The sequence below is a fragment of the Loxodonta africana genome, chromosome 19 (genome assembly GCF_030014295.1).
Source record: "Loxodonta africana isolate mLoxAfr1 chromosome 19, mLoxAfr1.hap2, whole genome shotgun sequence".
NCBI classification, from domain to species: Eukaryota; Metazoa; Chordata; class Mammalia; order Proboscidea; family Elephantidae; genus Loxodonta; species Loxodonta africana.
This window is the reverse complement of record NC_087360.1, coordinates 33,199,561-33,339,897: the sequence shown is the minus strand read 5'-3', so window position 1 is coordinate 33,339,897 and position 140,337 is coordinate 33,199,561. Positions and strand designations below refer to the sequence as shown.

The following is a 140,337-nucleotide window of genomic DNA, read 5'->3' as shown; positions in this document are numbered from 1 at the left end:
GATGCTGGCGTGAGGGACACGGGCCCCTGGGTGGTTGGGGGCTGGGGTGGGAGGGCACTCTCTGCAAGCTGTTTCTCAGGTCTCCCTCAGGCTTGGCTGTCTCGAACCAGCGCAGATGGCGGACAGGCTGTGCATGACTCTGTTTCAGTCTCTTCCTCTTGACACTGCGCCTCCTCCCTGCACCCAGGCTGCCACCAGGCCCACATCCAGTGCTTCCCTGGCCCAGGAACCCTCTCTACGGCAGCTTCAGACCCCTCCCACCCAGCCCTGGGCACAGCAGACCCGTCTCCTCCCTCCCTCTGGGCCTTGACCTCTGCTAACGTGGAAAACTGGGGATGCTGGGGCTCTGGGGCCTCAGATTCAGAATCTCTCTTCTTTGCCTCTCTGTACGACCCTGAACCACCAGGCTGGGAAGCTCCACCTTGTCCCAGTCACGTACAGGCCTCATCTCAAAGTACAGAGGCCTGATCCTTCTCTGTGCCCTCGCTAATGCCTCCACAGGACTCCCAGGAAGATTCACCTGGTTAGCACGCCCAGCGCAGGGAGCTCACCCCCAGCACTGTCCCATGCACCACCAGCCCGTTCTTCTGGACAGTGTCTGTGCTCAGAGGCGGCACAGCGAGCGCGCCTGTCCCTCTTCAGGCTCCTCTACCTCAAATTTCCCCATGGGATGCTTGAACTACCTTGGGGTCAGCGTAAACAGAGCAGAGGGGTGGAAGTGGGGACTCTCTCCTTCTGTACTCTGAAGCTCCATGTGGTTAGGCCCCAGCCCCCTGCACCCCCACTGCCCCAGCCAAGGTCAGCTTTGACAGGGAACATGGCCAGGCAATGCTGAGGGCCCCTGGAGGTGAGTTATGGTGCAGGGAGAGGGATGTCCAGGAATGATAAGGCCTCAAGGTACTGCCAACTAGAAGGGGAAGAAATGCCCTTGCTGGCCACCACTGTGCACCGTCTCCTGAAAGGCAGAAAGCACTCAGAGGAAACATGAGTCCTCGCTTCAGGCAGAGGGGGACGGCTCTGGAGGAGAGAGCTCTCGCTGCCTGGCTTCATAAAGCCGAAAACGCAGGTTCCATTGACTTGATCATATCAATTATCAATGATATCAACTATAACTCAATTGCTCTCTGCAGGGGGTGCTCGGAGATCCTGAGCGGTGACACCAGAGTGAGCCGCAGGGACCTGCCTCCAGTCTGGCTGTCTCTGCAGGTTGGAGGGGGCAGGAGACCTTCGTGGCACAGAACTCACTGAAGGGATTCCATCTGCCCCCTGCACGACCGGTTCACAGCTGGAGAAGGGCCAGGCACTGTCAGCCCTTCTCCACCCACAGGGCCCAGATGTACCACAATGTGTAGGGTCAGAGGCCAAGAATTCAGGTTTTTTCAAGCCCAAGAGGTGCTCCTAAGCACCAGGCACTATGCTGGGCACATCACAAGTGATACCTCGTTGACCAATCATCCCATTTTTCAGCTGAGGAGACCAAGGCTCAGAGAGAGCAGAGGCTTACCCAGCATGTCACCTAAGTGTCAGAGCTGGGATTCAAACCCAGGACCATTGGGCCAGAGCCCACCCAGTTATGCCTTCAGCGGCTTCCCATAAAGGCAGAACCTCCTCCTGAGGACCAGGCAAACAGGGCTTCAGGCTTCATGAAAGTGAGCAGAGGCTGGGGCGAGTCGAGCAGATGGTCTTAGGAGCCACAATGGGGCCAGGACAACCCGGGAACACCAGCCATCCCTCTGCCTTGGCTGTGGCTCTCCTGCTGCCATGAGCTCCACTAGCTCCGCATGTCCAAAGCTCTCTAAAGCAAATGCCTAACCCTGCCCAACCCCCTTGCTGGCTACATTCCCATTGCCGCCACCTCTCAAAGGCTAATTTGCACTCCCCACCCGATGTTCAAGTCCTCCCCCAAGGACCACATGCTGGGCTGCCAAGGTTCTATCTCATGTCTCTGGCCTGTGGCTGCTCTGGACACAGGAGCGAAAAGTGAAGGCCAACTCAGGGACCAAAGATGCCTCCACCAGACACCTTCCACCCCTTCACTTTCTGGCCAAGTCTTGCCCACCCCACGTCATCACTCCCAGAAGTTGTCTGGGCACTCTGCTCACTCTGCCATGCTCACCCCAGCCCCCAGTCCTCAGCTGTGTTTCACATGCCAAGGCCAGGGCCGGGGAGGGGTTCCAACACTAGCTGCACCCTCCAGGCTGCTGAGGAAAGTGAACAATTGAGTGAAGGGCTCCCTGTGCCTCTTGATCACCCCTGAAGACGGGGGTGAGGAATAAGGGGGTGCTGACCAAGAAGGATGGAAACCATTGAAAGGAACCGGAAGTAACCAGAGGTATTTACCAGGTCCCTGATGGGAAAGAACTTTCTAAGGAGAAAGGCAAAGGGGAAGACACTTGACTATAAATGCCAAACTCTACGTGGCTCGAAAGAAAAAGAAAAAGAAAAAAAAAAAAGGCAAACATGAATCAGGTAAATGTTTGATACAACATGACAAAAATTAATACTATTGACATAGCACCAAGACCCCCAATTGCAAATAGGCTGAGAGACATGAGAAAACTCCAGACAAGAAAGACAGATGGCTGCTCCCCTGACAATCTGGGGGGCGCAAACAGAGGGGTTGGGCCCTGCTCTTCCTACATGACAGTTCCATTGAGAACACCCCAGCCCCTCCAGGTGGGACCCCACCAAAGCCCCTCATCACCTGAGGGCACAGGTCACAGAGCCATGTTTTTGGAAGTCGTAGGCTAAGACGAGTCCTGAGTTAATCAGGAATGCCTTTCTTGGCATCTGTTCTGATGGCATACTCAGGGCAGACCCAGCACTGTGGGCTCCCAAGTCAGCCGCACCATCATTTATACCTGTAAAAAGGCGGAAATAGCAACAACATCCAACAGCAGGGAGATGTTTCCGTCAATGCTGGGAGAGCCATACCATGGAATACCACCGAGATAGACAATTATGACATCACTTTGCATTTGTCCCATGCTGTTCAGCTTCGTCATAATGATGGTGCGGCTGACTTGAGAGCCCACAGTGCTGGGTCTGCCCTGAGTATTCCATCAGAACAGATGCCAAGAAAGGCATTCCTGATTAACTCAGGACTCGTCTTAGCCTACGACTTCCAAAAACATGGCTCTGTGACCTGTGCCCTCAGGTGATGAGGGGCTTTGGTGGGGTCCCACCTGGAGGGGCTGGGGTGTTCTCAATGGAACTGTCCTGTATGCAGGGTAGATCGCGCAGACAGTCACCCATGAACTTGGAAGAAAGAACGTGTGCACAAAACAAGACTCTGATTTAAAATAAATGTATGATATACAGGTACGAGAAAGGAATTCCTGGAGGATGAAGCCCAGGGCTCCTGACCAATGCAAAAGCGATAACGTCAGCTTCATCTGCATGGTGACTTGTAAATCACCCAGGCTTTCCCAGGCTTCACTCCTCATCCTGGCCTCAAAGGAACTAGGACCATCTCTGGGACCAGAATGACAGCCCTGTTCCTAGATGAGGAGCAGCTCTGAATTGGGGCGAGGGGGGTGGGTAGACAGGTGGGTAGGTGAACGTACAGAGAATGGATGGGTGAATAGACAGACAAGTGGATGGAAGGAGGGATGGATGGCTGGGTGGGTAGGTAGGTGGGTGGGTGGATGGGTGGGTGGGTGGATGGATGGACATGTGGGTGGACAGACAGATGGATGGGTGAATGGACAGACATGTGGGTGGACAGACAGATGGGTGGGTGGATCAATGGATTAGTGGAAGGAGAGATGGGTGGGTGTGTGGAGTGCTGGGCGAGTGCATGGGGTGATGGGTGGGGAGGTGGTTGAATGGAGGGATGGATGGGGTACCTAGTGGGTAAGGCTCAGCCAGTGATCCCTCCCCTAGCTTGTCCTTTGCCCCTCCTACAGGACCTCTGCTGGGCCCACCTCTTCCCAGGGAGCACACACTCTCTCTGCCGCATTTGCCCCTGGCACCCCCGACCGACTCTTGCCCTGTAGCACGGACACTCTAGCCACAGCCCCAGGTCCAGGTAACTGCTCCTTTCTCTTTGCCCACCCTCAGGGCTCTTCAATATGTGGAAGGCCTGTCCTTGCAGGACCACCATAAATCCTCCCCTTGTCCCGCAGCCAATCAACGGCCAATTGGCTCCAAGGCCGCTGGATTTCTTGGCAGTGCAGCCTGCACAGCTGCCCAGCCCAGCTGTGAGAGCCACCACTGCAGCCAGCTCTGGAGGCCATTGGCTGCATATATTGAACCGTAAGCATCAGATTACATGTTTGCTCAATAGCAATAAACTTCCAAATTTTATGAGGTCATAAAACCACTACCTCAGCTCCCACTTAGGCGGCACGTAATCTGCACAGGCCAGTTCCCCCGCTAATGGGGCGGCTCAAGTGATTTGGGGCTATTAGCTAGAAACATCACATCTGCATCTCCCAAATTCTCATAAATAAAGCAGCCCCGCCAGGAGCTTACCAGGCCTTGACGTTTGAGAACAGAGTGTTCAAGAAATGATTAGCGGGTAGAGATCAAATTGGGGGAATGTCAGGGAGACAGAGGGGGAAAGGACCGACCCGGATGCCCACCGCCCCACATGGCCATCCCTGGAGCTCATCCCTGTCCAGCCGCCCCTTGAGGGGATCTCAGACCCCAGTCTCACCCTCTGACACATAGTAAAAGGTGATAAATACCCACAAGAGATGCCTGGACAGGGTGGGGATAGTAGCGGGACAGGGAGGGGTGCAGGGGAAAGCTATATACCACCTGCCCAGCAACCCTCCGTCCTCCCTTCCCTGCTAGCCCTCAAGGGGCCCCTGGTGTGTGGCCAGCACATTTTCAGTCCCTGGCAGGCTCTTATGGAGCCTGGAGTTGGGCACACGGATGACTTTGCCCTGATCCTTGTAACTTTGCTATCGACCCAGGTCCTCAGGAAACGCATTGACTCGCTTGAATCAATATTTATTGCAGATTCCAAGGCTGGAGGGGAGGCTGTGGGCTGATGAATGGAGTCACAGATCTGGACGTGGGCTCTGCCCAGGGGGCAAGCTGACCTCAGCAGCTGTCCAGCCCCACCAGGCCCTAAGGTGCTTCACCAGTAGGGCCCCCCTGCTCAGGGACACCCTTGCCAGGGTGACAGAACCTAGGACCTGGATGGCATGCTGCTCAGGGGACCCAGCATGAGGTCACTCTCAATCCTTGGACACCCTGGTTTCTCATCTATTGAGGGCTATTTGCTTGTTTGTGGAGCCTCTGGGATTTGCACACCGGGGTGTGAGTTTCCAAGGAACCAAGGCAATGCCCCCCATCCACTTATAAGTGGAACCCAAGGGGTGGGCCAGGCAGGCATCTCATCTTGGCACTGGGAAGCACCCCCTTCAAGGGTGACCCTGGTGCGGGGCAGGCCCTGAGGCTACAGCTGCCAGGCCAGAAGGGATGGTGGCTTCTCCGGGTTATGAGGGGCTAGGGGAACCCTAATCAGGGGTCTTGCAAATTTCCGTGGTGCCAATGTTCCCACCATGGCTGGTTTCAAGCTACCAGTGTGAAGTCACTACATGCAGAGTTGAGAGAAAACCCTCACGAGTATCTCCTTCCACTACCTAAGAGCACTGATCCCAGCGCTGCCTCTGCCTCCCCCAGAAACACCATGGTCCCAGACTCCAGCAAAGAACAGGACTGGAGGACAGAAGAACGGGATGCTGAAGGGGTAAGCAGCCCTGGGCCCACATCCCACAGACAGGCCATGTGGAACCACACAACACAATCTGTGGACTGAAAAGCTCAAAGAATGACCAAAGGAGACGCAGCTGAGCCCAGAGGAGGCATTGGCAAGGCGAAGAAGACACAGAACAGACGTTCACAGGAAATCTCAAGGCCAAAGGCAGAGACAGAACGTGGTGAGAGACCCCGTGGGGAGAGTGGGGGGTATGGGAGGGGAGCCAGAGAGTGAACTAACAGGGAGGACACCCTGCACCCAGAGGCGGGTTGCTCCCAATCTGGGCAGAGCTGACAGGAAAAGACCCAGGCCCAAGCCGGGCCAGGGAAGAACAGGTTTCAGGACATAGGACAGAGCAAGGCCCCTCGGAGGAGACACCCGGCTACAGCAACATGGGACAGAGGCCACTTCAGATGGGCCACCCCTGAGGAAGGTCTCCACCCTTGTCCACCCTGGCCCTCTTTCTGCAGGCCAAGAAAGGCCCAGCCAAACGCCTGACACCACACCATGCATGGGTCACTCCTTTCCCAGGAGGCTCTGTACCCTGCAAAGCCCAACTTCCCTGGGACACAGACGTCAGTGTGAATCAGGCATGGCCCAGGGGACTGTGTGACTGGTGCTGCTCATGGTGGCTCCTGGGGCTGGTTGGCAGTGCCAGGCTGGCCGACGACGCCTCAGAAGGGCCCCAGGAGAATGTGACCGAGACTTTGTGGGAAGGGGCTCAGGTGGGAAGGGACTCCTGGTGCAAATATGAACCCATCCCAGGCCCAGGTTGGGGGTTCAGCAGGGTCCGGACAGGCCCAGGGTCTGGGACAAATGAGGGGCAGACAGGGATGGAGGCCAGAGCTGAAGACATCCCTGGGAGACTTCCCGGAAGAGGAGGCTGTGCCTCTGAAACTTCTGAGGCCTCCTCAGGCAGCCATGCATCTAATGCTCCCAGTGGGTACAGCTGCTCCCTTCACGTCCCTGACCCTGGATCAATTTCTAATGAAGAACAAAGCCAGGGAGAACCCCTGGGTGGTACAAATGGTTAAGCACTCAACTACTAACCAAAAGGTTGGTGGTTCAAATCCACCCAGTGGCACCTCATAAGAAAGGCCTGGCAATCTACTTCTGACGGCAACTGGCTTAGACACTCTAATAGGATAGGCTTGAAGATTAAATCAATATCTAACAATAAAAAAAAAAACCCACTGCTGTCGAGTCGATTCCAACTCATAGCAAATCTATAGGACAGAGTAGAACTGCCCCATAGAGCTTCCAAGGAGCGCCTGGCGGATTCAAACTGCAGACCTTTTAGTTAGCAGCCGTAGCGCTTAACCACTACGCCACCGGGGTTTCCATATCTAATAATATAAACCAATAATGTGAAGCTGAGAGGGCTGGCCGCTCTGTAACTGGGTTAACTCTCAACCAAGACCCAAGGCTATGCCTCCCCTCACCTCCCCTCCTCCTTCCTGCTGCCTACCGCAGATGCCTCCTCCATCCTTGTCCTCCAGGGGGGCAGATGCTGGCTCCTCAGCCTTCTTTCTGAACCACCATGATTAACACATTGTTGCTTAGGCTCCAAAGCAACTCAGCTTTCCAGACTAAATACAACTGTTTAGAGAACCCACACTAAAAAGCAGTTAAGCCCTGTATTTTCTTGGAACCCCACTGGCACAGGCTGGTGGAAGAGGGCTCAGGCCAGGGTCCAGAGGGAGGGGCAGACACTGAGGGGATAATGACAGGCACCAGAGGGTAATCCCACAGCCTGAGTGACCTGAGAGGTGACACCTGCGCCAGGGCATGCAGAGGACCCCAGGAGAGCCTTCTGGAAGTGGGGTGGAGGGGAGGTGTGCTGGCAGAGGGTGCCTCCTTATGTGTTTGGCAGGAGGGCAGCATGTGCCTAGGGTGGGGGCCTGTGGAGACACCAAGAACACAAGGGCCCCCAGCTCTCAGCGGTCCTGGCTTAAGGGGTACCACAGGCACCAGATCAAGCCTTTCCCACCCCAAAATCATACGCATGGGAAGCCACAAGCTGGGAGCCCCTTGCTGGTTATTCGAGCGTCTCTGGAGCTCCTCCATTTTGGGGTTTTCTAGATTTGTCATGATGTCCTCAATGAATGCTTTTCAGTTTGTAGTTAAACTGAATATGCCACTTGCCCACCAGGAAGAGGGTGATGGGGGGCTCCCGAGAAGGCAGGGACTGACCCCAGAGGAAGGAGCTGGGCACCAAGCCGCGACCTCACTCTCTTCCCACCTCCCACACCTGCCCAGGTTGCCACTGGCTGAGCTTAAGCCCACAGTCTCATCCACAGAGTTGGCCTCCAGGGCCCAGGACAGGCTGGGGATAGGGAGGGGCTTGGGCAAGAAGCAGGGGTTTGGAAGCCACCAGGAGATGGCAGCAACCTACCCCAGCTGGGGAGGGGCCCAGGAGCTAGGCTGGCAGACCATGTGCTAGAACCCAGGCTACCATTGTGTCTCCAGGGAGATAACCCCCATTTTACAGACAAGGAAACCGAGGCTCAGGGAGGTTAAAGCCTACGTGAATGCGTGCCCAGCTCACAGAGCCCCACCACCAAGGGACTTCCTCCAGACCACAACCTCTTGGAGCTCCAGTGGACTGGGGACGCAGGAATCGGGCCACTGATACCTCCTGAATCCCAGGTTGGGCGCTGACCAATGGTCACCTAGGACAGACTGGTTCAGAGTCTGCCTGTACTTCTGACAAACACTGAGGCCCTGAGATCCAGACTGGGGGCTGAAGAGGCTCCAGGGATCAGGAACTCTGCAGGTAAGAGCATGCCCAGGAACAGGGCATGAGGCCTCGCTGGCTGCCCCAGCAAGCACTGGGCACCGCCGGTGTGAGGACGCCAAGCAGGCTGGAACCTGGCAGGAGGGTACAGCCCCAGCACTGGGGTATAGGAAGGGCTGGGTGTCCGGGAAGTGCTGGGTTGAGGGGCGTGTTGCTATCACTGGAGAAGCTGAGTCACAATCTTGGATGCTGGGGAGCAGTCCCTCCTCCCAACCCTGAAGCCTGAGATCGAGGTGATGTGGCAGGACCTGGACAGCAGGGATGTCACATGGATGAGAAAGTTGGGGCCTCAGAGCAGCCCAGCCAGATGAGGGGCTGGGGCCATTCTGTCCATGAGGCAGTGGAGTTCTGTCTGCAAAGGGACCCCACCTGTCCTCCATGGCCACCCCCAGCCTGCACAGGAGGCTCGGACTCACTGAACCATTAGTTCATTCACTATCTCACTTGTTCCCTCAACTGTCATTCATGAGCACCAGAGGCTGGGAAGGGAGCTGGAGCCCACTCCCCTTTTGCAGGGAAGGCATGAGCAACAGGGAGGAATTTCCCCCAGGGCAGCCCTAGATGCCCCTGTCCAGGCCTGCAGGACTGCCCCAGCCACTCCCTGAGCCTCGGTGGTACCTGATGTGTCAGGAGCTTGGCCCCTCCTCCTCCTCTGTAATCACCTCCTCAGCATGCAGGAGCCTCCAGCCAGGAAGGTCCTTCTCACTTCAGGGGCATAGGCTTCCATGTTTCCAACGGAGCCTGGAATTAATACTTGGCAGGTGGTGGTTTGGTGGAAACAGCCTCACAATTGTCTGTGGGGCGTCCCCGCCTGTGAGCCAGGACAACTGGCCTCTCCATCAAGACCCAGTGACCTGCACAGCCAACCACGTGGTAGGAGACAGCCAGGAGGCTGCTGACTGGCCCCCAGGCTGTCCCAAGAGCTCCTGGCAGGCCCAGTCACTGCTGCAGGCACGTGGGGGAGTCCACAGGTGAGGAGGTTGCCACAGATAAGGGGTCTGCAGGGAGAGGTGCAAGAAAGAGTGAAGTTCCTTGTGCGCTTAGGTCTCCCCTGCCTGAGGCTGCTGCCTAAAGGCCTCCATTAGCAGCTCATTCTGTGGCCTAATAACATCCCAGAAACAGCCCTCACTCCCACCTGCCACCCAGCACTGAAGTAGCCTCTTTCCAACTAGGGGCTCACCTGGTGTGGGTGGGAGTCACTTGTGTTCAAATCCACAAAAGGAGTTCTTCAGAGCTATCTGGGGCTGTGGGAGGAGGCATTGGATGGGCCTGAGCTTGCCCTCTCTGCACTGCGTCCCTCTCAGCCTCATTCCACCTGCTGAGACAATCCTCACCACGCCACCTATAGGCAGGACACTGAGGCTCTAGAGGTGTGCTGATCAGTCCAGGGCCCCCAGCCCCAAGCAGTGGCCAGAGCCAGCCTCTTGACCCCTGGTCCCAGGAGCAGCTTATGTTTCATTTTCTTCTTTCCTTGCTCCTAGCTTCACATGACCAATCTGGAGGCCACCATGGAGGAGGCATCAGTGGTCTGGGCAAGGCTGATGGCACAACATCAGAGGCATTGGGAGGAGGGCAGGCCCAGGGTCTTTAAGAAGGAGTGAGGCTAGGGAGGCTGATGGAAGTGGGACAGTGAGCAGGCATGGGTCAGAACTGGGCACTGGGCACTGAGGGCTGGCCCGGACCCTGCCTCTTGCAGAAGTGACCTCCCTTCACCCTCTCAATCCCCCATGTGGGTGGACTGTGGCCACCACCCCACAGAAGAAGTGCATGACCCAACACCCAGGAGAGTCTGACCCCGTATGTGTGGCCTTGCAGGCCCTTGAGGTAGCCAGGCTCGTACTGGTCAGGTAAGAGGTTCCAGTGGGACTCCACGCTGGCTCCTCAACCTAGCCACCTAGTGGTGTGTGGTGCTTGCAGGGACCAGTTCCCACTTGGTAAACAAGCCACTGGGCAGCAGCTCTCTATCACCAGATATCCTGCTCAGGCCCCCTCTCTTGAGCTGGCCAGCACAGGGCAGAGCGTGGTGGTGACAGCAGGCACAGCCACAGAGGGGCCACACAGGGCAGGGAGATGACCTTCCCAGGGTATGGACCCGACATGGCAGCTCCAGAGCCAGCAGGAGTGTCTACAAGAGGGGCGAGCTGGGGTGGGTGGAGCAGGGTGCATGGCCCAAGATCAGGGCCCATAACCCACAGACTGGGTCCACCCTAACTACAGCGGTCAGCTGCTGAGTGAGCCACAGGTGCTCATGGGCTGTGTGGCCTCCACCCCACACCGACCCCCCTCCAGGCCCCAAGATGGGGACTAGAGTCCTCGGTGAAGGGGCTGGGTCTTCAGGAGCTCAGTGCAGTGAGATCCCCCAGAGCCCAGCAGAGCCTTGAACATAGCACCCAGCACAGCCTTGGGCAGAAAGGAGGTCCCATCCCTTGCAAGGTCAGGGTCAGCATGGCTGGGGGGATGGACAGGGCAGGGACATGCTTTATATTACAGAGTGTCCCTCTGTCTACCTTCATGCCAGTCCCCCATGCAGGGCATGGACCAACCGCTTTCCCACGGAGCTAGGCCACTGCCCGGGAACACACAGCAGCCAGTGGTCGGTGAGGTGTGGACCAGAGTCCTGCCCAGAGCAGGGACTGTGGTCTGGCCAACACCATTCCTGGGCCAGGAAGTGAGGGGCAACAGGAGGGAAGACGCTGTCCCATCACTTCCCTTCCCCTGGCTAGCTTGCAGGATGCCCATGTCCCTATTACCAGTGGCCAACCTGTCCCGTGACCCTGTCCCTATACCCACCTGCCAGCAGCATGTCCCAGGGCCTCCTGTGCAGAGACAAGGATTATAACTCCTGACAGGCAGTAGTCTTTGACCTTCTGGAAAGGTCACTGCCTGCCTGGGGTGGGGGGCTGATGGGGTCCGGAGACGGTGACCTAGAGATTCTGCAAGGAATTGCCCTGAATCAGCTGGCACCACTAAGCTTTGAGCTCCACATTGAAGGATTTTTCCTGGAATCATCTGTCTATGAAATCCCAGAAATAGCACAAGCATCCAGCCCTGAGGACTTGTCCAGCCAGGACAAAGCAGCCCAGGGATGGGCCCTGGGCTTCAGAAGAACTGGCTGGGGAAGACTCCATGGACAGAAAAGGCTGAGAAAGGAGGTATTCACCATGTCCACTGGGCTGGGCTCCAGCAGCCTCTGCTTTCTTCTTCGTGCATGTGTGGGGGTATTACATGTTTTATACAGGTGGCCGGGGCTGTCTCTGTCACAGGGTGGAGAGGCAGTGAATACACACTCTGTCAGGTCAGGGGCATACATGCTGGAAGAGGGATGGTGGGAGTCCCCCATCCCCACTCCCACCAAGTCAGCTGTGGGAATCACCCAACAGGGAGAGGGGAGGAGCCAGTAAGGCTGGGACTTGATGCTCAGCTATCAGAAAAGCTGGGGTTTCACCTGATGCTAGCACCTGATTTCAGGGAGACCTGGGCAGGTGGCCCGAGCCTGCCTCAGTTTTCTCATCTGCATCACGGGAAGCAGCCAGACCACTGCAGGGCTAAGAACCCAATTAGGTAACAGGAGCCAGGCCTGGTGACTCAAGGATTCCCCAGCACGGCTTCCTACAAGAAGGCCTCAGTTTACCTCTGTGAAGAAGGGGCGCGGGGAGAAGACTCAATGGTTTGGTCCTTGCCTATCACCAGTGTGGGGCTGTGGGCAGAAGGCACCAACTGTGGTGGACTTGGCTGAAGTGAACCCCAGGAGAGGAGAGGTTCCAGGCCACGACCATCCTCAGAGTAAGGCCCCTGCAGGCACAGGGTGCCCCCAGCTTTTCCCCCAAGTAGTCCCATTTCCTACCACCCTTCTGCAGGAAATGGGGCCTCCCAGGTCAGCCAGGCAGACCTAAGTAACTAATAAATATGCTGGAAGATTAACAAAAGATCCAAAGAACATGGCCAGACACAGGTTCAAGGCCACAACCAGGCACAAGACCGGGGGAGGTTCTCAGACTCCCAGGCTAGACGGTCAAGGCCACAGCCAAGTGGACACCCCCACGTGGACATTCCCAGGGGCGCACAACAGCCCGGCCCCAGGACAGCAGTCAGTGAGCCCAGCCAAAGCAGGCAGTGGAAAAGGCCAGGCTGCGGGCAGTGGGTGCGCCGGACACCCTCCTCACTCTCCCGCAGCCCAGCCTCCGTTGTCACTCGCCCTCCCAGCCCCCACCAGTGCCCAGTCTCCACTCCGTCCTGCATCCACCTACCACTTCACTATTGTTTACTTGACGGTTTTCTTCAAACAGATTCTTTTTACTTAAGTGATTATATTTTGAAAGGAAATCTTACAGCACCACTGGAAATGGAAAACAAGCATTGCAGGCAGCAAATAGGAGGTATCCACACAAACTCAATGAAAATAAAGCGTGCTATGAAATCCTGGAGACCTGAGCCTGCCGAAGGTTGCTCCAGCCACTCCAGCCGCTCCGGCTGCTCCGGCCACTCCGGCTCCACGTGGAGGGGGCAGCGATTATTGGACATGGTCACACCTCAGAGGACAGGGCTCTGTGCCCCTGAGGCCTGGACACCAGGAGAGCACCCAGTTCCACAGTCAGAAAGCCCTTCCTTCAGTTCAATGCAGCATTTATTAAGCACCATCTAGCAGGGCAGGGGCATTAAATCTCAGCCCCAATTCACAGGCAGCATCTAGGAAGGGAGATTCCCACCCCCCACTGTCTCCCCAGGCCCTGGCTTGGACTACCTTGTCACCCCAGGGTCCTGGGCAGCCCCAGGGTCCTAGGCAGCCCTGGCCCCATCCCCAAGCCTTGGGCAAAGCAGGAAGACTACAGCCCACACTGAGCATAAGATGCTCAAGGCGCTTAGTTACCTAGTGCTGATATAACAGAAATACCACAAGTGGGTGGCTTTAACATACAGAAATTTATTTTCTCACAGTTTAGGAGCCTTTTTCTCTTCTTCTTTTTTCATTGCCATCCAGTCAGTTCCGACTCATGGCGAACCTGTAGGACAGAGTAAAACTGCCCCATAGGGGTTCCAAGGCTGTAATCTTTACTGAAGCAGACCACCACATCTTTCTCCCACAGAGTGGCTGGTGGGTTCTAACCACTGATCTTTTGGTTAGCAGCCCAGCGCTTAACCATTGCACCACCAGGGATCATTTTTTTGCTTGTTTTTCTTTAAGCCCGAGCCAAGGATTTCCATAGCCCTGTAGTTTCTTTCCCTTATGGTGACTATAGTGTGTCCTATCATGGCCTCTGCCCGGGGTAGTGGGGAGGCACCGGAGTTTTGGAGAGAAGGCAGCAGCAACCACCAGGACTTTCCAGTGAGTGAGGGAGTGCAAGGGGTAGGGGAAGGTGGTAAGGTCAAAGCCCAGCTTCTCAGGGCACTTTTCTCTCTTCTTCCCTCTCTCAGCATCTCTGCCCCTCCTCCTCTTGCCTCCCACCATGGGACTGACTCTCCTTGCCCACCAAAGTGCCCAGCCAGTCAGCTGGGAGAAGAGGCCAAAATGGCTAGAAATCTGAATTCAGAGCACTGGCCTACAGCTCTTTCTGTAGGCTCTGGAGAAAGTCCTTGGCTCTTCTGAGCTTCTACTCCTGGGAAATCTTCCTGTGGCTTGGCATCTCTCTTTCCCCATCTCTGCTTGCTAACTTGTGTTTAATCTCTTTCATATTTCAAAAGAGATTGACTCAAGATACAACCCACACTAATCCTGTCTCATTAACATAACAAAGACAACCCATTTCCAAATTGGGATTATAACCATGGTCACAGAGGTTAAGATTTACAAAACGTGTTTTGGAGGGACACAGTTCAATCCATAACATTCCACCCTTTGGGCCCCCCCCAAATTCATAGCCTTATCTCATGCAAAACACATTCACCCCATCACATCATCCCAGAACTCTTGAACCAACTCCAAGTCCAAAATCTCATCTACCGAATCATCTAAATCAAGTATAGGTGGGACGTTAGGCATATCCTATCCTGGAGCAAAATCCTCTTCATCTGAGAACCTGTGAAATCTAGAATACAGGTTATCTGCTTCCAAAACACAATGGAAGAACAGGCATAAGACAGACATTTCCACTGGAGAAATTGGAAGGAAAGGATAACAGGCATTAAGCAAGTCCAAAACCCAGCAGAACAATTTACATTAGCTTTCATTACATTACATTTCATTTCATTATATTAGCTTTCTCTGAGACCATCTGGGCAATGGCCCTGCCCTCCAGACTCGGGGAATTGGCCACACCATCTAGATTCTGGGTGGAGACCTCTTGGTCCTGGGCTTCAGCTCCACCTTGCAGGCCCACTGGAATGGCAATTCTGTTGCCTTGGCTTTGGGTGGCCCCATTCTCTTAGTCCATCTGAGTGGCAACCCCACCCCCTTGGCCCCAGCAGGCCACCTTCTTCTGCCCCTTGGGCATGGAAGCCCCACCCCCTCAGCTTTGAACAGCAATCCAATCCCCCTGGAACACCTTTACAGCAACCCCTAACTCTGGAACCAAGTTGGCAAAGATTCAACTCTTTGAAACATAGGAGGCCATGACCCCACCCTTTGAGATTCAAAAGATCATGGCCCCACCCTTTGAAACCTAGGAGGCCATGACCCCACCCTTTGAGATTCAAAAGATCATGGCCCCACCCTTTGAAACCGAGAAGGCCCTGCTTCCCATGCTCCTTCCAACAATTCTGCTGATCCCTGAGCTGCTCCAGGGATGGTCCTTTTCTTTTCTTGGAAGATAACAGATTTAACTGCTTTAACCTGTTTCCTGCCTGTAGAATTCCAAGAGCCAGAGAGCATTCTTTCCTTGTATTCTTTCTCTGTCCCCTTCGGTCCAAACTGATGGCTTTTCTGTTGTGGTCGTTAGTTAGGTCCATCAGTCACAGGCTTAATCTCTGTAACAAAAGTTTGTGTAGCTACATCCTTAGTGAATATTCTTCGACACAAGTCCTTAATTTGTATAACAGAATTTTCCAAATCTTTAAGTTCTGTTTTCATTTTGCACAGTTCATTTTTAAGTCCGTCTCTTTGCTCTAGCATTTTACAATAAGTGGCAAGAAGAAACCACGTGGCCTCTTTAATATCTTGCCTAGAAATCTCCTCAGCCAGATAGATATCCAAGTTCATGTCTTACAAATTTTACCTTCCACCAAACATATGAACATAATTTAGACAAGTTCTTTAACACTCCATACAAAGCATCACCCCCTACATGTCTGTCAGTGTGTCATACTATGGGGGCTTGTGTGTTGCTGTGATGCTGGAAGTTATGCCACCGGTATTCAGATACCAGCAGGGTCACCCATGGAGGACAGGTTTCAGCTGAGCTTCCAGACTAAGACAGACTAGGAAGAAAGACCCAACAGTCTACTTCTGAAAAGCATTAGCCAGTGAAAACCTTATGAATAGCAGTGGAACATTGTCTGATATAGTGCTGGAAGATGAGCCCCCCACATTGGAAGGCACTCAAAAGATGACTGGGGAAGAGCTGCCTCCTCAAATAGAGTCGACCTTAATGACATGGATGGAGTAAAGCTTTCGGAACCTTCGTAGGCTGATGTGGCGTGACTCAAAATGAGAAGAAACAGCTGCAAACATCCATTAATAATCAGAACCTGGAATGTACGAAGTGTGAATCTAGGAAAATTGGAAATCGCCAAAAACGAAATAGAAAGCATAAACATCGATATCCTAGGCATTAGTGAGCTGAAGTGGACGGGTATTGGCCATTTTGAATCAGACAATCATATAGTCTACTATGCTGAGAATGACAACTCGAAGAGGAATGGTGTTGCATTCATTGTCAAAAAGAACATTTCAAGATCTATCCTGAAGTACAACACTGTCAGTGATAGGATAATATCCATACGCCTACAAGGAAGACCAGTTAATACAACTATTATTCAAATTTATGCACCAACCACTAGGGCCAAAGATGAAGAAATAGAAGACTTTTATCAGCTGCTACAGTCTGAAATTGATAGAACATGCAATCAAGATGTATCAATAATTACTGGTGATTGGAATGCGAAAGTTGGAAACAAAGAAGGGTCAGTAGTTGGAAAATAAGGCCTTGGTGATAGAAACAATGCCGGAGATTAAATGACAGAATTTTGCAAGACCAACAACTTCTTCATTGCAAATACCTTCTTCCACCAACACAAATGGTGACTATACACATGGACCTCGCCAGATGGAACACACAGAAATCAAATTGACTGCATCTGTGGAAAGAGACGACGGAAAAGCTCAAATCATCAGTCAAAACAAGGCCAGGGGCCGACTGTGGAACAGACCATCAATTGCTCATATGCAAGTTCAAGCTGAAACTGAAGAAAATCAGAGCGAGTCCACGAGAGCCAAAATATGACCTTGAGTATATCCCACCTGAATTTAGAGACCATCTCAAGAATAGATTTGATGCATTGAACGCTAGTGACCGAAGACCAGACGAGTTGTGGAATGACATCAAGGACATCAACCATGAAGAAAGCAAGAGGTCATCGAAAAGACAGGAAAGAAAGAAAAGACCAAGGTGGATGTCAGAGGAAACTCTGAAACTTGCTCTTGAGTGTCGAGCAGCTAAAGCAAAAGGAAGAATTGATGAAGTAAAAGAACTGAACAGAAGATTTCAAAGGGCAGCTCGAGAGGACAAAGTAAAGTGTTATAATGACATGTGCAAAGAGCTGGAGATGGTAAACCAAAAGGGAAGAACATGCTCGGTGTTTCTCAAGCTGAAAGAATTGAAGAGAAAATTCAAGCCTCGAGTTGCAATAGTGAAGGATTCCATGGGGAAAATATTAAATGATGCAGGAAGCATCAAAAGAAGATGGAAGGAATACACAGAGTCATTATACCAAAAAGAATTAGTCGATATCCAACCATTTCAAGAGGTGGCATATGATCAGGAACTGATGGTACTGAAGGAAGAACTCCAAGCTGCTCCAAAGGCATCGGCGAAAAACAAGGCTCCAGGAATTGGTGGAATATCAATCGAGATGTTTCAATAAACAGATGCAGTGCTGGAGATGCTCACTCGTCTATGCCAAGAAATATGGAAGATAGCTTCCTGGCCAACTGACTGGAAGAGATCCATATTTATGCCGATTCCCAAGAAGGGTGATCCAACCGAATGTGGAAATTATAGAACAATATCATTAATATCACAAAAAAAAAAAGTTAAAAATTACATGCAAGCAAAATTCTGCTGAAGATCATTCAAAAATGGTTGCAGCAGTATATCGACAGGGAACTGCCAGAAATTCAGGCCGGTTTCAGAAGAGGACGTGGAACCAGGCATACCATTGCTGATGTCAGATGGATCCTGGCTGAAAGCAGAGAATACCAGAAGGATGTTTACCTGTGTTTTATTGACTATGCAAAGGCATTCAACTGTGTGGATCATAACAAACTATGGATAACACTGCGAAGAGTGGGAATTCCAGAACACTTAATTGTGCTCATGAGGAACCTTTATATAGATCAAGAGGCGGTTGTTCAGACACAACAAGGGGATACTGATGGGTTTAAAGTCAGAAAAGGTGTGCATCAGGGTTGTATTCTTTCCCCACACCTATTTAATCTGTGTGCTAAACAAATAATCCGAGAAGCTGGACTATATGAAGAAGAACAGGGCATCAGGATTGGAGGAATACTCATTAACAACCTGCGTTATGCAGATGACACAACCTTGCTTGCTGAAAGTGAAGAGGACTTGAAGCACTTACTAATGAAGGTCAAAGACCACAGCCTTCAGTATGGATTACTCCTCAACATAATGAAAACAAAAATTCTCACAACTGGACCAGTGAGCAACATCATGATAAATGAAGAAAAGATTGAAGCTGTCAAGGATTTCATTTTCCTTGGATCCACAATCAACAGCCATGGAAGCAGCAGTCAAGAAATCAAAAGACGCATTGCATTAGGCAAATCTGCTGCAAAGGACCTCTTCAAAGTGTTGAAGAGCAAAGATGTCACTCTGAAGACTAAGGTGCGTCTGACCCAGGCCATGGTATTTTCAATCACATTATATACATGTGAAAGCTGGACGATGAATAAAGAAGACCGAAGAAGAGTTGACGTCTTTGAATTGTGGCGTTGGAGAAGAATATTGAATATACCATTGACTGCCAAAAGAACGAACAAGTCTGTCTTAGAAGAAGCACAACCAGAATGCTCCTTAGAAGCAGGGATGGCGAGACTGCGTCTTACATACTTTGGACATGTTGTGAGGAGGGATCAGTCCCTGGAGAAGGACATCATGCTTGGCAGAGTACAGGGTCAGAGGAAAGAAGGAAGACCCTCAACGAGGTGGATTGACACAGTGGCTGCAACAATGAGCTCAAGCATAACAACTATTGTAAGGATGGCGCAGGACCGGGCAGTGTTTCGCTCTGTTGTGCTTAGGGTCGCCATGAGTCGGAACCAACTCGACGGCACCTAACAACAACAACAAAGCATCACCTCTCCTCCATTGCCCAATCACGTGTTCATCATTTTCTTTTAAAGCCTCACCAGAAGCACATTCAATGTCCACATTTCTAGCAACATTCTGTTGCTGGTGCCATATGCCTTCTCTAAGACGATAGAGACTTTCTCTATTGGTCTCTTCACTTCCTTCTGAGCCCTCACAAGAATTGCATTTGACGTCCATAATTCCACCAACAATCTCTTTGAAGCAATCTAAGTTTTTATTTTTAGGCACCTTAAAACTCTTCCAGCCTTTACCCATTACCCACTTCCAAAACCACTTCCACATTTTAGGTATCTGTTAGAGCAGCACCCCACTCTTCCGATACCGAATTCTGTCTTAATTAACTGGTGCTGCTATAACAGAAATACTACAAGTAGGTGGCTTTAACAAACAAAAATTTATTTTCTCACAGTTTAGGAAGCTAGAAGTCCAAATTCAGGGCGCTGACTATAGGGAAAGGCTTTCTCTCTCTGAAGGCTCTGGAGGAAAGTCCTTGTCTATTCTTAGCTTCTGCTCCTAGGCTATCTTCATTTGGCTTGGCGTTTTTCTTTCCCCATCTCTGCTTGCTAGCTTGCATCTCAAAAGAGATTACTCAAGATATACCCTGCACTAACCCTCTCTCATTAACATAACAAAGACAACTCATTCCCAAATGGGATTATAACTGCAGGCGCAGAGATTAGGATTTACAACATATTTTGGGAGGACATGGTTCAATCCATAGCAGGCACTGAGAAGTCCTGCAAGGGACCCATTCACCTCGTTTCACCCAGTGTTTTCCCAGGATCCCTTCTCCCTGCAGAAGCCTGCTTGAATGGGCTCTGTCCTGGGTCTGGAAGGGCTTCTATGGAGGACCAGAGGACGATCTTGCCTGGCCACGTCCATCCACATTGGTGACCATGCTTGCGAACCCACCCTTGCTCAAAAGGCTAAATTATTCACACCCAGATGGTACCCAGCCATTCTGTCACTGTGTCCAGCAAAGCCAGCGGACACACAGGACACATGCTGCCCATGACTGGCCCAGGACTCCATTGAGCAAAGCCAGGATTCACAGCCTCCCAGCCCAGCCCAGCCTGAGCTCAACCCTTAACAGATACATTCCCTGCAGGCCTTATCTGGGTCTTGCCTGGAGTCCCTCTCTCTGACCCGCAAAACGAAGGTAAAGACAGCCCCCTCTCTTGCACATGGCAGACACTCAGAGAAGGCTTCTTGGACAGAACAGACTCTTGTGCCCTCCCCCCTGTACCCACATCACCTGGGCCTGTGGGTGGGTGCTGGAAGGGAGAAGCACACCCTTCTCGGTGATCTGTGGGAGGGCAAGGTGTGATTTGCAACCCATGGCTAGCACAGAGTCTATGACACAGTAGGTGTGCAGGAAAAGCTTTCTGAATGACCAGGGTGGAGGTTCTGAGCCAGCCTAGGGTTGGCTCAGGCATGTTGAAAAGTTTCTAAGAAGCTGTCACCTCCCAGTTCTGGGCCTGACCCTCACTGGATGGTCACCGTGACTAATGGTGCAGCTCCCAGCAAAGCTGCCTGATGAGGCTTGTCTATGCCTTCAAGGTGGCAGACATCATGGCCAGCAGCCTTCTGGAAGAAGCAGCCTTTGCAGCAGGCTTTCAGGATGCGGAAGCAGCCATCAGGCAGAGGCTTAGAGAAGGGCAGAAGCAAAAACAAGGCAGCTGAATAGAGAATCCCTGATGGAGCAGGAAAGCAGTGGGCTGCAGACCTCAAATTCTCACAAAAAGACCAGACTTAATGGTCTGACTAAGACTAGAAGGACCCCGGGGGTCATGGTCCCCAGACCTTCTGTTAGCCCAAGACAGGAACCATTTCCAAAGTCAACTCTTCAGACAGGGACTGGACTGGACTATAAGATAGAAAATGATACTGGTGAGGATTGAGCTTCTTGGATCAAGTAGACACATGAAACTATGTGGGCAGCTCCTGTCTGGTGGGGAGATGTGAAGGCTGAGGGGGACAGAAGCTGGCTGAATGGATATGGAAATATAGGGTGGAGAGAAGGAGTGTGCTGTCTCATTAGGGGGAGAGCAACTAGGAGTATATAGCAAGGCGTATATAAGTTTTTGTATGAGAGACTGACTTGATTTGTAAACTTTCACTTAAAGCACAATAAAAATTAAAACAAGGCAGCTGGAAGCACAGGAAGTGTTAGAACCGAAGACACACCTAGTGACCAGAGAGGGTGTGGGCCTGAGCCCAAGGGTGCTGGGAGGAGTGCAACAATGGGACCTGTCAGGCCTCAGGAGACAGAGGACAGGGGGCAAGGATAAACAAACCTTGACTGAACCTGCAAGAGTTACAGAGGCAAGGTCACCAAGGGCCTTGGCCCAGAGCCCACGGACATGAAGGGGCAGCCACTCTAACCACTGCCTGCCCTGGCAAACCTGGTGTGTCTTCTTCCTGCTGCCCTTGTCCTTCAAGGCAGTGTCTTTGCCCACTTGAAAAAGGCATGAACTGGGCCTTCGAAGGCACCTCTGTCAGGAGGCAGCCAGGAAGGGCCCTGAGCCCAGGTCAGCCATCCGGGTCCCTGCCAGTCTGAGAATCTTTGCTAATTGTCCCGGCGCCTTCCTAGCTGCCTCAAACATGCCAACATCTCCACCTGCCCACTTGGCAAAACTTGTCATTCCATTTTATGTGGTTTCTAAGGTGTTCTTGGAACTTGGCAACATTGGAAGTTGGCCCCAGAGTGCGATGGAGCTGCCAGGCTAGGGCACTGGCTTATGGGGAGCAGACCTCACCAGGGCTCCACCATGCTGGGGGATGCCTGCTCTGAGCTCCGGGAAGGCTCAGCCCAGGGAGACAGGGCATGGATCCAGGTTAGTGGGCCTTTGGAGGAGGTGCTTGCCAGGGGCTCCCACACACCCCACAGGGACTCCTGGCTCCTCCCTCTATTCTCAGCCTGTTAAGCCCCTGGGACTCCCCCCATCCCACCTGGCCTGGAATGCCTCGGGGCGTTAACAACAGAGGTGACAATGACACACAGGGGCTGCTCTAGAGGACACTGGGCCTTAGCCTCAGGTGCCTCACTGCCAAAACCCCTCCCAGAGCCCCCACTCACCCAAAAAGCCTCCTGTCACCATGATACCTGCTCCATCCCATAATGCCAGCACAGAAGACTGTAACCATATCTGCTCAAGCACGGACGGGCCTCCTTGAACTCAAAGGAGGCACAGGGGTTGTCAGTGGCTACGGGGGATCATGGGGGACTGTGGTGATGGAGGACCTTTGGGGGCTATGGTGGCCATAGGGGACTGTGGGGATTGTGGCAGCCATGTGGGACTGTGGTGACTCCAGAGGCAGCTGGGGACTGTGGTGTCCGTGGGGGGCCATAGGTGTTGCGGAGGACTATGAGGGGCTCGGGGATGCGGTGGCTATGGAGAATTGTGGGGAATGGTGAGAACCATGGTGGCTGTGGGAGCCATAAAGGCTGTAGAGGATGCAAAGGCAGTTTCTGAGGCTGCTCTTTCCCAGGGGCAACACCTGTGCCCTGCACCCCACCCCAGGCCTCTTTCTCCTCATCCTGGAGCAGTTTACTAACCCTTTAAATTAGTCCCAACCAGTCTGTATGCCGGAGAAATGCATGGACCCTGCGGGCCACCAGGCCGCAAACCCACCCTCAAAAAGTATCATGAGGAGAAAACCAAACGCCCACCTCCCAGGATTCCATAGCAGCCTCGCTAATGACGGGGAAGCCTTGTAAACACAGCCCACTGTCAACCAGGCAAGGATGAGCCCATGAATCATGATCCTGGCATAGCCATATCAGGCAGCAACTGAAACCACATTCCTGGGAGGGGGGGGAGGCGGGGGACTCCCAAGATCGTGCACACAGTAAAGCAATCCCCAAACTTTATTGGGGGCAAGGGGCTTACTGCACCAGCCCAGAGGAGATGTCCAGAAACCCCTCCTGAGGGGGCAGGGCAGTGAGACACACCTTCTGGTTCCTTCATAACTTTTCAGATTTATGATGTTCTGATTTTCCAAGGGAACGTGCTTCCATATATAATAAGGAAAAACAATGGAAAGTTAAGGCTGATCCGGAAGAGAGGGGTCCCTGCACGGCAGTCCCTGAGCCCCTGGGCCCCCACGGAGAGAGGGGACTGGGGTGGATGGAGCCCCTCCATGGGTCTCGAACCCCAACAACAGTGCTTTAGACCCTGGTTCCCTGGCCACCTGCCAGCCCTGATCCCTCTGCATTTGCTTCAGGCCCACCTGGCCTCACCAGCTGGGGGCATGTGTCCCGCCAAGTACCACCTGTCCTCACTGAGCACCAGGCAACCCAGGCAGGGTCCTCCAGTGGGGACTTCAAAACAGCCACCTGTTCCTGCCTCGCCAACCCTGAGCCCTCTTAGGGCCTGGGGGACTCCCAAGGGCCCCAAGCAGAGGGTCTGGCTCTAGACTGTGGACTTAGCCAGACTTGACTGCCCATGGCCCCTAGCAACTGATCTCACGTTGGCTGTGAGGCAAAGCCTCTGCCCTGGGAGCCCCTGGAGTCTGACTTTGGAAAGAGAGGGGCCAGCTCAGGAGGTGGGATGGGGTATACATTGTCCAAGAATCTGTTTCCGCCTCTGTGTGTCCTCAGGGCAGGCGGGAATGGCACAGGGACTGTGCCAGGCCCAAGCGGGGATACTTGCAAAGTGTGGGTACCCTTTGCAGCCTGGGCTTGGAGGGGCTCACGAGGTCAGGATCACACAGCTCAGATGTGGGAAAGGCTGAGCACATTGTGGAGTGCTCTGGGTCGTCTATCACATGCAATGCAGGCGCCCTCGGCCCCTGGCAGCAGACAGGCAGCCAACGGCCCAGAGAGGCCCAAGATGCACAGCACACATGTGAGCCAAGGCTGGAGCCAGGGCCATGCGGCTGCAACATCATGTGTTTGGACTATCCCAGGTGGCCCACAGGCCAGGAAAGGGCAGGCCCAGCTCTAGGGTAGAGACACGAGGCCAGGGAAGAGATGATGCTGTCCCCTGGGTTAGGGAATATGGAGGCTATAGCACCCACACGAAGCAACCCCCAGAGGAACAAGAGACGGAGACAAGGAGCAGGGAAAGAGACCAAGAGGGGAGTGGAGAGAGGGCCACTGGTGAGAAGTGTAGGGAGTCACAGCCCTTAGAGAAGAACCACCATCCAGAGGGCCCAGAGCATCCATGGGTCCCACGCTATCTACACCAACCATGGGGCCCACACTTTCATGGGATCCTCGTTGTCCACAGGATCCACATTGTCCACACCATCCACGGGGCCCACACTGTCACAGGATCCACACTGTCCACACCATCCACGGGGCCCACACTGTCACAGGATCCACACTGTCCACACCGTCCACGGGGCCCACACTGTCACAGGGTCCACACTGTCTACACTATCCACGGGGCCCACACCATCACAGGATCCACACTGTCCACACAGCCCACAGGGCCCACACTGTCACAGGATCCACACCATCACAGGATCCACACTGTCCACACCATCCACGGGGCCCACATTGTTACAGGATCCACACTGTCCACACCATCCACGGCGCCCACACTGTCACAGGATCCACACTGTCCACACCATCCACGGGGCCCACACTGTCACAGGATCCACACTGTGTACACCATCCACGGGGCCCACACCATCACAGGATCCACACTGTCCACACAGCCCACAGGGCCCACACTGTCACAGGATCCACACCATCACAGGATCCACACTGTCCACACCGTCCACGGGGCCCACACTGTCACAGGATCCACACTGTCTACACCATCCACGGGGCCCACACCATCACAGGATCCACACTGTCCACACTGTCCACAGGGCCCACACTGTCACAGGATCCACACTGTCCATATCATCCACGGCACCCACATTGTCACAGGATCCACACTGTCCACACCATCCATGGGGCCCACACTGTCACAGGATCCACGCGGTCACAGGATCCACACTGTCACAGGATCCACACTGTCCACACCATCCACGGGGCCCACACCATCACAGGATCCACACTGCCCACACCATCCACGAGGCCCACACTGTCACAGGATCCACACTGTTCACACCATCCACGGGGCCCACACTGTCACAGGATCCACACTGTCCACACCGTACACGGGGTCCACACTATCACAGGATGCACACTGTCCACAGGGACCTCACTGCCCACATTGTCATGAGATCCACACATTGTCATGAGATCCACACGTTGTCATGAGATCCACACCATCCATACAATCCACAGGATACACGGGGCCCACATCATCACGGTACACACACTGACCACACCATCTATGGAGCTTGCATCATCTTGGGATCCCCACTATCCACACTATCCACAGGGAGCACACTGTCATGGGATCCACACCACCCACACTCTCCATGGGGCCTGCACCCATCATGGGATCCACACTGTCCACACCGTCCACGGGGCCTGCACCATCATGGGATCCACACCATCCACGGGGCCCGCACCATCATGGGATCCACACTGTCCATACTGTCCACGGGGCCTGCACCTTCATGGGATCCACACCACCCACGGGGCCTGCACCATCATGAGATCCACACCATCCATGGCGCCTGCACCATCATAGGATCCACACCATTCACGGGGCTTGCACCATCATGAGATCCACGCCATCCACGGGGCCTGCACCATCATGGGATCCACGCTGTCCACAGGGTCCGCACCCATCATGGGATCCACACTGTCCACACTGTCCATGGGGCCTGCACCATCATAGGATCCACACCATCCACGGGGCCTGCACCATCATGGCATCCAGACTGTCCACAGAGCCAGCACAGCCCTCCCACTCCGGCCAGTGAAGTCAACACTCACATCACACAGAGGAGGAGACTGAGTTTACAGGGTGGAACTGCCTCACCCACCCATGGGGCTCCTCAACTCCCCACCAGCCACACTGCCTGCTCCCTCTTGTGGCGGCCAGTGACTGCATGTTTGCTCATAGGGAACCAGACAAATGCACAAGCGGTGATGGACTGTGTAATAATGACAATTAGATTAGGTCCTGGCTCCTTGTCTCTAAACTGGCAACATGATGAAAACTATTACAGAGTCACAGGCAAGGGAAGGGCTTTCCTCACCAAGGGCCAAGGCATTCCTCCATCAGGGCCAGGGGGCAAGTGACAGAGGAGGCCATGGGGCCAGAGCCCAGCTGTGTTGGGCTGCAAGGGATGGTTCTTGCCTAAGGCGGTGAGAAGGGTAGATCAAGTCCCAAACCTGAGAGGCCTTGACTCTCTGGTCCCTTCATCTTGGTCCCTCGGTCAACTTGGCTGTGTTACCTGCCTCCATTCTTCAGCCCCCACCCTGAGGGTTTGTCTTCCCTTCCTCTGACCATCTCCCAGCACAGGCCATCATGACCTCCCAACAGCCTCCCAGCCCCTGCCCAGCCATGGCCCCTGGTGCCCCCAGGACACCTCATCACAGCCACCGTGTGCCTGAGAAAGCATCAGTGTGACCTGGCACAGAGCCCCACCCAGGGCCAGCTGACAGCCAGCACTCACCATCACACAACTGGCATCCCTGCAGCCATGGCCCTTCCAGCCTGACAAAGTTAATTCTCGGGGAGTATAGTTGCCGCTGCCAGCAAGGGGCCCCCGGGGAAATCAGCTGACGCCAACAAACCTTCCTCAGACACCCCACAGCCCCGAGCGCACCATCACTTTTCTGTATCGACCAAACCACAGTTAGGGGTCGGGAAGTCTCACCAACCATCGTGCCATGCCTTCATACCAGCCTGCTGGTGGCCTTCTGGGCTGGGCCCTAGCAGTGCTGTGGAGCTGGTCTCCCCTCCCCTCAGCGAGCCCCTCCCCCACTAAGGAGCCTGTCTTGGTTCTCCAGAGAGTCCCAGCTCTCAATCTGGCTCCATTACGGTGGCCACAGCCCACGTCCAGCAGCAGCGGGGGTACGGGGCAGGACCCACTGCCCCAGCCCGCCTGGCATTTCCAAACAGGCTGGGCGCCGCTGCTTCAGCAGGCAGACGGCACTGTCAGCAGCTCCCAGCTGAAATGCCAGTGCAGCTGCCCAAGCGTGGCAGGGAGAAGCAAGCAGCTCCACCGGCCATCAGAGAGCCCAGGCTGCCCTAGAGAGAGCAAGTTCTTGTCCCTGAGGATTGTGGCAGAGCCAGCTGTTCCTGGCCAATCACCGGACAGGCTCCACACAACACTTCCCCTGCCTCCCCCACAGCCAGCAGAAGCTCTCTGCTCTCCAGCCAGGAGCCCTGTGTGGAGCTCCCCACCCTGCATCTGCACCCTATCGTGGCATTCAGACCCACAGGTTCTTCCCCTCCAAGGGCCCAAGTGGCCAGGGAATCAAAATCAAGTCTTCCCCAGGAGGCCTAGCCACAGGTCCCAGGAAGGTCTGCCTGACCAGAAAGTCTGCAGTCCAGAGGCTGGGTACCCCACACACTCTCAGGCCGTTGTCTGCTTAAAGAATGAAGCAGTGCAGGTGAGGGGACATGCAACAGGCAGGTCTCGCCCCTGTTCTCAGCACTGGCAATCATCCTGAAAAAGCAAATAAACTCCTTCACAACAGCTGGGGACAAGTGGTGTTAATCACCGTGGCACCTTGGAAAACAACTATCAGTTTCAGAGCTACGTTTCAATGCCGGAGCCAGCACAGGGAATCTACTTGTGAGGCCTCAGAGAAGACCACCAGGTGGTCACTTGAGCCCCGTGGGCACCACTCATTTTATTAATTTTCAAGAAAATTAGGATAGACTTACAGCAATACTAGCTACGGTATGTTTTATAATCCAAACCGGTTTTAGTCGAGTCGACTCAGACTCATAGCGACCCTGTAGGACAGAGTAGAACTATACCATAGGGTTTCCAAGGAGCAGCTGGTGGATTTGAACTGCCAACCTTTTGGTTAGCCACTATCTCTTAATGACTGTGCTGCCAGGGCTCCATATGTTATATAGGGCTGGAGAAAACTAAAATGTGGCTTTTTTGTTTTAGTTTGAAAGATTTCAGTACAGGTTCTGCTGCTGAACCCGTTCTGCCAGTGAGGACTCTGAGGAGCAGTAACTCACTGCAGATGCCCGGGGAGAACTCAACCCCTGGAGGACTCAACCCTGGGAGGATCCTACCCCAGAGACCCCAACCCTGGAGGACTTGACCCCTAGGAAGATCCAAACCTGGAAAGACACCACCTTGGAGGATCTGAGCCCAGGGAGTACACAACCCCAGGTGGAGGACCTTACCCTGGGAGGATCCCACCCCAGAAGGACCCCACCCTGGAAGATCCAACCCTGGAGGACCCAACCCCAGGAGGATCTCACCCTGGAGGACCTGACCCCAAGGAGGATCCAGCCCCAGGAAGACCTCACCCTGGAGGACCTAAACCCAGGGAGGACCTGACCCCAGGAGGACTCAACTCTGGAAGACCTGACCCTGGGAGGACTCCACCCTGGAGGACCCAATGCTGGAGAACCTGACCCTGGGAGGACCCAACCCAGGAGGACCTGACCCTGGGAGGACCCCACCCTGAAGGACCCTACCTGGGGATGGCCTGACCCTGAACCACAAATCCAGACCAGGTAGACTGGGAGGTGGGTGGGATCACTGCAACATCCTGCTGAATGGTCACCCAGCAACATCAGGCCAGACAGCCTCCCAGGACTCACCCTGCGTCACCCTTTTGCAGCAAGAGAGCCAGGAAGACAATGACCCACTCAGGTGGGTGTTCTCTGCCTAACTGATCACAGATGCTGACAGATTTCCAGCTCAGTTCCATCCCAAGAGTCAGGAGGAAATCAAGAGTGAAATTGGTTGCACTGGGCTGCCACGGCACCAAGAGGCAGGCCAAGAGTCTCTCCAGGGCTAGGTCTCCACTAACAGAACCGAGGGCTTGGGGGCAGCACTGGTCCATGACGGGGGGCACAGGCCTGATAGTCCCAAGCAGGGAGGCCGCGGTGAAGGTTGCAGGGAGGCCGCAGTGAGGTTTGCAGGAAGCTCAACACCTCAACCACCGTGGGCAGGCAGGGTGCCACCACGCCTGAGCTCCCTGCCTCTCAGGGGTTCCCATGCTAACGGCACAGGAAAGGTAAGGAAACTGAGGCTTAAAGAGGCGGTACAGGCTCCAGTCCACAGGTTGGCCTTGGGCTTCATGATCTCCAACTTTTCAGATGACTAATGGAAGGTCCTAGGCCAGTGGTAGGACACAGTGGTGGGGATGGGGACAGCTCGGGATGCATGAGGACCAAGGCTGTCCCAGGTATGGAGCTGGGCCAGTTCGTGGGGAGTTTCAATGGCCATGGGGTGCAGCCTCTAGGGGTTTGAGCAGTGAGGTGTCTCCAGCAGGGGACACAGAAGGCCTCAGGGCAGGCGGATGAGCAGAGCCCTTCCCATACTGACCGGACAGTGGTTGGGTCTCCCTGAGTCCTGGGTGTGGAGTAAAGGCATTCACTGGGCACCCTGCCTGCTGAGGAGTCCAAATACAGACATTGGGCAGGGGCTGGGCAGGCATCACAGAGAGGCCAAGGGGAGAGCGCTGAGGGCAGGGCCACCTCATCTCTGAGACATATGAGCAGTCAGCAGGGCATCAGGGAGAGAGCTCTGGCCAGGGCAGCCATTTAGTGAGGCCCCACTCTGTACAGGCTCCATGCTGGGGACGACATGCTTGCTCAGCCCACAGCCCTGAAAGGCAAGGGAAGCAGGGATGGTGGGGCTCTTCTCATGAAGAGGTTCCACACCACACCTGGCCCAGGCTCTTTCTACCCATTCGTGCCTGCCCTGAGACACCCCCATCATGGGCATTTCTGCTCCACCTCCTTGCCCCGCTGGCCACAAGCTGCCCAGAACACTGCCCAGTCCCACTACCCTTGGAAGAGCTTTCCAAAGCCCTGGCCTGGGGCCTCCGAGAAGCCCTACCCCTATCATGGCACCCAGGGCCAAAGCCATCCTCCCTCTCCACACACCAGAGTCAGTGCTCGAAGTCACAGAAAGGAGACTGAGGCACAGAATTTCTGCCCAAGGTTGTCTCCAGTCAGTGGCTAAGCCCCAGCACCTTCCCACCCACTGCTTCCTGACCTCTGGAGGCCATGCTTACCCTCCCCCCCTCCAGCACAGCCACAGAGAGCAGCGCCCTCCTTCTGAGCACCTTAGGCTCCCATTCTGTGAGATAGGGGTGGGGTGGGAAACCACATGCCTGCCAAGTGGCATGGCTGGGCCAAGGTCCCCACATTCTCAAGCTTCTACAGCATTCCTCTGCCCACCCTGGTCACGTTGGTCATGTTAGAGGCTGAGGCCCTCCCATGGGAGCCACCTTCTCAACAATCTGAGCACAGTAGCAGGGCCCAGCCGACTAGGTGGGAACCTCCTGCCTGTCCCTGACCTCAAAGTCTCCCCTGCCCTGAACAGGGTCCTGTTGGGACCGTGGCTGCCCACACCCGCTAACAGGGCTGCCAGCACTGAGTGTAAGCCTGTTGGCAGTTGATTGATGGGTAATTGTTTTACCTCTGAACAGCCCAAGCCCCGTAATTTGGAGGCATAAATCCCAGCCTGTCGGGGTTGGCTGACATGAAATGACACCCAGAATTAAATGGAAGCATAACAATTAACAACCCATAAAAATGGTCTGAGCCAGAGCCCCGCTAACCAGGGAAGTACATTTCCACCTTCTCTGGGCCACCCTGCCCAGGCCTCAGGGAGGACCCATTGCTCCTGTCTGTGGCCCCAGCAGGGCCCTGGGCAGCTGGCCATCGGGGATGCCTCATGAGCCTACCACACAGGCCCATGGGTAACCAGTGATCTTGGAGATGTCAAATGGTGTCAGGGCCCGAGGTCAACACAGCTGCGCTGTCTGCATTCCCAGCTCCTCGCTGCCTCCTGGAGCCCAATGAGCACACACAGTCCACCTGTGGGCCAGCCCAGAGCTGGGGTTCTCAAGGATCGTCGGGCTCCCTGTGAAGCTGAACCCCAGCTGCCCACATCACAATCCAAACCTGGTATAATTCCTTCCTCATCCCCACTCCTGCCAGCACCTACCATACAATACCCCAGCCCTTTGAGGTCAGTGTGCCCACATGGGTGTGTGGATTCACGTGCCCACCGTGTATCAGCCATTATTGGGGCTTTGTTCGCATGTCCATGGGTCTCCTCCTTGACTTGACCTCCACGCTTCACCTCCACGGGCAAAGAGGAGAATCCAGGCTCTGGGGGAGAGGCCCTCATCCCAGCCAGGCCAGGCGCAGCAGCATGAATGCTGTGTCCTGCAAGGGCAATGTGGCCTCTGAGGGGTCCAAGGCTCACAGAGGCAGCCAAGGTTCTGTGGTCTCTCTGGCATCAGTGTGCCCCTTGGGGCTTTGGGGCAGCTGCACTCTGAGATGGACATTATGGGCAGTAGGACAGATGGAGCAAGTTCCCACTCCACGTTTCTGCACAGCCATCCAGTGTCAGGGTGCAGCAAGAAGACACAACCCCTGAGAAATCAGGACAGGTCACCAAAACGGCACAGCCCCTGGCAATGCCCTCAACAGCAGAGCTTGTCCTTGGGCTCAGCCACTCCCTAGACCCTTGTGGGCAGGGGTGGTGGCCATGGGGACAATGGGAGGGTCTTCCCAGGGCAGCCTGTGATGCGCATCTGGTGCCAGAAGACAGGGGGGCTCTGACAAGAGTGTGGGCCCCCTGAAGTAGATACCTTGGTGCCAGCCAAAACCAGGGGGTTCATCTCAGGCCCCATGGCCTCACAGTAGAGGTGGAGACAAGGAGAGACGCCATCCCTGCCAGCACCTAGCTGAGGATGAGGCCATGAGAATTCAGAGAGGGCAAGCCCCAGGCCCAACTCCAGGCTAGCAGCTTCTAACAGAAGCTAACTGACTTTGGCACAAAGGAGCTGCTGACCTGGGCTGGCGCAGCTGAAACTTTGGTGCACCTACCTCATCAGACCTCAAGGGAGCAGGCATGCAGATGACAGGCTCACAGGTGGACCCCACATGGACCATTGACCCAGCCTGGCCAGAGGAGCAGATGCCCACCCAGCCTGGGGGCCTCAGAGCTGCTGAGGGAGAGCCAGGGCGAGGGTGGGGCAGCAGGGTTCCGTGGGGACTCTCTTTGGGCCTGTAGGACCTGGAAAAGAGGGCAGTGGGAGGAGGGCTCAGACAGCCAAGCAGAAGGGCTGCCACCGGGGGCCGGATGGGGGACCCCAATGCTTCACCACAGGTTTAACACCAAAAAAAACTTTTACCGACTTGACGTAGAGCCGGTTTTAAGAATCAACTTAATAAAAAACCACTTTCCTTGTGCTGGGAACGGTTGAATGACTACGTAACTTAATTGTCCTGAGCTCTCTGTTTTGTAACTCAATAATTGTGATTTTGTTTTCTTATTAATGTCATTGTTTTAAACCTCCTCCAAGATGCTCTGAGTCTTCTCAGACAAAGCGAGGCCTCGGGGTACAGAGCAGAGTCAAGGATACTCCCAAAGGCCTCTTCTGGAGAGCAGGTAGCAGCAGAGGGGCTGTCTTCGATAAAAGTGCCGCCCCTAGGGGCAGTTGATGAATGCATGGGGAGCTCAGTAGATGGGTGGGCAGATTGCTCTGTGGACAAAGGCAGGGAGGCTGAGAGCTGATGCTGAGTGAGGTTTGGGGAGAGCTGGATGCTGGAGAGGTTGAGGGGGCCTCAGAGAACTCGAAGGCAGTGCCAGGAGGTTCAGAGCTGCTAGTTGGGGGATATTCAGGGGTCCTGGCAGAGAGACCTGCAGCCACCAGAGAGAGGGGACCCCAGAGAAAAACCCATTTGACTAGCTCATTCCCAGGCCCTAGCTCATTCCTGGAAGGCAGATTGGGGGCTGCCTTTGAGGCCATAAGCTGGGAAGGCCCCCAAGTAGCCCCTGGCTCTGGCACTACAGGCTTCCACCCCTCTCGCCAGGACTCAGGCAGGAGCTGCACCCACATTGGGAATTCGGGGCAGGTCCGGCCTGCATGCTGTGTCGGAGAAATGCAACGCAATTAATTAGCCCCTAAAAAAAGCGTTTGAAGTGTTTATTGCAGGATGGTGCTCCTGGTTTTATAAGCAGATGGGGAAATAAAGCGGTGGGAATGACAAGCCGGGAACAGCTGCACAGGGACCCGGAACCTAATTCATAATTCAGCAGACTAATCAGAGAACATCTTCTGCAGGCGCCATAATGAAGGGACGTGAGGCCACAACTGATGAGACACTTGCCGGAGTGCCCAGCCTTGCTGGCCATGGCGGCCGCTCCCCAGGGTGTCCAGGACCTGGGCCGCACTCCCATCAGCCTCTGGTCACAAGGGCCATGTGTCAAGCTCTTCCTGGAGTTTTCTCAGCTGCCCCATGGGGGGCATGACAGCCACTAGCCCATTTTCCAGAAGAGGAAATCAGGGCACAGGGCCCTTTTCTGACCTCATCAGGAAAATGGGCGGTCCTTGCTCCCAGCCCTCGGGGAGGTGGGGCACCTCCCTCCCTGTCAGCTGAGAGGTGAGCTGGAGGAGGGAGAGCCTCCCCAGCTCCAGTGTGGTTTTGTCATGAAGAGTAAGCAGCACCTGGGGGTGGGGGGAGCGGTTCTAGCTAGAAGGGGGGAGTGTCTGAGACTGGGGTGGTGGGGGCGGGGGGGTGGGGGGAGATTTTGCACAGGCAGCTCACAGGCCCAAGCGGGGAGCCTGAAATAATTGAACATAAAAATTCACATGCATTTTATGAATCTTCTGGCTCCAATAGGAGCCCAGTGTTCACAGCAGTCACAGACTGTAAAATACACAGGATAAAATATCTGTGACAGCCATAAAGTCCTTGTTTTTTCCTCCGCTGCTGTTGAAACAATGGGAGGTGGAGAGTGGACGCCAGGCCTACTTCCACCCACCCGGCCTGGCCCCTCCCAGTGGATCCATTCCACTTCCCCATAGTGTGGACCTTCCCCGAGGCTCAGTACACTTGTGTGTGTTTCTGGCACATGCCTGGCCTGGGAAGGGCACAGGACCCACAGCAGGGCCCCACTTGTACCTGTCTGAGGCACTCATGGCCTCATCAGAGCAGACAGATGGGGTCAATGAAAGTGCTTGGCATTTTTCTTACACAAACACCATCAAAGTGGTTAATGCTGAGGAAGGCAGAGGTGCTGTGGCCCCCACAGCAGGGATCACGGGGGCCTTGTGGAGTTGGGCTTTGAGGCCTAGGTAGGAGCTCGCCAGTGTAGGAAGTATCAGAGACCTTTCTCTGTGCCGTCAGCACTGAATGGGATCCAGCCTCCAGTTAGAAAGGAAGCACTGAGTCAGAGTGTGACCCCACCACTCCAATGGACTCCCCGGCCAGCCTGGCTGGGACTCTGGGCACAAGTTTCTAGCCCTCGGACTTGACTTGCCTTCCAGCAGGCTTTGAGAAACAGGCAAGGGGAACAGGGGAACTGAGTGCCTGGTAACCTGCTGCTGTATGCGAATCTCCGTAATTATTCTGGTTTTTGTACATCTGTGGGTCTGGATTCTGGGCAGGGCTCTGCAGGGCAATTCTTCTGCTCCATGTGAAGTCCACTGGAGTCCCTCAGTGGCACTCAGGGGACAGCCGCACTTACATGCCAGGCTGAGTGGCTCCCTCCCTCTCCACGTGGCAGCTCAGGGCCTATAACAGGAAGGCTTGGAGCCTGGCATGGTACCCCTTCCATCACCTAGATCTGGGGAGGGCATAGGTTGTTCCCAATGGAGGTGTGGTTGAGTCCTTGCAGGGCGGGCTCAGTACAAAGCACTGAGTGAGGCAATGAGCAGAAGCCCACCCAGAGGAGCAGGAACCAACACTCCCTGGAAAATAGGACCAACTAAGTGTCCAGAAGCTTGGGGCTGGGCTCCTCATAGGCATCTTTTCCAGAAAAAGACAAACAATGGTGTGACCTCAAGATTTTATTGGGGGGTGGTCTACTTTATCTGAATACAGGTGGGCGACACACTGTCCAGGGTGCCTTTGTTCCTGAGTAAATAAGGTGTGTGTGTGGCAACACAGGACCAGCTCCTCTGGAGGGGCAATTGCACCGGGGGACCTTTGCCAAGGTGGGATCCCAGTGTCAAAGTGGGATTTGGGCCTGGCAGGCAGGGCTGGCTGTGCAGCCCCTTTTCCCACTACAACCCCCACTGGATGTCCCACCCCCCAAAACTGCATCCCCTCGACCTACTCCCCCAGCAACCCCACAGCCATTTGCTGAGGACACCCTGGGGCCAGCGTGTCACTCAGTCCCCACAGCTGAGAAAGGGCAGCCCGCCTGCCTGAGGTCATCCAGCTCTCTGGCCCCAGGGCCTGCCCCGCCCTCGGTGGCCCCCCAGCCAGACCCCCAGACTTGCCATCCCCCACCTTCCCCTGGGTCCCACTGACCCACAGTGAGACAAGACCCCGCCCAGGCCAGGCAGGCTGCTCTGGAGCTGTCTCCCTTCGAGGTAGGTAACTGCTCCCCTCCCACTCAGGCCCAGGGCAGGTCCTCCAGGGGTTGCTCAGAGCCACAGGACATTGAGTGGAGGGCAGGGAGGCAAGGCAGGGGGTAATGGACCACTGTGCAAGGAGGGGCCTTCCAACCCTAGGGTGGGTCCCTCCAACCCGGGGGTGGGTTCACCCTCTTGCCCCTCCATCAGATGCATTTGTGTAGCCCTGATGATCACACCCATCCAGCTGCCCCAGCAGGCCTGCACCACCACCACCTCCAGAGGGGTCCAGGCTATGAATGGAGCAGCTGGGAGGGATGCTTAGTGCCCCACCTGGCCGGCCTGTCCCACGGGGCAGGCTCCAGCAAAGGCAATCTCACTGAACAAATACACCGCGTGGGCTCTGTGCAAACAGCAACATCTGCTACGCCACCACGAGGGCTCAAAGATCCACCATGGGGGCTCGGAGCCTGCGTCCCTACAGGAAAAAGGGGGGCGCAAAAGCATGGGAGGTGGTCCTCATCACCTGGATGAGGGCCCTGAGACACCTGCCATCTAAGACACACACACACACCCAGCCACTCATGGGTGCTGAGCTAGATACTGGGGTTCAGAGGGGGACAAGGTGGACTCAGACAGACCCAAGGCAGGACCAGGACAGTTAGCAAGCTGTGAAGATGTGACACACAGAGACCTGCCCCCAGCTGCCAAGGGCTTCATGGAGGAATAACTTGATTGGAGGCTGTGCTACTGGCACCTGGGCTCAGGGAGGCCTTGCACAGCCAGCCCCAGCCTGAGCCAACCTTCAGGGAGCCCATACAGGGCAGTGACACTCCTGAGCTGGGAGTTGGTGGGGAACGGCTGGACCTCTGGGCATGCAGGCTCTGGTGGTGGGTCTGAGCTCAGTGTCCACAGTGCTGACCTTCACTTCCTCAAGGAACCACATTCCAGCCCTCTGGACAATCGAACTCTGCAGGTAAAGGGCTGACCAGGCACCACTCCCTTGGCCACTGGCAGAGACCCCCAACCCAGGGCTGTCCAGACAATGGGGCCATCAGGGTAAGACCCTCATCCTGGGTGGGGCCCTAGGGACTCATACAGATTAGACATCTGTGAGTGTAAGACACTCAGATGGTTCCCAGCCCTGCCCCCATGCCCTGGCATCCCTCCCAAAGAACAAGGGGCTCCTCACATCGAAGCCTCCGGGGCTCCCCACGACCCCTGAGGGCTCCCCATCCCAGCCTACCTCAGATCATAGAGAGCACCCTCTGGCCCCTGGCAGAGGCCATGGCAGGGCCACAGGAGAGCGGAAACGGATCAGGGAGCGGACACCGTCAGTCTGGGAGTTCTTCTCCAACTTTATTGCATTTTTCAATTTTTTGGACATTTAGCATGAATTCAGCATGTAATTGGAATGGAAAGTGTAAGTGGGAGAAACAGGCTGCTAGAGGCCAAGGGGTCAAGCTCTAGGACTTGGAGTGGAAGGGCTGGGGCAGATCCTGCTCAACCTGCCGGGTGGTCACCAGGACAGGAAGGGCCACTCCTCCCCGCTCCCACCACTAGGGCACACAGGTTCCAACCACACTGTCCTTCGGGACGAGTTTTGTGTTCCTCCCCGGGGACCATGCCAGCCTCATTTCGATGCTGCTGAGACAGTTACATTAACTTGTATCTAATGGGACACTCGGCTATTGGACATGGAGCAATTCCAGCTTAATTAGGCCTTGGGAAGCTGGGCATTAATTACAGTGACAAAGACTCAGTACAGGGCTCGGCCGATCCTGGCTCGGAAAAAGCTTCAGTCCCAGCGCAGTGGGGCTGCAAAGCCCGGCCAGGAACGGGCTCCTGGGTACCCATCCTCTGCCTCGTTCTTTCCCATAATCCAAGTGCCTGCCACATCCCCCCTTATCCCTTGTGCCCACTCACTGGAGTCTACCCAGAGCCTGGTACCCCTGACCTCCCAGGGTGGGCTGGGAATGTGCCCTGGAATGCCGTGGGCCTTTGTTAAGGTGGAGCCCTTGAGGGAGGTCCTCCAGGCCTGGAGCAGCATGGGGGCCTGTCACAGCCCAGGCCCGGCTCTGTGCAGGGCCCCACCCCCTCACATCTTCTCACCTCCCCACCCTAGAGAACTCTGGTATCCTGGGTTGCCTAAGGACCATGGTCACTTTCAGCGCCCTGTCCTGTAACGCCCAAGATGGGCACAAGAGATCAAGCCTAGGGGCTGGCTTGGGACATTGGTCAAGGGTCAGAGGTCACAGGAGACAAGATGAACACGATGCAGCCACATGGAGCAGCCAAGTGTCAGCCCCTCCCTTCTGCCCTCAGCTTCTTCCCCTCGGCTTGTTACCTCCTGCTCTCTGGCCCTTCTCCCCTGCTCTTGCCTGGCCCTTCACCCCTCCACAGTCATGAGTAAGAATTACATCAGGTTTCAATATTTGTTGTGTTTATGGGAGACACTGTATATGGCTTTATTTCAAGGGCAGGTGAGTTGAGGGTTTTATATTTCTTCCTCTAAGGAAAAACAGAAAACCAGATTAGGTGGTTTACAACATGGCCACCAATGAATCCTCCTCCTGTGCCAAGGATTCTCAGCATATAACTGTTTCTGGGGGTTTCCCTCTGTCCTGGGCCAGCTCTCTGAAGCCACTTGTCCCTCCCCAGTACATAGTCACCTCCTTTTTCCCTGATACACTACCTCTGTTGATGTGCCCTGTTCTCTGTCCCCACTCCTCTGCTGAGGGCGAACTGAGGGGTCTGTGCTGAGGGGCTGGCCTCATACACAGAGTCCTTGATGCTTGATGCTGCCCTCCTGACATCTGCTGCCTGATGGCTCGGGGCTGAGTCCCAGGGCCCTAAAACCCACGTAAGTGAGACTAATTTATGACAGGGCCATGAGGAGCCCCTCCTACCAGCACTAGCTCACCCAGGGGGCCAGGAGGCCTTGCCCTCAACAAGCTGACGGGGCAGGGGCCATGGACCCTGGTGAGGCTCAGGCCTGCCCCCAGCCACAGCAAAGATGGCAGCTGGTTTCTAATGAGCACTTATGGTAGACCGCCTTGAGCCAGGCACTTCTTGTAAACTGCCTTTTTTCTGAGAGCCACCTAGTGATTCAGGATCACAAGGCCAGCAAAAAGTAGAGTTGCCCCTGGCCCCACAGACCTCCCTCCTGGAAGGGTCTGGAAGAGGCATCTGAGCCAGGGCTGCGTGGCCCCTGGCCCAGAGATCAGGCTTCTCAATGGGCAGGATCTGTTCTGTGCTGAAGCAAATGCTTGTGCCCTAATATTGACGTTTCCCATAATGATGATAATGTTTTCCCAACGGCCGAGACCCGAATCAATGGCATTTGAGTAATTGGAGATTGATTTTAATTAAGTCTCAGAAGTTTTGTGACTGTGGCTGACAGAGGACTCTCCACAAGGGCTGCAGACGGGATGGCGGAGTCTGGATGCCCATCCGCAGGACCCTGAGGCAGTGGCAGGCCTGCAGACCAGGCCCTGGGGTGCTCTTGGGCCCTGTTCTGAGACTCCCCCAACCGAGTCCCCCACAGTGGACCCAAATCCCCTACTCAGGAGCTACTTTGTCCACAGGGCAGGGAAGTACAGGCAGGTGCGGCCTGGACAGGTGGGCCACCCACCCCAGCCACACCTGCCCCTCCCCCAGGCTCTGCTTCCCCAGCCGGACCTTGGATGTTGCTGGGTCCCATCCCTCTCAGGTTCTGACTTCCTCATCTGTAAAAGGGGGTCATAATGTCCCCAGTGCTCCAGACCCATAGGAAGCATCTGGAACTTGGCAACACGATTTATCTTCCATCACTCGAACCTGCCTTCCAAACCTCTTTCCCTCTAAACCTTGTCCTGTGCGTTTCCACCATCCCTGGACTTCCTGCCCTCCAGAGCTGTGGGTGGCGCCAGCACTGCCCTGACCACGCCCTGGTCTGCACACCCCGCCTCTGACCACAGGGCACAGAACAGAGCACTATTTTCTGGGCCAGGCCCCACCACCCTGCCCCCAGAGCTTTTCTTGACTCCTCCAGGAGCTGGGAACCCCACACACAGGCCCCCAGGCCCCCAGCCCTGCCTTGTGCACAAGCACCTACCCCCAAGATAGCCCCTGCCCCTCACCTGGGTCCCCAGGCCTGCTTACTCCTGGGGACCCTAGGCCTCCCCAGCCACCGCCAGCGGACATGTTTAATGACACAGAAGAAAGAAGGTCATTAACAGACAAGCATTATTAATGTAGAGACCTAACTAGGCAGAGCACTAAACCACCTGGGCCCACCCATGTCCCTTAGGACTAATGAAGCTGTCACTGCAGATGGCTCCACCCCTGCCACTGGCTGAGCCTCAGTGACACTTACGCCTCAACCTGCCACCCTCTCTCCCAAGACCTCACACGCCCCAACCGACTGAACTGCTGCTGCTGCCCCAGTGGATGGTCCTGGGCATCACACTCCCCATCTGACACAGACCCTACTGGGAGGGGCCTAGTAGGGTCCACATGGCAGCCGCGCACATAGCAAGTGTCTCCAGGGAAGGATGGCACATAGTTGCACCCACCCTCTGCCCTCAGAGGCCTGCCCCGTCCTGAGCTGTCCTCCCGACCCTGAGGGGCAAGGCGGGCTGGGCACACACCCTCCCCAACCCTAGAGAGCCCCAGGTGGGACACAAGCAATCAGGGCAGAGAACAGTGTCCTGCGCCCACCCAATGATCACGGGGAACAGGAACCTCAGTGCCCTGGAACAGTCCCTTCACCCCAATGGTAGACCAAGGAATGGGACCCAGGCCCCTCCAGTGCGCCCAGGAGGGTGTCTGTCCCCATCAGGGCCCTCCCTGAGCCTTGTCCACTCAGCTGGGGGATGACAGGCTGGTAGTGGCAGCTCAGCCAAGGCCTGGGGATGAATGGCCAACAGGGGAGGCCACATGTAGGGAGGGCGGGCAGAGGCAGAGCCGTTCCACCTGATGTGGCCACAGGGTCAGGTCCAAGGTCACTGGGTGCTCGTGTGTAAGGAACCTAGGAGGGCAGCACCCCGCTGGAGGAGCCTTAATGAGCAATCAGGCCCAAAGGATCTGCTGATCTCGCTAATGGCCTCAGGGCCTCTGACCCCCAGAAAGAGGGCCTTGGAAGGGCTAATGAGGGAGGTGGCTGGGGAACACTCTAGGCACAGTGACCTGGGGCCAGAGGTCCAGAGGGTCTTGGCTTGAGGACCTCGGCAGGGGAGGAGGGAGGAGGTGAAGTACGCATAAGAGCAGTTGGGGGCACTTTTCATGACCCGCCCTGCCCCACCAGGGGGCGCCAGTGCCACATCGCTGTGCCCATCGCTGTGCCCACCGCTGTCCATCAACATCACTTTTGTGATGACAACTTCTGATTCAGGGCACCCTCGTCCCCACCCCTGACAATATATGAGGACATGGGATGGAAAGGCCGGGTTTGGGGTGTAGACCAGTAATCCAGACATCCTTGTCCTTGGCGTTTAGGGCCAGCTTCCTGCCCAGCCCTCTGCCCCATGGCTGGTCCACACAGAGTGTGGGCAAGGTGGCTATGAGGGCTCTAGGGGCTGGGATGACTGGCACATCCTGCCCACCAGGGAGGAGCATAAGCACAGGAGATGTTCCTGCTGGGAGGACGAGCTGTGTGTGAGCCACACAGCAGTGTCAACTAGGAGTTGACCAGGTGGGAACCAAGATCAGAGAAGGAGGCCCCAGATCCTGCCCCCATCTAGGCTCCCTGCAAGCCCTGAGCTGATGCCTAGAGCTGGAAGAATCTGTAGACTCAGAGTGGAGGATGCCAGACCTCCTCTGCCTGGAATTTCCCTCTTCCCCCACTCTTGAGGGTGACAGCTTCACACTGCTAAATGCAAGAAGCCAAAGGCCTAGAGGATTAGGGCAGTGCCAAGTAGCCACTCACACCCGAGTGAGCGTTGGTGGGTAGAGCAGCTTGGGCCAGATTCCAGAAGCACGCTCTGTGTGCAGTGACAGGCAGGGGTTGGGGAATCAGTGGGAAGACCAGGAGCTGCCCTGCAAGGAGAGGGCAGAGACCCCTGGTGCAGTGACTGGGTGACCCCTCTGGCCTATGAGTGTGCTGTCTGCGCCGTGAGTTCAGCGCCACTGCACCCAGGCAGAGCACACTGCACCAAGATGCCCACACTGCCCAGGACATCAGCAACTCTGATGGACTTTCGTTAACTTTCTCTTTATCGCAATTACTTTGAAAACATTAAGTGTAGTTATGAATCATTGAGTAATTATTATCTGCTATTAAATTAATTACCTGGTCATCAAAAGTGTTCCTGCATTTATCACCAAGATTTAAGATTTTTTATTGTTAATAGTATTTCCCAAACTCGAGGGAAGTTTTAATGCACCACCGTAGATCTCTCTAGATCTCTCCTGCAGGGGAAGCATCTGCCCTCATTGGTACAGCCCTGGGCTGAGTTCTTCCTCCCTCCAGCCCATCTTGAGGCCCCCGGATGCCAGACCAGGAGCACAGCTTGTGGCAGGTAGGCACTGATCCTCTCTGAGCTTCTGTCTCCTCGTCGGTCCCACAGGGTGGGTCACAGCCGATGCCAAGGCCTATTGAGAGGATGACACTGAGGAGACTTCAAAGTGCCTGCTGCATAAGAGGCCCTCACCAGATGGCCCTGTTGTCCCTAGTCAGTCCCCAGCTGCTGGCCACTGGGCTGTGCCGCCCCAGCCCCGCTGCAGTTTCCAACACCCCATTAGCCCCTGACTTCTCCCCTGTGACCAGCAGACACTGGAGGAGCCACCAGGACGAGTTTCCTGTCTGCACACAGGCTGGCTCTGTGAGAATAGCACCAAGGTACCAGCGGCCGACTCACTGGCTGGGGAACCCTGGGGCTGACACAATGAGACCCCAGCGGCTGAGATGCAAGTCCTTAGTTTGCCTCATCATCAGTCCCCAACCCTTCTCACCCAGCAGTGCCCTACGACCCCCTGCTATGCAGTGGGCACTGCTTCACCCCATCTCACAGATGAGCAAACTGAGGCTCAGAGGCCAAGCTCACCCTATGACGGGCTCTATGTAGCCAACATTTGCCAGGCCCCCCCTACTGAGTACCCAGGCTCCAGCCCCAAGCCACCCCCTTGGCATCCCTCACACAGGGCTAGGGTCTAGAGGAGCAAGATGGTCAGATGCCACCTCTGGGTGTACCCCTAGGTCTAAGAGCCCTAGGTGGGGGTGGGTGACGGCAGCACCCACCCCTATCCTGACCCTTCAGGAACTGCAGCACTTCTGGGGTGGTGTCTAGAGCTGGGGGCCCCAATGACAGCACAGGGCCTATCAGGGCATCAGAAGGGTCTTAAGTGCCCCCAGGGCCCCTTCTATGGCGTCATTTCTGCCCACAAACTCATTAAGGCCACTTCCCTAAGCTGTTTTGGCTTCCGTTAATTCTGCCAAGTTCAGACCAATACTGTGGGCCTGCTCAGAGCCAGCAGGAGAGCAGTGGTGGCAGGCAGGTGGATGGGCAAGAAGGAACCACCATCCACAGCAGCCCCAGCTGCCTGCTATGATTTCAGGGATGGTAGCACCAGATCCTGAGCTGACCAGAACCTGTGGGAGCCTCTGCTTGCAGAGACTCCCCTGCTGCCAGCATAGGGAACCCAGCACCAGCAGGGAGGCCCATGTGAAGTCATACATCTCTTAACAGACCCTGGGCATCTAGGAACATGGCCAGTGTGGGGGGAGGGGCAGTGATTAACTTCAGGGCAGGCTCATCTCCCTGGTGGATGGAGGCACCTCTGTCCATTCTCACACCCATTGCTGCTTCTGCTCCCCCAGCTCGGTCAAAGATGGAACTTGGGTCGGTACTGAGACAGGATGGGCCACTGGGGAAAGCGTTCACATGCTGTGGACACTCATCTGAGTCCTTCAAGATCTTCCCTAGCCTGCAGCACCTCTGCCTTCTCTACAGTGTATGTTGGCATTGTTAGGTGCTGTCGAGTCAATCTTCACTTACAGTAATCCAATGCGACAGTGTGGAACTGCCCCATAGGGTTTTCTAGGCTGCAATCTTTATGGGAGCAGATAGGTCTTTTCTGCTGCAGAGCCACTGGGTGGGTTCAAACCACAGACCTTTTGTTAGTAGCCCAGCATTTAATCATTGTGCCACCAGAGCTCCTCCACAATATATACCCCCATAAATATCCAAGTCAGACATCCCCTTGATTGCAATCTGACCAGGTGGAGGCTCCTATCCTGGAGCAATTAATGCCAAGCAATGGCAGGCCTCTAATTCAATGAGGGCTTTCAAAATGATGCTGTGATAGTGATGGTGATTCTTATGGATTGAATTATGTCCCCCCAAATTGTGTCAACTTGGCTAGGCCATGATTCTCAGTTTTATGTGATTGCCCACCATTTTTTCATCTGATGTGATTTTCCTATGTGTTGTAAATCTTACCTCTATGATGTTAATGAGGCCGGATTACTGGGGGTTATATTAATGAGGCAAGACTCAATCTACAAGATTAGGTTGTATTTTAAGTCAATCTCTTTCGAGATATAAAAGAGAGAAGCCAGCAGAGAGACAGGGGGACCTCATTCAACCAAGAAACAAGAGCCAGGACAATGGCATGTCCTTTGGACCCAGGGTCCCTGCACTGAGAAGCTTCTAGACCAGGGGAAGATTGATGACAAGGACCTTCGCCCAGAGCCTAGTAGCACTAGGTAACTAAGACAGTGATGGTGGCAATGATGGTCAGGCTCACAGTGATGGTGGTAATCATGGTCAAGGTCATAGTGGTTTTAATGATGGTGGTAGTGATGGAAACAGTGATGATGATAGTGATGGTGGTGATAATGATGGTGGCAATGTTATATTAGGGATGGTGGTAATGATGGTATATATGCTTACGGTGATGGAAGTGATGTGGTGGTGGTGGTGGTGGTGATGGTGGTAATGACAGTAGTTATGATGTGGGTCTGGTGGTAGTGGTAGTGATAATAACTACTGGTGGACTGTCCCTGGGAGGCAGAAAGAGGAAGAGCCTTGACTGAGCCTGACAGGACAGTAGGTATATCGTGAGCTCACAGAGAACATTTAATCTTAGTTAAAAATAAATAAGTACAATTATTGGAAAGGGAAAAAATAGGCTAGTATTTACTGCAAGTGAATTGAAGGTAATTACTCTGGTAAAAGTCCTCTTTGAGATGTCAGGCATTCCCCACTCCCTCCCCCCTCCCTGCCAGGTTCACCAGAGGGCCTGATGGGGCCACTTGGAGGACCTGGTGGAAGGGATGCAGCGGGGAGGTCTGGCCCTGCCTCCCCCTAGAGTGTAGATCACCTCTTCCTTTCCCGCAGGGCCGTGGCTGCAGCGTTTACAGTGCCCTCCTTCCCTGCCCCAACGGCTCCTGGACTCCTCACCTGGTCACACTCCAGTCCCTGATAGGAGGAAATGATCCTAGATGTCCCCCAGCCCTTGGCTCTCTCCACTCTGTTGCTCACCTGCTATGTGACCCCAGATGAGCCCCTCACCTCTCTGGCCCTGTGTCCATGCCCGTTAATTGGGTGATGAAGGAGGATCAGTGTCCAGCACCATCAGGGTGGGAGGCTGCTGTCACTGTGACAATGACCGAATTGCTGTGTGGAGGGTGGGGCCTCATCTCCCCTCCAAGGCCCCAGCCCAGACAGAAAGAGGGCGAATAAGGGATTCACCATAAGCACCTCCCCCTTTTACAAAGGAGGCTGCCCATGCATCATCACTTGGAGGGTCTGGTGAGAGGGATGGGGTGGGATGAGATGAGAACCAGAGGCCTGAGGCCCCTCCTTGAGTGGGAGGCACAGCGCAGGACTGTTGGAGATAGGACTTGCACCTGCCCACTCTGGCCAGGGTGCAAAAGATGGGATCTGGGTAGAGAAAGGCTTTTCCCAGTTTGGCTCTGGCCGGCTGGGCCTGGGCCTCCTTCCAGCCTCCTCCCTGGCATGACCTGGCTGGGGCCCCTCACCCTGAGGCCCCCCACCTCTTTGCTTTTCCCTCTGTGGTCCTCTCCCTTTTGTCTGACCCCTGAGTCAGTGAGGTGCTTCCCCCAGTCCCGACCCCCAGCACGGCTGCTGTCCTCCCTGTCCACTCACGCAGGGCTAAGGATGGGGGCGCGGGGTGATGAGTGGTGAGGAGCTGTCATTATAATTAGTGTGAAACGTGCTGCATTTGCCAGGGAAGAAAATCCCATCTTGAAAATACATGTCTGATGCAAGTTCAATTTCACCCGCGGGGCCATAAAACCCTTTTCCAATCACCTGGTGCCGTTTGCTGCCGGCACCGTTAATCCTGGGGATGTTATTTAGAGCCAAGGCAGCACTAGGGGAAAAATCTGGTCTCAACCCTACAAGAAGTTCCCATCCATTCCTCACAGAATGAGGGGGGTGCACTCGTTCTCGCAGCCACCAGGGCCACAAGTTGTGTCTTGTTTCATCTCCGGCACCCCCCAAATGCAGTTCCTCCCCACCAGGCCAGCAGGGCTCCAGAGATGGGCCCATCCTCCTGAGGGAAGACTGGGACCAGAGAGGGCCAGATAGCTCAGCCCCACTCTGGTCTGCCAGCCCCCAGCAGACACTGTCCTTCTCCTTGTCCCTGAGTCGCCCAACCAGTCCCAATCCTCCCCTCGAGATTTCTACCATCCTACAGCCTTTCTTTAAAAATCATTTCCTTGATTACTGAGTGTAACAATGAAAACATGTAATTGAATCTCCAAGAAATTACCATTTTTATAACTTGCGCCCAGCTCTTAAGATAAATTAAATGTCTCCCTTGTATGGTGAGCCGGCTCATGGCGCTTCCGGAGAACTGATACTGCCCTTCATTGCCAGTTTGAGGACTTATTAAGAAAAAAGCCTCCTTGGTCTCCCCAGGCACCTGTCCCTCCTCCACAGGCCCCAGTGACAGCCATCCTTGAGATATGGATGGCCAACTGTTCAGCTGACTGGGAGTTGGCCAGTTGGCTAGTTAGCTAGCTCATTTGCTGCTAGTTAGTTTGTGGTTTGGGTGGTTGGCTAGAGGCCTGGTGGGCATCTTAGCCCTGACTTCTCAGAAAACCAGGCCTGAGGCAAAGGCTGGGAGGCAGGCAGGAGGGAGTGAGGACAGGGTTGTTGGTCACAGCTCCCTGGAGAGAAAGGAGGAGGATTGACCCCCGGGCCTTGTCTCTACTAGTCAAAGCTGGCCTTAGGGGAGCTGACTTCCCACCAGCTGGACTGTGCATTCAAGGATGCCAAGAGGTTCCTGGACATCTCAGGGCCAGGCAGCTGGGAGGCTCTGGGGGCAGCAGAGGTTGGTCAGGGCCACAAGGAGAGGCACCATTGGGCAAGTTGAGGGCGTGAGCAGCCCCTACAGCTACTACAGGGTTGGCAGTGGCAGCCCTCCCTGCCTGTGGGCACCCAGTCCATTAGCCAGGGAAGAAGGGTAGGTGGCCAGTTGCTTCAGTGGTCATAAGTCTGTCAGCTAGTAAACTGGTGGGTTTGGTGGCCACCAGTTAGCAAGTTGGTTAGGTCACCTGTCTCTCACTGGCTGGTTGGGAACTATATATGAGTTTAGACTGAGTTTGGTCGAAGTGTTTGCAGAGTGTGTTCAGCAGACCCCACAAAGGACCCCACAGGAGGCCACACACTTGAGAAAACTCCCTGAGAGAGGAAGGACTGACTCCTTGGCCCAGAGGCAGCGTCCACTCAGACCAGAACCAGGCATCAAGGAGTGGGAGCCGCCTGGGAGGGGATGGAGAACTAATATCCCATGTGAGGAAGGAATAGAATGCCCTGAGGACCTGGCCTCTCACCCCTCACTACTGGCCAGCTCCCTAGACAGGAACAGTCTCCCACCCTGGGCCGACTTGGGCCCACAGCAACAAGCTGAGAGGGTCAGGCCTTCCCCTGCTAAGGTCAGGGCCCTGAATGCTGTCCTCTTCGGAGTGACCTGAGGGGCCCGGAGCACAGCAGGCCAAAGGGGTGGGCAAGGACTTGATGGGGTGAGCACAGGGGTACCCTGGGCCCTGACAACTGTCTGCCAGCCTCCTCATCCCCCCCATCTTGGCAGCCTAGTTGCCCCGGCCCCCTTCAGCCCCTTACAGGCCTGGCACTTCCCAACTCCAGGCTTAGCCTCCATTGTCCCCCACCAGGCCCTGCAGTCCAGGGACGGCCTGCAGGCTTGACACCCCGCAGTCAATCCACTTTCTAGCTGTATTTCCTGGGCTGGGGGGAAGGGGGCGGGGCAAGCAGAGCCTCTGACACCCCCATCACATCCTCTGAACAGTGCCGGAATCAGCGGCTGATGGGACTGGGGGGGGCTTATGGCCTGCCAGGGACAGCCTACCATGGGGATAAGGCCCCCTGAAAGCCCAGGATGAGAGAGCCTGTGCCCCCCACCCACTCCTGCCTGGGCCCTCTATGTTGCAGCCCCATCTCCAAATCCGGGAGCCCCAGCCCAGATCTGGGCTCTACCCACCTGCCTCCCACATCTCAAGCCCAGCCCCTCCTCTGATCTCCTGTTGTCATGTCTAGCCCTATCCCCCAGAGCCTGACAGCCAGCCAACTCCACTCTATCTCCCAGCCCCCACTCCAGCCTGCACCCCCTCGCCCCATGCCCCAGGGCTCCCATCGGCCAAGAGAGAGCCCAAACCCTTGGTCTGACTCTGAGGGGCAAGATTCTCCAGGCCTTGGGGATGCCCGGGGCAGGGGCTCCTGAGAGCCAAAAAAAAAAAAAAGAGAGAGCCACTGGCCTAAAATCATGGGATCAGAGGTCAAAGGCCTTGTAGGGTCCAGACTCAGGTCAGGAAGGGGAGGGACAGCCTGGGTCAGGGTGGGCTCAGGGCTGGAGGCCCTTCACTATAGGACACGATGTACAGCACAAGATGTACAGCACACAGTAGCTGGCATGTGCCCTCACTGCCAGGCCGGAGAAGAACAGGGAGGGATATTGTACAGGCATGTCCTCACGGCCCCCACGTGGCTCTTATGTTCATCCTGCTTCTTGGAGACCCTGCAGATGACCCTATCCTGACCCCCACACCTTGGCACCCCTGTCCTGTTGGCTCCTCACTCTCGCTCCAGATGAGCTCTTGGCTCTAACCATCCAGCCAACTGAGCACTTTCCTGCAGAGGGCCTGGCAAGACCCAGCCATAAAGCGGTTCCTGCACCCACGCCAGCACACCTGGTAGTGTGGCCCTGGACACCCCTCACTTCACAAATGAGGTCAGCCCCCAGGCAGGAGCCCCAGCCCTTGGGAGGGGCAGGTAGGGTGCCCTGGGGGAGGGCTCGTGTGAGTCCCAGGATAATCTGCTTCAGTGTGAACAGCAAGGGTGAAGGGCAGAACCAGCAAGGGAAGCTCAGACCCCTCAGGCAGCCATTGGCCAAGGCCTCCATGGGAACCACAGATCTGAGTGATAGCGGCTTCTACTCCTGCACTGCCCCTGCCTTTCCAGAAGCTTCGGCCTGGGTGGACCTGTTCCTGGATCCTCATTCCCAGGAATTTCGCTGCCTGGCCTCTGCGCTGGGTCCCCAGAACCCTGAGCCCAGTTTGCAGATTTGTAGCACCATCTCGTGGGAGAGCCTGGGCACTGCAGCCCTGCTCCTCCCTAGGCCAGCCTAGAGTCTCAGGAGTCCACTCTTTCTTTGGAATGCAACCTCCCTGAGGGAGGGAGCGCCCAGAACCAAACAAGCAAGCAGGACCTGTGGGCCATTTGAAATCTCCGCCTTTCACTCACCCCCCACTCTCTCGCTCAGTCTCACATGTGTCCATTGCTGGGGCACAGGGAGGGGCCCCGGGAGCTCACGGCCTCCAGCCCAGTCACTCCTGCTCCAAGGACCCAGCACAAGCTGGGCAGGGGGCAGAGTACAGAAAGTTGGAGGCAGGCCAGAGGCCTGGACTCTGGTCACCTGCCGAGGACCCTGGGACTGGGCATCAGACCTCCAGCCACACTGGCTACCAGGGCACCTCTGTTCAGCTGGAAGGGAACTGAGAAGGGGAAACTGAGTCTACTCAGGTAGGATTCGGGGGAGGGAGGAGGTAGTAGGCAGGGGTGGGTGCATTCCACCCATGGTGACCCTGGATTGCAGGGGCCACAGCAGCCAGGGGCAGGATCAGAACCCCTAGCATGGGCCTGAGTGTGGCTCACATCAGGCCCCCAGCAGGCCAGCTGGGCCACCCCTCCCAGGCCTGGAGCCCCGGACACCTGCCCTGACAGTAATTTACTGAGGTTGCACCAGCCCTGAGAGAATTTTCCTTGACATTCTTATTATCTGTCTGATTTTTAAATAAAAACTGTGAGCCACAGGTGCCCAGAGTGACCTGGAGGGAAGACAAATGACCTGCCATGTCTGCGCCAGAGTGTTCAGCCATGCTGAGGGTGGGTGGACACACAGGACGGGCACTTGGAGCATGCCCTCCCTGCTCCAAGCCTCCACCCTGTCTGTGAAGCACCAATGCCCTGGAAGGGCGCCTGCACCCATGCTCCCCTTTGCCCCTTACCCTGTTCCCAAGGCACTGCCCCTACCCATCCTAACAGGGCAGATCCCCACAGGCCAGGGAGCTGAGGGAGGCCGCCCAGCTCCCTGACCTCTGGCATTGAGAGGGGAGGTCACTCCCCAGCAACCCCACCCCTCACATGGCCACACCCAATGGATCAGTCCTCCTGGCTGTGAGCCCAGGGACACCTGGGAGGCCCCAGACCACCCTGAGTCCCATACATGGAGCAAAGGATAACTCACCCCGCAGGCAACTCCCCAGGCTCTCGAAGGGCCGTGAAGGGACCAGGAGCTCCAGGTAAGCGGAGGAGTCTGCAGGCCCCAAAGGACATTTCTCCAGGATCTGCTGGGATCTGGACTTGGCCATGCAGGGAGGCTCCAACGATGGGAATGGAGGGGCCTGACAGGCAGTCTGGGTGGATCTGGGCTAGAAGCCCTGGTCAGAGGTCTGGGCAGCACTGAGCTTATGAGGGGCTCTGGGGGGTCTTCTTCCTGAAAGCTGCACAGAGCTGAGGGCCCGGCTGGAGCCTCTATCCTCCCTAGAAACCGAGGCTGGCCCGTGACTGGGAGCCATTCCTCTATGGGCCTGTTTCCCAGCTTGTGAAATTGGGGTAGGGGTGGAGAGGGAGGGAAAAGAAGGGAAGGAAGAGGGCATTGCACCAAGAGGCCCTGGCCGCTGGACAGTGAGTGCGGGCAAGACTCTGGTCCCTGCCCTCGATCTCCCCTCACCCATCCCCATCCTTGCTCAGGGTCTCTGAGAGAGGTGGCCAGTCCTCCAGCTGCCTCCTCCCCATGTCTGGCCTGTCCCGCGGGGGAACTGAGGAGGTGCCAGGGCAGCTGGGGCGGCCCCTCTTCTCAGGCTTCAGGCTCCCAGAGGCCTTGTGGGCGTCATGGCAACGCGGAAAGGAAGCGGCTGCCATGGCAACGGGTGTCCTGGGAGGTGCACTGCCTAGCAACGTAGGCCTTAGCCCGGCCCTCCCGCCCCCCCAATCCTGCCGAAGCGGTTAGCCACACTTTCCGCCTGTGCGGCCGGGTTCCGGCCTGCAGCGCTGGCCGATACAGACACTCCTCCCCCCAATCTCGAGGACATCTCGGCGCACGGACCCCTCGCAGACCAATCCGCCTGGATATCCTGGCGCCACGACCCCTTGGGCACCGCCCCCCCATCCTGGAGCCCCAGCCCCTTCCCAGATCGTCCCCCCAACCCAGGACACTGCTTTGCATACATTAGAATATCTGTCCCTGTTAATGGGAAACGTCACCCCTCTTCCCCTCTGAGAATTCCCAGGATCCCACGAGGTGTTGTCTAGCTCAGAGCCACATCGCAAGGGCCATAGAGCGAGGAAGGTTCCAGGAGGAGGGGTGCTCAGAGTTGGGCACAAACTTTGAGGACTCCTCAAAGACACCGGCATCAGGAAACGTGGGAAGTCCGGGGCGGAGAAAGGGGTACCCCTGGGTCGCCTGCGGCGGCAAAGAGGCGGTGGGTGGGGCCAGGGCGCTTGCAGTCCAACCGCGGGGCCGATGCGCCCCCTCGCGGCCGAATAGTGGGATCGCCGCTTTCGCGCCGCGCCGCCCTGTGCTGTGACGCGTTCCACCCTGCCCGCAACCCCACGCATCCCCATTGTGCGCCTCTACTTCAGGAGAGGGGTCTTTACCGCCACAGCCCTCAGGCTCTTCCATGTGGTCACCCACCTATAGTCATAGGCAGGCAGGCGTCTTTCTTCCCCTAATCTGCCCTCTAAGCTTCCTGCACTCCCTCCTGCCGGCCCGGACGATCCCATCACCTGTCGAAGCAGCGGGATCACGGTGGTCTGCCCAGCCAGGGGTTAACCATGAAGCAGTTTGCCTGTGTAATGGCAACCTTGTTATTACAGGGGTCACCAGTCCCAGTTTAACATCCCCAGTACCTACTGGGGGCCAGACACAGAGGGGCACAGCGTGAAGTATGAAGCCCCCTCCCTCCCCTGGCCATGGACCCTCACCCTATCATGGCTGCTTGAGGGGCCCCGCACTTTCCTGCCTCAGGGCCTTTGCCGGCGCTATGCCCCAGGCCCCCCATGACCACCTCACCTCAGACGCCCTTGAGAGGCCTTCCTTGGCCCCCATCTCAAGTTGTCCCCATGGAGTACTCTGAGCTGAGCGCATCCTGAGGTCCATGAAATTCCAGAGAAGAATGAAAAGGGAAGATACTTGGGGAGGACCCTGGATTCTTCTCCTTCCCTGGAGGTAGCTCAGCAGTTCAGCTCAATGAAAAATCTGGCCGATATCTACGCTGGGCTCCAGGTCCCTTCTCACACAGCTCATTCCCCATATGAAGCCTCTGTTGTTACAGGCTGCACAGAGGCTGCCCCTATCTATCCCTAGAAACAAAAAGCCTCCCAGGCCTGAGCCACATGTGACCAGCTGGGCATAGCCTGAGTGGCCTCTGAGGAAGAAGGGCTTGGGGTTGGGCATGCTACCTCCTCTGTCGATGAGGTTTCCCTGGCAACCATGTGTGCATCTGCCCCATGTGGCAAAAACAACAGGAGAATGACCACCTGTAGACAAGGAATTTCAACAATATAGGAAAGGGAGCTGACTTAGCAGAGAAGCCTGAGTGGAATGAGGCAAGGACAAGAAAACAGGGCTGGGAGATGGCCTGGGGTGACCATACAACTCTTTTAAGAGGGCAACAGGGTTTTATTGATAATTGTGGCAGGACAATGGGTCTAAATGAGGACTGTCCAGGAAACCCCCCCAAATCTGTTCCTCACCCAAGACCTCAGAACTCTAGCCTGAGGTGGAATGTCTTCCGTCTAGTGGCCTGACTGTTCCATCATCCTAAAGTTAATGGGGAAAGAAAAGTGCCAGTTGGCTTTTTCATGCAGGCCTTGCAAATGGGAATAGGAAAGGAAGGATTGCCAGGCATTTGAGGCAAGTGTCTAACAGGAAATCCAAAGAACAAGCAAAAAAAAAAAAAAAAAAAAAACACCACAAAGGGAATAGAGAACATGCAGGAGGCAAAAGAAGTTTCCCTCTCCCCCCAAAAATCCACTTTATTTCTAAAACAGAACAGGATAATCTGAAAAAGAAAAAGGGAACACTCAAAGAACAATAGGAACATCTTGGAAATTAAGAACATGATTGCTGAAACAATAGAACATATATATAGATATATACACTCACACAAACATACACACATGTATGTATATGTAGGTATATGAAGGAAATCACCCACAAATTAAAAAGGCAGATGGAGAAAGGGAGAAAACACATAAGATTAATCCAAAAGATTCAACATCTGACTAACAGGAGTTCCAAAAAAGAGCAGGAAAGCAGAAGAAATGTTATAAAAGAAACAATGCAAATTTAACAGAACTGTAGAACCGAGTTTCCAGATGGAATGTGCCCATCAAGCATTCAGTGTAAGGAATGACAGAACACCCTCCGTCGTCATGAAATCTCAGTACCCCAGGGATCAAGAGAGGGTCCTAAACAGATCTAGAGAGAAAGCCTTGGACTGCTCGTGGAAACCCTGAGGACTGTGAGACTGGCCTTTGCATTCCCATGGGAAAACACCCTCTAACCTGATCCTTTCCTTAGCCTAATAACCAGCAAGCATGAGGTCAGATTAAGATGTTTTCAGACTGGTGAAGTGTTTTATTACCTAGTCCCACTTAATGAACTGCTCCAAAACTTAGTGGTTAAAACAACCATGATTAGCCCAAGGCTCTGTGAATAGGTGATTTGGCTGGTCCTGTTGGATTGTTCTCTCTGGGTCTTGCTGAGCTTACCCACGCATCTGCAAGAAGCTGGGGCCAGCTGGCTGATGACAGAAGTCTCTTCCTGTGACCTCTCATCCCGTAACCCAGCCCACATCTCCCCCACAGCAGAAGGTCCCCAGAGCAGCAAAAGAGAGGTCAAGGCCCAATGCAGCATTTTTCTAGCCTCTTCTCTCATCACCCTAGTAATATCCCATTAGCCAAAGTGAGCCCTGAGGCCAACCCGGAGTCCAGGAGTGAAGAGATGTGAAGATGGCAGAGTCACCCTGCAAAGGGGCATGGAAGCTGGGAGAGGAAAGAGGTGTGGTGTTTTTACCACACAGAATTCAGGTTTCATCTGATAAGCTTTTCTGAGGATGTTATTTGAGGATGCACTTCCACAGAACCAAGAAAGAGGAGGGCATGTAGACAGGGAATCCAGGAGCATTGAGGGGGTGCAGTAGAACAGATGGCATGAAGGAATGTTAGAAAGAAGGGAGAAAAAACAAACCAGGGACTTGAATCTGGCTCCACCATTCGATGGGTGCTTTGTAGTCACTAAAAGACCTTTGCAATAAAAAGCTAGGTGGTAGGATAAGCTCTTCTTTGTGAAGAGAGAGACCGTGCTTGGCTGTGCCTGGGCAGTGAAGCCCATCACTGAAGGTTCTTAAAGATGGGACTTGGGACCAGGGAAGAGAAGACTGAGGTGGGAGGGAGGCTTGCAATGGGTACCCTTTTTGTTGTTTGGTTTTTTAAACCAGGTGATCGTATTATCCTTGTTACATTTTAAGAAACTAGTTAATGCGATGGGTTGGGAGATGATGAGAGAGGTAACCAGATGAGGAAACATCAGGAATAGTGCTGGCCCAGGGGTCAGTGGGCTGGAAGTGTGGTGGAGGACCTTGGCTCCAGCCACCACCCTGACCCATTGTGACCTCTCTGTGCCTAGACCTTTGTGACAGTCTCCCCAGGGGAGACCTGAGCTATGACACCCTGAGTGCCCTCAGTAAGAGGGTGGCAGTTGGGCCCAGGTCCAGAATCTGGACCTGGGATAAGGAAGGGGTCACAGGGAGATATGAAAGGGCCAAAAACCCTGGGCCCCTGTAGCCATCATCACCCTCAGTGCCCCTCATCCCCAGCACAGAGCCATGGAAGATACCTGGATCAGCCCTACCAGGGATTTGTAAGGTGGCCCTGCCTGGTCTCCCTCACCTCCACTCACCCTGTGGGGTCTGTGAGGCCTTTCCCATCCCCAGAGGCAGGGGATGGGGCATCCAGGGTGTAGGGTGAGGCACACAGGGTCTCTACCTTTGGCAAAGAGGGAAAGACACAGTGACAGAGACAGAGCAACCATTCAGGGGCAAGCCAAAAAGAGGTGGCAGCAGGGCTGGGGTGGGGGGTAGCCGCTATACTTAGGGGGAGGGCAGGGGGTGCCCAGGCAAGGGAGGGTCCCTGGCTCAGGGCCTGGACCTGCCTGCCCTTGCAGCCAGTGGGAGGGATCACAGCCTCATCCAGGGCAGCTGCCTCCCAGCTCCAGAACCCACCGCCGGTGCCTGCAGAACAGTCTTTCCTCCAGCTGGAGCAGGAGAACCAGTGCCTGGTAAGCACAGCACCCCACAGGCCCTGGGACAGGCCTCGGCTCAGTAGTCCACCTGTGGAATGGGCTCTCACCTGCTCTTGGATACCTCCCAGGCCCTACATCTCCTTAGCCTCGCAGTCCTGGTCCCAGCCTGGCATGACCCCCAGACTTGGGGCCCAGAGGGAGCAGGCGTGACAGGCGGTCCTGTCTGTCTGCCCCCACCCCCCAGAAAAGGCAGAACCAGGACCTGCAGAAGCAGCTGGAGGCCCTCCTGGGACCAGGTCACCAGTTCCTGCCCTTGTGCCCCAAACACTCGGGCTGCATGGCCCTGGCCTGGGTAAGCTGGGGATGGGCCAGCAGGCAGCTTTCAGGAATGACCTGTGACCCCATGCTGACTCTCGGCTCCTCTGCAGCCTTCGGACCTGGCTGGGGCCCGGCCCCTGGAGGCCAGGGGGCCCCTACAGGTGCTGCGGCGGGAGGTATGCCGGGGGGAGGAGGCGTTTGTGCAGCAGTCCCAGGTGAGTCCCAGGGCCTGGGACCAAGGACCCTCAGAGAGACAGTGAGGGGCAAGGAAGAGAACGGCAGGGGGGGCCACCCCGGCTCTGATCGCACCCACTCAGTGCTCCCGTCCCTAGAATGAGCTGCAGCAGATCCGCCTGTCCTTTGAGAGGAAGAAGATGGCCATCACTGAGGTGCCTGCCTGGCCTGGGGAGAAGGGGAGGTCCTCACCTGGTGGGAGCATATCTGTAGGCCCTGCTTCCCAAGGATGAGACACTGCTTCTCCCCTACCAGGTGTGGGATGGCGTGGCCGAGGTGCACATGGCCCTGAACAACCAGGCCACTGGGCTCCTGGTAGGTCCCCTGAAGAGTGCGGCCCAAGGACAAGTGGGCAGGGGTGGGCCTAGTGGACTGAGGACCACAGGTGGGCTGAAGTGGAGGACCGAATTTTCCCCTCAGAACCTCAAGAAGGACATCCGGGGTGTGCTGGAGCAGATGGAGGACATTCAGCTGGAGATTCTGGGGTGACGTGGAGGGCTCAGGGCCCAAGGGCTGAGCCAGGATGGGGGCAGGTGTCCTGGCCAGGATGGGATGGATCAATCCCTGACCCCTCCAGTTCCGCGACACCAAATTAGCAGGGAGCCAGACTGGGGGGTGCATGGCTCTGACTGTGTGGTCCCCCCAGGGAGCGCGCCGAGTGCCGCACCCAGGCCAGGAAAGAAGAGCAGTTGGCTTGCATAGTGGTAAGCCCCCATCCTGTACCCCTCTCCCAGCCTCGAGACCTGACCCCACCCTGAAGCACTGTGAGGGGGGACCTCACTAGAAGGAGAGAAATGGACTTAAGTAGAGAAGACCCAAAGGGGGCCCCCCCGAGAAAGCCAGGTGACCAGAGCTGTTCTAGTGGCAGAGGGCAGGAATGGGGGACACCTAGCCAGAGGAACACAGCTGGCCCCAACCTCCCTGCCTTGACCAGCACTGGAGTCCCCATCCTTCCCCTCCTCTCAGCATCACACCCCCGCCCCACACCCCAAAGCAGTCTCTGACCCGACCCCCTTCCCAGCAGAAGTCGAGGCCGCAGGTGGGCTGTTTCGATGCCTTCAAAGGCCAGCTCTGGTAGGTCACTGCAAGAGCAGAACCTGACTCCCAACCACCTCGCGGGCACCCCACACCCCCTGACCACCGCCACCCACAGGCTGCTGGCCCTGAGGCTGCTGCTGGGTGCCCTGCTGGCTTGCATCACCGCCTACGTGTACGTGGTAGACCCCGAGCCTTTCGAGGGGCTGGTGCCGCCCCTGCTGAGCCGCGCCACAGTCTGGAAGCTCCGGGCCCTCCTGGACCCATTCCTGCGCCTCGAGGTGGATGGCTTCCTGCCCTTCTAGGCCAGAGGCCAACGGCCAGCGGCCCCAGTGAGGAGGAAGCCGGGTGCGAGTGCTGCCCTGGGTGCCCAGTAGCCGCTCCAGCCCCTACCCATGGCCACACTGCGTCCCTGCCAGGAGCCCCGGAGGAGGATGGAGGCAGGGTCTGTCCTGAGGGCTGGGCCTGCGGCTGAACATATAGTCGTGACACTCAAGGCATGTGAGTGGGTTTCCATGGAAATTGGGGACAGGAGGTCTGACTCCTTCGGAGATGCACTGTCGGTCTCACAGTGAGGGTCTCTCATTGGTGCCCTGTCCCGTCCCCTTTCATCGGAGTGCGCTCCCTTCCCGCCTGCCCGCCCTGCCTCATATGCCCATTCAGGGACCGTCCCCGAGGACAGACAGGGATGAGGGGCTCTGGGCATCATGCAGGGCGCGGGAGGGTCTACGCTAAACAACAGTGGCGCAGTGAGGGCCTGAGGTGGAGACAGATGACCCAAGAGGCCCGCCCTTCCACATGACCTGAGGGGTTAGGTCTTAACACCTGATCCTGCTGACCCAGTAACCTCAAGTCCCTCAGGTAACCCCCCTGGCCCCACCATGCCCTCTTGACACTGCCCTCCCAGGCTTCTGTCCCCTCCCCCAGCCCAAGGTCCCCATCCACCCCAGCCTCCTGGCACTGTCCAAAGGGTCAGAGGACAGGGCACCATGTTGGTGGACAGAGCCATTAAGGTAAACACTAAAATTTTTATTTGGGGGAGTTAAATGGGGGCGGGGGGGTACTCTCTAGAACAATTTAGAACAGCTTTGTTGTTTGCTTGTCCCAAAATGGGAGAAATAGAGTTATTGCCCCAGAGTGGGCGCCCAGCCTTGGGCCAGAGCCTTGGCAGACCCGGCCTAGGATCCTGCGTAGGAGAAAGGCTGACTCCAGGTACTGCCCTGTCCTGTCAGCCCCAGGGATTGCAGGGCTGTGGGCCACAGGGCCCTCTGAACCCCTCTGAGCCTCCTCAGACACTTCAGAATATGAGCCAGGCAGGGAGACCATGGAGGTACAGGCGGGCAGGTGAGGGGGCCAAGTTGGGGCTGTGCCAGAGTCTCCTCTCGGGCTGGCAGCTCCGGGAGGTTAAGGCATCTGTTCCTGTGCTGGGGCTGGGGGACGCAGAGTGACCTGCAGGGCAACCTGAGACCCCCAGCCCAGCCCAGCCCATCGTGACCTGGGCTCCAGGGGGAGGAAGTGGCATCTGAAGTGCTCCATCGGGGCAGGAAGGACGAGAAACCCTGGGAGAGCCGTGCTGGGCTTGGCTGCTGCGAGGCCCTCCCTCATGGGGGTGCTGGGCCCCGGCAGCAGGTGAGGACTTCCTGAGGTGGGTGGACACAGGTCATGGGCCCCACTCGGCTGGGAGTGGGTAAGGTGCAGCTGGTGGGAGAGGGGAGCCCCCAGCCCACACCCAGTCCTGCCACAGGATCCGAGGCAGCCTGGCCTCCTTAGTAATGACCGGGCCTGTCCCCGGGGCTGGAGCTGCCTACTTGGCATCCCGCTCTGGCCACGAGAGGCTGGGGAAAAGGCTGGAGGCGGCTGAGTGGAGGAGGCACACAGCCCCACGGTGGGGCGCCCCAGCAGCCGAGCTCCAGGGAGCCCGCAGAGGGGCGCGATCCTCATGGTGGCCAAGGTGGCACAGGTGCAGGCCGGGGGGCAGCCTGGGCTGGCCACGCCGCCCCCATCCACGGCTACAGGCGCCGATCCACCCCCTGCAGGCCACGGTGTCCCATGAGAGAGAAGCAGAAAGACGGAAGTCAGCATGGGCCAGGGTTGCCCGGTGCCAGGGTCCAAGACCCAGGCTGGCCTCTCCCGGGCCTCACAGGCCTTCCACACTGGGCCAGCATTTGGGAAACTCAGGGTTCATCCACTGCCTCCCAGCCTCCCATCCCAGCCCCCCAGCCCCCAGCCCCCATCTAGGCTGCCTCAGCTCTGAAAGCTGTGGCTTCCTGATGCCCCTTCCACCCCACGTCTCCTCCCCCTTCCTCTCCACACCCGCACCCCACCCCTGAAATTTGCCAGGCAAAGGCGAGAGGACAAGCTGGAAACCATTTCCAACAAGCAGCAGCTGCGAGACATGGCAGCGCCCCCCAGAGGGCCCTGAGCCAGCAGGTGGCCCCCATTTATCCTGCTATTCCATCCCCCCAAGGCTGTGGGTCCCCTTCCCTAGGGGCCCTCCTGAGGCAGCTGAAGCCCAGTCTTTCTCCAAATGTCCTGCCACTGCCAGGAACACAGAGCCAGGTGATGGAGCAAGAGATCCTCCAGCTGGCCACCATTCGCCCAGACACCAGCCCCGTGCCAGTGGGCCGTCACTTCTCCTGGTATCCAGCCCAGGCCTGGGGACACCCCACCATGCCAGAGCCCCTGTGTCTCACCACAGCTTGGCCTTGCCCAATGAACGCATTCACATGACTCTCTTTGTTTTTTTAATAAAATTATAGATATATAGATGTACATATAAAAACATAAAACAGACACAACGCAAGCAGACGCCGTCGTGTGCTTACTCTAGGGCCCCAATGCCCGAGAAGCGCTCACCCCTCCCCACGTGCTTTCCAAATGGGTGCCCCTGGCTCCCGCAGGGCCAGGGCCTGGGGCTTGGCATGCCGTGGGGCGGGAATTGTCCAGTTTGGCAGGGAGAGCGGGAGGGGTGGGGTGAGGTCCCTGGTCTTGGCGGCCTTGGGGCAGCATTGGCCCCCTGAGCCTGCGCCCACCTGCCCCCCACCAGCTCCCACAAGGGCATAGAGCAGAGGTTAAGGCTTCAATGGATGCATTTCCCGGCAGTGGGCAGGGTGGCGGCAGCCGGGCAGGAGCACACTGGACGTGGCACAGCAGCTCAGCACACAGACACAGGGACGCATGCCCACCAGCAGGGGCCAGACTGGACACACAGAGCGGGAACCCTGCCACAGCTGGCTGTCTGTCTGTCTGTCTGTCCACCCGTCAGAACCCAGAGCCATCCTGGAGCTGGCTGTCTGAGGCCTGGGGCTGGACTCCCTGCAGGGTATCAGGCTTTCCAAGCTCCAAGTCTCCAGCAGGGTCCTCAAAAGGCAACGTGTAGGTGCAGCCTGGGCACATGGGGCCCTCAACCCAGCAGCCCGCAGGCCACCGCAGGACAGGAGTGGGGCCTCAGGCTCTCTGTCCGTCTCTGACCCGTCTATAAGGGGAATGGGTGGCACCACGAGATTGCTGGGAACTGGCCTGGTGACAACCTCAGGGGACATCTGGGTGACAGCACTGGAGCCCAGCCTGGTGAAGGGGGGAGGCTGTGAGCCAGGGCAGGGCCCGCACACCCACCAGCCGCAGCCATAGGGGGACCACAGCCTGCAGCCTGGCAGCCCATAGATCAGGCTAGCAGATGGGTGGTTGGATGGGCGGGGAGCCCAGGGACAAGCCTGTAGAGGTTCTCTCTCTCCTACTGACGTGTCCACACCAGGCGTGGGCCTCGTTCTCATCCCTGGGGCAGAGAAGTTGGGAGTGGGCCGTTGCTGTGGGGTCCCGGTCCCTGTGGCGCCGTGGCGGGCACGTGGCGGTCAGTCCTCACACCGAGATCTCGTACGTGGTCCCACCCACACCGGACACCTTCTTAACGAGCGTGTGCCGGGCGGGGCTGGCGGAGGGCCCTGGGGGGCCGGCAGAAGGCCCCAGGCGGGCCAGACCCAGGGACTGCCCGTTAAGCTTACTTGGGGGGGTCTTCAGCTGAGGGTGGTCCCTGCATCAAAACAAGCGCACACACATGCACACAGTAAACACGGGACCATGGCAGGGACAGGCAGACATGAGGCAACAGGACACCAAACAGACACAGACATGGACCACACACTGTGTGTGACCCTGGGTAGTCCCTGCCCTGAGCTTCGAGTATCTCACCCAGAAATGGGTGGGGGGCAGCGCCTGCCAGGGGAGACGCTGTGCTGTCACAGGACAGACAGACATCAGCTCAGTCCAGTGCCTACAGAGAGGAAGTCTGGCAAGATCAGCTGGGATGTTATCAGAACGGTCACCGTCACCCTCCCGGCCCCTCAGTCCCTCCCAGCAGCCTGGCAATCCGTGCTGGCACAGGCCACAGAGAGTATGGGGAGGCCAAGTGAGCCTGTGCCCAATCTGTCCTGGTGCCCTGAGTTGGGGGCCCCGGGGTGACCCTGGCTGGCCCCTGCCCACCCAGCGCTGACCAACAGTGTTCTGACTGCTGTGGGTTCCCAAGAACCACTGCTGGCTCCCTCACCGGGCTCTCAGGCTCCCTGCTTGACACACCCACCACAGGGACCACCTCCTGCAGTGTGCGCCGGGGAGGCCAGGCTGCCCACAGCTTCGTGTCCAGCCCCTTCGCGGCTGCGCAGCCTCAGCAGGGGTCTCCCTGGAGCCTCAGTCTCCACCTCAGGCTATGCTCAAGACTGCTAGGCCAGGGAGAAGCCGGCGTGGTACCTGGCACAGCCCTGACACTGCAGACAGCCAGGCCAGCATACCCACTGGGGGCTCTGGGACAAGCCTGCCCTCTCCCAACCTTGGTTTCCCCATCTGTGAGCCAGGAAGCCTCTGTTTCCCAGGGCTCTATGTTTCACCAAGGGCCTGGGCCCTGGCATCCAAAGTGGCATGCTTGGCTGCTAGGCAGTGATGCCCCAGCACCCCACCTCCCGGGGACGTAGCAGGGCGGGCCCGGGAGAGCCTGAATAGGCTCACCTGGACGTGTGCAGGAAGAACCCAGCACAGGGAGGTTGGAGGTCACTGCCAATGGAGGGCCACGTCCCACCTCCACAAGAAGACACCCCAGGGCCTGTCCCTGCACGGTCCACGTCAGCTCTGGGAAAAGGTGTGTTGGGCTCAAGACATGCCTGCGGTGTCCCTGAAGCGGGGCCACTCTCTCCCCTCTGACTCATACAGGCTGACTAGGAACCTTCAAGTTGGGATGAGGCATGCCCACCTGCCCTGTACCAGCAGCTCTCATGCTGAACCCAGAGGCCAGCAGTGGCCTCCCGAGGTTACCTTGCAGGGCTGGACCAGACAGCCACAGGTGGCTGGGCTGTGGCCCTGTGCCAAGAAACCCACCCACATCCCATCGCACCCACCTCTGCACAGCCAGCGAGGGTGGTGGCTCCGGAAGATCTGTGTGGATGAAGGAGACAGCTTTGGGACCTGTGTAGGAGGGCGACCGCGGGGTGCTGGGTGGGGAAGGTGGTCCGTGGCGCGCCGGTGACCTGTGTGAGCCGCTGCCTGGCCGGGGCCCTGGGGCATGGCTATTAGCCAGATCAGCCTGCAGGGAGGAGGACGATGTCCCTGGTGCCCGGCTCACTGCACTTGACAGAGAGGACAGTGAGGTCTGCAGGGCAGGGTTGCGGGCGCCCCCGAAGCTGGACCCCGACACTAGGTCGTCCCTGGAGCCGTAGCGCACGGGGGGGCCACGGGGGCCCTCAGACAGTGTGCTGGCCTGCTGCAGGCTGTAGGAGCTGGGTGCATCATAGACACCCGAGTCGCCAAAGAGTGAGTCGGCCTGAGAGCGCAGCAGCCGCTCGCGCTCCTCCCTATCCTTGCGTTCCTGGATCGAGGCCATGATGGTCCTTGACAGGTTGTCGTAGCGCACGGGCGAGGGCTCCCGCGGCCGGGGGCCCAGCACAGGGCTGAAACTGCGGGGTGGGGGCCGAGGTGGCTCACCCACTGCTCCTGGGTGCAGGTAGGGTGAGCGGTAGCCAGCCACACTGGCCGAGGGGTGGGCTGGGCACGTGCGGCCCCCGGGCGAGCCGGGGTTAAGCAGGCTGTCATAGGACAGGCTGCCATTGCGGTTGGGCAGTGCATGGGGGGCGAAGAGCCCTCGGTGGGGCGTGGGAGGCCCACCCTCAGCACGCAGGGGCTGCAGGGCCATGTGGTCCCCACCCCGCCGGCCTGCAGCCTTGAGGCTCAGGGTGCGCAAGGCTCCTGAGAAGGCATCAGTGGCGCTGAGCGGAGGAGATGGGGGATAGGCCGCGTGCAGGCCGCCAGGTGCATAGTCAGGGAGGTCTAGGCTGGGCTCGGACACAAAGTCCAGGCTGTGGATGCTGTCATCTCCCAGGGTCAGGGAGTCCGGGCCTGGGACCTGCAGGGAGAGGGGGCACATGTCCACCCACTGCTGGCCTGCCATCTTGCCCGGCCAGGGCTCAGCCACCTACTGGCTCTGGGGGACAGGTCATCCTACAGCTACTAAGCCCTCGACCTACATGGTGGCTACAACCCTGGTGACATTAAACCTGGTGCCAGGCGCACCATCTGACTGCCTCCAGATGCTCTTTATTCTGACCACTCCCTCCTCTCCCGCCCCAGGAAGTCGGGACAGGGCAGAGGCGAGCAGGGAGAGGCTGTGCCAGGACTGCTGAGGTGGGGAGGTGGAAGCCCTGAGGCCACGTGCCCTGCAGTGGCTGTGCCAGGATGGCACAGCAGTACCAGGAGCTAGGCTTTGAGGAGACACAACTACTCTAGGCCACACCCGACATGTGCCAGCTAGGGGCCTCCAAGGACTTGCTGCAGCCCCAAGAGCCGGGGTGCTGTGGCACAAGGACGGGGGCTGGGTCTGCAGCTGAGCCAGGATGACCCCTGTACTCATGGCAGCCACGGCGCACAGGGGAGGGGCCTCCTCGGCTCTCTGTGATTCAGGACACACAGGCCTGGCCTGGGGACAAGAGTATGTGGAGCCTCAAAACCAGAGGGAACAGGGGTGGGGACAGCGGGCAAACGAGGACTCGGCACACTTGGCTGACCGGCGTGAATCCTCCGTGGCAGCCAGGACAATCCCAGGAAGAAGGTGACAAGAGAGAAAGTGCCTAAAGCCCTCTCCCTTGCAATTCCCAAGAGGAGCTGGCCCTCCTGCTGGGCAGCGCTGCTGTGTGCTCATGTGGCTCAGCCAAGCTGGGGAAGCCCAGATGCCTGGCCCAGTGGCCCTGAGAGGAGGGAGTGGGCAGCCCTGGTGCATGTGGGGTCAGGTCGTTAGGATCCCCAGGGAAGCCAACTGCTCCACAGAGAAAGCACAGGCCTCAGAACTCAGGAAAAAATGTTCTTTCTCAAACTTCAAATTCTTCTGAAGTCTTCCCGTGGGCCTTATGGAGTGACTAAGGGAGGAATTCCAGGCATCCTGGCATGTAGGGCAGGGGGGCAGCCACCTACTGGCAATGCCTGCTGAGGGATGGCCAGAACCAGCCCTCCCTGCTCTCCTCTACCCATATTAGCCCTGCTGGATGGGGTCCTGCAGGCACCCACACCACTTGCCCTGACAGGGGCAGGGGCTTCCTTACCTGTTCTCCCTGGCCACAAAAGGGCGCCTTGGGGGCTGTAGAAAAGGCAGGCCGGAACTTGTACATAGCGGGTGTTGGGGGACTGGTCCTCTGTGCAGACAGGGCACTCTCTGTGTAGATGGACAGTGGTCAGACTAGGGTTGAACAGGTCACCATTCCACACTCCCTCACGCCCACTAAGCCACCCCAACCTCACCGGCACTGCCCGGGCGCGAGGTCTGCAGGTCGCTGCTAAAAGTGCCCGCCTCCACCTTTGGGGGCAGAGGCGGCCCCAGGTCCATCGGCTTCTCGTCCAGTTGGTCCAGGCTGCCCTTTGACTGGGAGGGGTGGGATCAGTGGTGGGCAGGGTATGATGAACGGTGCGGTTTTAACTGGGGACTCCTTCCTAGGATCTCAACCCCCTCACTCTTCCACCTCCTCTATTGTCGTTAGCTGCCGTTGATTTCGACTCATGGTGACCCTATGTGTGCAGTGTAGAACTGTGCTCTATAGGGTTTTCAGGGCTGTGACCTTTAGGAAGCAGATCGCCAGGCCTGTTTATCTTCCGAGGCACCTCTGGGTGTGTTAAAACTGACAACCTTTCAGCTAGTATTGGAGCGCTTAACTATGTATGCCATCCAGGGACTCCGCCCACCTCTCCTAGGCCCCTCCAATCTGCCTGCTTCCCACTCCACGGCTCTGACTCCACCCATCCCCTACCCCACCTCAGGGCCCCCACCTTGCTGCGGCCTAGGCTGGCCTTCAGCCCGTTGTCACTAAGCTTGACCTTGAGCGGTGCACCACGCTCCAGGAGCTCTGGCCGGAGGAAGGGTGGCTTCAGGCTCACAGTGAGCGGCAGCCGGGGTGGCTCTACCATGTACCTGCGCAGTGCAGAAGTCAGCAGCCCGCACACAAACCCAGGACAGAATGCACCAGGCTCAATGGTCCTGGTTCCCCACCCCACGCCCAGTAGAGGCCCCTTTCCATTCTGCCCACCGGGTCTCACCGGGGTGCCAGGGGGCTGCACAGTACATGCTCCACGTTCCCATAGCAGCCACGGGTGAAGGGGTTCACGCCCCCACGGAACTTCCCCGTCACCTGCAGACACGGGACCCCTCAGCCAACCTGGCCACCCAGGGACCAGGCCAGGGCAGAGAGGGGGAAAGGCAGGGAGGCAGGTGGGCGGGATCAGCCCAGGGGTGCCACCAGCCCAGGACACCCCAGCCTGTCCCTGCAGGAAACTGAAGAATCTGCAGGCCCTGAATCTCTGGTGGCTGTAGTGTCCACAGCCAGGGTGGTACAGGGGTACAGGACAGGCACAGCCCCAGCTGAAGGTCTCCAGGGCAGAAGCCACTTCCTGCCATAACTGCACAGGCCAGCCAGCCAAGGGCAGTCCAATACCTCCTCCCCCACCCTCTTGGCTGTCCAAGGGCACTGCCCCCACCCCTGCCATGACCTCATCTGGGGTCTGCACCTGTTCGTTGGTGGTGCGCCCCCGCGTGACCAGCACCACATGGAAGCCGGTGAGGCCAATGACAGGGATGAAGAAGAGACCAGCCACACACATGACCACCATTCTGGCTCGTTAAGGCCAACGGCATAAGGAGGAAATGGCAGGCCCCGTTGAGGGCAGGATGCAGCAGGGGCCTATGGACAAACCCCCTGCTAGGGACCCCAGAGCAGCTGACCCAACCCCTCTGAGCCTCGGCTTCCCCTGTGGAGGTGTCCCCCGGCCCGGGGCTGCCTTTGCAGCTGACAATGCAGGGGCCAAGGATACGTAATGGTGGTGTGGGCAGCTCCCAGCCCCTCAGCATGGTTCAGCACATAGACCAGGCCGAAGGCAACAACGCCCACCATGTGTGCGCTAAGCGACAGCAGGAACAGGAAGAAGTAGCGGTAGTTGCGGCGCCCAATGCAGTTGTTGACCCAGGGGCAGTGGTGGTCAAAGTCCTGGTTGGGAGCAGTGTGTCAGGGAGACTGGCGGGCAGAGAACTCAGCCATGGGGCGGGGAAGGAGGGGGCAGTGGGTAGGAGACAAACTCAAGAAAGGGCCATGGGCTGGGCAGGGCAGGTGGCAGATGGTCACCTCTACACAGTTGTCGCAGACACTGCAGTGGGAGCAGCGGGGTGGGCGGTAGAAATGGCACGTGGCGCACCACTTCATGCGGACCTGGATGCCCCTCACGTCCACATTCTTGTACAGCGGAGCCCTGAAGTCGTCTTCCTTGTCCTCGTCCTCGTCCGCTGCAGGCCAGGGGTGGGGGCGTGGCAGGAAGGTAACTTCCCTGGTAGAGGAGCTCCTCCCCAATCTCTGCCAGGCCACCCCAGGCTCCCTATGGGTCTCCTGTGTTAGTGGCTCACACAATGGCCATTCACACAGGCGAGCAGATGAGATGTCCCAGCATGGGGCCCTACCTCTCGGGAAGACGCCAGGGTCCATGAAGGTGGCCATGCTGAAATTGGCCAGGACAAAGAGGAAAATGATGCCATTGTAGACAGGAACCGCTGGGGACACGGCTCGTGTCAGCCACGGGCACCTGCAGTTAACAGCAAGCCAGAGAGCCAGGCTTGGGGTGGGGCAGGCAGAAAAGGTGGGGATGCAGGACGGTGTGGGGATAGAAAAGGATTTGGCATGACCACATGTATGCAGGCTGGGCCTGCAAGACCGATGTCAGCCCCATGTGGCTGTCAAGAGAGGCTGGTGCCACCACGGACCCACAGAGACCTCTGCCCAGTGGTCTGCCACATATTCGCTCTGCCACTCAAGGTGGTATTTGTCCCTGAGTGCCAGTTCTGGTCCTGGCAGCCGATCCATGAGGGTGTCTCTTAATAACTCAGTTCACAATTGAGGAAACTGAAATGTGGAGGGGCCAACAGGCTTGGGAGTCACACCATTCAGGAGGGGTGCTCTATAGCCAAGCCATATCCCTTCACCTACCACTCACTGGAGGTGGGGGCTGGGCACAAGCCCAGGGCAGGCTGCTCCTGCTCCCTTGAGACGCTCTGCCTCTGTGCTATGACAATCATGGAACCGCGAGAAGAGGTTGGTGACCCGCCTGGGTAGCCAGCCCCGGGCCTCACCTAAGACCTTTCCTCAGCTCAGCAAGATTTGGGGATACAACAGGACCCCCAGGCTCCCTAAGGATCTCCCGTGTCAGCCACTCACACACTGGCAAAAGTGAGCAGATGAGATTCCCCAGCACGGGGCCCTACCTCGTGGGAAGACACCAGGGTCCGTGAAGGTGGCCGTGCTGAAACTGGCCAGGACAAAGAGGAAGATGATATCATTGTAGACAGGAACCACTGGGGACACGGCTCACCAGGGAGACTTTGGGGTGTGAGGGACACCGGGAGTACCCCAATCCTTGTTTAGTAAATGAGTAGGGGTATCACCCCTGGTCTGCCCTGCAGGGTGGGTCTGAGAGTCTTAGCCACCGGACGCAACCCCACCAGTCCCGTTGCTTTCAGCTGGTTTTCATCTCACTCTTCAGAGGCCTGCTCAGAGAACCTGGCTACTCCAGAGAAGCAGAACAGCCTCTGACCCCTTCACATCCTCTCACTGCTTGGCTCTGATCCACTCCCTTTTCCGGGAAGCCTTCCTGGACCCTGGACTTCCCTGTGCAGCCTCCCATTCAGGTCTGGCACCCCTCCCTGGGGGACACGCTGCTGCTGGACAGCTCCTGCCTCAACCCTGCGGCAGGTGTGAGTCCACCCACTCGGCTCCTGAGGAACGCCTATGGCCTCTCACAGGTTCCTCGCCCCCTCCTCCAGCTGCTGTCATGAGCCAGCGGGCCCGACCAGCTCTGTCCCACTGTCCACGTCCTGGTCTCTGCCCCTCTGAGGGGTCTGGGGGCCTGCTGCCTGCTTGAATCCCCACAGCAGCCCCCACTGTAGGGATACACCCTGTACATGCTGTCCACACTGGCACCCAAGCCTACCTTGGCCAGGAGCCAGCCGTGCGCCCGAGCTACCAGGCTCCATGCAGCAGAACTTCGCTATTTTTAGTGGAAAGCAAGAGGCTATTTAAAGATTTCGCTTCCCACGGCAACACACCCGGTCAGGCGAGAGCCGAAAGTTATCCATTTTCCTTCTCCAGGGTCCAGTCCCAGGAGGTGAGCACACATGTGAGGACACGGGGTTTCCAACACGCAGTCCCCTCTGCCAGGAGTGCCCCTCCTCTGACACCCCGCCCTGGCCCACTGGGGTGCTCACCAGGAGGTGCTTTTCCATACTTCCCAACCCGTGGGCTGAAGCCTGGCACACACACGTGCTCAGGACGCGTTTGTGGTCTCTGATCCAATGCAATTCAGCAAGGAAAGTGGGCCCCTGCAGCATTATCTGCACAGCAAGGTGAGAGGCACGGGATTGGAAGGAGGCGAAATGCCCCCAAGAAAGGGCCAGTGAACCCACTCGGAAGAGGCAGTCGGGAGCAGGAGCAAGTGAGCTCCCCACGTTCCTCTGGGAAGGACTGGCTACATAATTCACACAAAATAAAACTGCAGGCCACTTAATAAAACATCAACAAGAACTTCAAGACTGCAGCAGCAGAGCATCAAACCAAGCATGCCCCTTCGGATGCGGGGCCCTGGGCAACTGCAGGGACTGCATGCCGGTGAAGCCATCCCTGGTGGAGGGCGGGATAGTCAAATAGCATGTGCAGCCGTGGGCCCATGGGGTGAGGACTCATGGAGGGAGAGGAGGCCTGGCATGACAACACAAGGCAACAAGGTCGCTGGTACCTTTCGCCTGTGGATGCTGGGCGCTGCTGCCTGCCAGCCTGCACAATGCATCCAACCCTCCTGCCTGCACAGGCACAGCCCTTTTCTCCCCATTTCGCAGATGAGGAGCAGAGGCTCAAAGGGCTTGGTCATGCGCCCAAGGCCTTGGAGAGGGTCTGGGCTGGGATTCGAACCTGTGCCTGCTGCCTCCTATCCCTGACTTCAGGTGGGCCCTTAGGGTCTACGGGGGTTCCCTTGCCTACCAGGTGGGTGAGGACTGAATTCCCCTACCCCCACACTGATCAGAGCTTCCCGCTGGCCCAGGCAGCTGGCACTGCTTGCTTCATTCTCCCTCAGCCTTGGTTTCCCCCCACCAGGCTAGAAGGGCTGGACCATGGCTCTGAGTGAGATACCCCGGGATAGGTGGGGCAGCAGCCGGGCAGCAATGGGGGCCATGTTTGGAAACCTGCACTGGGGAGCTGGGTGGCCTCTGTCCATTGCAGGCATCTCAAACCAGGTGAGGGCTGGGGAAGCTTCAGGGAAGGAGCCTGCAGGTTCTCTGACTGGGACCTGAGTCACTGACCTCCACCTCCACCATCTCCAGTCCCCCAGGCCCAGCTCGGGCCCAGGATCAGGAGCTCCCATGCTCTGTCATCCCCCTGACCTCTCCGAGTGGCCTCTCCCATTCCCCAGGGGTGTCATACTATGGGTCTCAGGCCTAGGTCCCCATAATCAGAATTGGCTCACTGGCCAGCCCTGCCAGGTCCCAGAATTCATCTGCCTCAGGAAATGCATATGAGCTGAGGGACAGGCATAGGCAAAGACACATACTTGCAAGAACACACGCAGACATGTATGCGTTTACATGTGTGTACACGCAGGCACACAGAGACGCATACACATGAATATGTGTATACACATGAATACGTAAACATGCATCAAGACACATGTGTGAACACACATGCACACGGGAACACATGTGCATGCACAGGCACACAACCGCATACTCACAGAGACATTCACAGACATGTGGGTGCAGATACACACATGCAGACACCCATACATATGCACAGACATGTAAACACATATAGACAGCCCACTTGTGCACAAAGAAGGCACACATATGCATGTTAACACATCCACAAGTCAGGTACAGTCCATATGTGAACACATACATGCACACAGCCAAGCACATTTGTGCACACTGATGTCCGTGGAAGAACACGCACACATGCACACACTTGCTCATGCAGAGTTGTACACATTGCACACATGAACATGGACACACACAGATGTTCCTCCTCCCTCTGCCACTCCTAGCCCTGGTCCAACCCTGGCTCAGCCACCATGGTGTGGGCCTCAGGCAAGCCCTCAGCCTCTCTGGACGCCCCCTTCATGTCCAGTGAGCTCTCGGGGGGCCGGATCCAGCAGCCAGTGGGTGCTTTGTCCACATTTGCTCTGGGGAGGGCTGTCCCACCATGGGCAGGCCCCTGGAGACCCCCAACAGTCCCCCAACCCTGAATTCATTGAATCCAAGTGGTCACAGACACAAGCCACAGGTCCCCTGGGCTGCTGGCAGGGGTATCTGGCCTTCAGGGTGTGCCCTCCCTCCAAGGAGCCCTTCCAGGCAGAGGGCAGCCTTCTATAGCCCACTCCTTACTGGGTCAAGCCACATTGCAGGCTAGAGGCAGGCTGAGGTCAGGCCTGGGGAGCAAGAAGTTCCAGCTCTGAGGCTCTGAGCCCTCCTCCCTACCCCACCCCGCCCCCAGTGTCAGGGCCATGGGCCAGGACACGTGCCACGGACGTGGGCCCCACCCAAGTTGAGGCCCTGTGTCCTGCCTGGGCTGGGCAGGGAGACATCACCCAGCTGCGGAAGGGGTGGGTTCTGCAGGGGTAGCGTGTGTACCACAGCCTAACGTGGAATGGAAAATTTTAAATCGGATGTTTTCATTTAAACCAGGTTTTTCATTAATGCTGTTTGTGTATGAGAACGGCGCTTGCCCACTGGGGCTGCCCAGAACCAGTGGGTCGGTGGCCCTTCTGCCCTGGTCTGGTCAGGCAGTCACAAGGTGATTGCTCCATCCACGGAGTGCTCAACCCACCCATCTGATCCCTACAGATACTCTGGGCAAATGGGGAAACTGAGGCTCTGAAGGGCCACACACAGCGAGTCCCAGGATGGAGGGCTCACACTTGTTTCCAAATGCAGGTCTCACCTTCACGTGTGGTCTCGGCCAGCCGCTCCCTGCAGCCTGTCGGTGTTTCCGAGTTTATGGGAGGGACTGGGAACCAGGTGCATCATCCCAGCGGTCAGCCTGCCTGGCCTGACCCCAGATATCTGCGTCCCACCCAATAGCCCAGCCCACTGATGTTTACAGGGTCCCTGTCATTCTGCTGAGGGGCTCTGCAGGGAGCAGGGGCAGGGCAGAGGCCCAGCCTGGGGGGACGTTTAGGCCCTGCCCAGCACCTGGTCTAGTCCAGTGGTGTGCCACAGTGTGCAGGGCATCTGGGGCCCAGGGCGACACAAACTCCAACAGGAAGCCAGGAAGGCTTCTGGGAGGAGGGGCCTCTCTGGGAATCTGCCTGGTGGCGCACCCCCTTCCTCAGCACCCAGGGAGAAAGCAGGGAGAGGGGTACCCCCTCTGGGCATCCTTCCTGCTTCCCCAGCTTCTTCAGGTCCTGCTGGTCTCACCCCCGGTGAGATGGTCTGAAGGAGGGCCCCCCACCCTGTGTGACCCAGGGACCTGCCTAGGTACAAAAAACCCTGCCCACAGGTGACAACTTACATCTACTCAGAGAAGGGACCTGGAGGCCACCACCGTCCAGGAAAATCAGGACGCAAACGCAGGAGCAGAAACCCTACAGAGGCCCTGAGGGCAAAGCCAGGAGGAGTGGGAGGTCCAGGCTCAGAAATAGGCAGTGACACAGGAGCCAGGACCCTTCTGGACCCAACACAGGAAGGGTGGCTGCCAGGGTGACAAAAAGCCTGTCCCAGGAAGTGGACCTGTGAAAAGTTGCTGCCTAGTACCTGCACCTCACGTGCCAGAATCACTCGGCCACTGTGTCCACTGCCCACACCATGTCTAGCACCCACAGATCTGGCTCCCCAGCAGAGCCCCCTCCTCAGGAGCCGAGCTACCTCAGAGGGTCCCAGCAAGGCTGGGGTGGGGGGACAAGTCAGGGTCCCAGGTGACCATTTGGCCAGGAGAACTGCGCTGGCCCAGGGAGCAGGCCTAGCTGGGGGCAGGGTGTGGGGGAGCCCTGGACCGAGGGGGTGAGTAGGGCACCTGAGGTTTTGCTAGATGGCTGTTGCACATCTGGGCCCCACGCTAGCACCCTGGGCCCCAGCCTCTGCAGGGCAGGGCGCCTTCTCCCAGGCACATGCCAGCCAAGGCCAGAGCGAGCACACACAGGGCTGGCAGGGGGGCACAGGAATGACCTCTGGAGCCTCCTGGAGGAAACCCCCATGCCTCAACAGCACTGGTGGCCTGGAACCCAGAACCTCAGCTTCCAGGAACAAAGTAAGGGAAGAACTGACACTTGGCAAAGTGAAGCCAGCCTCCGTGGCCAAGATTTGGGGACAAGTTAAGTTCACAGGGAATACCCACGTCTCGAGCCTTTTGTCGCCACAAATACTGTTTTACACATTTGAAATCACAGGGAAGGGCTCTTGGGGCAAGTGAGCCAACAGGCATGCCCTGGGATGGCCCCAGGAGGTGCCAAAGAGAGCCCAGGAAAAGAAGGGCCAGACACAGGATGGCCATCTGGGGGTGCAGTCAGCTCTAATCTCTTAAAAAACCTGGTTCTGCATCTCAGCGGTTCTCAGAAGACAACATTAGTTACTTTTAAGGTCAGGAAAAGACGATGAATAGCATTTGGGAGTGACAAACAGAGACAAGTGGAGGCCACGCCACTGGGAAGAGCACCTAGACACCCACCCTCAAAACTCCCACACTCCCCACTGGCCTCCGGGGAAGTCAGGGCCTCCAGCGCAGGACCAGGACTGGGTGGGACCTTCCTCCTTCAAAAGCCGTGGCAGGACCCATTCCCCTTGGAATGCACCCCCAGGACAGGCTCCCCAAGCTCGCCCGCCCACTGCCCCTCTCCTCCTCCCCACCCCACAGGCCAACAGCATCTGTGTGACAAGGAACACGCCTGCTTGCCCATGCCAGAAATAAGCCCGTCCACACAGGCCTTTTTAAAACACTCTCTTGTAGTCTTCGGCACCCACCCCAGAACTCCTACCCCCGGCGGGCAGGGACTCTCCCACCCCGACAGATACCCAATTCAGCCTCAATCTTGCTAAGGTGAAACGGGGCCTGACCACTCACACTCGGGCCACCACCTCAGGGCAGATGCCTTGCTGGATGTGGGCACCCCCAGAGGCCTCCTTCCCCAGGAAGGCTCGAGTGGTGCTTGAGGTCACTCTAAGCCCCTGGGCTCACCTCAGATGTGTGGAAGGGGGTGGTTGCAGATCCTCATGGCTGAAACCTGGAGCTCCCCCTTCTCATGCCTGATGGAGCCTGGGGTGGGGGAACCCCACAACCACAGAGAGGGATCCATGTTGTCCAGGCAGTGCTCTGGTCTGTGAGCTGACCTATTTCTCAGGTGTAGAAGTTAAGGCTGGATGCCATAGTGCCCTGCCTGCCCTCTGCCCCACATCCCAAAGTTTGATCTCCAGGGTCCCAGTGCCTGCCCCAGCCCGCCCATAGCAGGGCTGTGCAAATCTCTGTCCCTGGGTGTGGCCTGGCCTGGGCTCTCCAGCTGCAACCACTGGATTACCCTCCAGTGAGGCCAAGGAAGGGCAGAGAGCCCAGTGGGGTTCGCCCACGCCTGGGGGTTAGGCACGTGGCTGCTGGGCCAGGCCACGCCTACACGGAAAATCTGGGCTCTGACCCAGACCGGGCAGGCCAGAGGGCTCCTTGCAGGGAAGGCTAGAGGCTCTGAGTGCCCACGTTCCCTCGTGGGCCTGTGGGGTGAGGAGCCACACCTTGGGCAGCGACTGCACACACTCCCTGTCTGGCCCAGTGCCTCACACCCAGGACCTCCCCGGCACCCTCAGGGGGTGCCCACCCGGCACGCGAGTTCCCCACGGGGCCCTGCCTGTCTCTGATGCCCCAGGAGGGACGCACTCACAGCCCAGGCTCTCAGCCCACGATGAGGAGTCATACGCCGCGGCACCGACTCTGCCCAACCAGCCGGGCCCAGTCCCCCGCCAGGCCGCTGTGCCCGACCCTGTCCCCGTCCTCCGCCAGCCCAGCCTCTGCCCATCGCCCATCCGGATGGGCCGGGCCGTGCCCCGGCGCGGACTCACGTGAACACGAAGAACAGGGTGCTGGACCCGACCAGCAGCGCGGCGGCTGTGGCCACCGGGATGTACTTGGCGGGTTTGAGACGCGTCCCGGGGCTGCGGGGCATCCTGGGCGCCGCGCCGCCGCATCCCTCCCCAGGGCCGGGCGGCCGGGCGGGCGGGGCCGGCCGGGGTCAGGCCGGGCGGGCTGTACGCGGCGCAGGACCCGCGGCGGCGGCGACGGCGGCGGCGGAGGAGGAAATCCCACCCCACGGGCGGTGGCTACGGCGGCGCCGCGCTGATGTCAGCGCGCCCCTTAAGGTGGCCCGGGCTGCAGAGGGGGACCCGGAGCTGCGCGGGGCGGGGACTGCGCGCGCGGGGCGGGGCGCCCGGTCCCCCCAGCTCCTGCGGACTCGTTGGGGACACCCCCCCCACCCCGCCCGCGCCCCACCTCGCAAGGCCCCGCCCCGCACCCCACGCACGCGCTTTCCGCTCCAGTCTGTGTCCGCGGCCCGCGCTTGTCTTCCCGCAGCGGATGCGGGGCTGTGCTTGGCCGTTAACCCAGCGGCCTGCATTCGGGCTGCTCGGGCGGCTGAGCGATAGCCGGACCTCTGCCCTGGCGAGTCCGCCCACTGCCCTCTTCTCTTCGAAAGGCCGCGGCTCCCGAGGGCCCGTCGCAGGTCACTCTTCGTCCTGGGCGCTACAGCCAGGCGGGTGCCAGCGGCTCTCTGAAGGCACGCGCCCCGCACCACCTCCAAGCCTCGCGGGCAGGCACCCCCGCGCGCGCCGGTGGCGCCGTGGCCTGTGCAGGGTTCCTCGAGGGCTAGTGTGTAGATCTCACTGCTCCTAAACCGAGCGGGGCGTGTCCCCGGAGTCAGATGTTCTCATCTGTTCTGTGCTATTCCTTACCGGACAGGGGAGACCTCTCTCAAACTGGAGACCTCTAGCACTCACTAGGGTGACGAAAGTAGTGACACTGCAGGGAGCCCTTGGTTGTTCATCCCCTGCCCACCTGCCACCGAAGCCTTTCAGAGTTCACAGCTCTCAGTACACTCGCTGGACCAAGTGACCCAGGTGCGCCCGGCCAGCGAGGGAAAGCCAGAAGGGGGTCGCCACGTCAGCCCAAGCTGCACGGTGGTGCTTGAGGGCGTGTGTGGCTGGGAGACCCAGAGCGCCAGAATGAGCGCCTTATTCTCCCTCGGGGAAGTACGGGCTGCATACTCCTGCCCTGAAGAGACCCGGCGGCGCAGGCCCGCCTCCGGCAGGAAATCCCACCAGCCACCGCCCCCCCCTTAAGGTGGACTGGCGGACTTGCAGCGATGGGGACCCTCGTTGGGTGATGGGGACGCCTGCAGGTGGCCTCCTGGAGACCCCTCCCTTCCCACCAGGCGGCCCCCTTCACCGCACCTCCGCGTCTTGTGGCTGGAGACCTCTTGGCCTTCGTGCTGGCTCTGGCTGGGGGTTCCCCTGTCATCAGTCTCTGTCCCTCAGCCACGCCAATGTGCTCTAAAACCCAGACCCATGGGACCTTCACTCTCCCTGGCCCCTGGGCATATGCTACTCTTCAGCTTGAACCTTGTGGCCCCAGTGGCCACTCCTCTGGCATGTACTGCCATGGGTCCTGGGCCTCCCTGGCCTGGAGACCCCTCCTTGCCTACCTTGGGCCTTGTGAAGAAACCAGCCCCAGCCAACCCACAGGATCAGAGTAGAAGCAGACCCATAACACAGCCCTTTGACAGAGAAAACGAGTTTTTCTCTATACCCCCAATTGTCACCTCTACCTGCGGACACCCTTCTGAGCATTCCCTGGAGACTGCCGCAGGTGTCCACTAAAGGAGACCTGCACTGTTGGGGGCTCTGAGGCAGTGGAGGGGTCCCAGGGTACGAAGGTGAGCAAAGACCATCTATCCACAGATGTCCTTAAGGCATGGGGAACACAAAATCAAGGGTCCTGACATAAAACCGGCTGGGGATGGCACACTTAAAGCCAATGGTGCCCCACCACGGCCTCACACTTGCTCCTGCCCTTCCTGCAGCCTGGCATACAGTAGCTCCAGGCCTCCAGGAAGCTTTCTGAGGTCACACGGCCTGGGCCCAGGCCCACCCAGGAAGAGCATCGTCCCAGTAGGCTTCCCATGGGAAACAGAGGCTGAGAACAGGTCTGCACAGTTCCAGGGTGAGATCGCCTTCCTCCACTGACCTGAGGGCCCTGGGAAGGGCACTCATGCCCACACGGTGAGAACCTTCTCCTTAAAGACAGCCTGGGCAGCGAGGGTGGGGTGGGGTGGACCTGGCTATAGAGACACAGAGCACAGTGTGAGGCCATGGTCCTTGCCGTCCTGACCCAGGGCCATGGCCAGGACTGACAGTTAACTGGCCAAGTTGTGTACTGTGGCCCCTGGATAGGGCTTCACTTCATTAGCACGGCCCGATGCTGCTGCTGAGCCCTGAAGCCCTCTCTCTTCCCATGAGTCAGGACCCCAGGGAAAAGCAAAATCCAGCTGAAAGCAGCAGCATTCCCAATCTGCAGTCCGCCAGACCTGCATGGAAAGGCGGCACTTCCAATCCCATTTTTTACAGGATGCCAGACTCCTTCCTGTCTGGACATTGCTGGTGCATCACTGCCTCTCTGCCCAAGAGAACTGTGATGCTTGTGTGTCAACATGGCAGGGCCATGTTCCTCATCTCAGTGGTTTGGCAGTCATATGATGTCTTATGATCACTTCCATGATGAGATTTGATACAATGTGATCACCTCCATGATGGGATCTGCTGTGAAAAGCCAGTCAGTTGAAAGGGAGTTTCCTTAAGTGTGTGGCCTGCATCAAATATAAATGGACACTCTGGCAAGGTTCTTGGGCTTTTGTTCCCTCTGGATCCTGCAGCTGACCCCCGGTTCTTGGTACTTGAGCTAGCAGCTGACCTGCCAATCTTGGGATTCGTCTGTCTTCTCAGCCTGTGAGCAAGAGGCTTGCTCTTTGAGCCTGCCAATCTTAGGTTCACCAGTCCCTGTGGCTATGTGAATCAGAAGCCTCTATCCACGAACTTGGAACATTCCAGCCCCTACAACCATGTGAACCAAGTATATATAAATATATATACTTACACACTTTACTTATTTTGCTTCTCTAGAGAACCCAGCCTAAGACACGAACCCACCTGCAAGCATACTGGCCAAGTCCTTCCTGCTCATCCTGGGTCTACTAGGGGCCCCAAGGGTCCTGACACTTGGACACGACTTGTCCTGCAAGCCATTCTAGAGTATGAGAAAGCTGCCTCTCTAATGTACTCTATAATGCAACCTGATTTATAAGACTGTGTGTCCTCCATTCATTCCAAGGAGCTACCGTCAGAGTTTCCCCTCCTTGGAGACACATTTCCCCGCCCCGTCATGAAGGAAGTCAGCCTGGCGTTTACATCACATGGCATTTATTTTCCTTTGGAATCCGAAACAAAGACAGAATGTTAAAACCACCATTCTCTGCTAACAGGTGTTTGACTTGCTAGCCCAGGGCTTCCCTTAGGAGGATAGGGCCCTTTGGGACACTGGCTCTCACACGCATCAACTCCCACCCCCAACCCTAAGTTCTCACTGGTTTGTGGCACAGCACCATCTTCAGAGGAGCACAGCAGTTATAAAAATTCACAGGATACGACATCACAATTCCATGTCATTAAGAGCAGCACCTTACAGCACCCATGTGCAAGCCTCAACACCTCTGTGTGGGAAGACACTGTGCCAGCACCGGCTTGCTGGAGGCAAGCGGAACCACGCCACCAGGCCCAAGGCTGACACAGCACTACAAAAATGGCCAGTCAAGTATTCAGTTTGGTCTTAAACAGAACAGCAGCTTCCTTTGGGAGCACATTCCACCAGAAGAACAAGGACTGATGTTTAAACCGGATGTGAAGTTTAGGTGGAGCAGACAGACACACCAATGAAGCACCTCTGGTAGGTGCTGATGGCTCAGAGCCACAAGGAACACAGCTGGGACATGTGCCCTATGGGAGACCCTCTCCTGCTCTTCTGTCTTCAGCACCTCTTACTGAAAGGCAGGCCAGCCTGTTCCTCAGAATCCACCCCCCAAAGTGCAGCCTGGCCAGTACATACATTCTTCCATGGGGTTGCAGACACCTCCACAGTGACACTGAAAAACATACTTCCTGACTGAAGATGCCTAGAGATAGACCCCCAATACCACTAACCCACTTGGATACTTGAAAACGTCCTTTTATTTAAAGCTATCCAAAGTGTCCACCATTCTAACACCACTGAGTTTGGACTTCAAGCCCAAGAGGTCAGGGGTCCAGACAGACACCGAGGTGCCAGTAGGCGAGGTGTTTTTTTTTCCGAGGATGCTGGAGGGAACAGCACGTGTGGTCAACATTCCTGGGCAAAGGTGGTATGGTGCTTCATAAGGCTTCTGACAGAAGGCTGTGGTCACTGCACCAGACTGGATATGTGTGCCATGGGGCTGGCCTTTCCCTCCACCAGGGTGGACCAAGAACAGCCTGGCCAAGGCCAGGGACTCACCCGCCCAGCCAGCATATCCCTGTGCCATCCTCCTAGTTATTATCCTAGTAGTCTCTCTCCGCATAAAGTCCTCTCTGCATGGCAAAGCAGTGACCATCAGCCTCAGAACCTTCAGCAAACCCCAACCTTCATACCCCAGCCGCCTTAGCCTTAGCCAAGTACATGGGCCCAACACTGCTCACCTGGGCCCTCGATGGCCAATGGCCACTTACAGCCACTGGGCCGGCCCCAGCTGCCCCACTAGCTGCAGGCTCAGACACACCACAGGCAACACAGCCCCAACTGCCAACAGTGCCACAACCTCCCAAAGCCCAGAACGAGCCTCAACATGTACAACCTCGGTGATACCTGCACGAGTCTCCCAAGAACCCAGCTTTGATGTTAGCGCCTAGGCCAGTTACAAAACCCCTTCGTTGCCCAGAAAACTCAGACATAGACACAAGCACACATACATGTACATGTACACACACACACAACACACAAGACATTCCCAGGACACAGCCCAGTAGAGGCACTGCCCACAGGCATGCGGACACGTAGGCACCTGAGCCGCCAGTGCTGAGCCATGTACACACAGTCCTGACCTCTGATACAGTTATCAAATGTGGTTTTTATTCTCTATTTTTGATGACTATAAATAAGTGTTTCCACTATGGAAAAGAAAGTTAGCACAGTACATTTTCATGACTGGGGAATGGATTTTCTGAAATTGTCTTCAATAGGACAAAAACTTAGAAAAAAACCATCTGGATGTTGGAGTTCGAGCTGCTTTATATAAAGTCCCTTGTAAACAAAACAGAATAAAAATAAATCAGAAACCTTGGGTGGGATAAAAAAAAGAAAAAGAAGTAAGAAAAAGGAAAGGGAAAAGAAAATAATGTAAGACCGTTTATTGCTTCTCTTCAGTCTTCTCCTTGGCCTCTTCACCTTCAGACACCTTGGTCCCAGTAGCCTCCTTAGTCTCCTCCTTCACCGAAAGAGCTTCTAGCTTTTCAGCCACTTTTTCAGCATTATCACTTTTACCCAATCCTGCTAAAAGACACCAATGAACACAGTAAGAAAATAGTAGCACAATTACAATGAATCCTGTGAGAGCCAGAACTCAATGGGACTGCCTTTTTTTCCCAGGTCTTACAAGTTTTTCACCTTTGACAGGGTGCAGTCACCACTTCTCTATCGCTCTCTAGTTAGGAGAAAATGTTTGCGTTTCCCTTCTCTGACAGGTTTCTACCTTTCGCAGGTTTTACTGCAGACTGCCCAAACACGGAGACAGTGCCATATGTGGCACAGGCTGGAGGCGATGCCTCGCTGCGTCACCTGAACCCTTGGGGGGCACGGCCGGCCCTGGGGATGACTTCAACAGCAGCTTGGGACAAAGCCCAACAGGTCACCTCTCTACCACCATCTCAGTTGAGGATCTCCGCCAAGGTCATCTCCAGGGTGAGCCTGTCTTCTCACAAGCTCATTCATCAAAAAAAGTGTCACCCAAGCAGGCGTTTCCTCCCTGCCTAGACCATCCATCGGGGCTCAGGGGCTTAGTTTCGTGCAGCCGCCACCTGGCTCACAATGAGCAGGACATCATCTCACAGCCCCTCTAGCTTCTGACAGGATTCTAGTTACAGTTCTGTGACCCGGCTCCCTGCTCCAACCGCCGAGGCCAGTGCCAGGGAGCATGCACCTGGCACACATGTGTCCCCGGGCAGTGTGCTGCCTCAGACAGGCCAAGGCGCTCACAACAGCCAGGAGAGTTTCTCTGGCAGACAGAAAAAGCACCCGGCCTGGGACTGCAGTCGGATGCAGAGTGAGTCTGCGAGGAAGCTCTCACCCCCCATATACAGCACCACATCACCTTTCTTTTCTCTCTCTTCGATCTCTTTCCTGCACTCTTCAAACTTTGTTTTGAATTTCTGTGCATCTGTGGAGAGAAAAAAAAGTGTATCTTAAGAGGCCGGAGAAGTCTCGGTGAAGGGAACATGTTCTGACCAGTCTGAAGAGGTGGGACTCACAGAGGGCCCATGCCATGGCAACTCCTGACTTTAAGGATGAGCTGGGCCATCTAACTGTGGCCTGGACTTCTGCCCATACCATGCAGTGACCGTTTGCTAAGTCCCCCTGAGGCCTGGGCCCTGTCTCCCTTCACTGGATTTCACAACAATTCTGCCACATGGAAGCATCAGGCTCAGGCAGAGCAGGCAAGAGCAGGGGACCCTGGCCAACCAAGTGGGTGTCCTTCTACGCCATGGGCTCCAATTGTCATTCATGCTGGAAATGGGCTGCTGCACCAGGCCACATTAGGCCATACGTCCAACCCACCCGATTCCTCCAGGGCCCACTGGGCACAGCTTTTGAAAATCAGGCCAGAAAATTCAACTGAAAAGACCCCCAAGCTGGGGAGAGGTCACTTTGGGCCTGTGTATGTCAGCACAGCCCCGACACCAGGTGACTGTCCAGAAGATGTGCCACTTGCCTGGGTTTCTGCCTGGACATGCCTTCCCCACCTACACAACCACCACAGCCCCCGCCCCGGTGGCAAAGCCCTGCAGGGCATGAGAGTGTGCATGGTGTGAGAAGTTGGGAGAAATCCCTGGGGTTAGGCTCACACTCCACATCTTGATGTAAGCTGTAGCTTAAACAGGAAGCTAAAGAGCCAGGTTTCCTTGCCCTGGGGTTAAGAGCTCAGCTGCTTATCAAAAGGTCAGCAATTCGAATCTACCAGCCACCCACTGGCAACCCTATGGGGCAGTTCTACTCTGTCCTAAAGGGTTGGTAAGAGTAAGAATCAACTCGATGGCAACAGGTTTTGTTTTTTTTTAACACTGGTGACCTTGTCTTGTTTAGAAACGACTTGGTGCACTCAGATGCCTTTGGTTTTAAAAGGGACCCGACCTTGGGGGCACGTGCACTCTGCACCTCAGACTGCCCTCAGGCCCACCCCTCTTGGCCCCAGACTGCACAGGAGAAACACAGCCTCTCTCATGCACAGCCCACTTCCTGCTAATTCTCCCCCAAAACAGCATTTTTATTGCCGTTAAGCTACTATGTGTTAAGGTTGGTAACCACAAGTGAACCCCCACTCTCCCTGTCCACAAGCTGTTTTGCGTACTTTCAGCGTTTAGGAACCGGATGGCAAGCAGCTCTGGCTTGGGGCACTCGTCGGCAAAGTCAGCATGGGTGTTCCAGACCCAGGCTCGGTCGCTGCCCGCATTCGGTTTTAGCTCCATCAGTGGTGTGACTGGGGGAGAGAAAAGTCCATTGAGACCTGCGCTGACCCCACAAGGCCTGCCCACGCCCCATCCGAAAGCCCTGACCTTGGGCAATTCAAGGGAAGGCCTGGGATCTGTGAACCAGGCCCAGACCAAGTCCCCTGGAATCTAGTTCTTAACCACACCTCCTTGAGAACCCCCCATATTCATTTTAAAACCAAGACTGTCCAAAACCCAGGAAAAGGCAGCTGCTCCGACTGTGAGAACAGCACAGCAAGGGTCTTCTTAACCACCATCCTAGAAGCACTCACCGCAGTCCTGCCCTCAACCGTGTGGCTACCCCACACCCAGCCCAGGGCCTGCCTGCTGCCCAAGCAGCTCCAAGGTCCCGCATCAAAGACTTCAAGGGCTTGAGGCCAAGTGGGCCAGGCCTTTCCTACCAAGGGTGCCCAGTGTGCGGTACGTCTACACTGCCAGGGGCCTGGCCAACCAGGAGGTGGGCGTGGGGCCAGTAGAAGAGAAGAGTCCAGGAGGAAGGGCATGTGGCCAGGCCAAGGGCCTTCAGACACTCCCAACCTTCCATTGTCCAGAGGCTGCAGAGGATGAAGCCACCAGAAACGGACACAGAGCCCTTGTGACAGGTGCCTGTGCGTCACAGGATCTGCAGTCACCCCGTGAGGGAGAAAGGCCAAGTGTGGCCTAGAATACACATATCCATCCCTCTCCAGCCGGGACCTGGGGCCAGTCGGACCCCAGGTGAGATGAGGGAAGATGGATCATACACCAAGCAGGGAGCTGCCCCAAAGGAGCTATGCCCCTGTGAATAATGACTCACCAGAACAGCCCGTGAAGGACAGGAGCATCCCGGGGCTCCAGCCATGCCCACCCTGGATCCATGCACCCACATCACTGCCTGAACCGGAATGTGGGGGCTTCTTGGGTCACAGGGTACCCCTGCCCGCACCTGCATCCACATCTCACCCTTGTACCCCTAGCTTCCTCTTTCCCACCCAGACTCACTTCCCATGCAGTGAGCTGGAGGGCCGTCCGTGAATGCACAGGCAATCACACCATGCCCCACCCAGACTATCTACCGGGGCCTGTGAGGTGCGCCAGGCTAAGTCCCTGCTGGGTTGTGGACACAGCTTCGCGCCCAGTGGCCCCGGACCAACTTACAGCTGTGTGGGGACAGCTCTCACACAAAAACAACCTGGCCCTTGCTGAGGCTTTGCAGGAGAAGCACAGGGTGTCAGGGAAGACACTGAGGATAAAGTGGGCTGCGAACTCGGCTGGAGCTAGATGGTGCCAGGGAGCAAACAGGCTGTGCAGGCAGGGCGAGGGTTGGTTGCTCTTCATGCCCTCCGGGGCACGCATTATGCCCAGCAAGTGCAGACACCATGCTGAACTAAGGAAACAACCCCAGTGTATCTGATTCTGAAGACACCAACGTACAGGAGCAGGCACAGCAACTGTGTCACTGTAGAACAGCCAGAAGTCAAGACAAACTTCTCTACCACAAACCAGGCCTCAGGTGGCCTTTGCAGACCCCCCTCCCCCCAGGGCAAGCCCAGGACGATGCACTGCACCTGTCCAGAGCCTACCTGCTGCTGCCTGAGTAGCCTCACAAGTGCTTTCTCCCCAGAAGCACTGGTGTCCCCTCCCATATCATCCCTGGGAGACACCTTGGTTGGGGCAGACCACACCAAAGGGCTGGAAGGCTAACACGAGTGGCACACACATGCCCTCTGCCTGCATTGTGTCTGCACCAGTCAGACGCTTGTCTTGCTGGGTCCCATGTCCCCATTCTGGAAGCCCTGCTGTAGGCATGCTCTCAGCTTACAGGCACATCTGAAAACCTCATTTCCTAGTTAAATTTTAAAAATACATTATAACTGTGCATTCCCTCCCAGGTTCCCAGCAGAGCCCTGAAACCATCTCCCCAGAGGTCCATGAGCCTCCCAACGCAAGCCTGGGACCTACTGTAGTGGTTGGCGCAGATCTTTAGGGTCTTGTCCCTGCGCATGAGAAGGCGGATGCTCCCCTTCTCCTTATGCCTCAGGAGCTTCACGTCACCGGTGCCCCGCTCCTTCCACTCCGGGAGTTCATTTTCTGAGGCAAAACGGTATAACTTTGCCCGCCTTCAAAAAAATCGTTAAATGAGAGCTTAGGTACACAAATAGATGAATCCAACCAAAAAAAAAAAAAAAACCAAACCCATCGCGATCAAGTCAATTCCGACTCATACTGACCCTAAAGGACAGAGTAGAACTATCTCATAGAGTTTCCAAGGAGCACGTAGTAAATCTGAACCACCGACCTCTTGGTTAACAGCCGTAGCTCTTAACCACTACACCACCAGGGTTTCCACACAGATGAATAAAGGAAAAAAATACATCTCTAGTTATCCCTACAAAGAACTTTCGTTTTCTGTGCGTTAAATAAAACGCGGGGGGCCGCATCTGATGTTTCAACAAATACCCTTTCCTTTCTTCTTGTTAGGAACTATGAATTCAAAATACCATCAAAAGTTGCAAACAGTTAAACAAACTTCAGATTGTTTTTATTTCACAGTAAAAAAGAAAAACACAATCACAGTTACAACATTCTCCCCAATAAACACGCAGCTGACTTTTCAAGTCAAGGGATGAGAGCCCAAGGTGGGCACAGTGGCCAACCTGAGTGTAGGGCATCTCCAAGGGTGAAGCAGGGTAAGCACTCCTTACCCCAGATGGCCATAAGGACAGTGTGGAGGCAGGCAAGCAGGCAGAGGCCTTGTTCACGCAGGGCCAGCCCTCTCCTCAAACACAAGATGCCTCCTGCACATGGCCTGGCCTACCCAGAGAAGGGGCTACTGCAGGCCTCTGCTTGGGCAACCAGGCTCTGGCCCTGACACCCCACTTTCCTGGCCACAAGCACTATCTCACACTGCTACACACCTTTCTTATGCACACACACCCGCCCCACCCCCCACAATGGTGCCAGAGATCCTGCAGTGAGCCCAGCAGTCCTGCCCTCAGGGCTCACACCAACTTCCTCCCTTCCCTACCCACCAACACTTGCCCTCTTCTGCCCCTCAGCTCTGCGGTTCTGCCAGGGTCCCTGGGTGTAGGGCACAAAACTCTCTCCCCAACACCGATTCTATTAAGGAAACAAAGTTCTCACAAGGTTTCTGAACAAGATAGTCCTGAGTGCTTTAACATGGTGCTCGAGGGCCAAACTGTAAAAGCCCAGCTTGCTGGCTTCACTTCCACAGGAAGGTCCCTCCCCTCTCATGGAGCCACCTCCAGGGCACAGCATCATTTCTGGGTAGGGCAAAGCCCTGCTGAACCAGTGTCTTTGAGGAGATGCCCAGCACCATCAGAGACAAAGGGGGCATAGGGGCTCTCCTTTCTAGGCCTATGGGGATGGCCGGGAGGGGACTGCTCTCCCAGCTACCCTTGCTTCGACGGGAGAGGGGGTCACACTGTGGTGACTGTCTCTGCTTCCTTCCATCACTCCACAGCCAAGCAATCAGGGGTCCTTAACCAGGGGGTCTTGGATAGAATTGGGGGGAGGGCCCACAAAGTTGGAAAGAGGGAAGACTACACCCTTACTTTCACTAACCTGTAACTGGTCTAAGGTCCCCACAATAATGAATGTAGGTCATGGGCCACAGGACTGGCAGTGCTGCGACCTTGCCACATATGTTTTGCTGCAACACTGCAACACAAGATCTGTGCCGGTCACCCCTACTTCAAAACCATACTGCCACTGGGGCTTCTCACTGAAAGTGCTAATGAGAAGCATGTATATACTTTATTCCGACATCATCCATTTCCCTCTGTAACTGCAGGCACTATTTTGTGCTTCTAAAAACGTCAAGTCGGGAAGTCATAAGCTTCAGACTGACAAAGGGGTCCAAGCGCAAAATAGATTTCCTGCTCAACCAAGGCAGGGGGAGCTGGGGAGTCATGCCCCAGTGGACAGAGCAGCAGTGATAAGCCACCAGGGAGGGCTGGGCATCGAATAAAATTTTGTCAAATGAATGAATTCTAATGGGAGCTTTGATCTTCCATGTGGGATCAGTCATTGCATAATCCCAGGCCCTTTCTTCAAATGGAGTCCTGGTGGCACAGGGGTTAAGAGCTCAGCTGCTCACCAAAAGTTCCACAGTTCAAATCCACCAGCTGCTCCCTAGAAACCCTATCGGGCAGTTCTACTCTGCCCTACAGGGTCTCTATGAGTCGGAATCAACTCAATGGCGACGGGTTTGGTTTTCTTCAAATAGCTTAGGTCCAATGAGAAATTCTTGACACATATAAAATACCACAATTACAGGTTTACACTAAATATACCTATTTCTGGGGCAACATCAGTCTACTTACATTTTAAAAAGTTCTTCTTCATCTTCCTCCAGCGTTTTAATTTCTTGTTCAGGAAGGGAAACTATCGGCTCAAACTGGGGGTCGTGGTTGGACTCGTCTACATTTTCAGTGGTGTCCCGGTCCTCATGAGAATCCTGTGGAGGGAGCATTCAAGGAGGCGACTCTGCTAGCTCACCAAGGCCCACAAGGGGTTACCCCTACTGACACACAGCTTTCGAAATGAGGATGGGCCTCATCCCAAAGCAGGAATTTAAGCCCACAGCCTTTCACACCAAGAAAAGTGTGCACTTAAGCCCAGCTCCACGGAATCACCAGGTGAGCCATATGAGCGAGACGCTGGATTTCAGGCCCCTTCTCAGATACACAAGCATCAATCAAATGGCGGGCAGACTGACTGGGACTCCTGAAAAACATGGCCAACCCACTTACTGAGTGGCTGGCTGAAGCCCACTCATCTCTCAGAGCCTCAGTTTCCTATCTGTATAAGGCAGAGAGTGCACGGATTAAAGGGCACAAGGAGGGACTGAAGAGGGCCTCAATGAGCGTGTCACTCTTAAAGCAAAAAGTAACCCTTTGAGTTCTTCCTGGATTGAAAATATTCATGCTCTTGCTTACTAGAAGAGAAAAGATGTGACCAGAATGCGTCATAAAGGTGGGCCTTTTTCCTCTAAAAAGTAAAAAAACAGACGTTACTACAGAACTGCTAGTATTTCTCACAGCTGCCAGCAATTTTACCTTGCCTTGGAAACTAAATCGATAAATCAAAAAGATACCATGCAGAGAAAGAAAAAGAGGGAACAATACATGAAACGTACATGGCCTTTGTAGTACAGTCAACTTAGTGGAGTTTATGGTCTAAGACTGAGTTGAATTACTAAAAAATGCAAATAGGATGATTTACCATCTGCATAGGTAACCCTTGTGTTAAAAAAAAAAAAATCAAAACAAGACGATCACGCTTAGTTAGAACGTACAGTCATGCGCCACATAACTCGGTTCGGGCAACATCCAACCCCATACACATCCGTGGTCCCATAAGGTTGTAACAGAGTTCAGAAATCCCAATTGGAGAACAGGACTTCGCAAAAAAGTAGCCAACGCAATAGCTGACATGAGCTTCTCACATGCAACACGTGTATCTCATGTCTCTTGTATACCAAGCGAATGCGCTGCCAGGCACCTAAAGACATATATAACCTATAATACATGTTGTGATACTCATACCTGTAGTTACGAACCAACCCCTGTAAAGACTATTATATCAAAAATTCGAGGTACATGCGATGGTTTGTAATAACAGGTGCTACTTTGCAACGTGAACAAAATATTATTATAACATTATTATGTTAAAAACGTTTTAACATACCTGGAAATACTTACATTTTTATGCGTACAAATATATATTATATGGTACATACTAAGACAAACGTTTACCTAACTGATGTCAGATATGAACCATACCTAACTGTTCTGACTTATGTACAAACTGGGCTTAAAGACAGACTTAGGAATGGAACTCACTCATAATCCGAGGACTGCCTGTATATAGTATGGTGTTCACACAACATCCAAACCACTAACGTCCTATTTCACAGAATGCATAAATGACACATGACTGTAACTGAAATCAGTTGAGGGCACAAACTGTTAAGCACTCTGTTTCTAACCTAAAAAAAAAAAAAACCCAGTGCCATCGAGTCGATTCCAACTCATAGCGACCCTATAGGACAGAATAGGGCTGCCCCATGGAGTTTCCAAGGAGCGCCCGGCGGATTAAAACTGCCAACTTCTTGGTTAGCAGCCATAGCACTCAACCACTACGCCAACAGGGTTTCCTTCTAACCTAAGGGTCGGCAATTCAAGTCCACTCAGAGAAGCCTCAGAAGGCCTGGCGATCCACTTCCAAAAAACCAGCCATTAAAAACCCAAAGGAGCACAAGTCTATTCTGACACACTTGGGGTCGCCATGAGTCAGAATCGACTCCACATCAACTTTTTTTTTACACCTGGTGTTTCCCGAATTTGAGTAATAGATGGACCCCTTTTTAAAAACTTTCTGATGAAGAGAAAAACATATTGTACAAATGTAAACCACAGAACTTAGATCCAATTTTGAGAATTATAGGGCACAAAGGATCGTGTTTTACGCTCAAGTTTTACAGAACACATGACGTAGAGAGCTATAAACCCGTTAAGAAACATCAAGATTGCACTACCAGACCCAAGCCGGAAAAGGAAATAAAATCCTTTAGCTACTTCTCCCTCGTTCGCCAGGATCGCGGCTCTGCCGCGGCCAGGTCGCCGGATTAGACACAGGCAGCCAACAATGCCGCCGCCACCCACCGCAGGCGCGTCCAAGGGCCGCTGTACCCAGCTGACACGCGAGCTTCCGCCAGCAGAGGCCTGCGGTGGTTCGGGGCAAGAGGATGGAATGAATGAAGGGCTGTGTGGGCGACATAAGAGGGACGCGTGGTGGTGAGAATCCCGCAATTAGGCCAAACCAGAAGAAATCGGGCGCCTGTTCCTCACTCTCCGAGCGGGGACGATCCGCGGGGAGATGGCTGCCGCCTGGCCCGCCTGTGGCTCGCCGGTGCCGCCCCAAGGTCACGCAAGCACTCCCCAAGCCCCCGAGCACTGAGCGCCCCGGGCCTCTAGGCCGCGCTCCCTGCAGCACTGACCCCGCTCCCCGGAGGCCCCAAGCCCTCCAGGCCCCGCGGCCACAGGCCGGCGGAGGTTGGCTACGACAGCGCGGGGCCGCCCACGTGGCCAACGATAGCGGCCCTGGACCCTCAGTTCCCTCCCGCCACGACCCCGCCCGGGTCGGGCCGCACCTTGGCGGCCGCCATGGGAGCGCGGCGGCGGCGGCGGCGGCAGCTCGACTGGCTCGGTCGTCGCTGGCTCCGCGGCCTCTCAGCGGCTTGTCGTAACTCCTTCCCTCCGCGTCTGGCGCCGGCACCTCCCGCCCGCCCGCTTTTCACTCCGCCCCACGACCCGAACCCCGACCCCTGACCCCGGCGGCGGGAAACGCGCCGCGATTCAAAACCAGCGCAGCTTTATTGACGCCAGAGGCGGACACTTATTGTCCGGCCCACCCCGCGCTTCCCGCCAAAACGCGCGCAGCGCATGCCCACCCCGGGAGCGCGCACTCCCGGCGGCCCCTGCTTTCACTTCCGCCCTGCGGCCCGCACCCTTCGCGCTCGCGAAGGGGGCCAAGAGTCGAAGCCGGCTAGTGATGATGACGTAGGCGGAAATCGGGACGATAGAGACGCGCGGCGTCGGCGACTCGCGCTGACGGAGGAGAGGGCGGCCGGCGAGGGCAACAGGCCGGCGCGGCACCCGGGTGGGCGGGCGGTGCAGACCCACGGCGGAGACCCAGACCTAAGCAGTGAGGATTTGAGTCCCTCCTCCGCCTGCGGTGGACGGAGAACCGCCTCACGGTGTCGCTTCCTAGGGCCTCCCATAAGCCAGGTCGGAGACGAGTCGGCGAGGAGGCCCTCATAGGACCCCCAGTCCAGGTGGCGGACGGACGATGAGTGAAACGCATGAAAACGAGGTAAAGTGAAGGGAGGTCCGGGCGGGGGTAGGAAACCCGGTGAGATGGGGATGCGGGTGAGATGGGGGAGGGAAGGAGATGGAGATGCAGTTAAGGGTGGGGATCAGATAGGCTGGAGATGAGGGGCTGGGTGTCGTGTGCGCCATGGAAGCCTGAGTGGGACGAGGGAACTTGTAGGGAGTTGGGTGGTCAGTCCTCAGGGTCGAGCCCTCAGCTCAGCCGCTGCTTGTGCTCACACAGGGCCCCATGGAGAGCTGCGGCCAGGACGATAGCAGTACCCTAGGCAGCCCTATGGCCCCGGCCCCCCAGGAGGAGGAGGGGACAGGAGCAGCTGCAGTTACGAGGCCTGGGACTGGACTCTACAGCTACATCAGGGAAGACCTGTTCACCTCGGAGATCTTCAAGTTGGAGCTGCAGAATGTCCCGCGCCATGCCAGCTTCAGCGACGTCCGGCGCTTCCTGGGCCGCTTTGGCCTGCAGCCCCACAAGACCAAGCTCTTCGGTCAGCCACCCTGTGCCTTTGTGACATTCCGTAGTGCGGCTGAACGGGACAAGGCCCTGCGTGTGCTGCATGGTGCTCTCTGGAAGGGCCGCCCGCTTAGCGTGCGACTGGCACGGCCCAAGGCTGACCCCATGGCCAAGAGGAGGCGGCGTGAGGGTGAGGGTGAGCCACCGGTCACACACATCGCCGATGTGGTGACCCCACTTTGGACCGTGCCCTATGCCGAGCAGCTTGAACGGAAGCGGCTGGAGTGTGAGCAGGTGCTGCAACGGCTGGCCAAGTGAGTGCAGACTCAGGGCACACCGTGGCACTTGCTTGTGCAGCACATTTGGTGCACTGTACAGGACATGCTATGGGGTCTGCATGGTCTTGGAGAGTGAAGCAGTAAGGCTTCTGTGTTACCAGTGGGGAGAGTGAGGTCCTGAGGGAGGTGCACAGGCACCTGGGCATTTGGAACGTGGCCAGGACTGGGTGGTAGGTAGTAGGCTGAGTCCAACTGCAGCCCAACTTCATCATGCAGGGAAATTGGGAGCACCAACCGCGCCCTGTTGCCATGGCTGCTCACACAGAGGCACAAGCACAACAAAGCCTGCTGCCCACTGGAGGGAGTCAGGCCGTCACCCCTGCAGGTCAGGTTGGCTCATCCTGTGTGCTTCAAAAAGCTGCTTTTGTCTGTCCCTCCCACCCTTTGCCTGCTTTGCGTTTCTTCCCAGAGCTCATTACATAACTACTAGGTGTTGGTCTTGTCCCCTGACCGCCAGCCCTGTGGGGAAGCCCAGGTCTCACTCTCTGTGGTGTCCCCGCCATTGACAAGCGCTGGAGGTCAGGCATGTCTCCCTCTGTTTCTCTCTCACCACCCCCTTGCATGCAGACCGAGTATCGTAACAAGTGTGAGTTTTTGGTTGGCGTTGGGGTAGACGGGGAGGACAACACTGTCGGCTGCCGGCTCGGCAGGTACAAGGGCGGGACGTGTGCTGTGGCAGCCCCCTTTGAAACCATGCACATCCCAGAGGCCGCCAAGCAGGTGGTGAGGGCCTTCCAGGAGTTCATTCGGTAAGGACTTTTGACTGGGTTGGTGAGGTAAGGGTCCTGCCCCGGCCAGGGGGCGGGGGCAGTTACTAGCGTGGCTGGAGGAGATAAGCTGGGTAGTCTGCTTCCCTGTTCCTGGTAGGCAGACACCAGGGATTCCACACTGGCTCAGGGCCACTCTTGGCTCCCACAGGTCCACCCCATACTCAGCGTATGACCCGGAGACATACGCGGGCTACTGGAAGCAGCTCACCGTACGCACCAGCCGCCGTGGCCAGGCCATGGCTATTGCTTACTTCCACCCCCAGGTGCCAGATGGAGTGACTGTTGCGGGTCGGGGGCTTCCTGGGCCCAGACGTTCTGAGGATGTTCCCAGGCTGGGTGGGTAGCAGCACAGTCTGACAAGGCTTTTTCTGTCATTAACTCCAGAAGCTGAGCCAAGAGGAGCTGGCAGGGCTGAAGACCTGCCTTGCACAGCATTTCACAGAGGGGCCAGGCAAGGCCAGTGGTGTGACCTGCCTATACTTCGTGGAGGAGGGACAGCGGTGAGGAGCCCTGGGTAGGGGCAGGGTGGGCCTTGCAAGGGCTAGTGATGCTGACAGACCTCCCTCCACCACTCACAGAAAGACTCCCAGCCAGGAGGGCCTGCCATTGGAGCACATGGCTGGGGATCGGTACATCCATGAGGACCTGCTGGGGTTGACCTTCCAGATCTCTCCCCATGCCTTCTTCCAGGTATCCCAGAGTTCCTGTGGACACGTGGGCACATGGAGGGAACCCTGATGCAGTCTCAGGACAGGAGAGGGATGGAGTGGGCTAGGGTGGTGATAAGGGGCTAGCCTTGCAGAGATCTTGGAAAGAACATCCACACAAGGGAACCACAGAACAAGGGATATGAGGTAAAGAGATTATTTGAAGGTTGGAGGTGCAAGTCCACCTAGAGGCTCCTTGGAAGGCCTGGTGACGTACATGCAGGAAACACTGGGCGCTTAAAACTCTGGAGCACAGTTCTACTCTGACAAACATGGGGTCACCATGAGTTGGAGTTGACTCGAAGGCAACTGGGTTTTTTAATTCTTGTAGCAGTCTGGCAGACTATGTGTTGATGGATCTCCTCTTTTCACGGGAATGGTGAGGAACAACCCTCACTCTGTAGCACACCTCACTTTTTCAGGAGGTTCCCTCCGAGTGGAGCGGGTGGGAGGCCTTGGTGGCCTCTGGGCTGGAGTGAAACCATTAAAGGCTTTCTTTCTCTGCTGCCAGAAGAATGTGGGGGCAAGGGCAGAAGCAGAGAGAGACCATGTCAGCAGGTCGGGGGGCAGGTGAGGCAGCAAGAGTTCTTTTTTGGAGACAGGACTGGCAGGCCCTGCTAAAGGCCAGATGTGGAGTGCAGGAGTGAATTGGGGTGGGGCCAGGGTGTCTACAGCATGACACTGGTAGGATGGAGGTACCATGTGCCAGGGTGGGGAAGGCAGGTCCATTGAGGCCTGAGTCTGACACTCAGGGAGTGAGGTGGGTTGGTTTTAAAGCCAGGAAATAAAGTGAGATTGCCTAGCATAGTGTGGATAGCCAGGCAGGCCAAGGACCAGAACTGAAGAGGGTCAGCACTGCTGACAGGTGAGGGAGCTGAGGACAGGGCCACAGAAGTCTGCAAGCAGGAGGCAGTGGATCCAGGGGTGTGTGGGTCAAGAGAGGTACTGGTGGGGGGCCCTGGAGCCAGCTGCTGGGGCTGCTTTAGTGGGGGTATACCGGACCTGAAGAATAGAGCCACTCTGACATCTCAGTGGCACTGGCCCACTCTCCAGGTGAATACCCCAGCAGCTGAGGTGCTCTACACGGTCATCCAGGACTGGGCCCAGCTGGACGCAGAGAGCACGGTGCTGGATGTGTGCTGTGGCACTGGCACCATTGGGCTGGCTCTGGCCCGGGTGAGCCCTCCCCACCCCAACCTATCCATGTGCTGTCACCTGTCCCTGCTCCCCGCCCCAGGAAGCCTACTGGGTGGGAGCCGTGGGTTGGCCCTCTTTGCTGTTTCAGAAGGTGAAGAAGGTTGTTGGGATTGAGCTCTGCCAGGAGGCTGTGGAGGATGCCCGGGTGAATGCCTGCATGAACAGTAAGAACCACCAGAGCCTCCTTAGCGGCTCTGGTTATCCACTATCAGACCTAGTCCTGAAAAGCAAGCTCTTAGGGTCCTTGCCAGGAACAGGGGAGCTTCCTGCAGACCTACTGTGTGTTTGCAAGGCCTGGGGTTCTGGCCTTGGCCAGTGGGTTTTCCTACAGTGCCCCTGTCCCCTCTTCTGGGGCTTGCCTCTGGCCAGGGGCTTCAGGCAGTTGGGCAGGCCCTGTGGGGATCAGGGTGTCCTGGGCCCTCCAACAAAGCTGCCATGCCATTCTCTAGAGTTGAGCAACGTCGAGTTCCACTGTGGGAGGGCAGAGGACCTTGTGGCCACCCTGGTGAGCAGACTGGCCACCCAGCAGCTTATTGCCATCCTGGACCCCCCTCGTGCCGGCCTGCGTGAGTGGCCTCTGTTTTGGTAGGGGGAGGGGTATACAGGGAAGAGACGGTTAGTAGTATCTGGTGCCCACCCTCAGGCCCCCCATCCTCTGAGGGAACCCTTGGGGCACAGGCTTTGGTGACCCAAACCCACACATGCCCTTCCCCAGATTCCAAGGTGATCCTGGCCATCCGCAGAGCTGCAAACCTGAAGCGGCTCCTGTATGTCTCCTGTAACCCCCGGGCAGCCATGAGCAACTTTGTGGAGTAAGTGTCAGTGCAGGGGTGGGCCAGGGTCCTTCCCCTCCCAGAGGAGCCCCTTGGCCACACCCATGTGCCTCTGACTTGGACACGCCTTCCTACCACAGCCTCTGCAGGGCCCCTTCAAACCGTGTGAAAGGCACCCCCTTTCGGCCAGTCAAGGCTGTGGCTGTGGACCTATTCCCGCAGACCCCACACTGTGAGATGCTCATCCTGTTCGAGAGAGTGGACTACCCCAACGGTGCAGGGGCTCAGGACCCTTCTGTCCTGCCCCCACCCTCATCTCCAGGGCCCCCAGATGGCACACTCCAGCAACCTGGGGCCCCCCCTTCTTCATAGACCTATTACCAACTCTGAGACCAGCAGAAGCCAGGTCTTCCAAAACTAGCCCACCCCTTCACAGGGGCAGAAGCAGAAGGGCTCCTTGGTGGCCCCTGCCTGTACCCAAGGATGTACAGCAGGCACAAGGACTGGCTGCTATTTCTCAGTCCCCAGGGCCCTGGCTAGAGAAGCATGGTGGGCCTCATCCCATCCCACACTTACCCATCCCTTTTTGTATAGCTGGGCCTCAGGGGCCATAATAAACAGTGGCTAAACCAAGGACTGCTTGTGTGATGAGCCCAGGGACTTGGCACACAGACGCAAAGGGGCAAGTTTAGGATGGCCCATACGTGTCCTGCCTGCCCAGGGAACCACAGCTCATCTGCCAGGCATTTATGGGGCTGGGGCCCACTCCTGGCAGGTGTGGAGCTGTCCTGGCACTTGGTGCCAGTCCAAGTGTGACCTGGCAGCTTTTGCCAGGACAGTGTTCTTAGCACCCTTGCTCAGCACAAGAGGCGGTGGCATCCTCCCAAGGTGTCTGGGGAGTGTCACTGCAGTGTATTTGCCTTTGATTAGAATCTCAGATTTTATGCTTCAAACCAAGGAGAAGGGGCAGAGATGGAGGATTTCATGGCCCAGCATCAACTCTACGAGTTGACATAGAAAGCAAAGGCCAAACTGCCCACCCCAGGTTGGATGGACATGGCTTGTCCCCTGCAACTGACTCAGTGAAGTTTGCCTCTTAAGCCTCATTCCCATCTAAACCTGGCCCTGAGCCCTGAAGAGATGCTAGCCCACCCCCTACCCTTGGAAGGGGCCAGGGGCCTTGTCAGGATGTTGCTCAGCTACTGCTAGGAGCAGCTGTGTGCAGGCAGATGCCCCACCCCAGCCAGAGAGGCACCATGAGAGATTCTGGCAGCCAACTGAAACCCCCAACCTCCTGCAGTTCGAGGGAAGAAACAGCAGCCATTCCCTTGTGGACAGCTTTGATTTATGCTTTCAGATGATCAGGGTTCACCCTCTCACCTGGGGCCCAGATGCTGCCTGGGAAGTACACAATAGGCTGTGCTGCCGAAGCAGCTCTACCCACCCTCTGCCACTGCAGCATGGCGTGTGTGTAAACACAAGGCTCACACCCACACAGTAGGTGCAGGGACACAGCACACGTGTAGCAGCACCAGGCCAGAATCAGCCTCTAGAAGGCTGCCCCTTTAAGCCCACCTCTGGGAAAACGTGTGTACAAAGCTTTGGTTTACCAGGACTCACCTGGCTGTTTTAAGGGAACAATCAGGGTCAAATGATTATTCAGAGCTGTAGACAGGAGACAAGACAAAAAGCAAGTGTCTAATTACAGCAACTTGATTTGGGGATTTTGTTTTTTAAAAAGTCAACACAGAAGCCAACCTCTCTTTGTCACAGAGATGATTAGAGACAGGTACACCATGTGTGGCCCACGCAGTCAGCCTTGTCTTCCAGAAAACAAACGCCATCAATAGCATCTGTGGGAACGTGGCGGAGGACAGATAATACCCTCACAACATGACAATGCAGCCCTGAGCCAGGGTTCCTGCAAAGGTGCACCAAAGCACACAGCACCCAGATAGGTGCTGAGGACAGGGAGCTGATAGCTGGTCACTACCACCTTGCCTGCAGGGGACACAACCCAGGCCCCCGAGCGCACACATCCCCCGTGACTCAGGGAGGAGCGTCTCCACCTCACCACACCTGTCCTGAGGGGCCACCTGACAAGCTCCCAGGGGAGCTCAAGTTTGCAGATCAAGAATGGATTGCACTAAAGGTCCTCGTTTCCACTTTTCAGACAAGTCAATTTGCTAAAATGCCTTAATTCTGTTTATATTTGCTACATTATTCCAAATCTACATACTACTCACTGCAAACATTTCTTTCCAAATGCTAAAACATCATAAATGCTTTAAAAATCAACAGGTGGATAGATGGATCTGACTGTGCCAAAAATGTTAGTAAAAACTTGCCAGAGGCAGCAAATGCAAAGGGAACCTCAGGGTCTAAGAAGCCGTGTTTTTAGGGCATTAAAACTTAATTAGGAAAATGAAACACAGTCCAGCAGCAGAGCAGCTTAAAGAGCCAGGTGGTGACCTTGGTGGGATTTCATACCAGCTAAAGGATAAACACCTGAAGGCTTTGCCTGCAATCTCTGAAAATTACTTGATGCTAAAATTGTGTTCATTGTAAATCAAAAAAGTCAGAGAATCCTTTCTGTTGTAACAATAACTTTTTCAGGGAAAACAGGAGGTAAGCTAAGGATAGGGTGCTCAAGCGTGCCTTCCTAACCAGGCTCCTGGGGCGGGTCCCACAGGAGCCATGGGCATATAGGCATCCCAGAGGCTGCTGCCAGCACCACCAGCTGCAGCCCACAGAACTTGGCTGCCATTTTTTCAATGCATCCGTCACCCCAGTATCATTTCTTGTCAGTGCACATTACGCACTACAGATGCATCGAAACGTTCAAAAACAGCTGGGAGCAAGTACATACAAGCAGGGGTCTAATGCGACTCCACAATAGATCACCTTCCATCTGCATGTTACTCTCAAATTGATCCTGAAACACACATCCGTTCAGACCGTGAACAACTTTCAAAGAGAGTGTGCTTGCTTGTCATGTGTCCTGGGTGGCCATCGCTGCCCATGCACCAGAGCCGCCACCTTCTGGATCTGGCACTTAGACAAACTGACCACATGGGGGAACTGAGGCTGGAGGCTGGTGCTAGTAAGGGGTGTGTGACTGAAGCGGTGCCCCTGTGCCTTCATATCTCCCCTCACACATCCACGGTGCACAGGGGCTCGCCACCAGGCTGGGCAGATGCCACAATCGTCATCTTGGGCTTCTTCCGTGTCTCCTCCTGAAAGAACAAAGATCAGGGATGTCAGCACGTTGGCAAAAGGCAAGTAGCTCAGGAAGGGAATATGCTGGAGGGTGACCCCAAGAGACCAGTGCTAGGAAGGACTCAAGCCCCAGGGGGACCACTGCACTGTGACGGCAGGGGATGCTTGAGAGGTGGGACAGGGAAAGAAGGGAAGGACACATATGAGGTCACCTAGCCCAGATTCATCTACCCTGAGTGGGTCTCTCTCCCCACCCCTGGATGTTGCTTGCCACAGCCTGGACCTGGCGCCTCAGGTCCTCCCCCACAGCCAGGGGCCAGTGTGTCCTGGGCCTGCCAGCTCATGAGGCCTCTTGCCCTCTGTGCCCCACTGTCCTCTCAATCAGGGACAGGCTGGATGGTCCTCAGAGCTCGAGGTGGGACAAGGCCCACCCCCACCTGAGGGCAGGCGAAGGGCCTCATGAAAGAAGGAACTGGAAAGGCCACAGAGGCAGCAAGACACCTGTTCCTGAGGGGTTGTATATAGATAGACCCAGTCTGAAAACTGAGAACCTCAATCTGCTTAGCCAAACCCTTGAGCTAATACCACAGCTAAAAAACAAGGTCAAGCACAGACCCCCTAGATGGGATCATAAGTACTCAGACTGCCTGCAGACAGGGGACCCTACCACTGTCAGCCCTGCTACCAAACCACCATGGTCTCTGTACCAGTGCCCCTCTTGAGTGGGGGAACCAGTGGTAGGCCTAAGGAAATTTCACCTTCATGACTCAAGTTCCACTGGTTCTATGGACCTTGTGAATACCATGATCTAGCATTATCCTTCACAAAACTGCTGAGGAAGAAAAAGGCCCAGGACAGGCCGTTAGTTTAGCCCTGAGTGACTGTGGGAAGAGAGCGGGGTAGGGTGGGGTATGTGGAACCTGGTAGGTGTGCTCCCCCACCCTCAAACGGTTGCTCCAAATTGGGCCTTGCCTGACCGCAGGGCATGGCTGCCAGCTCTCTAAAAATAAAAGGTTTTTATGTATCGTAAACTCTGAGGCTCAAAAAAAAGCAAATTTCATTTCAAAGGACTGAGAGTTCACTGGAGAGGGGGAAGTTTTAGGCATTTTCAAGGGCACGAGAAATCAGTGACGGATTCTCAGGTGCCTGATTTCCCTCCACAGCTGCCACAGGGGCTGGGTGCCCCCCTTCTCATCAGAGGGGAAAAGGATGAGAGTGCAGGTAGGGAGAGGCAGGCAGGGAGGATTGTACGGCTTGTGATTCCTGGGATCCGATGGTGCTGGTCACACACTGTGGAGAGGCCAGGTGTGGCTGCCACGCCAGCCAGGGCTGATGACCCCTGGCCCCCAAGGAGTACTCACCCTCTCCTCAGCCAGCTTCTTCATCTCCTCCTGTAGCTTGTTCAGGATGTGCAGATTCGGTTTGTTCTTCTTAGCGTACTGCTGGAGCTCGATCACGCTCTTATCTGAGGTCTCCTGGAGAATGGTACAGAGGACCCACTCTGGAACGGCCGCCAGGCTGCAGGCCCAGACAGTCTGCCCACTCCCCTGCAGCTGTATGCAAGCCAGCGAGGCACACGTGCAGGCAGGAGTTGCAGCTGTGCACCTATACCGACTCCCCCGTCAACACAAGCTCTGGAGGTGTTAAGTGCAGGCTCTGCCGCCATACCCACTTCTGTCATCATCCTTGGTGGGCAGAAAGCCACAGCCACCTCCCTTCACTGGCCAAAGGTATCCTGACACCCAGCTGCCTCTGCACCTGCCCAGGGCAGAGCAGGAAGGCCAGACACTCAGTCTCCGACAGTTGTCACACGTGGTTCCACGGGACAAGTGAGGCCGGCTGATGCTGAACCTGGTCGGCCCTCAGCTGGAATGCCTGGAGTCCAGCCGCGCTGTAGAGGGACACATGCCCAGCTCTGGGGGCTGGCTAGGAGTCAGCTACACCCAAGAAACTGCACTCTCTGCACCTCCTATGACTTGCAGACCAGAATCTAGTTGTCCTCAGGCCCTTCCTTTCTTAAGAAGCCATTTCTGAGGGTAATTCTGTGACATGAGATGCCAGAGCTCTACCTGCCCTCCAAAAAGCCAGGCTTGCAGCACCTGTGCCTGTGCCAGGATTCCTCACAGCCTTCCTCTCAGCAAAGCTTCCCACCCAGGCCAAAGGGTGCTCCTTCTTTTCCCTCAATCATAACCCAAGATTTATCTAAACCCAAGTTTGATCTAAATTTAAATTGAGTTTCTTAAATAACCTATATGCTGAAGTTTCTGAAAGCACCTAGTGGCCAGAGTGTGGTATTCCCTCACCCTGCTTTGCCCAGAGCAAGGCCCTCTTCAGCAATGGTGTGAGGCCGCAGTCACAAGGGGACCCAAGGGCAGTGCTGCACTTTTCCTGGCTGCCTGCTCCAGAGCCTGAGAGCCAGGAGACCAAGGGCCAGAGCATGACCCTGGAGGTCACCATCATCTGCACCCCACCCTGCATACCTACTACCCCTCCACTTCCTGGAATGCCAGTAACCCAGGTGGTTTCTGTAAACATTAGGGGAAAAAATGAAAATATAAACAGCCCCCTCCCAGTTATTTCCCTCCACCCCATAAAGAACAAGAATCTAGGAGTATTGGTTTAGATTTCAAGATCTTGGCAGAAACTAAGCAGATGACACACAGGTGATCTTTAGTTAAAGGTAAAATGGTACCTGTCACCAAAGGAGCCACCCTTGTGTCCTAACTCTCCTTCAGGCTAGTCGGAGGTCCTCAAATAAGCAAAGGGCTCGACCGTTTCCAGTGAGGCTCAGAGGTCCAACCACCTGCCTCACTGCAGTGGCATCAGAGCCAGGAAGGCACTGATGGTCAGTATCTCCTGCCTGCACTGGTCCCACAGCCACAGGATAGGCACAGGTCATACTCCTGCATCTGCTCACACTTCACCAGCTACTCACAGCAGGCTGGGACAACACAAGGGCTTCCCAGCAGCACGACACCCCCCTCCCCACAGACACACAACGTGTCACAGGAAGCAAACCCAACACAGAGCCACAGGCTGAGGTGCAGACAGCCAGAGTCCCAGCTTTGTCCTCTTTGGACATCAGAACCACAGACAGAAGCTCCAGGGCAGGAACGGAAGAACAAGAAGCAGAGACCACCTGGCTGCCCAGGATCTGAGGAAGTGTCATTACCTGTTTGACCATCTTGCTGCTCTCACGGCCATACATGCGCAATAAGGACCCCCAGTTCTTGACATGGGGGTGCAGCAGCTGCAGGATCTTCTGGGAGGCTAACTGTTTGCCGACTCTCTTATTCTTACCTACCAAAAGAAGAGAAAACAGAGGAGTCATAAAAGTGTGCACATACTAACACACCCACTTGCCCAGCCAGAAAGGAGTGCCACTGCCAGTGTGCTGGCCCCTGCGTCTGAGAGCCAGTGGAGGGCACACGGGCTTTGACTCAAGAAGCCCATTTCTACAGGAAAGGAGGGAAGAGCTCCATGACTCCACTGGGCACCCATGTTCTCACAACCCTGGGTTCAAGGCTCCCTCCACCCCGTTTTGTGGAGTAGCCAATCAGAAGCTCCAAGAGTTCAGGGGACATGCCCAAGGTCACACAGCTAAAGAGGCCCCCTCCACAACCCATACTTCTAGAGGCCCAGATAAGTTCCCATGATGCCATGTGAAGCATGTGGCTTGAGGCGCCCTCCGGGGCAGGCGCAGGTGACACAGAAATAACATGGGGAGAGAGACTTCCACCGGAAGACCTCCCAGAGTATGAGTTTTCAGGGGGTGCTGGTGTTACTATGGGGAAAGGGTCTCTAGGCAGAGGGACAGAGAGGCCAGGGCAGGACATGAGCCTGGAGAAAGGCGCATGGCAGGAGAGCACTGGGAACGGGCAGCCCCAGGCCACCCACACCTCCCAGGCAGGGCCTATGACTGCGCCACCAGCAGGCCACGGCAAAAGGAGCCCTACACTTTCTGACTCCCCTCTGAGAGTGTTCAGCAGCAAGGCTCAGTGGGGACATGCCTACAGCTCAGCATGGGCTACTGGCCCAGCCTCTCTGGTCAAGGGAAAGCCTCTGCAGGCAGAAGACACGACGCCTGGGTCTGAACGTGGCTCTGCAATATTCCCAGGGCCAACTTGTGCATTTCCTTCTAATTTACACCACACTGGTTTTGAGTTTATAGTAGTTACATACATGGTCTTAAAATTAATTTTAAAAGTGGTTACTTCAAATACAAACATGAGTTAAAGTGTACAGGTGGTACACAAAAATGCCACCAACGTGAGGGTGGGTGGGCAGCAGGCAGGGGCAATGCCCCCACCCTCTAGGTACAAGTCAGATGGAGCCTCTGGGCTGGGATGCGGGCTGGACTTCTAGGATGGCCCCTCTTCTCGATCCAGGGACCGAACGCTAGAGGGAAAGAGTGGTGGCAGGAGACTGCACTCTGCAAGGAGAACACAGGGCCTAGGAAGGTCTCCAGCTGAGCCCCTGGGAAATGGGAGGAATATGGAAGGAGAGCAATTCTGCGAGTCCTGCCTCAGGCTGAATGTTTCAGGTGTCAGCATGACAATGCTGGTGGGTATGACTTCAGAAGCGTACAGGTCTAGAGCTCAGGAATGCCCCCAGGGTGCGTGCTACAGACAGCCCATGGCTGGAAGCAGGTGGGCCAAGCCACGGAGGCACTAGAGAAGGGGACAGAAGACAAGTAGCTTCTAGAGAAGCCCCACACTGAGGGGTGGCAAGAAGGGCCCATCACCCCACATCTAACATCCAGCAAGTCGTCACCCCCGCAGTACTCTGAGAGCACGCCCAGCCTGTGGGAGAGGGAGGAATGTGTCCTTACACCACCCGCGCACAGTGTGCTTGCCACAGGCCATGACATATTCACTCTTCTGGTTCTTGCCAGGAACCACCTCAAACTTGATGGATGTGTCACCCATTCCATGGTTTCTTTAAGGGAAAACAAAGACAATAAAGCTTCATTTAAACATGGTGAAAAAAGCGAGGAAGAACAAACGGCCGTTTCTGGGGAGGACTACTTTGGGAAACCTCTTTAAGGCTCCCTGAAGAAATGCCAACCCTTCTTCTCAAACGTTCTCAGATGAAGAAGAGGGTTCTCTGGCTATGTCAACGTTGTGGGCTTACTGTCAGGCACTGAGAGACTTCCATCCATGCAGGGAAAACATGCAGTAAATCAGCCATTTAGCACCACATCTTGAGCCAGGACAAACAGCAAATGAGAATGTTCAACATCCAAAGAAAGGCTTCTATCACCTTAGTTACAGGAGAAAAGACCCCTCCCTGCCCTTTACCTTTTAAGGCACTCGTGGAGGATCTGATATGGAGACAACAGTCCGGCCTTGCTGGTCAGCTCATAGACCCGCGAGTCCTCAATACTGATGTGGTTAAAATACTACAAAACAAAGCCAGACGCTCCTAAGTTCTGTACCACACACACCAGCCTCTCGATCCTGCTTCCCACACTGTTTGATTTTCTCTTGGAAGTTTAGTGTTCTCCTTATTGCTTTACTACCACTTCTAGATATACAACGGTTTTAAGGACACACTCTGAACCTCGCTGTCCTGTTGCCTATCTTTCTATCCCACCGTGCCCTGCTCCTCTGTGACATGGGCGAACAGCTATATCTGAGTGAGCTGAAGAGAGGGCACCAGAGTGGCTGGGCTGCAAAGGGGCCAGCTGTGGGGCCTTTGCTAAACCGAGTTCTGATCAACAGAGGACTACCAGTCAGAAATCTGAAGGCAAATAGCCTTAAAAGGAACACTTTAAGATCATCGTAAGTGCAATTATAAAAGAGAGAAGATAAGTTACAAAACATGTACTTTAAACAGACAAGTTCTCTGAAGGATAAGCCTCCATCAGCAGACGCCAGATCACCAGAGCAGAGGGTGGGAAAGAAGGGCCTGGCCAGGGCCCCAGGCTTCATACACATGGAAAGTTGTGCAGGCTCTGGAATCAACTACCTTGACCAAAGAACAAAAAGATTAAGGGTTAACAGGAAACCACGTTAACCAGTTGATGGGAGAAATGGGGACGTTCCATATGACAACGACCAGGTAAGCTGAAGAGAAAAATGGCAAGGCTCACCAGACAGAGCCAAACTGCTTCAATAGGAAAAGAGCCAACCAGTGGGAGGGGCTGACGCAAATACTGACTGCTCCATTTCCCCAGAGACCAGGCACAAACTGAGACCACCTTCTGGGGGAAGGGAAGATGCCATCTCTCCCACTCAGGAGACCCTGCCCCACTCCATGGAAAGGAGCCCCCTCGAGATTTTGAGGAACGGATAACCTTCCCCAGCTGGCAAGCAAACAAACTAAGAACTTACATCAGAGAAAGAAAGAGTTGGGTCCACCAGTCAATGGGGCACCACAACGAGCCCATGACCTTCACAGAGCTTCTACCAGGCCTGTTGTGAGGAGGTCTACAGAGACCTGGAACTGAGAGAGATGACCATGGTCTCGAAGGTCGTGGGCACATGAGGAAGCAGAGGATCAAACAATTCAAGCACCTAACTTCTGAGGTCCCGAAGGTGTACCAAGACTTCTCTACAGAGTGACACTGCCAACCAGGCTGTTGGTCTGGGCAGGAAGGTATGGGGTGTGGTTGCCTGCAGGTGTGGAATGGGTTCCTCTCCTCTCAACCTGCTTCAAGCTTTCAGGAGGTGCTCAGTGGCCGTGTGTGTAGAATAAAGGAAGGCACTATTTCTGAGGAGTACTGCTGATTTTGTTGAGTGTAGTTTGGCCACTGTCTTCAAAGAAGCCACATTACCTGCCTCTACTCTCAAGCACCTGCATCACTGTGGGTTTTCAGTGTATGTCTGCTTCCAGGAAAAGGTACTCATCAAAATGTTATACCTTGGAATCATCCTCTCTGGCTGGCCAGGCAGCCAATAAGCAATGTCTGATTCTATCAGCCTGTGAAAATCCAATTGCTAACTAGCAGTCAGTATCTGGGATGGGGACCTGGAGGCACGGCTAAGCAGGTTAAGAACGACCTATACATCCAACAGGTTCCCAGGATCCTCCCTGATAGATCCAAAGCTGAGACACATGGCACATGTGTCTGGAAAACATACTCTCAGAAGAACGAAGTGGTCAAACAGGCTCCAGCAAAAGAAATAAAGGGCAACCAGATTGGAGAGGCAAAAGTAAAACCATCTTTAATCACAGATGACACGATCCTGTGTGTAGCAAATCCAAAGAAATCTACAGAATAAATAAGTTTAGCAAAGTGACAGGATACAAGGTCAACATCCAAAAAGTAAACGTATTTCTAAAATATGCTAGCAATGAACAATCAGAACTGAAACTCAAATACACAACCATTTACAAAAGCACCAAAAAGCACGAAATACTTAAGTGTATTGTTGTGAGACATCAGAGTCAGTCGGCTGCAATGCACGAGCTACGTTATGTGTAACAGAACGAAACACTGCCCGAGCTTGCACCACCCTCAAGTTGAGATCATTGTTGCAGCCGCTGTATCAATGAGAGTCCTCCTCTCTTTTTGCTGATCCTCTACTTTACCAAGCATGATGTCATTCTCTAATGATTGATCCCTCTCCTTGTGATTAATCGCCAGAAATAGGCAACTGTCTCTCCGTCCTCACTTTTAAGGAGTATTCTGGCTGTACTTCCTTAAAGATTGATTTGTTCGTTCTCCTAGCAGTTCACGGCACTCAAAATATAGCTGGGGAAGAGCTACCTCCTCAAAGTAGAGTGGACCTTAATAATGTGCATAGAGTAAAGCTTTCAAAACCTTCATTTGCAGATGTGACACAACTCAAAATGAGAATAAACGGCTGCAAACATCCATTAAGAATCAAAACGTGGAATGTATGAAGTATGAATCTAGGGAAACTGGAAGTCGTCAAAAATGAAATCAAACACATGAAGATCAATATCCTAGGCAATGTTGTTGTTAGGTGCCGTTGAGTCGGTTCCGACTCATAGTGACCCTGTGTACCACAGAAGGACACAATGCCCGGTCCTGCATCTTGCTAACAATTGTTATGCTTGAGCCCACTGTTGCAGCCACTATGTCAATCCATCTAGTTGGGGGTCTTCCTCTTTTCCCCTGACCCTGTACTTTACCAAGCATGATGTCTTTTGCCAGGGACTGATCCCTCCTCACAACATGTCCAAATATGTAAGACACAGTTTTGCCATCCTGGCATCTAAGGAGCATTCTGGTTGTACTTCTTCCAAGACAGGTTTGTTCGTTCTGTTGGCAGTCCATGGTATGTATATTCAATATTCTTTGCCAACATCACAATTCAATTCTTCGGACTTCCTTATTCATTGTCCAGCTTTCACAGGCATATGTTGTGACTGAAAACACCATGGCTTGGGTCAGGTGCACCTTAATCTTCAAGGTGACATCTTTGCTTTTCGATACTTTAAAGAGGTCCTTTGCAGGAGATTTGCCCAATGCAGTGAGTCTTCTGATTTCTTGACTGCTGCTTCCATGGCTGTTGATTATGGACCCAAGTAAAATGAAACCCTTGACAACTTCAGTCGTTTCTCCATTTATCATGAAGTTGGTTATTGGTCCAGTTGTGAGGATTTTTGTTTCCTTTATGTTGAACTGTAATCCGTACTGAAGGCTGTGGTCTTTGATCTGCAGCAGTAAGTGATTCAAGTCCTCTTCACTTTCAGTAAGCAAGGTTGTGATCTGCATAATGCAGGTTGTTAATGAGTCTTCCTCCAATCCTGATGCCCTGTTCTTCTTCGTAAGTCCAGCTTCTCAGATTATTTGCTCAGCATACAGACTAAGTATAGTGAAAGGATACAACCTTGACGCACACCCTTCCTGACTTTAAACCATGCAGTATCCCCTTGTTCTGTCCAAACAACTGCCTCTTGATCTATGTACAGGTTCCTTATGAGCACAATTAAGTGTTCTAGAATTCCCATTCTTTGCAATGTTATCCATAATTTGTTATGACCCACACAGTCGAATGCCTTTGCATAGTCAATAAAACACAGGTAAACATCCTCCTGGTATTCTCTGCTTTCAGCCAGGATCCATCTGACATCAGCATGATACCCCTGGTTCCACATCCTCTTCTGAATCCAGCCTGAATTTCTGGCAGTTCCCTGTCAATATACTGCTGCAGCTGCTTTTGAATGATCTTCAACAAAATTTTGCTTGCATGTGATATTAGTGATATTGCTCAATAATTTCCACATGTGGTTGGATCACCTTTCTTGGGAATAGGCACAAATATGCATCTCTTCCAGTTGACTGGCTGGGCAGGTGTCTTCCAAATTTCTTGGCATAGATGAGTGAGCATTTCCAGTTCTGCATCCGTTTGCTGAAACATCTCAACTGATATTTCGTCAATTCCTGGAGCCTTGTTTTTCACCAATGCCTTCAGTGGAGCTTGGACTTCTTCCTTCAGTACTATCGGTTTTCCTGATCATATGCTACCTCTTGAAATGGTTGAACATCAACCAATTCTTTTTGGTGTAATGACTCTGTGTATTCCTTCCATTTCCTTTTGAAGCTTCCTGTGTCATTTAATATATTCCCCATAGAATCCTTCACTATTCAACTAGAGGCTTGAATTTTTTCTTCAGTTCCGTCTGCTTGAGAAATATCAAGCATGTTCTTCTCTTTTGGTTTTCTATCTCAAGCTCTTTGCACATGTCATTAATTGTAATACTTTCTTTTCCTAAGCTCCCCATTCGAAATCTTCTGTTCAGTTCTTTGATCATTTTTTCCTTTTGCTGTGGCTGCTCAACATTCAAGAGCACATTTCAGAGTCTCTTCTGACATCCATTTTGGTCTTCTGTTTCTTTTCTGTCTTTTTAAGGACTTCTTGCTTTCTTACTGTATGATGTCCCTGATGTCATTCCACAACTTTGATCGTCAGTGTTCAACTCGTCAAATCTATTCTTGAGATGGTCTCTAAATTCACGTGGGATATACTCAAGGTTGTACTTTGGGTCTCATAGATTTGTTCTAATTTTCTTCAGTTTCAACTTGAACTTGCATAAGAGCAATTGATGGTCTGTTCCACAGTCAGCTCCTGGCCTTGTTCTAAATGATGACATTGAGCTTTTCCATCATCTTTTTCCAGATGTAGCTGATTTGATTCCTGTATATTCCATCTAGCAAGGTCCATGTGTATAGCTGTCGTTTATGCTGATGAAAAAAGGTATTTGCAATGAAGTTGTTGGTCCTGCAAAATTCTATCATGCTATCACCAAGGCCATATTTTCCAATTATTGGTCCTTCTTCTTTGTTTCCAACTTCTTCTCTAATCCTAGGCATTAGTGAACTGAAATGGACTGGTATAGGCCATTTTCAATTGGACAATCATATGGTCTACTATGCCAGAAATGACAAATTGAAGAGGAATGGCATCGCATTCATCATTCTTTTTGATCTATCCTGAAGTACACTGTCAGTGATACGAAAACATCCATATACCTACAAGGAAGACCAGTTAATACAACTATTATTCAAATTTATGCATCAACCACTAACGTCAAAGATGAAGAAATTTAAGATTTTTACCAACTTCTGAAGTCCGGAATTGACCAAACATTCAATCAAGATGCACTGATAATTAATGGTGACTGGAATGTCAAAGTTGGAAACAAAGAAGATTGACAGTTGGAAAATATGGTCTTGGTGATAAAAGACGATGCGAGAGGTCGCATGGTAGAATTCTGCAAGACCAATGACTTATTCATTGCAAATACCTTTTTTCAACAACATATACAGCGCCCATACACGTGGACCTCGCCAGACGGAATATACAGGAATCAAATTGACTGTTATCTATGGAAAGAGACAATGGAGAAGCTCAATATCATCAGTCAGAACAATGCTAGGGGCTAATTTTGGAACAGATCATCAATTGCTCATATGCAAGTTCAAGCTGAAGTTCAAGAAAGTTAAAACAAGTCTACGAGAGCCAAAATATGACCTCAAGTACATCCCCTCTGAATTTAGAGACCATCTCTGGAATAGGTTTGATGCACTGAACACTAATGACTGAAGACCAGGGGAGTTGTGGGATGACATCAAGGACATCATACATGAAGAAAGCAAAATGTCATTAAAAAGACAGGAAAGAAAGAAATGACCAAGATGGATGTTAGAAGAGACTCTGAAACTAGCTCTTGAATGTAGAGTAGCCAAAGTGAAAGGAAGAAATGATGAAGTAAAAAAGCTGAACAGATTTCAAAGGACAGCTCAAGAAGACAAAGTAAAATATAATCAAATGTGCAAAGATGTGGAGTTAGAAAACCAAAACGGAAGAACACGTTCGGCATTTCTCAAGCTGAAAGAACTGAAGAAAATACTCAAGTTGCAATATTGAAGGATTCTATGGGCAACATACTGAATGACACAGGAAGCATCAAAAGACAATGGAAGGAACACACAGATTCACTGTACCAAAAAGGATTGGCTGATGTTCAACCATTTCAGGAGGTAGCATATGATCAAGAACTGATTGTGCTGAAGGAAGAAGTCCAAGCGTCACTGAAGGCACTGGCAAAAAACAAGCCTCCAAGAATTGACAGAATACCAACTGAGATGTTTCAACAAACTAATGCAGTGCTAGAGGCACTCACTCATCTATGCCAAGAAGTTTGGAAAATAGCTACCCGGCCAATCGACTAGAAAAGAGCCATATACGTGCCTATTCCAAAGAAAAGTGATCCAACAAAATGTGGAATTATCAAACAGTATTACACACATGTAAAATTTTACTGAAGATCATTCAAAAGTAGTTGTAGCCATACATCAACGGGGAACTGCTGAAAATTCAAGCTGAATTCACAAGAGAATATGAAACAAGGGATATCACTGCTAATGTCAGATGGATCATGGCTGAAAGCAGAGGATATGAGAAAGACATTTACCTGTGTTTTATTTACTACGCAAAGTCATTCAACTGTGTGAATCATAACAAATTATGGACAACACTCTGAAGAATGGGAATTCCAGAATACTTGATTGTACTCATGCAGAACCAGTACACAGACCAACAGGTAGTCATTTGAACAGAACAACAGGATACTGAGTGGTTTAGAATCAGGCGTGTGCACACCAGGGTTGTATCTTTTCACTGTACTTATTCAAACTGTATGCCAAGCAAATAATCCCAGAAACTGGACTATGTGAAGAAGAACGGGGCATCAGGATTAGAGGAGGAAGACTCATTAACAACCTTCGATATGCAGATAACACAATCTTGCTTGCTGAAAGTGAAGAGGACTTGAAGCACTTACTGATGAAGATCAAAGACCACAGCCTTCAGTATGGATTACACCTCAACATAAAGAAAACATACATGCTTACAGCTGGACCAATAAGCAACATCCTGATAAAAGGAGAAAATATTAAAGTTGTTAAGGGTTTCATTTTACTTGGATCCACAATCAACACCCGTGAAAGCACCAGTCAAGAAATCATACAATGTATTGCACTGGGTAAATCTGCTACAAAAGTGTTAAGAAGCAAAGATGACTCTTTGCAGACTAAGGTGCACCTGTCCCAAGCCACGGCACTCTGAATCACCTCATATGCATGCAAAAGCTGGACAATGAATAAGGAAGACTGAAGAGGAACTGATGCCTTTGAATTACGGTGTTGGCGAATATTGAATACACCAAGGGCTGTGAGAAGAGCAAACAAATCTGTCTTGGAAGAAGTACAGCCAGAAAGCTCCTTAAAAGTGAGAATGGTGAGACGTCATCTCATGTAATTTTGGGCATGTTATCAGGAGGACCAGTCAGTGTGGAGAATGACATTATGCTTGGTAAAGTAGAGGGTTAGCAAAAGAAAGACCCTCAATAAAATGGACTGACACAGTGGCTGCAATGTTGGGCTCAAGCATAGCAATGATTGTGAGAATGGCACAGGACCAAGCAGTGTTTCATTCTGTTGTACATCGACAGCACGTAACAACAACAAATTAAAAAGAGTTAGCGTGCCAACTGTGTTCACCTTTTTTTCTTTGTTTAATCAAGTGACAAATACGCTCTATAATGAGCCTCTTCCCCACAGGGCCAGTAAGTGGCAAAGGAAAGCCCACTCTAGGCACAGTGGCACAAAGGTTGTGAAGACGCATGAACATACACTCCCTAGTAGTAAGTGTGCTTTCATGCCAGGCCATCTTCCCCAGTGACTATGTGGTCATTGCCCTTCACAGATACCAACTGGCAGGCAGAGTTCTCAAAGCACCATGGCCCCATCCTGCCCACACCTTTGTATCTCCAGATGCCCCCCACCCCCGCCCCACTGCTCCATAAGCCTATGAGCCCCTTTAAGGGCTCACCACCACCTGAATCAAGAACTCCCATTCCAATACTGTGGTGCCACGTACCCACCTGTCCTATTCCAAATACACACCACTATGTCTGCAGACTCCAGTGCTCTGCGCTCTGACTCCACACGGTCATCACAGGGCAGGAGCCACTGGACAGCTAAAGATACACCCTGCCACCAACGGGTTGCTGAAGCCCAAGAATCCCCAGGAGGAACCACAAGCACAGGAACAGCAAGACTATGGCCAACTTTTCAGGATTCAGGATCAAAAGACGTCCAGTTCCTTTGTCGGTCAGCTATTTAACATCCCCTCCAACCAGAGGGAAAAGCGCATTCTCCTAACAGACTTTGAAACAGGTGGAAAAACACAGAATGCACATACATCTATAACTTTAAATTAGTAAAAAAAAAAAAAAAAAAACTTTCCAAGAAGCTCTCAAGCATATTCAGAAGGTACCCCTAGACCAAGGAAAGTTTTAACTGAGATTTCCAAGCCCAGGTGAAAGCTGCCCACTTGGTACCCATCCCACACACACTTTTCCACCTGGGGAAACTGCCCTCTTTCTCAGACTGCTTTCCAGTGTGATTTCTAGAAAGATCCTTCTGCTTCCCAAAAGAGCCCCAGAACACATAATAAGACCCTGAATCTTAGCATTGCCCTGGCCAGCAACAACACGACGTATGCTGTCTTGTCTGCATGAAGGAAAGAGTGCACGTCAGCCCCAACCTGCCCGTGTCTGACTTCCACAAATCCAGCCTCTGCCTAACAGACACCTCTCCATAGGCTTGATGCAAAAAGGCTCCAGAGACCAGGCAGAGGTCATAATGACACTGTAGGTTGAGGATTGAGAGCAGGAGGAGAGGTGGGCAAGTAGAGAATAGCTGAGAATAAAGATAGCCAACTGGGCTTCATCAGAACAATGCACCTGGAGCAGAGAAGAGGCTTGGTCCCACTAATCATGAGACTGCTGCCACCCAGAGCTCAAGGCCCAAGTGGGGTTGTAGTGCTGCCCAGGCAAGCTGCATCCTGCGTTGGGGTCTCCTGGGTCGGGGGAAAGGTGTGCTCAGAGGCACAGCCAAACGGGAGGAGGCCCCAGCAGGCAGCTAGGCTCTGAAGGACAGCCAGGACAGACCAAGGAACTAGAGCTACAGAAAGAGCCCCTCAGTTCAGCAGAAGTAGAGGTTGCTCAGAAACACACACCATCCTGTCTAGGCTGGAGGAGCCACAGAGTATACTCTGGGTCCCTAAGGTGGCATGGAGCTCTGCTGGCTCAGTGGTTAAAAGCTCGCTGCTATCCAAAAGGTTAGCAGTTCAAATCCACCAGTCACTCCCTGGAAACCCAATGGGGTAGTTCTACTCTGTCCTGTAGGATCACTGTAAGTCGTGATCAACCTGACAGCAACAGGTTTGGTTTTGGTGTGCTGGCATAGTAAAAACTGGCCAGCTCCTGCTCAGACAACTTCACTGACACCAAACACCAACAAATGCAGACTAAAGTAAGTGCAAGCAAAGACTTTCAGATTGATTAAGTAATGGAATGGATTGCTTATCTATTCAACAACCAACTTAACATGGTGTCGGTGTCTCTGAGCCTACCACAGTAAAAGAAGATAGTCTTAGATGTTACCTTAAAGCCAGACATTCCCAATCCCGGCACTAACTACCCTACAGAATTTTCAATTATCTCAACATATTAAAGATTTCTCAAACCAATCTTAATTCACTTCAATTGCGGTTATGTTTACAATGGTTATATCCACAGGCAAACTGGATGTGAGTCCAGGTACCTCGGACAAGTGTGACCCTCTAGGGGTCAACAGCAGAGCCTGCTCAGATCCCAACTCTGCATCCCAGCAAAGTCACCTCCCCAACAATGCCTGCCTGAGTCACACAGTCCTCCATCTGCCCAGGCCAGGTCATCTCCCCAGTACCAGAACCCACGTCATCTGTTCATATTGCAGCCACCTCCTACCAATGACAGCCAAAACCTACCCAGCCCAAGGTACCATCATCTACAACAACCTACTCCAAGAGTTGTGGCAGGGTGGAAGGGCTCTAGGTACTTGGAAACCTTCCTGAGAGACACCTTTTCCACAACATGGGTCACTCAGTAAAAAAAGATGAAAGTGATTTTCCCTGGAGGAGCTCATTCTTTGAAACTGTGCCTGCTCTGAGTGGGGTCTGCAATCTGTGGCCTGTCCACAATAAACAAAGTTACACAAAGCACAATAATCATTTACAAACTTGTATGCAATTTAACATTCTTCTGGATGCTTTATCTTCCAGGAGTGTAAGTCCACAAAGAATTGAAATTTCCAAAAATGCGTTCCAAAGCGCTTCTGGAATGGAAGAATAAGGACCTTGAAAAAAATCAGCTCCTTCATAAAAGAATACTGGCAAAATCAACTTTTTCAGAACTCTGGAAATTAAACTCAGGCTTGCAACAATCCGAGGAGCATTTATTCAAGAAGAACAGCTGAATCTCGGTAAGAACACATGGTGTGATTATTTTTGTGTGGCCTTTCTAGCCATGGTCTTGGAACTCCAACTCAGGTGATTGGGCGGGACTGTGTGATAGGGTAAATGTAGCCCACCAAGGGGACCTGTCAGTTTTGTTTTAAAAGAGATCCAATTCCAGAGCAGGGAGGAGGATCCTACTACCAAGAAAGAACAGCCAGGAGTGGAGAGCGTGTCCTTTGGACCCAGGATCCCCGTGCTGAGGAGTTCCTGAACGCAGGAGACCAAGAAAGAGGGAACAAGCTGCACCCCTGAAGACAATGAGAAGCAGCAGTAGGAAAGACCTGGCTGCAGGAGATGACACAATGGGCTTCCCAGCCCACAGAGAGAGAAAGCTGAGTGCCTTTGGACAGAGGCCTAGGCCCAGGGAGAGGCATGTCTGTGAGCACGGCTGGGAAGAGGTTGCCCTGATGGAAAAACGTATCCTGAGTGTTCCTAAGCCTGAATGAATTGTAACCTGTTACTTCCCTAATAAACCCCATAATCGTGGCGGTCTGTGAGTTGTGTGTGGCCACTGCAATGATTTATCAAATCCAGCGGAAAAATACAGCATGCTGTAGGAGGGATGGTTGGTGTCAGAATTGGTAAAGATGGCAGAGAGAGAAGGCATGTCTAACCTCCACCTCATGGGAATCAGCCTTGGGTTGTTCATCTTGATTCTCCTTTCCCCTTGTGAAGTCAAAGGAGATCAGACATCACCCCTAGACCGTTTTTACCAAAATAAGCTTTGTGTTGTTTTTTTTCTTGAGCTATTCCTACTCCCCTCTCCCCAGCTCCATGGGAGCCTTGAAAACCAGCAGCCTTGGAAACACAGTAGCTGTGAAAAACAGCAGCCTAGGAGCCACTGAAGAAGGCAGAATGGGCTTGTAGCTCCCAAAAAACTCCATCCCCAGGAGAACTGTCATTATTTGGCCTGTTGGCAGCTCCATAAAAAGTCCCGTTCATGGGAACTGTCTTTATTGAATTAGACTCAAGATCTCACTCAGTGTAAACAGCCCCATACTTAAGGCAGCTGTCAAAAATAATCAGCAGCAATTATTTCACATTACAGTAACCGGAGGCTATGATACCAACTGGGCAAACAAGAGGCTGGTCAAAAACCTTAAAAGGAAAACTGGAAAATGAGATGTCCATAGGTGGCTTTGAACAGAGTTCCTACACAGTTCTGGGGATCTGGATGGTCACACACATGTCTAGGGCAGTGTAGCAGTCCAGTGAAGTCTTGAGAAGTCCCAAAATTCTCATTTCTAGTTGACCCAGAGGCTCTGTGCAAACAGGAAGTGAATGCTAAGGCAGAGCTGTAAACTGCTACAGCATTGAAGGCATGCCCAGCACACACACAGAGCTCCTGAGCAAATGGTAGGAGACTTACAGATTCAGGGCATTTAAGAAAATCTCTAGTCATTAGCTAACCACTAAACCGAGGAGTGACTTCAGTGGCCACATACAACATAGAGATTTCAAAGAATTAGTTCAAGAAAGTCACTAAGCAAATAGCAACAAAAACATCAACAATAAACAGCAAAAATAAACCCAAATGCAGAACAGAACTTCAAATTCTCATAGATTCCATACTTCCTGGAGCCATGGAGGCTGAATGAATCCCTGAAACTGTTGCCCTGGGGTACTCTTTGGATATTAAACTAAAAATGTTCCCTGAAGTTTTCTTAAAACCAAACAGTAGTTTGGCTTAACTGGTGGAAAATGTCTGCCTTAAGCACTATGCTCTTTTTAGAATTATCTACTTGGGATCAAACTGACAACAGCAACTCCGAACACTGGAGGGGAAACTTGGGGGGCAATAAGTTTATGTTAACGAGGGAGGAACAACTCAGAAAAGGAAGGTGGGAATGTTGCTGAGTTGTACATGGGGAGACTGTTGAATTGGCGTATGCTCTGCTGTGTATATTCTCAACAACACCAACAAACTAAAATAATTAAAAAAATAAATAAATAAATTCTGGGGAGGGGGATAATTTGACTTCTAGAGTTGCCTCACTATATTATCTAAAATGTTTATTTTTCAACAAAAAATGATAAGACACACAAAGAAACAAAAGTATAGACCATTCACTAGGAAAAGAAGTGGTCAAAAGTTGGTCTTAACTAGACAAAGACTTTAAATCAGCTATAATACATACAGTCAGAAAAGCTAAAATAAATCATGCCTAAACAATTAAAGGAAGTAAGATAACAATGTCTCATCAAATGGAGAATATCAACAAAGACAAATTATAAAAAACAAAACAAATTCTGAAATGGATAAGTACAATAACTGAAATATTCACTAGAGCGGTTCTATAGCAGATTCAAGCAGACAGAAGAATTGGTGAACCTGAAGATAGGTCAACTGAGGATATCCAGTCTGAGAAACAAAGGAATGAAGAATGAAGAACAGGTCCTCAGAGTCCTCTGGGACACCCAGTAAGTATACCAACTTATATATAATGGGAGTCCAGAAAGAGAGAGAAGAAAGAAAGGATAAAAAAATATACAAAGGCTTAGTGGCCAAAAACTTCCCAAATTTGATGAAAACCATTAACTTACACATTCAAAAAGCTCAACAAACTCTAAATAGAATAAACTCAAGAGATTCAGATGTAGACACTTGTTAAAGGCTAAAGACAAACAGAATCTTGAAAGCAGCAATAAAGAAGTGACTCACCACCTATAAGGGGTCCTCTATAAGAGTAACAGCTGACTTCTCATCAAAAACTAGAGTGGAGAAGGCGGTAGAATGACATATTTCTACTATCGAGAAAAAGGCTGTTGACACTGAGCATTCTATATCCAGCAAAATTACTCTTCAAAAATGAAGAAATTAAAAGACATTCCCAAAGAAACAAAAGCTGAGATAATTCACTGCCAGTGGACCTATCCTACAAGAAATACTAAAAAGAAACTTTCAGGCTGAAATAAAAGGACCCAAGACAGAAACTCGAATCCATACAAAGAATTAAGAAGTTACTACATAAATAAATAAAAAATGCAATGTAAATGTACTTTTGTTTACACCCCTTTTCTGCTCTTATCTGATTTAAAAGACAATTGCATATAGCAATAATTACAAAATTAGGTTGATGGGCTTAAACTCTATAAAGATGTAATCTGTATGACAATAATAGCACAAAGGAGGTGGAAAAAAACAGGGTTATATTAAGCAAAGTGTTTGTATACTATTGAAACTAGGCTTGTATTAAACTGCACTAGATTGTTTTAAGTTTTAATATCAACTGTAATTCCTGAGGGCAACCACTAAGAAAACTCAAAAAGTAAAGTAAAAGAAATATGGAAATTAAAATGGCACATTAGAAAATATCTATTCAACACAAAAGAAGGCAGTAATGGAAGAAGTGAGGAACAAAAAGACAGAAAACAAATAGAAAAAGGGCATACATAAATTCTATCTGTAACTACATTAAATGTAAACTGACTCAAAACTCGAAAAGGTAGAGAATGACAGAATGGTGAATTTGAACTGTCTACAAAAGACATACATATAATTCAAAGACACAAAAAGGTTCAAAGTAAAAGAATGGGTAAAGATTTATCATGTAAGCGAAAACCAAGAGACTGGAATAACTATACTAACGTTAGACAAAAAGGACTACGACAAAAATTGTTACCAGAAATAAAGGATATGTTATAATAACAAAAAGATTAATCCATCAGGAAGATATAACAATTAAAAACACATATGCATCTAACAGCAGAGCCACAAAATTTACGAGGCGAAAGCTGGCAGAACTGAAGAGAGCAAAATGACAGATTCTTCAATAACTCACCTTTAATAATGGACAGAAAGATACAATATCAACAAAGAAATAGAAGAAGTGAGCATCATAAACCAATTACATCTAAAAGACATCTAGAACACTCCATCCAAAAGAATATTCTCAAATGCACATGGAAGATTCTCCAGGCTAGACCACGTTAGGTCATAAAATGAGCCTTGACATATCTGAAAGGAATTAAATCATACAAACTATGTTCTCTAGCCACATGGAATTAAATAGATCAATAACTAAAGGAATTACAGATGTGCAAGTTAACACACTCCTAAAATAGCCAATGGCTCAAAGAAGAAATCACAGGGGAATTGGAAAATACTTTGAGATGAATGAAAACAAAAACATAATTTAATAAAACTTATGGATGCAGCTAAAGTAGAACATGCAGAAAAATTTATAGCTGTAAACTCTGTATTTAAAAGGAATGCTCTCAAATCAGTAACCTAACTTTCTGCCTTAAGACCAGTAAAAGAACGTCCTAACCCAAAGCTGGCAAAGGAAATAACAAAGAGTAGAATGGAAACAAATAAAATAGAGAATAAACAATAATAGAGGAAAATCAATGAAACCAAAAGTTGGATCTTTGTAAAGACTGATAAAGCCAGGGAAAAGAGAGAGAAGACTCATATTACCAAAATCAGGAATCAAAGTGGGGCATCACAACTTTAACAGAAATAAAAAGGATTACAAGAGAATACTATGAACAAATTTATGCCAAAGAATAGCTTAGATCAAATGGAAAAATTCCTAGAAATCCACAACTACCAAAGCTGACTCAAGAAGAAAGAGAAAATCAGAATAGACCTACAAGCAAAATGGTTGAGTTAGTAATTAAATAACTGCAAACAAAGAATAGTTAGGGTCCAGATGGCTTCACTGGTGATTTCCACCAAACATTTAAAGAACTATTACCAATCCTTCACAAACTCTTCCAGACAACAGAAGAGGAAGGAACACTTTTCAGCTCATTCTATGAGACCAATATTACCCTGATATTAACACTAGACACTAAACAAAGACATCACAAGGAAAGAAAACCACAGACCAATAACCTTTATAAATATAGGCGCAAAAATTCTCAACAAAATACTAGCAAACCAAATCTGGCAACATATAAAAATAATTATATGCCATGATCAAGTGGGATTTATGCCAGGAAGGCAAAGTTGGTTTAATATTCAAAAAGCTATGTAATACACCATAGTAACAGAATAAAAAACAAAACCATGATTATTAATAGGCACAGAAATAGCATTTGATAGCCCAACATCCATTCCTGAAAAACCTGAGCAAATCAGGAACAAAAGGAAACTTCCAATCCACTATGAGTGATGTCTTTATATAAGACACACAGAAAAACAGGGAAAATGGCCACATGAATATGGAAGCAGAGACTGGCATGATCTATAATCTGAAAAATGTCACCAGAAGCTAGGATAGAGACAGAGCCCTCAGAAGTAATCAACATGGCCAATACTCTGATTCTGGACAATGAGACAATACATTTCTGCTCTCACAAGCCACCTAATTTGTCGTACTTTGTTACAGCAATCCTAAGAAACTTAAAATATGGTATGCAAATTATATCTCAATAAAACTGTTATAAAAAATTAATCCTTCAGAGTTTGAGAAGCCCTTGCTACAAATTACCCTAGTGTCACATTTACTAAAAAATTGACTAGTTTAAACGGTTCTTAATATAAAGAGCAATCCAAATTTTCTAGACTCTGTGCCTCAAAGACTCACTTCCACCATGGATCTACTGTAAGGGGAGAGTTGATTTATCCAAATACACTTATATACTCAGCTTCTTACCACTCTTTGTAAAACACAGAAGCAAGTCTCCGACAAAAATGACATTTTTCCTGCTTGCAGAAAGACAAGCAAGTTTCCTTTTTTTGAAATATGAAAAAATAAAATAACCTGGGTGCTAGGATGATTAAATACTTAACTACAGGGCATGGAGGACATGAGCACATTCATATACAGCACTAGCATGAGCTAACATGGCAGGGCAGGGCTGCATTGGGGCTACAGCTCTGAGCAGGGCAGGACCATAACACTCACCTCCAGTTCTTCACTGTCTTTGGGCTTCTCCTCAGAGGTCTGTTTAACAAAGTCAGGGATGAGGATTTCCAGTGTAGCTCGGGCTATAAAAAGAAAAACCCCAAGGGTGAGGGGTTGGATACAGCCATCTTCCCAGAGTTTGGAGGGGAAGGCAGACACCCCGCCAGGTCTCCAGTGAGCTGTGTGCCAGCTACCACACAGGGCCAAGGGGCTGCTCCCATCAGGAGAGAGGGTATGTGCACAGGGTCACCACGGCTCAGAGGGGTATATAAGGGCCTTTTCACAGCAGCAGTGCTTTGGAGACAGGGACAGGAAAAGACAGGAGAAAAAGCACAGTCTGAGGAAAGGAGAAAGCAGGGCAAGAGTCAGGCAGCCTGATAGCCACACTAAGCAGTATGTACCTTTACCCTGAAATATCTGTAGCAGGAAAGGGAGGTGAGATCTGTGTTTCAGAGGAATCACTTTGGTGGTGTGCAAGAAAACAGCTCAGCAGGACCAGGACCAAGCATCGTGGTCTGAGAGCAAATTGCTTGCCATGGGTGTCTACGACCAGGGGAGTGGTGGCAGTGTCAGCTATAAGCAGAAAGAAGTACCCATATCTGACAGACACTCTGTAGGAAACACTGCCAGGGCAAAGTATGGAAATGGCTCAGATGCTGACAGCACAGGCACCCATGTGAACAGGGTTTCCATCTACCAGTATGGAAGAGCGGGACACTGGGTGAGAGAAGGGAGGGGTGTGTGCAACAACTGGTAGGCTGATGGCTGAGCATGCCCTGTAGAGTTTTAAGTGCTAGCAAGACATCCAAGCAAAGATGTCTAAAGATCAGCTAAAGTCTGGGCTGGAGGCAGAGATCTGGGGTGGAAATGGATTCCAGCACGTGGGGGGAAGGGCAGGTGACTAGTACCAGCAATGCCCCCAGGACACCTCCATCCACACCAAGCACCACTTTGATGGTTACCTGCTCTATAACCTTGGAAACACCGAGTTTGTTGAGCCAAGGCAGAATCTCTCTAACAAGGACAACAGGCTTTCCTGATGACAGGGTGAAGTGCTACAAAGAGCCAGCCCAGGAAACACAGCCCAAAGAGGCTGCCAACCATCCTCCTCATACCCCACCAAAGGAAAGCAACGCCAAGGGGGGATCTGATTCCAAGAAGCAAGAAACACTTTCACTGACCCCAAGACCTAGAGAGACAGTGATAAAATTGACCCACTTCACGCATGATGAGTGGCAAGCTGCTCTGGAAGTGCAAGGGCTTGGTAGGGCATCCCATATGCAGCCCACAATGTGGTCCACTCCTTAAAAAGCCTCAATAACCCTGACGTAGGGGCAAAAACTATTAGTGCCGGACATAAAAGGGAACAGAAAGCACATGATCAAAAAGAGCAATGGGCCTTAATCTGAAAATGAGGTTTATGAAGGATGATATATGTTCAATGAGTGGTATTCACAAGTTTGGAGTTTGAAGGACTCGGGAAAATACTCTTCATAAATGTCAAAACCACTCAAGGTGGATGCTGACAGCATGATGATTCACCTGCTTCTTGTCTCGTAGCACATCTCGATTTTTCTAGGTTTAAAAACAAACCTGCTCCAGAATGTGCACCCAGCACAGCCCTGCTGGCTCTGAGCACATTCACATCCAGGCACAACTGGGACACTGACCCAGCTGTCCCTGAGCAGAGAAGGGGGCTTCCACTTTTAATTCTAACATTTTACTGCATTTCTATGAGTCTTTTCCAATAAGCACGTAATCTTAAAAAACAAGATAGATGACTACATAAATACAATGAATTTACCCCATCACAACCCCTCCTCACTGCCACTGCTGCTCAGCCCCTCCCTGACCACACACAGGCTGTGAGGTCAACACAGCAGTGTGTGTGTGTCTCTGCGACACCCAGCAAGCACATTACCAGCTTTATTCTTCGCAAGTTTTTTGCTGCTTGCAGTTCCAGATCCGTAAGTCACACCATCAATAGTCACCGAGGCACCAAAAGGCTCACTTGGGTTCTCTTAAAATTAAAATTACTTGTTTTAAAACACACTTGCCAAGACATTGAAAATGTGCACACACACACACACACACACACGCACACACAAGCTGCTCACACCAACAGACAAGTCAGACTCAGGGGCTATGTCCTGAAGACAGCTGCTGCAACTGCTCCGAGACCTGGGGAGTCACTGAGGCATGGAGGCATGGCAGAGAGCAGATCCAGGACAATCACAGGAAATGGGGGGCTACAGGGCAGCGAGCTAGAGGGGAAGCAGGAGGCTGGACCTCCAGGGACAGGGACCAATGTCTCTGAAAGACAAGTAGGACTAACACAGGACTGTTAGGGACTGGGATGCACAAGGTATACTGGGGCAAAGAACAACAAAAATGATCAAAGACCCCCTAGGTTTCAGCTTCCAAGGGCAAGACAGACCCTGGTTTTCACCATGGTGGGATGAAGACACCCACGCAAGACAGAGTTAGCAGGAAGTGTGGGCCAAAAGATCCTTCGTCCACCTGGAAGACCAGGCAAAGGCTCCAATGCACAGCAGGGGAGGACTTCCTCAGAGAAAGGCTGTCTAAGACACAAGGGTTTAAAAGCCAGGAAGGTGGACAGGGCAGGGAAAAAAGGAAGCCCAAGGGAAGGGGGCACTGTATCAAACACTACAAGAGGTAAAGCAGTCATTCACCCTCAGACAGGCATACCTCTGTGACAGTCGCACCATGCTTCTCTCTGTCTTCCCCTTTAATTCCTATCCCGTTAAACCAGGACTAATGATCAGCTCCCGCCTCCCAACCCTGAGCACAATGACATGATTTATAAGCGAAATGCGGAAAAGTCAAACTTACCACATTCAAAGAAATTGTATACAGGGCGGACCTTGAGGACACGTTGCATATACTCGTGTAGGATGCAGACCTCAGATTTCCCATTGGGGTTAATGACGAACTCTGGGACAAGACGGAATGCCTCAGTAACAGCCCAAGGAGCTGCCATAAGCTAGCACCCAGAGACCTGGCACTGCACACCTTACTAAGTCACATAATTAGGGACCTGCAGCAATGAATGTGGCAGCCCTCTGCATTTGTAGGATACACATAAGCTTTGAATTAAATGTAAGTCACTCACAAAACACTCAGAAAGCATCAAATTAAAAATAACAGCATAACCACACTACTAATGTTAAACCTTACAAGTCATAACTCACCTTTCTTTGTGGGTGCATCTTGCACAGATAAAGTAATGAGCTTCTGATTGGCTGGCAGGATGGGCCTCTCGGACTCAGCCTGTTTCCGCTTCATTTCTCGGTTGAATTGCCGCCGCTCAGCCCACGTTCTGAATTTTTTCACAGTAACTTGCTCAAAGTCAAAACGCTTCTCCAGGTAGTTCCGAAATTCTTCAAGATCTGTCCAAGGTTTACCAGAGAGCCACATTACTAACTCCCCCTATGTAGGAGTTAGGTCCCCTGTGCCCAGTCATCAGGATAGCGAATGGGCTGCTTGTCAAGCAGGTCCAAGCCATGGGACACTGTTCTCCTGCCCCATCCCTTTCGAATGGCAAGAAAGAAAAGAATCAAATCCCTTCATTCTGCGACCTCAAGTTATTCTGGAAAGTCCCTGAAAAAGTAAATTTCTGGAATATCCTTTTGGTTTATTTGGGTGGAAGAACAATACAACAACAACAAAAAGCAAAAAAAAAAATTTTTTTTAAAAAATCAGATGGCCTTTCTTCCCATAACAAAACAGGTACCCGCCATCAGCAGCTGAGGCAGGTGTGCCGAGGGCCAGCCTAGAATGAGCAGACATGCTCTGCTGCCCACACAGCTGGTCTAGCACTTCTCTGGCCACCTCACTTTCTCCCCTCCAGCCACCTTGGTCACATGTGCACACAGTAGGAACACCCAGCTGGCTCTCTACCTCAGGGCCTTTGCACTTGTCTCACCTCTACCCATGAGGCCCTTGGCTTGGTCCCACAGCTCACTCCTACACTCCACTGTGTCTCTGTGGCAACCTCCTCTGTTCAGTGAGGTTTCACCTAGGCCTCCTGTTATTAATGCTGCCCCCACTGCTCTCCTTTTCAGGCTCACACTTGCCTCATTTGTTTGGGACTCTGTCTCTCATGCTCCCTGACAAGCCCCAGTCCTAAGACCAATCAATGCCCGCTCACAGCAGGTGGGATGAGACTCCACATTAACATGGTGGCACAGTTCAAAGGACAGACAGACTCTGACACACACCCAGATTTTTTTTTAAAGATACAAAATAGTTCAATACACTTGGTCACTTAACAATTATAAGCTGAAACTACGTATTTCTATACAGATAAATGTAGAGAAGCGATCTGGAGAGATGCATGCACACAAAACAGGTACCAGTGTTCATGGCTCGGAAGTGGGATAAAGTTGGGGGAGGAGGTGTTTTTAAAACAAAAGAAACACAATCAGGTGTTACATGTGCATAAAAGACAGAATAAAGAAAAAAAAACATTAACTAAAGTGAAAGCTCCTCTCTGGCTGGGCTGCCCCCCCTTCCCGCCCCCCCAGAAGAGCCCTGACAGACTGACAGAGGAAGTAGAAATGATGGGGGGATGGGCATTCTAGGAAGGTAGGGGTGGGGGTGGGGTGTCATATCAGGCAGATAGGTGGAGGCCAGACTGCAGGAAGAAGCCTAGGCTGCACATTCCGTCAGGTTAAGCTGTGAAAACCCATGAAACGCCTTGTTTTGCCACAAACCTACAACCCAGTTCCCACTGTACTAGCCCAGAGCTCCTCCATAAAGGTGAGGTATTTGGAACCCAGTGGCAGCCAATCCACAAGCCCGTGGCCTTTTTCAGCTGGCATTTGCTTACTCCCATCTTGTAGCTCCCCACCCTCCTCCTCCTTCTCCACCTCTAGGACCCCACTCTACAACTTCTCTTGCTGGCCCTTTTCTGGTCTCTTCACTGGTGTCCTTGCCCTTTTCCCTCAAGGCCCCTCCAGAGAGGCCACATCCCTCTCAGTGTGGGCCACCTTCTCTCCAAGGCACACCCCTAGACTCACCCTGGGTGGACACCTAAGCCTCTGGGCTGCACCTAGCCCTCCTTCCCACACCCCACCTCCCCAACAGCAGTGCCTCATGCCTTTTCTCGGGCTCTTCACACTCTGCTTCACCTCACAACTATAAGTTCCCCGACAGCAGGGACACACTAGCACAACAAAATACCTACTGTGTGCAACTCAACCCCTCCCCTCAAGCCCAGGTGGCTCCCTAGGTCTTGGGTGAAAACGAGCAGATCAAGGGGTTTGCAGTGACTACTGGCCCCCCAGTAGGCTTCCCACATGCCTGGCCACCCCACCTCCCTAGGCCTGGTGCTACTCTCTTTTTGCACTGGCCAGGCCAATGGCTCAGTGCCCTCTGCCCTCTGAGAAGTGACCACAAAGCCAGTGAACTCTCCTCTGTAAGCTCTTCTGCTTATACAGATATGGAGTAAAGACAGGGAAACCCACAAGGAACAACAGTCCCACTTTCATGTGAATTGAGACTTCACATGTGACCTGCCAACAGTAGGAAGATGGCTGACCACTGAGGAGGATGTGGGTTATGCCAGATTGGGTCATTTTGGCAAGGACTTCAATGTTTTTAATCTGTTTAAAACCTATCGTAAAAGTAAAAAGCAACATCTCATCAAAAATCTTAGGTACTAATATACAATGCACTGAGCTTTCTCTGTGTGTGTACTATTTATAATTATCTGATTTTTCTAGTAAGAGCACTAAAAATCACAATATTCCGACGCTATCATGAAAACTAAGAGAGTTTCCTTGGGTTTAAGAAACGAAATGTTGAATTATTATCTTTTCAACGATTGTGGTCTACATGCTTCTAACATCCAGAGCTAACTGCAGAGCTACTGAGGAGAGCTCCAGGACACTGGTGGAGAAGCGACACTCTACTTTTTCAGGGGGCAGTGCCCCCTGTGGTCAAATGCTCATCTCCCTAAGGGCAACCAAGGAACTGGGCAGCAGCATCAGTCCTGCACCACTTGAAGCCCAGCTTGAGTAGATCAGACTGGGATTCCCCACCATGAAGCTACCAACAGCACAGAAACACCCTGAAGGCCAGGAGTCACTCTCCAGTCTTAGCCCAGGTTCCATCTCACTGACTGATACGTATTTTTCTGGTCCCCTGGGCAAACAGGAATTTCTGGGTTGTTTACATCCAGCCTGAACCCCATTTCTAAAGAAATAAGGAATCAAGAAGGGCAAATAAAGGTAGAATAGTAAGATGAGACCAGAGTGGTAGGGAGGGCCACAGTCTAAGTCAGAACATGTGCTGTAGACCTTCTGCCGTTATCACAGCCAGGTTGCAGCGACAGTGCCAAGCTCTACAACCCAAAGCCTCCCAGAAAACAAAATCCAGCCAACACTATCCCAATTACCCTAAGTAAACCAGTTTTCCTAACAGGATCCGAAAAAAGTCATTCAGTGGTCCTCAGAGGGGACGAATGTCCTTCTGTTTGGCTTCACACTAACACTATCCCACCCAGCACTCAGTCACAGGAGAAACTTCTCGTGGACCAAAGTGCAGAGGGATGTCAGATAGCAGCCACAAGCCATCAGGAAACGAGGAGCAGAATCAGACCAGCATCTGGGAAAAGGTCAACACGCTCTGCAGGGAACCTGGCAAGGCAGAGACTGTGCCCTCTGCCCACAAAGGTGGTAGGGAAGGTGTTGTCACAGGCTCCCATACCAGCCTGGCCTTCTCTGTCTGAGGGGGAGAGGAGCCTGTGCTGAGGGACCATGCAACCACCATGATGGGACCACCAAGAAGGACATCACACTGTAGGGTACATGCCTACAAACAAAACCATATGCCACTGATGCCACCCAGCACTGTGGAAGGAAGTGAGAGGAGAGCACACGTGAGTGCCCACTCAACAGCCACCCTGTGGAAACAGGAGGAGAGGCCCGCTCAGAACTCCTGGAAAGAAAAGCCAGGTCCTGCCTGCTAATGGAGATGACTGAGGGGCCATGAAGGGAGCCAATCAGCGGAGGACAGATCATCCCCCAAGTGAGGTCAAGCAGAACAGGTGCAACAGAGTCCCTGGGCCTGCCTGTCATGTGTTTTAAGTTAGTTTTAACTGGGCTCTCGGTTACATGCAGCCCCATCAACATACCCAGATAACAGCAGACTTCACATTTAAGGAAACAGAAATAGTAGGACAATCAGAAAAGGGCTTTAAATTATGTTTAAACTCTTCCAAGATATTAAAAGAGGGATTAGCACCCATAAAACATCACTTATGAAACAGGTCAGGCAGCAATACACACACAACAATTAGAAATCCTAAAGACAGAAAGTTGTCTTTGAAAGTGATACAGCAGATTGGCTTGATACCACTGAAGAGAGAACCAAGACTTGAGCGGACAGGACAAGAACACATGACACAGAAGACAGAATGAGAAACATCAACATACATCTAAAAAACAATTACAGAATTAAAGAACAATGGCTGAGTTTCCCAACGCTGAGTCAGCAGACTGAAGAAGCTTGCCCTGCATGCATCAGAATAAAATAAAATAACTCCACATGAGCACATCCTACTGAAAACGCAAAACCTCAAAGGAGATCTGAGAAGCAATCAAAGAGAAAAGGCCTGTTGGCATTGACAGCAGTCATCCCCACGGCAGCAATAGCTGTTGTCATGTCCCTGCAGAGCCAGGGCACAGTGGCAGGGCCCAGAGTGGTGGTCCTAGCCAGGCTCTGGTAAGATCAAGAAGGAACTTTTCCTAGATGTCAGAGCAACCTGAGGTGCTCACGTCATTGATTTCTCACAGACAGAAGCATGAACAGACGGCCCTGGGCAGGGTGAACTAGATCCAAGAGAAGCTGTGGTATGCAACAGCACACCTGCAAACAGGTTCCACAGCTCCTGCACAAGGAGAAATCTCACCCAGCAAACTTACCAACTGATTCATCTTTGCACACCTCGACTTTGGCCTTCACTTGCCCCAGGGCCCCAGGTGCAGCCTCAGCCCCCAGTGGGTCCTTCTCATCTGGGGGCCCCGAGTCAGCACCCATGGAGTCAGGGTCTTCCAGGGGAAACTCCAGCTCTGCAGATCGGCTTAGGGGCTTGACAGGGGACACCTCCCCACTGGGTATGAGGTCACTGCTTTGCTCCCGTTCCTCATTGTCCTTCATTTTCTTATAATGTAGACAAGGGATGCTACTCAGAGGAGGGTCATGTTTCTGTGGATAGTGAAAGCACAACACAGATTAACAAGGACAACCCCAAGAGTGTGCCAATCTGATGCCTTTCACTTGTCTCTGCTTGACTACAAAGAGATCCATGCAGACATGCATCCTTCAGTTTGAGAATTTACAATATTAAAGTCATTACTGATGCATCCCCTACCCGTATGCTTCCCGTTCCCAAGAAGTATGGCCTGGACCAGGTGACCACCCGAGACTCTCTGTGCAGGTACACGGGGACTCCGGAGTTATGGAATGTCATGATCCACCCGTCGGGCAATGGCTCTGTAGGTGGGCGGCCACGACCTTTACAGAAGACAAGAAAATCCTGAAGTACCTTTAAAAACATTTTCTAGTGTCAGGATGTTCTAAAAAGTATGACATAGCAGATAAAAACAGAAAACTCAACTAAACACTGAAAAGACCCTCTAAGAAGCAGAGAATTAGGAGCATACTCTGTCCACCCCATCCCCTCCACCAGACAAAGTCTATCCTAGTCCCCGCCAGTCGCCACGCACTCTGCTTCTATGTACTTGTTTATCTTGGTCTTCCCCCAGGGGATCAAAGTTCTGCAGAAGCCAGAACCCCATCCGCCTGATCCCTGCTCTATTTCGACTGCCTAGAACAGTGTGTGGCAAGCGGTAGAAACATATTTGCTGAATCGGCACATGAAAGAGCCCTGAATAGGGTTCTGTAAGGCATGCTCCTAAAACTTAGCTTGCCACCTCTGCATCTTGTGAGTTGAGGCATTCAGAAAACCACTGGCCTCAGCTCCCTCACTGGCACTGTGGGCGCTGGATCTGCCTGCCTCGGCCACAGCCAGAGTTTTCCCAAGAGCAGGTAAGCTTTGCTGACAAACTGCATGCCCATCGGCCCACTGCTCCTTTTTGACAAATCTTAATTTGAACTGAGCTATATACTCCCACAGCACATAAAACACTACTTTCAATTAATAAATGTGTAAATTGGTTTTCAGACACTACTCCATTGCCTATTCATGTTTCTTTTACTTATTCCCAATTTTCATAGTCACAAAAAAAAAAAAAAATGTTTAAGACTTGTTATCTGCTTGACACCCTGACAGAGCCAGCTACTGGCGCAGCACCGTAAAAGGATTTAACTAAAACCTGGTTTTCTTACAGCTACTGGGAGGAAATTAAAAATTTAGAGACGAAAAAGAAAAACGCAAGTGAAATCTAAAAAGAAAAATGATACATATTTTAAAACTGCCAGTGATTCACAAGAAAGGCACTGGCACCTCTCTGACCATCTCCGCCCAGCGGACCTAGCCACAGGCCCTGACGCCCTGCACACAGGCCACTACTGCGCAAAGAGGAGCACAGAGGGTTCCTGTCACAGACAGCCACCTGGAGCCAGTGCTGCCAGCCAAGCAGAAACCTGCTGATACTTTCAAGCACTCTCCTCCCTTGGGCATGGTCCAAGTCCGAACTGCCTTATACTAGTTTCAGGCTAAGTTAGGAGAAGCAAATGAACTATGGAGCCAAACACAAAATGGGACCACAGGTTCATATCCAGGCCTCCACAAGTGGTCTAAAATTAGCAGTGAGAAAGTCTTCCCGGCCCCTCTGAAGAGCTCAGCCAGCAGGCAGCTGTGTCTATCTGTGAACTGCAGGCCTGAGAAGAGGCTCCTGGGAGGAAACCAGAGCTGCTAGGCAGGCTGCAAAGTGGGCAGGGCCAAGGAGAGGGGCTCCAGAGAGTAAGGTGTGGCAGTGCCCAGGGCAGAGCCAGGGGCAGGCAGGTGGTGTGCCACAGTCACAGCCAGGTCTACTGCTAACACATGGGTTCTTCAGGACGGACTTGGGTTTATCTGCTCTGATACTGCTGAAGCCACAAAGTAAACCTTCCAGAGGCACCAAGGTACTTACTTACTTAGAACCCCTCCAGAAGCTGAGGACCCCAGGTTCACCCCTGTTCACAACCACACGAACCCAACACCCCCCCCGTTCAAACAGTAGCTGACATCAGCATTGCTAACACATCCACTCAGCGGCCCAGGACACCACACACCACCATCCCCTGGCTCACCTCCCCACCTTCTGCACTACACCCTCAGTCCAGGTTCTCACCTGCGTGCCCATGAATCCCACATGTCTCTATAGCCTCACTCTCTACTGCCCAACCGCTCAGCCAAATACCTCCACCAGGATGCTCACAGCACCTCCAAGCCAGTACAGACAGAAACAGATTCCCAATTCCTCCCCACACCTGCACCTCCATCAACTACAACTACAATGGGCACAACCCTCAGCACTTCCCAATTTCTCTCGCTACTGTCCCCAAATCCAAGTTGAATGCAGGTCCTATTGCCTGTACCTATGAACACAGCCACTTCTCCTGCTGGAAATTTCACTTGACCCACCTTAAGTCCACTCTACCCAACAGTCACCAAAGTGATACTTTTAAAACATACTGTTAGTGGCATCCCAAGGAGCCCTGGTGGCGTAATGGTTAAGCAATTGGTTGCTAATCAAAAGGTCAGCCGTTCAAACCCACCACCTAGTCTGCAAGAGAAAAGACTTGGTGATGTGCTCCCATGAAGATTACAGCCTAGGCAACTGGATGGGGGCGGTTCTGCTCTGTTATGTAGGGTTGCTATGAGTCGCAATCGACGGCACACAATGAGCGGCTTCTCACACTTGGTATAAAATCCAGAGCCCCGAGCGTGACTTACCAGCCCTTCACCATCACAAGTCACCTCACTGAGCTTCCCCACCTCTGGCCTCTGCCTCCAGACTTTCTTGTCGCCGATCTTTTCATCTAATGGACTGAGCATTAGTGCCCCTCCCCAGATGTCCATTCTTGACCCTTTCGGAAGTCCCTCTCCTGGGCTTAGCACCAATTCCCGTCGCAGGGGTTCCCTCCTGACCCTGTCAGAAACCCCTGCTCTGTTCCTCTGCAGAATGCTGGCCCACTTCAGTGGTTTTCACAATACACACAGCGATCTGCAGCTGGCTCATCATGTGTCTTGATGCTTGTTTCTTGCCTGTTTTCCCTTCATCAGATGAGAGGTCTCAGAGGGCCTGGCTATGACTACCCTCAAACACACACCCACTGCCTAGACCTCTGCTGGCACCCGGAGGGCTTGCCAAGCATTTTTGTTACATAAACAACCTAAAAAAAAAATTTTTTTCTTTTTTTTTTTTTTTAAACAACCTGCACTTCTGCTGCTCTCCGATTGCTGACTTACTTTTGAGCACTGTTTTAATCTTGGTCATCATTGGCTGCACACTCGTCTCTCCATCGGACGGATGGTCACTGTCTCCTCCGTATTTTTCCTCCATTCGCCTCTTTTTGGGGGCACACAGGCCCTCTTCCAGCAGAGCATCCACGTCATTGTCAAAATCATCCTGCAAAACATGCTGTTAAGACACCATGACTCCAGGCCCCTGCGCCTCGAGGACAGAGGCAGGACTTCTTGCACCACGGGCAAGCCTAACAGCATTAATGAGAATGGACATAGACACAGGGCACTCTCAAGGGGGGCCCTAGGTGTGCCTTTATGGTGCGTGAGCATCTGAAAAACAAATGCAATGAAACCAACAACTAAAGCCAACACATCCGAGTCCAGATGCGTACACCCCAGCAAGCAGTTCTGAGCAACACCTTTCAACTCAGGTTTGGGAAAGGTGGTACAAAACCATTTATCAGCCAAACTTTTCATTATAATGTTTAAAACCCGGACTCCTTAGATCTCTTTCCCACATGAATGTTACTCTGCCTCATTCTTTTTTTTTTCTTTCTCTCTCTTTGCGGTGTCAGCTCTTGAAAGATGCTGGAATTCCCAAACACTTTTCTTTGAGTTTTGCTAAAAGCCCTCCAAAGGAGGGGTTACCGACATACCTCGTAGGAGAAATTCAAGGCCTCTTCGTCCACTCTGTCTCTTTGAACGATTGCTTTAGCCGTGAACCCGCCTGCTCCTTCTTCATCTAGCTCCAAATTGTCAGTAAAATCTTCTAACTCATCGAGCACTGCATACTCCACTCTCTTTTCCTGATCCAGCTCATTCTCCTCATCCTTCTTATCAGCACTCTCACCCCCTATGCCTACCCCATTACCAACACTCCCACCAAAGGGACAAGCATGCATGTCTCCACTGATAGGACTAAGGACAAAACCGCACTCTGCCCGAGTGCCGCGCTCCACTCCTGTGTACAGCACCTTCCTGTCCTTACTCCTGCAGCTCTCGGTAAAGCTCACGCTAATCTTTACATCCTTAAGCAACTTAAGGTCAGGGGAGAACTTCCGGACCGCAGGTGCGTGCCGGGCGGTGCGCGGGCTGTGGCCACTACAGTTCGGGTCTATGAGGAGGCGGCCCTTAGAGAAGGATCCTTTGGAGAGAAGAGAAGCTCCGTAGAAGTTGAACGGGTCCTCAGCAGGGGGTTCGGACTGTCCATCACCACCAGAGCCAACGTCCATTACCTCTGCATCACTGGACGTTTGCAGGGGAGGTGGTGGAGACTGTTCACGGGGCAGCGCTTGGAAGGGGCAAGCTCGGTTCTCCATCATCGCTTCTCCTGCGGCCTCACGCGGGAGAGGAGAGGGACTCTCATATGTCGCCATATTAAAAGTGGTAAGACTATTTTAAAGACCAGAGTTTTAAAAACCCTTACATAAATCTAACAGCTAACATGCACAAGTCCGTCGAGACCCGGGTGCCGTCCTGCCCGCGCTGCACACGCTGGCGGCTTAGTCAAGCTGGCCACATTGCTCTTTTCATTAATGTAGACAGCTTTTAGAACCACTGCCTCAATTATTGGAAATCACAATGCACTCAGCTTAAATGACTGACGACTAAGCGAGTCTGTCTTCATGCCAAAGTGGCGCCTTTCTTCTTCCACCTGCAAAGAAATTTAAAAACATCGTCACAAAATGACAGAACCCTTCCGCTTTCCTGGTACTGAACTAAGAGTCAGGTGCTATTAAGAGCGTGGTGACTTAAGATAATACTGCCCAAGAGAACCTTTTAGGGGTCAGAACGATCGAACTTTTTTTCTTCAGAACCTAAATGATAATTTAGGTCCAAAGTTAAATATTTTATTAACTGTTCATTTTAACCCTTACTTCAGAAGGCTCAAAAAACTTAAAAAATTACAGTAAACCTCACCTCAGCATTCCCCTGACCCAGCTTATTAGGTAAGTAAGCATGTGGTGTGAGGCCGCCCTTTCCAGAACGCACACTAGGTGCATGGCCTCCCTCAGGCCAACAGAGCAACATCAATCCACTCACCTGCGAGGGCTGGGTCAGTCAGAGGGTGAGCGCGGGACCCTCAGCTCAGCTCTGTGGCACTAGGGGCCTCAGAGGTACAGCCAGGCGCTCTGCTACCCCTCGGACCCCAGGGATCTCCTGGGCCCATAAGGTAGCACGTGGACGAGGGACACTGATGCAGGGTGCTGAGATCAGTGGTTATGACATGGTTCTGTTCCCAGGAGAGGAGGGGGGCAGGTAGCTGTGGGGAAAGTAGCCTCCCCAGGACTTGAGGGAGGAACTGTAGGAGACAACTGGAGCCAAGGCAGAAAGCATCCTTGGTATCACCTGGAGCCTGGCTCCATCCTGGGGCAGTATGGGGCCACTGATGATGAAGTAATCTGGGGCCACAATTAGGTCCCTACTGCAAAAAGGAGACAAACAGCTGTGCTAGGCACAGGTGGCAGTGAGCCCAATGCATGGGGAGGAGTCCGCTGGGCCAAATGACAAAGGTGTGAGAAAAGCCCTGCTAACACAGCTAGAGAAGAGGTAGAAAGTCAAGAGTGGTGACAACACACAACTGACCACACTTGTTGATGAGTTATAGTCCAAGGAGAGGAGAAAAGAGAGGAAACTGAGGAGGAAGAAGGCTTCTCCCTGGACAAACACACAAGTTCCAGCATCCAGGCAGAGCATGGAGAGGAAAATGGACAGATCCTCCAGACAGGCCTGTCCCACAGGTGCTGAGATCACAGCTCTAGCCCTGTGATGGCCCAGAGAGGAAGGGCCACACTGCAACAGTGAGGGGGTAGTCACCAAAACCACAGGAGGGAGGCCAGACACAGAGGGAACACAGACTAAGAAGAGGGTTGAAGACAAACACCAAGAAGCTTCACCACAGAAGAAGCGCAAAAAAAGGTATGACTTAAGGCTGAGAATGCAGGTCAAAGGGTGCAGCCAGAAAACCCAGAGAGGTTCCGGGGGAGGGCAGTTGTCAGAGCTGGTAGAAAGCACATGCGGGCGGACACACACACACACACACACACACACACACACACACACACACTCCCCTTCTGTGCACAAACACACGTGCATGCACATGCCATGCACACAGGTGCAGACACACAGAGGCATGCCCACGTTCATGTGTGACAGCTAGATCAGGGAAAAAACAGGAGATAGTGAATATCACACTTTTAAGAAGTTTACAGTGAAAGGATAGAACGTGGTGACTGTATTTTGACAATGATATAACATAAAAACAAATATTCACTGAACATCCATCCTGAGGGAGGCAGTACCATGAACAAGAGACAAGGTCCCCACCCACCAGACACAGCTGGAAGGACAATAACCTGTGCTGCCATTCTATTTCCTAGATTCTAAAATGTTCTAGCATACCTGAATGCGATGGAGATTTAATGCAACACCCCCCCGCCAAAGATGTATACATCAAGGGTACACCTTAAAATCAAGGAAATACAGCACTTCAATAGTATCATACCTAGGGCTGCAGTAAATGCTAAGAAGGTTGTAGTTAGACAGACACAAGGAACACCAAGTGTAGTAAGGCTGGTATCCTGGCAACCAAGAAAGATCATTTCCGAGAAGGACGAACAGGTCAGCATGCCCAGTGCTACAAAACACAAGTGGGACCAGGATCAATCACTCCTCAGTGGACTTAGCACCTGGCAGGTCTGCAGACTCTAGAGAGAGCCAGTCCATTAGACAGGATTCTGGGAGCAGAAAAAGCTAAAGCAAAGAAGGTAACAATTAAGTGGCAGGATTGGAGACAAACGGTGGTGCACGATAGGGAAGCCTGCTACCACGGTAGCAAGCTAAGAAGCAACCAGTATAGAAATAAAGATAATAACTAATAAAGCGAGATACTGAAGGAAGTGAACAGAGTGAGACAGGGAAAACCTGTCCGGGCCCAAAGGGCAGAAGCTCCAGGCTCAGAGCCCAGGAGTGGGGCAATCTCAGGCAAATTCCTTATTTTTCCTCTGCAAGTCTTCTCTTCTCATTCAACAAATGTTTGTTGATACCTTTTACATGGCATACACCATTCTAGATGCTGAGGGCAAAGACAAAGTCCCCACCCTCACAGAGCTCAAGTTTTAGTGAGAAAAACAAACAGCAATTAAAAAAACATGATTCTACTCCTAGGTATATACCCTGGGGATTTAACAGAAATGACATGAACAGATACATGCACACCTATGTTCACTGCAGCACCATTCACAACAGCAAAAAGATGAAAACAATCTAAGTACCCATCAATGAATGAACGGGTAAGTAAAATGTGGTACACAGATAACAATGGAATACTACTCAGTGAAAAAGAAAATGAGTTTCCAAACATCTTACAATGTGGATAAACCTGGAGGACATTACATTGACCAAAATAAATCCATCACAAAAAAACTAATATTGTATGTTCTCACTTTTATGAAATGACAATGAACAAGTAAATATATAAAAATCAATGTTCGTTAGTGGTTACCAGGAGATGGGGGACGGGAAAAGGGGATTCACTCTCTAGATAGCAGACCCTTAATTTTTTTCACCAAATGAGGGGGAAGTGTACACACACTGATGAAGGTAAACAATGTAACTAAAATGTGCATAAGGAAAAATGATCTGTTAGTAATTGCTATGGCATATATAATGAAACCTATGAGTGCCGGAACTCAACGGGACTGTCTTGTTTTTCTGGGTCTCACCAATTTTCCGCCTTTGACAGGGGATACACATGTATACTCTTACCACATTTTAATGCAAATATTTAAGTATTCCCTGTCTTACAGGTTTCTGCCTTACGCAGGCTTTGGCTTTCGCAGGTTTTATTGTCTAATTTTGACACAACACAAAAACTACAAAAAATATATGTGCGGGTATATATGTATTTAAGTAGGCATATAGGTATGTATATGTCTGCACGTGTGTATGCATCTACGTGACTGTATGCACATACACACTCAGCCCTCCGAAACTGCAGGTTCTGCATCCACGGATTCAACTAACTGTGGATGGAAAATATTTGGTAAGAAGAAAAGTTCCAAAAAGCAAAAGTTGAATTTGCCACTTGCTGAGCGCACCACTCAACCCACATGGATGAAATGATACGTAGGCATACCCTGCTGTGGCCTCCCACCATTTCACAGATCTTCATTTTCCCTCCAGCACTGGTTGTTTGAGCATTGTTGGCCTCCAGTTGTCATTATTACCTAAATACAGTGTAACACCTATTTACATAGCATTTACATCGTACTAGGTATTATAAGCAATCTTGAAATGATTTAAAATATACAGAAGAATGTTCCTAGGTAAATAAGCAAATACTATGCCGTTTTATATAAGGGATTTGAGCATTGTTGGATTTTGGCATCCCCAAGGGGTCCTGGAACCAATCTCCCTTGGATACTGAGGGATGACTGTATTCATATATATATATATATATGTATAAAATAAAGGACAAGGGGGCATGGTCATGGATACTTCTTAGACATAATCAAACACCTAGAGGGATTGGTTTTCCAGACTGGAGGATTAGGATCATAGTCTCGTGGGATATCTCAGTCAACTGGCATAACACAATTCAGAAAGTTATTTTCTACATCCTAGTTTGCTGAGTAGTGTCTGTGGTCTTGAAAGTTTGTGAGTGGCAATCTAAGATACAACTATTGGTCTCCACTTGTCTACAGCAAACGGAAATCAAAGACTCTATGAAGAAACTAGTGTACAGGACAAACAGTCTACAGAACCACAGCTTCATCTACCCAGAGACCAGAAGAACTAGATGGTGCCCAGCTACCACTACCCACCATTCTAATCAGAGCCATAAAAGATAGATCCTGATGGATGGGAGAAAAATGTGGAACAAGAACCTCAAATTCCTAAAAAAAAAAAAAAAAAAAAAGACTTACTAAACTGGTTGAGATTGAAAGACTTCCCAAGACCACTGCTCTGAGATACTCTTTAAACCTTGAACAGGAACTAACTAAACCCTGAGGTCACCTTGCAGCTAAATAACAGTCTGGCTCAAAACAGAGTATCACCTGTGAGTACTGTGCTCCTTTAAAAAATCACCTATAGACACCAAACTGACAACAATTACTTTAAAACAAAGATAGGAAACTAGACTGATGGAAATGGAACACCCATCACAGCGGAAATAACAAGAATGTTCACACATTATAAAGGATGTAACCAATGCAACTAAACAATTTGGGTGGAAACTGCTGAATGGGGACCTAAACAGTATTATTTAAAAAGAAAGAAAGAAAAACATGGACCTTGTCACATGCTTAGGAAGTGTTCAAAAGAAAATAAAGCAGGAAGTCATTGGGGCAGCTTCAGAAAGGGTAGGCAAAGAAGGTCTCAAACCCAGTGCCCACCTGAAGACAGAAGTGAGTGAGTCATGGGGTGGTGGGGGGGGGGGGTGGAGAGCAGAGGGAATGCAAAAACAATAGCCTTGGGGCAGGAGTGTAGTGTGTCCAGCTGGAGCAGCATGGGCCAGGGGGAAGAAAGGAGGCCAGGTCAGCAAGGGCAAGTGGGGCCAAGACTTTGGTTTGTGTCTTGAGATGGGCCACTGGACAGGAGGATTCAAAAGGTGATGGCATATGATCCAAGGACAGCAGTCGCAGAAAACCCTCTGCCAAGCATGTTATATATTTTAATTCATCCAACTCTCACACAGCACTGTGAGAGAAAAATTAAGCACAGGAAGGTTAGGCAATTTGCCCAAGGTCGCACAGCTAGGAAATGATGGAGCTGCTTTGGTTGTATACTACCTTTAAAAAAATCACTTTGGGTCCAGAGAAAACTGGAAGAAGGGGGAAGGATGGGACCAAGAAGAAGAAGAATTAAGACTCACCAGGTGGCTTGGATCAGGACTTTAAGTTGGAGATGGTGAGAAATGGTCAGATGCTGAAAATAGTTAGTTGAGGCCAAAAGGGTTTCCTGAGGACTGTATGTGAGGAATCGAGGTAACTTCAAGCTGAAGGAAGCAGCTGTTACATGCTGAAGACAACACAAGGAGTGTTCTGAAGTAGATGAAGACCAGGGTTTGGTTTAGACACAGCTAAGAGGCATGAAAGTAACATGTGCAGATGTAGAAGAGGCAGCTGAAGTGAAAGGCTGAAATTCAGAAGAGAGCCAGGGCTCTCTGAAGCCACGAGGCTGGAGATCACCAAGAGGACAGGGGAGCTACAGACAAAAAAGACTGAGCCTGCGCAAACTGGGCAAAATCCACCATCGGTCGCTATGAGTTGAAATCGACTCGACAGCAACAAGTTACCCCTCGGTGGTGGGGAGGACTATAAAACAATCCCTAGGTTACCCCGCGGTAGAGGGGAGGACTATAAAACAATCCCTGGGAATGCTCTGCATGTGCCTGGCCTTAATAAAGGGCTCAAATGTTGGCTTTCCCGCTCTTCATCCTCACTACCGCTTCAGCTTATTGAACCACAGATGCAAGCCTTGCCTCGCCAACTGGATCGTGAGCTGGCAGCCGACTCACAGCACGCTTCCCTGGATCCCTGGCACAGGGTAAAACCAACATGCCCTTCCTTGGAGTCCACTTGCTGGGCTGGCATCGAGGCGCCGACTGTGATGGTCCAGTGCTGTAGCTGCTGCCTTATGGTCAAGCCTCTCCTGCTGCAGCCTCCCGCCCAACCAACCCAGCAGCAGTATGACCTCATCCATTCCTTCTCATCCTCACATCTTGGACTCACAGGCGGCACTGGACACCGCGGACTGGTCATGCACTCTCTTCGGTGACTGAAGGCCTATAGGGATGTTGGGGCCACTCCTCTGACTAGGAGTCCGGTCTGTGGCCAGGAAAGGAGGGTCCTTGCCTAGTGTTTGCCTCACAGTCAGCAGCCGTAGACCAGATTGCCCGTGCATGGGGTGTCAAGATACATGCAAGCATGCAAGACAGCAACTCAAGTTCCTACCAGGAGCAACCCAAGTCCAGCGGATGACACTTGACAGGTATCGCTATCAACAGGTTGCCACCTTCCATTATTTTTCTACCATTTTAATTGTTACAATAAAATCACATTCCGGTGATCTACGTGCCACTTAATCGATGAGTATTTGCGGGAGAAAAGGATTTAGGCGACTTCTCAGATTTTCCAAATAACGTTAAGCCGGAAGGGTCCTGGACAAGTACTGCCCAAGTCCACGCCTTTCCCGCCTGAAAAGCGATGCTCCGGCTTCAGGCTCACAGAGCGCTGGGCCTCTTTACACTACGGCTGTTTACCCAGGGGGAGAGCGACGGGCGTCGGCGACGCCAGGGCCCTGAGTTCGTACCCCCACTCCCAATTCCCGGGCGGGACCCCCGCCTCGCGCCCCCCGCCGCCATGTTGCCTCACAAAGGCCAGGGCTCTGCATGGCCGGGCCGCCTCGTGCTCCACTCCCGCCCCGTCCTGCCACCAGGGGAGAGACCGGGAAAGAGAGAAGGACGCGTCCTCGCGCAGGCCGCAGCGCCCGCCCGCCCGTCCGCCCGCCCCGCGGGGCGCCCCTCGCGCCCCGCACCTACCTCAGGCACCCGCGGCCTGCCGGAGCCTCCAAAGCCCACCCCACAGCAGGGAAACCCTCACAGCCCGGCCGCCGCCACCATCTAGAAAGGGCCGTCCAGGATCTCCCTCTCCAGCCGATGGGACCCGTCTGCCGCGCCGGGCGAGGGGTGGGCGGGCCTTCCCGGCGCGCGGCCAATCTCGGCGCGCCGCCGCCCCGCTTTCGGGGAGTCGCGGAGCGGGGTGCAGAGACAGCCAATCGGCGGCGCAGGACCCTCGCGGCCTCGGCTCACGGCCCAATAGCACGACCGCGGGGGCGGAACCAGGCCAGGAGGCTGCGGCTGCGCTAACGGTCTCCGCCAGGAGTGGGGGTGGGGCTCCCCGGGCGGAGGGCGGAGGGCGGCGGCCGCGGGGTGCGCCGGGAACGAGGGAGCGCGGGAAGCGCGGGGAGTGTCGGGAACGGGGCAACTGGAAGGACGGCGCTTCAGGTGGTTCTCTCCGCGTTTACTAACACTGGCTATCTCCGGTTGAACGTGCAGTCGCGATCGTACATACACATAGGCACTAGACAGAGTCCAATCAAAAGCATTAATTTGTTAAAAAAAAAATCTTTAAAAAATATAAGTAAATGGAGAAAGGTCACCTCTTCCTTACACTGTAAGTGTAAAAGGAATGATTCAAATAGAAAAATCTCCCATTTGGTGGTCACTACAGTAACAAATGTAACAAACAAATCATTCGTGGATGCTAAAATTAGTGAGCAAAATATGAGAAACAGGTTTTTTACAGAGTTGCAAAGTTTCTCGCCAAGACACTAATTACAAAAGAAAAACAGTAATTTTCAGTGGAAAAAAACTGGGCAGACACCACCTTAAGGAAGAGATCAAGGTCACCAGCAAGTGTAAATGTACATGTTCAAACTTAAACTGGACACTTAAAGAAAGTGCATTGTATTATTAATTATACCTAATTGTTTTGTTCTATTTGAACAACTGCCTCTTGGTCTGTGTACGGGTTCCTCATGAGCACGATCAAGTGTTCTGGAATTCCCATCTTCGCAATGTTATCCATAATTTGTTATGATCCACAGAGTCCAATAGTCAATTTTTGCGTAGTCAGTAAAACACAGGTAAACATCTTTCTTGTATTCTCTGCTTTTACTGAAGAGCCACTTGACATCAGCAATGATATCCCTCATTCCACATCCTCTTCCGAATCCGGGTTGAATTTCTGGCAGTTCTCAGTCAATGTACTGCTGCAACCACTTTTGAA

The 140,337-nt window shown here is 53.4% G+C and overlaps 5 protein-coding genes and 1 non-coding gene across 17 annotated transcripts; 2 read left to right on the top strand and 4 right to left on the bottom strand.

The window, feature by feature from the left end:
* The first annotated feature begins 53,852 nt into the window (after positions 1-53,852).
* Positions 53,853-57,046, top strand: CCDC188 (coiled-coil domain containing 188). The gene is given in 11 exon segments (XM_064271930.1): positions 53,853-54,992; positions 54,994-55,072; positions 55,075-55,190; positions 55,399-55,506; positions 55,583-55,687; positions 55,805-55,861; positions 55,962-56,021; positions 56,127-56,191; positions 56,353-56,410; positions 56,641-56,780; positions 56,860-57,046. Coding segments are annotated over 11 exon segments (1,302 nt in total). The 5' UTR covers positions 53,853-54,665.
* Positions 57,047-57,680: 634 nt separating this feature from the next.
* Positions 57,681-74,451, bottom strand: ZDHHC8 (zinc finger DHHC-type palmitoyltransferase 8). 7 transcript variants are annotated; one of them, XM_064272571.1, is made up of 12 exons: positions 74,326-74,451; positions 66,709-66,830; positions 66,380-66,537; positions 66,072-66,244; positions 65,769-65,871; positions 65,301-65,392; positions 65,034-65,175; positions 64,512-64,632; positions 64,316-64,425; positions 62,126-63,126; positions 61,740-61,859; positions 58,777-60,771 (listed from the first exon to the last, which is right to left on the bottom strand). In XM_064272571.1, the coding sequence occupies exons 1-12, from the start codon at positions 74,427-74,429 to the stop codon at positions 60,600-60,602; spliced, it is 2,418 nt and encodes an 805-aa protein (XP_064128641.1). In that variant the 5' UTR covers positions 74,430-74,451; the 3' UTR covers positions 58,777-60,599. The 7 variants fall into 7 exon arrangements, with proteins under 7 accessions (XP_064128646.1, XP_064128641.1, XP_064128642.1 ...); XM_064272572.1 differs by lacking the exon at positions 74,326-74,451 and adding an exon at positions 73,457-74,315; XM_064272576.1 differs by lacking the exons at positions 58,777-60,771; positions 61,740-61,859 and adding an exon at positions 57,681-58,771.
* A 1,494-nt stretch (positions 74,452-75,945) lies between these two features.
* On the bottom strand, positions 75,946-89,366 carry RANBP1 (RAN binding protein 1). Of its 3 annotated transcripts, XM_010598793.3 has the most exons (7): positions 89,234-89,366; positions 86,403-86,536; positions 84,019-84,176; positions 81,939-82,067; positions 80,685-80,750; positions 79,722-79,867; positions 75,946-79,618 (listed from the first exon to the last, which is right to left on the bottom strand). In XM_010598793.3, the coding sequence occupies exons 1-6, from the start codon at positions 89,246-89,248 to the stop codon at positions 79,725-79,727; spliced, it is 645 nt and encodes a 214-aa protein (XP_010597095.1). In that variant the 5' UTR covers positions 89,249-89,366; the 3' UTR covers positions 75,946-79,618; positions 79,722-79,724. The 3 variants fall into 3 exon arrangements, with proteins under 3 accessions (XP_010597095.1, XP_003419228.1, XP_010597096.1); XM_003419180.4 differs by having other exon boundaries at positions 79,428-79,867; XM_010598794.3 differs by lacking the exon at positions 75,946-79,618 and having other exon boundaries at positions 79,711-79,864; positions 89,234-89,365.
* Positions 80,521-80,646, bottom strand: LOC111753122 (small nucleolar RNA SNORA77). Its single transcript, XR_002787977.1, has one exon. It is a non-coding gene; the product is annotated as a small nucleolar RNA SNORA77 (small nucleolar RNA).
* Positions 89,367-89,722: 356 nt separating the features above from the next.
* On the top strand, positions 89,723-94,841 carry TRMT2A (tRNA methyltransferase 2 homolog A). 2 transcript variants are annotated; one of them, XM_010598795.3, is made up of 12 exons: positions 89,725-89,955; positions 90,196-90,737; positions 90,978-91,086; positions 91,329-91,510; positions 91,680-91,794; positions 91,916-92,031; positions 92,110-92,221; positions 93,292-93,414; positions 93,524-93,599; positions 93,885-94,001; positions 94,151-94,247; positions 94,349-94,841. In XM_010598795.3, exons 1-12 carry the CDS (start codon positions 89,932-89,934, stop codon positions 94,578-94,580), a joined length of 1,845 nt encoding a protein of 614 aa, XP_010597097.1. In that variant the 5' UTR covers positions 89,725-89,931; the 3' UTR covers positions 94,581-94,841. The 2 variants fall into 2 exon arrangements, with proteins under 2 accessions (XP_023415081.1, XP_010597097.1); XM_023559313.2 differs by lacking the exon at positions 93,885-94,001 and having other exon boundaries at positions 89,723-89,955.
* Positions 94,842-96,797: 1,956 nt separating this feature from the next.
* Positions 96,798-139,234, bottom strand: DGCR8 (DGCR8 microprocessor complex subunit). 3 transcript variants are annotated; one of them, XM_023559312.2, is made up of 15 exons: positions 139,089-139,234; positions 134,049-134,180; positions 131,200-132,197; positions 130,547-130,706; positions 127,502-127,644; positions 127,053-127,335; positions 122,316-122,513; positions 121,957-122,058; positions 121,025-121,123; positions 119,104-119,186; positions 102,728-102,828; positions 102,259-102,365; positions 100,600-100,727; positions 98,789-98,902; positions 96,798-97,444 (listed from the first exon to the last, which is right to left on the bottom strand). In XM_023559312.2, exons 3-15 carry the CDS (start codon positions 131,917-131,919, stop codon positions 97,361-97,363), a joined length of 2,322 nt encoding a protein of 773 aa, XP_023415080.1. In that variant the 5' UTR covers positions 131,920-132,197; positions 134,049-134,180; positions 139,089-139,234; the 3' UTR covers positions 96,798-97,360. The 3 variants fall into 3 exon arrangements, with proteins under 3 accessions (XP_023415080.1, XP_003419155.1, XP_064128640.1); XM_003419107.4 differs by lacking the exon at positions 134,049-134,180; XM_064272570.1 differs by lacking the exon at positions 134,049-134,180 and having other exon boundaries at positions 131,970-132,197.
* Positions 139,235-140,337: the final 1,103 nt, after the last annotated feature.

Bases quoted from the DNA above. Each gene is read 5' to 3' on its own strand.
- TRMT2A (XM_010598795.3), top strand. From the start codon at position 89,932: ATGAGTGAAACGCATGAAAACGAG. The intron at 92,032-92,109 runs GTGAGGAGCCCT...CACCACTCACAG, and splicing joins TTCGTGGAGGAGGGACAGCG to AAAGACTCCCAGCCAGGAGG. The intron at 92,222-93,291 runs GTATCCCAGAGT...CCCACTCTCCAG, and splicing joins CTCCCCATGCCTTCTTCCAG to GTGAATACCCCAGCAGCTGA.
- ZDHHC8 (XM_064272571.1), bottom strand. From the start codon at position 74,429: ATGCCCCGCAGCCCCGGGACGCGTCTCAAACCCGCCAAGTACATCCCG. The intron at 66,245-66,379 runs GTGACCATCTGC...GCTCCCAACCAG, and splicing joins TCTGCGACAACTGTGTAGAG to GACTTTGACCACCACTGCCC. The intron at 65,176-65,300 runs GTGAGACCCGGT...TGCACTGCGCAG, and splicing joins TGCAGCCCCCTGGCACCCCG to GTACATGGTAGAGCCACCCC.
- RANBP1 (XM_010598793.3), bottom strand. The intron at 84,177-86,402 runs GTAAGTAGACTG...ATTTTTTTGAAG, and splicing joins GAAGAAGAACTTTTTAAAAT to GCGGGCAAAGTTATACCGTT. The intron at 80,751-81,938 runs GTACGCAAAACA...TTCTCTCCACAG, and splicing joins CCGGTTCCTAAACGCTGAAA to ATGCACAGAAATTCAAAACA.
- DGCR8 (XM_023559312.2), bottom strand. From the start codon at position 131,919: ATGGCGACATATGAGAGTCCCTCTCCTCTCCCGCGTGAGGCCGCAGGA. The intron at 100,728-102,258 runs GTAAGGACACAT...TTCTTTTGGTAG, and splicing joins GCACACTGTGCGCGGGTGGT to GTAAGAATAAGAGAGTCGGC. The intron at 98,903-100,599 runs GTAATGACACTT...ACCATTCTCCAG, and splicing joins GCAGCAAGATGGTCAAACAG to GAGACCTCAGATAAGAGCGT.